This window comes from Ambystoma mexicanum, chromosome 4q, assembly GCF_040938575.1.
Source record: "Ambystoma mexicanum isolate Mex_15411 chromosome 4q, UKY_AmexF1_1, whole genome shotgun sequence".
Taxonomy (NCBI): domain Eukaryota; kingdom Metazoa; phylum Chordata; class Amphibia; order Caudata; family Ambystomatidae; genus Ambystoma; species Ambystoma mexicanum.
The window spans coordinates 1,047,776,411-1,047,920,589 of record NC_090928.1 but is presented as its reverse complement, the minus strand read 5'-3'; positions in this window follow the sequence as shown (position 1 = coordinate 1,047,920,589).

Genomic DNA, 144,179 nt, shown 5'->3' with positions numbered 1-144,179 from the left:
GCTGTGAAGAGCTGGTGCGCTCGCTACATGGCGTACTTGCTGGTTTTGCACACCACAGCATTTACTGGGCCTCATCACCAGTTGGGCGGTATCCCAGGGGTAATACCGCCGGGATACTTGTGGGACTATTAGCGTTAATGGCAAACCCCCCGGTGCTATTAGCGCCGGATCACGGGTTTGGCGGAACAGTAATTCCACATTTGGCCCATTCGGGAATTCCCCATTCCCCATTGGGCACAATGGGGAATTTTCGGCACTACTACCGTTGCCGCTATCAGCGTACAGTAATAGCACCGAAAAATTGGCAAATTCCCAGCGGATTTACCCCCAGCTGTGTGTGTCAAACCAGTGATTTGGCAACCCTTAAATGCGGCAGTAATAGCGTTACCACCGCATTTAAGGGTTACCACCAAACTCGTGATGAGGCAGACTAAGTTGAGTTACCGCTGCTGCTGACTCGTTGGCCTCAGAATGTCGCGATCCATGGATTCAGAACCGATTAATGTTCACTGTGGATTCCAGCGCGACCCCGGGCAGTACCTGTATGTGCACGCGTGTGAATAGTTTTGCACATTGGATGTAGTCTGCATGAGCTGCACTTTATTCTACGAAAGTCACCAAGAGGAGGATTCTACGCGTTTTTCACTCTCACTTGGTAAATATGACTTTAATAAACCCTGATGCAAATTCCAGTGCAACGTTAACGCGTGTTTTCTACTGGATCCACTTGCTGGCATGGGGTTATTTGAACACCTACTGAACTACTTTAGAGAACATTCCAGTGGGATATTGACACTTATGGACTTTATTGTTTTTAAACAGTTTTTTTTCATCAGTGGCATATCTTTAATATCGTCTGCAGAAGCAGCCCAGTTTTCAAAACCCCTTGCGCTGCAACTGGTCCTAGTCAAAAAACAAAACAAAGAAAACATTTACCACGTGTAAACTTACATTTCCACTGGGACTTAATTGCCAATCATTGCCTCACAAACGCGACCAACCATGAATCATTCCGTATATTAATACATATATGTGGATTGTATGCGAGGTTACCAGCATCGCACATACGTGTTGTATTTGCCTCTATAAAGTTGTATTTGGTCATAAATAAAAAATGTCCAGGATGAAAGAGAGCAAAAGTATTACACGCATGCCGAGGTTCAAAATGTAAACTCAAAATACAAACCTCTCAGAAGTAACATACATGGTCGGACTGGGACAAGAAATAAGCCCAGACACCCAAAGAAAATTGGCCCAACCCTCACCTCAAAAAAGTGTCTCACCCCTTGCCTCACAACCCTTAACCGCTGATGACATCACCGGAAGTGATGCCATTTGACCCCACCCCAAAGTGACATCCGGGAAGCGATGAAACACGACCTTTCACCGCTTGACAAAACAGGAAGTGCCATCTAATAGCATTGTTCCTAAGTACACTACGAAAAATATGGTTATGATTTCACTAATGTGATATACATTTCATACAAGAATGGATCACGATATGTATCAAGAATATCTGTGTGTATAGATCCATATTGTCAAATTACTGTGAATGCAAGCAGACGTCCAAGGCCAAATGATAATATGTTATTGTATAGCACTTACTATTAAGCTCTTTTTTATAGAACAAATATGCATACAATATCACCCAGCCTGTGTTGGTACTCATCTATCGACCTAAGAAGGATGAAAGGCTGAGATGGCCTTGCAAACCTGTAGATCACACTCACATCACAGCAGTGAGCGCTCAACCCACGCAGCTATCATATCGGCTATAGTAAAATTAGCAATTATTCAGTAGTGGATACCATTAAATTGGTAACTGAGATTTAACAGTGGACCAGTTAAGTTCATCTGCAGGTCTCGTGCAAAGTTGGCTGCAGGTCAAGCCTGCATGCATTTACTTTCAGGCTTCAGAGGTTGGCAAAATAGGGAAAGCAGCGCACTCACAGGACATCCCATACTCTGAGCATTCGTTACCTCATACATGCAAACAAACATCCTGAACAGCGAGGATCCATACTTTCTCTGGGTCCAGTTCAAACACTACCAGGCCGTATTAATAGCTGACTTGCCTGAAAATGCCAACTGCCTAAGCTCGGGCAAGCCTATATGCCATGGCAGAATCTAAAACACAAAGTGCTAGTGGGGTAACACATTACTTGTAAGTGTGGAAGTGTAAATCAGTCCGTAAGTGTGAAGTGCGCAAGGGACGTGTTCTGCGCATTATTGGGAAGGGGTTGTTCTGATGAATGTAAAAAGTGCAGGTTTGAGAGCAAGGCAAAACTGAACCCCCCTGCAGCTTGGCGGCATGCAGGTTAAGGTACAGCCGCCATATATTGCACACAAACAAATCAAAATGAATGCGTAAAGCTAAATTCCTTGTATGCTCTGTACACATGTAAAATCAGCCACCTGATCGCAGCCATGTATCCTAAATGCGCTGGTCGATCTCAAGAAGAGTACATGTGAGCTTTATATCAGGGGCCAGCCAATACAGGCATACAGTGACACTTTGACTCAGGCGTCCAAAAAAAATGTTTTTTTTTCCATACCGGCCCAGGCAAGGTCAGAAACCAAACCCACTCCCCAGGGACGATTTTGGCCCACCACGGGCAGAGAGGCCGAGGGGCCAATCCGATCCTGGTTACATATCTCTGCCCCTATTTCACAAGAAACACACAATATTTCAATTTAGTTTGTGAGTTAGTTGAACACTGACAAACCCAATTCAGCCAGACTCTCAGGACCTCTATGTGTAGACATGAAATGAGCCAACTCGCCACGATCCTCACTTTTAATTTAAAAAATGCCAACAATTTGAAACCAAATTGGGATATTTGTGTAATAATACATCTGTGTGATGAGAAGTCTTGTACGCTACTGATTCCTTCAGTAGCGTCCTCCTGGATCGTACTGGCAGTCGAGAGGCCCGCGTTAAGCCTGCGGACTGGCCGGCGTCCATAAGACAAACTGCAATTTAGAACATGTCGACCCTTAGCCACAATTTCTTCCAAAAATACACAACCTCTGCTTCGGCCGAACATCCAGTAGGAGTCATGGCTGTTGACAAAAGCCCTTATTTTTGAGCTGCTTGCACTGACGCTCTTCCAGCAAAAATTGGTGGTGTGGCAAAAATGCACTTCTCACAGGCTGTATCTCAGTGCTAGGACGGAACTTTTATCTTTGCAAGAGCAGATCTTCGCAAAGGCTGCATCTCTGTGAGATCAAGGATTCACAGTCTCCATTTCATTCAGAGAAGGGATTCTCACAGGCTGTTTCTCTGCGAGATCAAGGCTTCACAAAGAAAGGGATTCTCACAGGTAAGATCAAGGCTTCAGAGAGTCTGCATTTAATTCAGAGAAGGGTTTCTCATAGGCTTCACTCTGTGAGATCAGCGCTTCTCACAGGCTGACACAGGTACACAGGCTGTACCTCTATGAAATCAAGGCTTCGCAAAACCTGTATACTGTGAAAGCAGGACTTCTCACAGGCTTCATTCTGTAAGAATGGGGTTCTTAGAGGTGGTTTCTCTGTGAGATCAAGACTTCAAAGACTCAGCATTTCATTCCGAGAAGGGCTTCTCATAGGCTGCGGTCTGTGAGAGAAGGACTTCTCACAGGCTCCATTCTGTAACAGTGGACTCCTCACAGGCCTCACTCTGTGAGATCAAGGCTTCTCAAAGGATGTATACTGTGAGAGCAGGACTTCTCACAGGCTTCACCAGGACTCCCTCAGTAACAGTGAGTGAAGAGGGAAGAGCACAGTGTCGAATCCCCGTCCTGCAGTGGGTGTAGGAAATGTGGCATACAGAAGACTGACTACCTAGCATTGCTCAGGGGGCCCATGTCCGTCTGATTGATGCTCACCCTGAGGAAAGTGTCAGGCCGGTAGCGGCCCCCAGTGCGCCAGGATCGGGCCCTCTCAGAGTCGGGTTGCTTGGGAATGTAGCCCAAAGCAGGTGGTAAACTCCAACTAAGGCTAAATAGCAATAGCCAACAAGTATCATAAGGGAAATTTGAAAATAACTTTGAGAGAGAGTTTATGAGGGTGTGAAATGGTTGACAGGTAAACGTGTAGGGTCCATGCAGTCTACCTGGAGGATTCAACACAACAGGCAGGTTGGTCACCTGGAACAGCGGATACCCTCACGGGAACGCCACCCCGGTGCACCCAGTCCCGGCAGTGTGCATTCCCTCCATGGTATTGTACCATGACCGGCTCCAGGTCGGCTGGAAAGGCCATGGGGGGCAGGTGGCTGTCCACTCCAGAGAGGAGAAGGTTACAGCCTCCTGGCAGCAGTTTCTCATTGTCCATGAGACTGAGGGAGATTGTGCCTCCCTCTGGCAACCGTCACAGCCCCTCACTGTGCTCATAGGGTGGGTGATGGGGGACAGGGACCCCTGCTCCCTGTGCAACTGTTAACTTGGGTGGACTGTCCTCAGTGAACCCCAACTGCATTGCGCCACCAGGCGGGGAGACACATGAAGGGTGCCAGGGGTGTGCAGTGATGTCGGTTACCCAGCAGACCCATCTTGAAACACAAACCAAGGATTAACACATGTGGCCGAGTCGGAGGTCCCAACGAAGTCCTGTGGCACAAAGAAGGAGAGGGCCGGTGAATGCTGGCTGAGGTGGGATCCAGTTGAGTCAGCCCGTCTCACCCACAATGTTGGGAATGTGGAGCATGAACATGTGTGATATGAACCGAAAGATGGTGAAATATGGCTGTGTGCTCAGTATGTTCCATGTTACCTGTGCAACAGACCTTGGATCATTGTTCTTGCGGTCTGGTTTCACTCTTGCTGTGGTTGGAGGAGGAGGAGCTACTGGAAGGCAAAGCCAGCACCAGACGACTTTAAAAACACACTATCAGCATGGAGCATGCACGGTGTGTGCTCAGTGTGTTCCGTGTTACCTGTGCAACAGACCTCGGATCGTTGTTCTTGTGATCTGCTTTCACTTGCTGTTATTAAAGGAGGAGGAGCTACTGGCAGGCAGAGCCAGCACCAGACTTTAAAAACACACTATCGGACCGCTGAGGGTTGAGCGCCTCAACAAAGTCGGTATTACATAGTTGCTGTGTCTCCGCTTGCCTCTGAATGCGTGACATTTCAGTTTCATAATGCTTTATAAGCTCATTCAAACAGCGAACTGAGTTGATCATACGTCTGATAATTTATTGGTTCTTACTAACTTTGAATAATTATGAGTATTTACCACAGACAGCGTTTACTCTCATGGCATTGACGTCCTTTGTAATGCTTTAATTTACTGCAAATTGACTTGCTGAAACTTCACTGATTAGAGGGGAGCTGACAACGCTTTTGTGAGCTCTTTGCTCTGTCTTCTCTTATCGACTGGTACACGGGTTAGAGAATTTTGCATTTTGAGTAAACGCAGCCATTTTGAACATTTGAGTATTCGCAGGGTGTGTGCTAGAATGTGGAACTTCCCAGGAGTTACCCAGAGGTGTCCATAGCCTTCCATTGCCTGCGTCGCTCACTTCACATTGGAATGTGGCTCTAAAACTGTTTACTGATTTAAAAAATAGGGTGGCTCTTCAGTCTTCAGCCTTGTCTACAGTGGTGTGATTTTCTATTGTAAAGTATCTGATGTGTTATAACTATATTCACCTCTGTTAGTATGACTTAAATATACGGTAGCTTGTCAATCGTCAGCCTAGTTCGCTGCAGTGCCTTTACTACTGCAATGTGATTATTTGAGACATACTATGTTTTCATTTATGTCTTTGCAATTGCGCAATTTTATTGTCAATAGGAAAGAATTATATGTTCTTGTTTGTGGTGACGTTACAGCATAGCACCGAAAGATTCGGTTCTTGCTGTAGTAGAGGAGAAACTTTGTGTCACTGCTGCTGGAGACTGCTTGTGGCCTAGCTGCACCTTTGGGAGGTGCTGACTCTGGGACACTTGTCCTTTGAACCATGCTGTAGGCTGGAGGTCAGGCTTGTTTTGTGGTCCCCACAATTAAGTAGAGAGAGTACCTAGTTGAGGGGTAGACAGGCTCTCTCTGAGTCGACTGTAATAAAATAAATTAAAGGCGAATATAATAATATATGGTGGCTGGGTTGAGGAGCAGAAAGTGCCTTAAAGATCAGGCTCTGCCACCTACGAAAATGATGAAGACTTGGATTGCGCAAACAGCTTTGTAAATGAACTGGTTAAGACACTGCATAATTTTAAGGAGGATGAAACAGGGTCGGGGGATATGAATCAGTGCAAAGCTGGGTCTATTGCTTTTGGGGTCAATAAGGCCTGTAGTAAAGGGGATGATACTAAAGAGGCAACAACCCGGGTGGAGGTGCACCATGGATGTACCTTAAACCAGGCTATGATGAATAGTGGTTCAGCTATGTTGGATGCCCACGAGAGGAAGGACATACCAGTGCCATATTCAGGGGATGCCTCCTGCTCTTTAACACATGTTGATCCAGAGGATGTCTTAAACTGTGTAGACAATAATTATGTGTCTGATGTGTCAATTCTAGCTCCTGTAGTAAAGGCTGAGCTGGGAAAACGATTGCAAGTGTCTATAGGTCCAACTACCCCACCATCAATGTTACCACCTCCGAGGGATGAAGTGTGTCTGTGTTTATATAACAAAATGAGCGCACCTCCAGTGAGCCTAGTGATGTCAACTTTAAATAATTTGGCTAACAACTGTTCCTTTAATGCTTCTTTCAATACTCACCTTGACCAACCATCTAAGTCGAAGCAAAATGAGAGTGCCATCTTTTTTAGTGTATTGAATGAAACACAGAGACGTATACAAATAGGTCAGGAAGTTTTGGATTCTAGTCAGAAAGCCCATCAATCCACACCGGTAAGAACCAATACTCTGCCTCTTGAGCCAACTCCCACAGATATCTGCTCCTTTCCAGTATTAACCAGAATTTTGAATTTACCGGTTAAGGAGCATGATATTACTCAATATGAAATTTGCGAGGTTAAATGATCAGTAATTGAAGTTCTAGCCAAAATTAATAACATGGAGGGTTTTAATTTGGCTTGTGGTACACAAATGTTGAATAAGTATGAAGGATCAGAAGAGAGAGAAAAGTATGGCCAGACGCAGTTCTGCGGCAAAGACACTAGATACTCCACTGTTCATACCACACAGGCATCACAAACCTCTTTATATATACAGAAAGGTGCAACATAAAGTTAAGGCCGATACCTGAGGTTAAATCAGGGTATGCCTCACATATGTGGACAAATCCCATATGATAACCAACAAGAAAATTGGGCAGATTTATAGGGCATAGTTAATTCTAATTTGGGCAAACTTGCCTTAACGGAAAAGGATATTAAGGCTTTACTGAATTCAATGGGTGGTGGCCTTGGGCCAGAATGGATGCAACCTAGGGAGTATCAGAACACTGAGGAACAGGAATCTCTTCCGCCAAATAGTCCAACCCCACTGGCAGATATTTTGGAGCAGATTCTTGACACATTGGATCTGGAGGTGGTCAATATCCCGATTTCTCTGCCTGATACGCCAGAGTCTTCATTTTGTACAATCTTTAACTCTCATAGAATTAGGTCTAAGGAAAACAGAGCTAGAAAAATAGCCCACAAAACACCAACGACTGCAATAATAAAAAAACAAAAAACATGCAAGCAGTGAAAATTTGTGGTCATAAATCATGGCAATCTTAAAACAAACAATATTTATTTCTTAATAACATCTATTCAATCTGCCTTTAGTAAATGAGATAACTGATTTAAATATAAAGGATACAAAGATGGAGCCGGCAACTGAGATACAAAATAAGGAAGGGAGGAAGAATGTTAATTTGTGGGTTGGTTCTATCAATCTTACACGATCGGGAAGACAGGATGAAAATTCTAATCTGTCCTATAATATCACTGATGCAGTCCTTGAGGTCGATAGGAATAAGGCCTTTCAGGTTGATTCAATTGCCCTTCCAAAGCAGTTCTTTAATGGTGGAGTGGGAACCAAGCAAAGTAAATTGTCTGCTTTCTTTCCATCCATGCTGAAAAAATCAGAGGGGATGATAAAGCAACTGCTGGAACAGTCCCTGAATCAAATATTTCCAAATACCCTTTGACATTAAGTACATTAAATGCAAAGGAGATAACCTCAGTGGTTCTGGAGGCTACTCCCATTCAGATTAGTGCTCCAATAGTTCTACCCCCAGTTGCTTTCCAAAGCGTTTCATTATCAGAATATTACCCTTCAAAGATCATGGGACGGGAAAGTGAACTAAAAATTAATGGTACGCTTAGTACGAATAGAACATGCCTATTGGATATTTTTAAACAAATTCCAGAATTAAGATCTATGAATTCTGATTATATAGAGTGGATCACCTTGCCACAGCACAATAACAATCAAATGTTCTGTGGGCTCCGATCAAATATAATATCAATGCTTATATGGGAACAGCACCAGGACCTGATGACTTTGGGTCATAGACTCTGTGTTATGAAATCCTTAGACGAAGCCAACAAATGGATATCATATAGCATACAAATGCCCGTTGAGGTTTTCGAAGATCATCTGTCGGGTGAACATACATTGGGAATAACTGGATTGGTGGTATCTCAGATCGCAAACCTTATGAAAGGAAGGCAGGATTAGTCATGGGTTGAACCAGCATTGAAACATTTATGGCCATACAATGTGGACTGTCCCAATCCTAGCAGTCAATCAAATAGTATAATGACATGTAATGTATGCAGGTCTAGGAATTTGTATTCATCGTTTTATACCTCAGTATATTGTAAGAGATCAATGATCATGATGCTTCAGGAAACAATGGCGGGTTTGGAATTTCAACTTAATGGATATGAAACCTATACCTGTCCAGCAAATTGGGCTGTTGCGGGTCGTCAAACTGGGGGGCTAGCAATTGCATCTGATAGGAATTTAAAAACGGAAACACAACTGGTCCACTCCTCTAATGGATTGTTAGCCGTCAAAGTTGACTTCATGGAAAGCAAACAAAAAACATACAATCCTATTTGTGAACTTGTACCTCAACCCCGCCAGATTTAAGCTGGAAGAATTACTATTAAAAATAACAAAACGTCTTGAGGACTGGGCTATACCCTTTCCCAATAATCGAATTATCATAGGGGGGGGACTGTAATTGTGATTGTTTGGAGGGATATAAAATTAATAATGAATGTACCTCGAACAATGCAATCACGAAAAGTGTTCGAAAGGGCAGTATATGGGATGCCTATTTTGCTGAATGGGAGCTATTGCAATTGGATACAAAAGGAAGTTCATACTTTAACATGCTCTTGGCACAGAGGTAGTTTCTATTCTAGGATAGATTATTTCTGTGTCCTCATCAATTAAATGTAATTGCGGACGAGTGAAAATTGTGGACCCTGGCTTACGTGATCACATGATAATGGAGTTTGAATCACTAAAAGAAACCCCTGTATTGGAGATAAATCCTACGCTTGCATTCCTTGACCATGACCGACCAGGTCTATCTCTCAGATAGAACACTAGGATAAGTGTAGATTTTATGAATCTACTGGGCTTAGAGGTATATTCCTCTGGAGTCCTTAGTAATATAAACTTGGACACATCAAATAAGGCTGATATAATTTCTGTGATTGTTCTTCAATGTTTAAGGAGAATTGTTGGATCATTAAGAACAAGAAACCTGAAACCCAATTGTCATGCTTATAATAAAGCATTTGATGAGTGTAAACGTTATAAACATAGAAAGATTAGATCTCTACAAAAGTGAAATCTCTCATATGCTGAATACATAGTAGAAAAAGGACATATATGCCAGGCCCCTAAGAACCTTGTTAAATCCGTGAAAGGTGGTATCTGTATAGGTGACAATCAGGCTATGGTTAGAAACCTTTGTAATAACAACTCGAGAGCATTTTGGTCCATAATTAATAAAACTAATGGTCAAACTAGAGGGAATATGAACTCTTTGGTTTAAACCCTTCACTAAAAAATATCAAATGGCGTCAATGTTCCATGAAGTTTGGGATCCCTGTTAAGGAATTTGCTTGGTGGGACCATGTTCTTGGGAAGAGGATGAGAATGTTTGGGCCATTGTCATGATCTCTGCTTCCAAAAGGTCAGGGTTTTCCCAACTCCCTTGGAAGCAGATCCATAACCCAGGTTCCGAGTGCCAACCAGTCCCAATTGGGACCTTTTGGACCCAGTCCTGGCGCCAGTGGCACCAGGCTCATAAATATGCCCAGTCCCAGCGCTGGAAGCGCCGGGCTCATAATGCTTGGGTGGACTTACCTGCAGCAGACCATGCTGCTTACTTGCCTGCCAGTTGAGCCTCTGATCCTCTTCTGTTTGGAACTACTTTTCCTGTTGGGTGGGGCAGGAGCCACTCCCTAGATTCAGAACACTAGAACTCTTCTGGAAAGCAGGAACTCTTTTCTTACCTAGGCGTGGCTGTGGAAGGAGACACCTAAGCACTACAGGAGGCTATTTAAACCTCACCCGGTGGATGAATCTTGCTTTGCGTTATTCTGCATCCTCTGCAGCAGAACGCTCATCGTGTCTTCTGCATCGGATCCTGGGCCTAAGGAAAAAGGCTTACCATCCTGAATCCAGTCTTCAGCAACACCTATAAAGACAAGAAAGAACAGGTTAGCATTCCGGCATCTGAAAGACAAAGGCTTGCCTACTCTTCGTGCGCTCCGGAGGTCTTCACACTGCATTCCGGCATCTGAAATACAAAAGCTTACCAACTCTTCGCACGCTCCGGAGGCCTTCGGCGCTGCATCCCGCATCTGAAAGACAAAACAAGGTGCGTTTAAAGACATTGGGGAACTTTAATACTCACGTGCCATTACTCCTTTCCACATCTAACCCAGTGGGTATTCCGGCACCCTGCAGCCGCTCCGAACTCGTACCTTCAAAATAAAAAGACAGTTAGAGCGCATCGTGAAGCAGGCAACAAGCGCTTACTTACGTGCTTCCAGGCGCTTCTATTCATCACACGGACTCCATCTTCAACTCACTTCAGCCCGTCATCCGCCATCGCCGGAACCCTGCAAAACAAGAGACATCATTACTAAAGACTTTAAAGACAATAGAATTACTCGAAACTTACCGTTCGTGCAGTAAACGACGGACAGCAGTCCTCTGAAGTCAAGAGGCCTGCGCTACCTATCCAGTGAAGAAACTGGTTACAGCACCCTGCCCCGAGGCAGATGGAGAGCTCGGCATTCACTTACCTAAGGTGAGAGCGTTAACCTTTGGGGGTCTACAGGAGAGCAAAAAAGGAAAGAGATAGGGACACCCCAATAACCCCAGTTCATTAATCCCATATTTTCTATCTGCAGACATCTTACTCTTGAAGTCAGGCATACAGTGCACAGAGGTCCAGCCCAAAGAGCCAACCGGGTGCTACACATCACCTTTGAAGATACGGTAGTCGCCCAGTCAAGACCGGCGCCTCTGCGAGAATCAGGTGAGCGTTACAGAACGCAAAGCCTACCGCAAAACTCTCGCCCAGGCGCTATGGAAACCTCGGATACTGACCACCTAGCCCGGTTACTTGGGGAACTAAGGGCAGAAGTGCATGCAGCTCGTCAGGAAACGAATGCTCTAAGAAGGGAACTAATTATTTCCAAGGAGAGAACAGACGGTCTTGCTAGACAATTGCTACAGTCACAAGCCGGACAGACCCCGTTACCCGCATCAGGGGCAAATCTTCCTTCAACATCCTCTATGAATCCAGTGCAGATCAACCTACCTGGGAATGTACCTCTGGCTCCGCCCGAACGATTTTCTGGTGACCCAAAGAGGTTTGCAGTATTTATCAATCAGTGCCGGTTGCACTTCTTATGCCGGCCAGCAGCCTTTCCAACTGATCAAGCTAAAGTAGCTTTTGTACTTTCGTACCTTAGTGGCAATGCGGCAGACTGGTCGATCCCTCTAGTTAATCAAGATGATCCGGTTCTCCATGATTTTCAAGCCTTTCAGCTTAGTATGGAAAAACTGTTCGCAAGACATTCACAGGGGCAGGCCTTGGACAATGAGCTTCTTTCGTTGCGAAAGGGTAATCAAGACCTTTTGGCTTATATTGCCTCTTTCAATAGACTAATAGTGGAAACTCAATGGCCTGAGGACAAAAGGATTACGCTGTTTTATAGAGGTCTACGTGGAGAGCTCAAAGACGTTTTAGCCCAAGTAGTGAATCCCCCACAAGACTGTTCAGATTATATAGACTTGGTCGTTCAAATAGATCATAGACTGCAGAACAGGAAGGCCGACCGTTCCAAGTTTGATGCTCGAGTATTTTCCAAACCGCCAACTCCTTCCAAAGGAGTAGACTCCGGGGAACCCATGCAAATAGGGGGTCTGAAAGGTCCTCTAACACAAAAGGAGCGGGAAAGGAGAAAACAGTTGCAATTATGCCTATATTGCGGAAACTCAGGGCACTTTCTTCGAGACTGTCCGGTGAAACCTGCCAAGAAGGCAGTAGGAGCTGCAGTTGCCAAAGTTACAAACTCTGAGCAGGGAAACGACCTCGCCCGACAAGAATAGAGGTCCTCTTGCCGAGCGTGATAACCAGTTCCGTGACCTCGCATTTCGTGATACCTATGGTCCTCATTAGCCCTGATAATCCGGATCGATTACATGCAATTGAAGCTTACGTCGACAGCGGTGCCATCGGCAATTATGTGGATCATGAAATGGTTTTGAGGATGAATCTAACTCTTTGTCCCAAGGCTGTAAAGGACGTCATTACTACAGTGGATGGTACGGAGATAGCCTCCGGGCCAGTAACGCATACCACTCAAGAGGTGACGCTAGTAAGTCAAGATGGACACCATGAGAAGATCGTGTTCGATGTGATCAAGGCCCCTCAGTTTCAGATTATTCTAGGAATACCTTGGTTAGAGAAACACAATCCTCTGATCGATTGGCGAGCAAGAACGGTCCAGTTTCCAGAATGTGTCTCTACTTGTCATCCTCCACCTGGTGTTGCACTGGCAGCAATTTCTTCAGAGACTCCCCAGTTACCTCCCGAATACCTAGAATACCAAGATGTTTTCCGGAAGGATCAGGCTAACTCTCTACCTCCTCATAGGTCTTATGACTGCCAGATAGACCTGATACCTGGATCTACTCCTCCTTGTAGTAGAATTTATGCCCTCACCGAGCCTGAGAACCTTCACCTTCGACAATACCTGGATCAATACCTGGCGAATGGGTTTATTCGTCCTTCCAAGTCCCCTACTTCTTCAGCTTTGTTCTTCGTTCCAAAAAAGGAAGGAGACCTTAGAACTTGTATCGATTATCGCTCCCTGAACCAGATCACCGTTAAGAATAGATATCCGTTACCTTTGATCCCTGAACTCCTGGACCAAGTCAGAAAAGCATGCATATATACAAAGCTGGATCTTAGAGGAGCTTACCACTTGGTACGAGTAAAAGAGGGCGATGAATGGAAGACGGCCTTCCGCACCAAGTATGGGCTATTTGAATATCAGGTCATGCCCTTCGGACTTTGCAATGCCCCGGCCGCCTTTCAATATTTTATGAACGATGTCCTCAGAGAGCTCATAGATGTGTGTGTTGTTGTTTACATTGACGACATCCTCGTTTATTCTTCATCGGAATCTGAACATCGGAAACACGTGAAAATGGTCCTCGAAAGATTGCGTCAACACAAACTTTTCGCTAAATTGGAAAAATGTGTTTTCAACGTGACTGAAGTTGAATTCTTGGGATTCATATTATCACCTGGCGGAGTACGTATGGATTCAAAGAAGGTCGATGCAGTTCTCAAATGGCCATCACCATCCTCCGTAAAAGGTGTGCAAAGCATGTTAGGCTTCGCTAACTTTTACCGCAGGTTTATCCCCGAATTCTCTCGAATAGTCCAGCCCATCACTGCCTTGTTAAAGAAAAACAAACGTTTTGAATGGTCTACCGAGGCGGAACAAGCTTTCCAGGATTTGAAGACTAAATTTATCTCTGCACCAATCTTAAAACACCCTCGCCCCGAACTCCCCTACATCGTGGAAACTGATGCTTCAAGCCTTGCCATGGGGGCAGTTCTATCACAAAAGGACCCGGTAACCAATCAGTTGCATCCCGTGGCATTTTGGTCCCGCAAATTCTCGCCTCCTGAAATCAATTACACGATTACTGACAAGGAACTTCTGGCTATCAAGTCGGCCTTTAAGGCTTGGCGGCATTATCTGCTGGGGGCCCGACACACCGTTACTGTGATTACGGATCACCGAAACCTGCAATATTTGAAAACCGCAAAAGCCCAATCCTCTAGACAACTCCGTTGGGCATTATTCTTTGCCGAGTTTGACTTCATAATTACCTATCGACCTGGTACAAAGAACGGTAAAGCTGATGCCCTTTCTCGGATGGGAGTGGAAGAACACTTGATCAACCCTAAACCTGTACCAATCATTCCCGAACAAAGAATTCTGGGTGTAATCGCCACAGAATCCATAGAGGAAGTTAAGGATAAAGCCAGGCAACTTGTAACTCCAGCAGACATACAGAATTGGCATCTGCAGGGAAAGGACTTTGCAGTAAAGGACAACTTATTGTATTTCCAAGAACGATTATACCTACACAGCACAGATTTACAGAAAAAAGTAATCTCTTGTTATCACGATTCTTTAATGGAAGGTCATCCCGGTATGGCCAAGACCTCAGAAAAGATCAAGCGCCACTTCTGGTGGCCGTCTTGGAAAAAAGATATCAGAGACTTTATAATGTCCTGTGGAGTATGCGCCCAAAACAAGAGTCAAAAGGAAAGACCAGCAGGCCTCTTACGCCCTATTGACATCCCACCTCGCCCTTGGCATACGCTTTCTATGGACTTCATCACCGATCTACCTCCATGCTCCGGATACAATACGATTCTAGTAATCGTGGACTTATTCTCCAAGATGGCACATTTCATTCCGCTCAAAGGCTTGCCAACAGCAGCAACTCTGGCCCGAGAATTTCTCGAAAACATCGTCCGACTACACGGTTTTCCTTCGGTTCTAATTTCGGATCGAGGTAGTCAATTTATTTCTCATTTTTGGCGAAGTTGCTGTCGGTCGGCTCAAATTGATGTGAGACTATCGACCAGTCACCACCCTCAGACCGACGGACAAACCGAGAGGACCAATCAAACTCTGGAACAGTATTTACGCTGCATGCTGCAACAAACTGAAAAAACTTGGAAAGACATCGTTTGGATAGCCGAATATGCCTACAATAACTCTGTCCATTCGGGAACTGGGAAAACACAGTTTTTTCTTTTGTACGGCAGTCACCCTCGAACCTCGGAGTTGGATCCCCTCCAAGATCTTGAAACACCAGCAGTAGACTACCTGCATTCTACAATCACCCAAGCTTTTAAGGAAGCTGTTTCTCACCTTCAAAGGGCTAAAGAACAATACAAGAGAGGAGCAGATAAACATCGGAAGGAAGCCCCTCAATATCAAGTAGGGGACCAAGTCTGGTTATCCACCAAATATCTACCTCTAAAAGGGCCACGCACATTCAACCCAAGATACCTTGGTCCCTATTCCATCACTACCATAGTAAACCCAGTAGCGGTCAAGTTGGACTTGCCCCCGCACATGAAGATACATCCGGTCTTCCACGTCTCTCTATTAAAACCCGTGCAACCTCAAACCCGACTAACTAAATCTCCAAAACCCATCCTAGTTGATGGAGAACTCGAGTTTGAAGTCAAAAGCATTCTGGACTCCAAGATCTCCAAATCTAAACTATTTTACCTAATTGACTGGAAAGGCTACGGCCCCCAAGAGAGATCCTGGGAACCTGCTGAATATGTCCACGCTCCTCGCCTAATCAAAAGATTTCACCGAACATTTCCTGACAAGCCAAAACCCCCGGAGAAGCCCGGTTTGGGAGGGGCCTTGAGGGGGGGTACTGTCATGATCTCTGCTTCCAAAAGGTCAGGGTTTTCCCAACTCCCTTGGAAGCAGATCCATAACCCAGGTTCCGAGTGCCAACCAGTCCCAATTGGGACCTTTTGGACCCAGTCCTGGCGCCAGTGGCACCAGGCTCATAAATATGCCCAGTCCCAGCGCTGGAAGCGCCGGGCTCATAATGCTTGAGTGGACTTACCTGCAGCAGACCATGCTGCTTACTTGCCTGCCAGTTGAGCCTCTGATCCTCTTCTGTTTGGAACTACATTTCCTGTTGGGTGGGGCAGGAGCCACTCCCTAGATTCAGAACACTGGAACTCTTCTGGAAAGCAGGAACTCTTTTCTTACCTAGGCGTGGCTGTGGAAGGAGACACCTAAGCACTACAGGAGGCTATTTAAACCACACCCGGTGGATGAATCTTGCTTTGCGTTATTCTGCATCCTCTGCAGCAGAACGCTCATCGTGTCTTCTGCATCGGATCCTGGGCCTAAGGAAAAAGGCTTACCATCCTGAATCCAGTCTTCAGCAACACCTATAAAGACAAGAAAGAACAGGTTAGCATTCCGGCATCTGAAAGACAAAGGCTTACCTACTCTTCGTGCGCTCCGGAGGTCTTCACACTGCATTCCGGCATCTGAAAGACAAAAGCTTACCAACTCTTCGCACGCTCCGGAGGCCTTCGGCGCTGCATCCCGCATCTGAAAGACAAAACAAGGTGCGTTTAAAGACATTGGGGAACTTTAATACTCACGTGCCATTACTCCTTTCCACATCTAACCCAGTGGGTATTCCGGCACCCTGCAGCCGCTCCAAACTCGTACCTGCAAAATAAAAAGACAGTTAGAGCGCATCGTGAAGCAGGCAACAAGCGCTTACTTACGTGCTTCCAGGCGCTTCTATTCATCACACGGACTCCATCTTCAACTCACTTCAGCCCGTCATCCGCCATCGCCGGAACCCTGCAAAACAAGAGACATCATTACTAAATACTTTAAAGACAATAGAATTACTCGAAACTTACCGTTCGTGCAGTAAACGACGGACAGCAGTCCTCTGAAGTCAAGAGGCCTGCGCTACCTATCCAGTGAAGAAACTGGTTACAGCACCCTGCCCCGAGGCAGATGGAGAGCTCGGCATTCACTTACCTATGGTGAGAGCGTTAACCTTTGGGGGTCTACAGGAGAGCAAAAAAGGAAAGAGATAGGGACACCCCAATAACCCCAGTTCATTAATCCCATATTTTCTATCTGCAGACATCTTACTCTTGAAGTCAGGCATACAGTGCACAGAGGTCCAGCCCAAAGAGCCAACCGGGTGCTACACATCACCTTTGAAGATACGGTAGTCGCCCAGTCAAGACCGGCGCCTCTGCGAGAATCAGGTGAGCGTTACAGCCATCAACAAACTTAATCCATCATGGGCTGCTGGCCCCGACAGCATTCCCGCATTTGTCTAAAATAAAGATTCCATCTTGTGGGCCTCTATCTTAAAAATAAAATTTGATAAGATATATTTTTTCTAACTGTATCCCAAGTACATGTTCTCAGTCCTTGGTAATTCCCATATTCAAAAAGGGTGAGCCCTGCAAGCTTTCTAATTACAGGCCCATAACTCTTACAGATGCCTATTCAAAGGCATTTGCTATTTTAGTTCTGAGGGATTTGGAAAGTGTAATGCTGCAATCAGACTTTCTGTCATGCTTTCAGGTGGGTTTTCATTAAAAGAAATGGGGACTCCACTTAATGCAACCACATATTTTATAGACAGCTAAGCACAGTGAAATGGGTCCAATCTTTTTGGCATTGTTAGATATGACCTCTGCGTTTGACCGTGTAATTAGATCCATCTTATGGCAGAAACGTCTGCGATATGGAATACCAGCGAGTTTAGTACAGATGATGTCAATGCTCCATCGTAATACCTACTATAGAATCCGGATCACTCAGGAAGGCTCTCTGACAAGAAAGATTCTGACGTTTACTGCAGCAAAGAAGGGCTGTAACATGGCTGCAACTCTGTTTAATATGGACCAGTGAAAACATCACTCCTGTGAGACTGGGTAGGTTAAGACTGCATTGGATATCAGTTGCTGATGACCTTGTATTTTTCGATAGAACAGCTATGGGATTGCAAGCGAAGCTAAGCTTATTCCTGCACTATGCGATTGATAACAATCTACAGGCAAACCACACTTAAATAAAAAATTGTGTTCTTCTTAGGGTCACAAAGAATAAAAACTATGGTATGGACATGGGGTCAAAAAGTATCGAACAAGTTTTGCAATTATGTTATCTTGGATATAACTGTCTCTCAAATTAAATGTTTCTTTGGTAAGGTCTGCAAATTTTCATTGTTACCAGTATTGAATTATTATGTGTTAAAGGTTGAACCGATCATACTTTATGGCCTAGATATGTGCTTGATGGACTTGGGCGACTACCTTAACTGTCTTCAGGGGCATGAATGGAAAGAGGTTTTGGGGTTCTCCTGTTCTCTGCCAAATGAAATTATGAGGCATGAGCTGTGGTTAGTGTCCTTATCTTCAAGGCTTCTTTGCAGGTAACTGCTAATCTATTCAGAATTCCTAGATCTGCCCCGTAATTCTTTATATGAGGATTTCAGTAGTATGTTGAAGGAATCTGCCCCCAAGTCTGTGATGCAGTATGAACAAAGAATTGCCAATCTTCTGTGCTCTATTGATTCATATGATGGGGATTTAAATTGTCATCCAGATGCCGCCAAGAAGATTGGACAAATATTAATCGAGTCTATGGTTACCTATAGTGTCCATAAAGAATATGCATGTTTTCCGAGGAAAAGGGATCACATATTCCCCTATATAATACGATTCCATTGCAACTATGCATGCACACTTTATATGAGATTTCAAGGTATTCATTTTCTAACTAGGGAACGTTGTAAACATTGGGCTGCTTTTAAGGCTAAAGGAATTCATGTACATTGTCGATTTTGTACTAACCCTTCAGAATTAGAAACCTAAAACACTGATTAACAAACTGCACCTTCTGCTGGCATTTAACGATACAAGTATTTGGCTTTGACTATCCAAGTGAAAGCGAATTCTGTTCAAATTGTTTTTGGGCAAGGCTGCTGTGGGGTGAGAATAACGCACTTATAATAGCCTTAACTCGTTTTTTTATTGATATGGATTCACAATTATAGAACTGTGGATTAGTGAAATTCTTCAAATGTTTGTATATATGTATTAATTGTCCGGAAGTTTGTAATATTAAGTGTTTGAAAGGATCATGTTGAAAATTGTAAATGAATGTAATGAATTATTGATTGTTTCGTTTTTATAAGTATGGATGATGTTGTAAAGGTATGAATAAACCAAATACAATAAACAAAATATGTAAAAAAGAAATATGCCTGTTCAGGGTGAAGCCAGAGGAAACTCAGGTGGAGTTGCCTAGCGGTCCTGATGTGCAAATTGGACGTCAGACCTGGGCATAGGGACGGAAGACTAATGCAACCATCTAGTAGCTGGTTCCCTCTGAAGTTTCCCTCAGGATAGCTTGTGCTGGGAAACCCCAGTTATATCTGGTAAAGCGAATGATTAGAGGTCCTTGGACCGAAACAATCTCAACCTATTCTCAAACTTTAAATGGTTAAGAAGCCCAAGTCATTGGCATGGAACTGGTCATTGAATGCAAGTGTCCAGTGGCCTATTTGTGGTTAGCAGAGCTGCTGCTGCGGGTGTGACAAATCATCTTCCAGGGCACCAGTGGTCCAGGGATGAATATCGGTTTCTAAACCATCAATAAGCCCCGCACCTCTAGTACACCAGAAGGGAACCGAACAGATTGGAAACACAAGTCAAATGAACCTCCTTGTCCAATTTTGGTACCGTGGATGGAACTGCAGGCTTATCTTTGAAAGGTTGTGGATTAATGGTTAGTTGCAACACAGCGAAAATACAATTATTACCCAATGATAAAAGAGACTGGGCCTCATTACGACCCTGGCGCTAAGGGGTCTGCGCCAGCGTTAGCTGCGCGGACCCCTTACCGCCAACTACGAGTTCCTGGAGCGCCATGGTCATTTTTCCACCCGCTTTTTGCGGGCGGAAAAATCCATGGCGCTCTGGGACCTTGGTGTTAATTACGCCACCGTATTTTACGGTGGCGTAATTAACTCCTTCCCCACTCCCATTGAGCCCTATGGGGCCGAAATGGGAATGGGGAAGGGTAAATGGGTCAATGGGGACTTACCGCCCCGCCGACCTCGGAATGGGGCGGTAAGTCCGCCATCCGCCATGGCGTAAAGGGACTTTGCGCCATGGCCGGAAAGTCCGTCGATGGCGGTAAAAATCCGCCAGGGTCGTAATGAGGGCCACTGTCCAGTCAAGGTTGTATACAAATAACTACTTTATTATTATCACAACAGACAGTTCTAGCACATTACAAAATACAACCCACCCTTTATAGGAATACAGAGGACAGATAGTTTCAAGAAGGAAAGGGGATGCACTCTGGATACTGACAGGAGGGTAGTCGGTAAAGTAATCAATCACAATAGCTCAAGAATACTTGGTTTCAGCAGAAAGGGAGCAATGAGTCATACAATGTCACTAGGGAGCTTCATAGAAGGACCAGGGGGACAGAAACACATGTACCTTGTGCTTGTAGAAGTTCTTGGTGCTTGACAGTCGAGTTGGTTTCAGGGCGCTTTCCAGCTTCTGCGACAGAGTTCAAGACAGGAGACAGCTGCAGGTATCAGACAGCAGGCAATTCGGCAAACAAGGCTGGGTGGACAGCTGCAGGCTGACCTACACGGCGGCTCGGGATCCGGAATCCTTGTCTCAGTAATGGCTGGTGGGTCTGAAGCACTGGTCGAGTCGTCTCGGATGGCATGAGCTACTGCGGCGTGACAACTGTCAGCAGTGCAGTTGGCTGCAGCTCAAGGGGCTCGACTGCCTCAAAAATGTCCTTAAAAGTGCACGCTGGTTGATGCTTGTCAGTGCAATCCTCCTAGCTTCTTCGCTGGGCTTGTGTCATCCTTTAACCACTTAAGTGCTAAGGACGAGGTATCTCGTCCTCAGCACTAGGTTTGCAGTGCGAGGGACGAGATACCTCGTCCTTTTAAGCACTTGAGTTTGAGTGATCGCTGCAGAGCAGTGATCAGACAAACCCGAAATCCAACCCCCGGGGTATGCAAAGAGGAGGTTCTTCCTCACAGCCTGGGGGTTGGATTTACTTCAGTTTCACATCAGCGTGCATAATGCATGTTGACATGAGACCGAATGTAAATGTCAGTGCTGCAGCCATTTCCGGCTGCACTGGTGAAATGGAAGGTACGTACCTCCCTCGATCTCCAGTATTTCTCTGCCATTTCGATCAAGGGAGGTGTCGTTGGAAAGGGGACAATCTCCCCTTTCCATCCACACCTTCCTTCAAGTGTTGCTGAGCGCGATCGCTCGATCTGCATCCAGCAACACCACTAGACCACAAGGATCTATTTTTGAAGTGAGGGTTGAGTTGAACGCTTAGTATATAAGCAGCCCTCTTCCTCTCTGGCCCCCAATGCATGGGGCATTTTGGTTTGCCCACCCTTGGGGCAGATGTGCACACTAATCTGCCCATCTGCCCCTAGGAAAGGAGCAAAACCCAAAAATACAAAATAAAAATGTTGAAGCATTACTGGGGGGTGTTAGGTCACTAGACCACCAGGATTTTTTTTATTTGAAACGACAGTGGCCTTCACCCCACCTACCCTAAAGGGTGGGGGGTATGTTGTGATGTTCTCCCTGGGAGCAGAATGGAAGTGCAATCTGCCAATCTGCCCCAAGGAAGGGGTTCATTTGTTTTTAATGGTGGCAGGAGGGTCACTAGACCACCAGCTATACCATGTATGAAAGGGGGGTGGTCCTCTCCCCCTCCTGTCTCAAATGGATGAGGCATGCCATTTAGCCCTCCATACGGGTGGATTGCTAGTGTAATCTGGCAATCTGCCCCTAGAAAGGGGTAAATATGTTTTTACTGGGGTTGGTGGGCTTGTATGAAAGGGGTGGGGGTGGCACTCTGCCCCTCTTGCCCCAAATTGATGGGGCATGTAGCCCTCCCTGGGGACAGATTGGTAGTGCAAACTGCCAATCTGCCCCTAGGAAGGGGCAAATGTGTTTTTGCTGGGTGGTGAGGGTCACTAGACCACCAGGGATGGCTTGAAAAGGCAGTGATAGGAGCGTGATAGTTAGAATTTGTTTTGCTGGTCTGACCACAGAAAATGATGGTTTTTTGTTTTGTATACATTTTTTTTTAATGATAGACGCATCTGCTTTGTTATATAAGTCGTTTTTTTAATTCTACGGTTAGGGCCCATTTTCAGTGGGGTTGGTGCGACTGGGGCTGGATTGTTGGTGGTGTGGACGGGAGTGGGCATTCTGGGGAGGTATTTCGGTGGGCTGGAACACAATTGCAGGGTCAGGCCCCAAATTGTCCCCCATGCCAGCAGAACATTGCTGTTTCCCAAGGAGGGCAATGTGGAGGTTTGGGCCACTATTCCGATAACCCCAGGAGGCAGCAATGGCCACTAGGCCATCTGTAAAAGCATGTTCTGGGTGGTGGGGGTTTGCATATGGCCATTGCACTCATCCGCATTTCCCGTGAGTTTGCAATTTTCCTTCCTTGCTGGCAGATCAATGGTAGGGAAAGGTTTGCAGATATCCGGGCTGCATTACAGCTTTTCCTCTGGGGAGGGATGGGGACCCTGCCAGGGATACCTGGGACTGCCCCTGCACTTGGGATGGTTCACCCACATTGGAGACAGCCACTCAAGGGCAGGAACATGACCCTCGACCATGCTTGAGCTCTGGCTGTTCTGCGTTACAGCTTCTCCTTCTGGGAAAGGACAGGGACCCTACGGGGCTCCCTGGAACTTCCGATGGGCCTGGGGACGGTTAAACCACATGGAAGACAGCCGCCCAAGGCCAGGGACATCACCCAACCATCCTGGAGCTTGGGCTAGCCTGCGTTACAGCTTCTCCATCTGGGAAAGGATGGGGCCGCTGCTGGGGCTCCCTGGAACCGATGCTGGGCCTGGGGACGTCAACCCACATGGGAGAAGGCCGCCCAAGGCCAAGGACATCAACCCAACAATGCTGGAGCTCTGGCTGGCCCTTGATACAGCTTTCCCCCACCAGGGAGCCCCGGCAGTGTGCCAATCCCTCCCAGGAGTGAAAAGCTGTAACGCAGCCCAGACGGAACTACAGGATGGGTAGGGGTGATGTCTCTGACCTTGGGAATCCATTTACCATGTGAGTCCACCATCCCCAAGCCCAGTGGCAGTCCTAGGGAGCCCCGGTGGGACCCCATCCTTTCCCGGAAGGAGAAGCTGTAACACAGGCCACCCAGTATTCCAGGACAGTCGGTGTGATGTTCCTGGCCTTGGGCGGCTGTCTACCATGTGGGTTGGCCATCCCCAACGGCAGCAGCAGTCCCAGGGAGACCCAGCAGGGACCCCATCCTTTCCCGGAGGAAAATTCTGTAACGCAGCCCTGCCACAGCTCCAGGATGGTCGTGGTGATCTCCCTGGCCTTGGGTGACTTTCTTCCATCTGGTGGGACTGTCACCAAGCCCAGCAACGGTTCCAGGGAGCCGCGGCAGAGTCCCAATCCTTTCCCGAAGGGAGAAGCTGTAATGCAGGCCAGTCAGAACTCCAGGATGGTCAGCGGTCATGTCTCTGGCCTTGAGTGGCTATCTCCCATGTGGATCGACCATAGTCAAGTACAGCAGTAGTCCCAGGGAGCCCCGGCAGGGGGCCGCCCAAGGCCAGGAACATCACCTCCAATCTTACGAATTTCCTCTTTCTAAGACCTTTGGTGTACCAGTGGTTTGGCCTTTTTCCTTTGTACCTAGGTAAGTGCGCTGGCACATGTGAGGTACTGTTTTCGTCGGAACACCTGTGGGAACATGAGAAGGTAGGACATGTGTTGTTACCAGCGTGTTTTAGTGGCTTCATGGTGGCAAATGTCTGAAATTGTATTTGTTTGCCACTTATTGGAGTTTGCCAGGCCTTGTGGGTAATAGATTGTAGGGCGATTGGCGAAAGTCAGACCCCTTTGCATTCCCCCAGGGGTCTTCTTTTCAGAAATGTATGAGGTACCCTGTTTTCCTTGGTGGCTGTGACACCCCAGGTTCAAATCTGTGGGTTGTCCAGACAGCAAAATCCACTCTTCCCAAGGTGTTTGACGTACCAGTGGTTTAGCCTTTTCCCTTTGTGCAAATAAGTGCACCCACACATGTGAGGAGTAGTTTTTGTTGGGACACCTGAGGGAACGTGGAAAGGTAGGACATGTGTTGTTGCTGGCGTGTTTTGGTGGTTTCCTGGTGAAAAATGTCTGAAAATTGTGATTTTTTTCTCCACTTTTTTGAGTTTGTCAGGCCTTGGGGGTAATAAATTATAGGGCGATTGGCATAAGTCAGACTACTTTGGATTCCCCTGCTGGGTGTCATCTTTTCAGAAATGTATGGGGTTCTCTGTCTTGCGTGGTGGCTCTGACATTCCAGGCCCAAATCTGTGGCTTGTCCACAAAACCAAATTCCATAAGAATTTCCTCTTCCTAGGCCCTTTGGTGTACCAACGGTTTCGGCTTTTTCCGTTGCGCCCAGGTAAGTGCACCAACACATGTGAGGTAACATTTGCGTCGAGACACCTGTGGAAACGTAGGAAGGTAGGACATGTTTTGGTTGCCGGTGTGTTTCAGTGGTTTCCTGGTGGCAAATGTCTGAAAAATGTATTTGTAGAGGAGGTCCCAGACATGGCCTGCACCCCATCCCTTCATTTCGAGGTACCAGGAGCGTACTCGCCAAGGTATGTGACGTATGATGAGCACATGAATCAACAAAGAGCTGCACTTGGACTCTGCCCAGTATACATCAGAAGATCCAAACCCTTTGAAGCGCCCATAACCAGACAACCCTGGGCAGCACGGTACCCTATCAGACAGCCGTACCAGCCGCTGATACGAAATGAAGAGTACTTACAGACGGTCCATGAAGAGACCCAAAGAGCCCCAATGGCAGGCCAGTGGAAATTACACAAGGGCCTGAACAGACTCGTGAATTAACAAAAGCGGCTATCGAAGACAAGCACGCCAGTGCGAGTAACTACGAAAATAAATGTAATGGACACAGAGATGAGACAATGTTAAAACGTAAGGAAACGTTGCTACGAGACAAGATGGAAGCAACCGACCAGTTAAATGTGTGTAAATAGGCTTGGAACGCAAGAGGCTAAAGAAACGATACTGCTTGCAATGCTTAGTAGAAGATTAGAGCGGCAAGCGCCAACTATATATCTACCTCAATAAGACACATCATGCAAGTGCGACTCCATTTTGTAAAAGCAGAAATGTACCCAGGCTGTCAGAGGCCTGACAGGCCAAGTTTTGTAACCCAGCCAGAGGCAGGAGAAGGAGCGGAATCGAAACTCAATGAAGAGCGGCTCATGCCTAGGAAATCGAGGTCAGCCAGAGGAAGGGAGGAGAGCGTCAGCTAACAAGACGCAAACTTCAGAGCATACCAGCCTGCCCCATGTAGGTCAAGATAAGGGGGGCCCATACAGGTGGTGAGGCCGAAGCAGAATTAAATACACTAAAAGCTGGAAACTGAAGCAGATTCATGGTGAACTAACACGTGACCAGCCAGGCGTGAAGAGGTACCACCGCCTGATGTCATCCAGGACCCGAGGATGCCATAACATTTCCCGATAAGAGGCTACAGTTTCAAGGCCACACCCAGCCAACTAATTGACACATAGCCCTAAGATAATGATTGATGGAAGGGAGGCGGGGTGAAACTTGGGACACAAGGCACATGGGTGTCCATTCTGCATGCTGCTAATTAAAATGGGGATTTATATCTAGGGGTGTAACAAGCCCAATCGCAATAGACCAAGTTATCTGGAGTTCTATAGATAGTAGAACCAATAAGATGTCATACTTGTAGTGATGTCAATCACGTGAGATGTAGTGGGATGGGCGTAGATGCGAGTTATCCAATCCGCATGCCCTATTATCATATACAGATATAGCACCTATACTTAAGTTACCTTTCCTAACCAATTGTATTGCATGTCGGGTTTTTGTAGAATTAGACGTCAGTGATGACAAGTTTTGCATATAACTATTGCTGTTAGACTGAGGTTCGAGGAAGTTGGAGCGAAACAGGTGATCGCAATGCTGCTGATTCCCATTTGTTTCTCTGTTTGATGTACTTGTCATTAAACAGAATTCCCTTTGCCAAATTACTGAGTCCTCATTATTGAGTCGTGTTGGAGTAAGTGAATCCTGCAGCCCCAGTCCTCACATGGTGCAGCTATCTTGTCTTACAGGTACTAGAGGGTGCGCACTGATCTATGGGCCCGTCAGTGAAACCCCGCTCCTCAGTACACCTGGTAGCGTGAGGATGGTTTTGGCAATTGATTATTGATTAATATAGGTATAAGACACCTATAGACTGACGGCACAAAGTAACTCTGGGCCTTTGGCAATATCAGTCCTTTCGCCATTCCGGCTGAGTAGACTGAGAAGCTCCCCGTGGACAATGATAGTGTACGTCCATAAACAATCTGCAGTGGGTCTGAAGGAACCCGCCTTTCCAAGCATAACCCTTCTCATTCCCACGGGTAGCCAATCGGACGAAAAACCTTAAAAGGCTGGAAGAGGAAGGGGCGGTGATCCCGAAGTTCCAGAGAGGAAAAGATGCGAGCGGTGAGTGAAACAATAAACTCGTTACTTTGGCAAATGTCTTGTAGGCATTAGAGCAAGTAAGGGAAAGGTAACGGTGGGTGGCGGAGAAAAAATAAAATAGTTAGAAGTAGAGAAGACTGTGTATATGTAAGGGGTAATGACTTGAGTATAAGATAAAAAGTGATTACCGGGGGGACACCCGAGATAAAAACGAGTGATTACCGGGGGGACTCCCGAGAGAAAAACGAGAGGATACCAGGGGGGCACCTGAGATAAAAACGTAAGGAGTCACCTTATTCCTGCACTTTAATAGAGCGGTCAGAAGAAACGTGGACTCAGAGCCCACAGAAGGGGGACAATTAGACTACAGTGACGTTTAAAGACAGCACTAAGAGAGTTTGTTTAAACTCCATGGCGGGGTATTGATTAGAAGGCAGGTATATGTATGACCAGCTGGTGTCCGTCTAGTCTGTCAAGTGTCTGTCATATGTGTTCTGTTGTACGTCAAATGTAAAATAAATGTATTATTGATTGTTTGAAATGTAATTTGGCTTTATATTCCATGGCCACACATGGACCGAGAGAACTTAAAAAATAAACTTCCAATGCTGACATCGGGAGCCGGGAAGTAGATAGATGAGTTAGAGAAAATGACGGGGGGCGTCACCTTAGCTATAGGAGACATTAAGGGCCTCCTAATTGCCATACTTGGTGAAGGTGCAGATGATGTATGGATACGGGCAGGCTACCCTAGGGTAACCCTAACTAACACCTCCCATGACAGAGCGCCATTTAATAACTGTAGAGCAGCAGTGTGGAAAGCGCTGCGAACGCTGTATCCAGACACTTCTGATATGGGGGCTATAATGACTCAGAAAATGAAAGAGTTAGAGGATCCATTGATTTATATCCAGAATTTTCAAGATGCAGGGGTGCTCGAAACGCATGAGTCTTGGACGAAATCTATCCCTGTATTCTACCATATATTATGCCAAGCATTGCCTGAGCCAGTGCAAAAACAGCTCAAGAAATTGGTAGGAATAGAAGGTAAACCATGGGCTGAAATACAGTTGACAATTGCACATTACTGTAGATTGCTGCAAGAAAAGAATTGGAAAAAGAAAGCGACCCGTAAGGGTGAGGAGGCAAAGCTGGTGCAAAAGAAACTCTCAAAGTATGCTCTCGAGGGAGCCATACTAACAAGCCCAGCTGAACCACGCGCACAGCAGGCGACTAACCCAGTGCAAAATAACCAAGGTAGCGTGGGATTTTACCCGAGGGGAAGGGGTTTTGGAGGAAGAGGATGGCAGAGTAATCAGGGTGGGTTTCGAGGTAACCAGGGAGGCTTTCAGAACAATCAAAGTGGCTTTCAGAACGCGCAGATGGGCAGTCCAGCTACGCCAGATGGACAGATGGCCCGACCACCGCCAGTGTGTTGGCTGTGTGGAATGACAGGACATGTGGCACGCGTGTGCAAAAGCCAAGGTATGTGGCAAAATAGCCAAGGGGTGGGGGCAGGCATGGTGAATCAGGCAGCCGTCCTGCAACAGGGCGGTGTGCAAAATCACACAGTGCAGCAGCAGGCGCCAGGCTTGCAGCTGGGTGCACAGCAAGAGGTTCAGCCCCCGCACATGGGGAACGTACCGCAGGGACAATCCCAGCAGGCACCACCGCAAATTTCACAGGGCACTAGCTCCGGAGGGGGAGTCAACCCTGGGGCTGGGGGAAATCAGCAAGTATACAGTGGGCTGAACTTATGTATGAAATAAGACAGCTCACAGGAGACTCTGATGTGTTCTATCCTATCAGTGACACCAGACCCTAATAGGGAACCTAGGGTGAATGTCATCATAGGGGGTAAAGAATATTCCTTCTTAGTTGACACGGGTACGATGCGCTCGTGCATACGAGAAGGCAAGTTTTCCTTGTCCGGTGAGGCCATAGATACTCAGAGTTTCACGGGAGCTCACAGTAGAGTTCCTTTTACAGACGCACTCCCAGTCTCTGTGAGAGAGCGCGAAATGAATGTAACCTTATTATATTCACGTCAGACCCCAGTAAACATCCTGGGTTGAGACTTTATGACTAAGTTGAATATGACAATCTCGTTTACTGAGAACGGTATAGTGTGCTCCACTCCAGGAATGCATTATTCTAACGTGTGGGAAATGATCAGAGTATACTCAGGACGCATAGCGATGAGAGCTATACCGTTAGAGCTAGAAGTCTTCACATATGGGGTGCGGGTGCTCATGGCAGGATTGCCAGGCCTCGCAGATAGAACTATGAGGACACCTGATGAGTTTCTATTCAGACCCAGAATACCTATGCACGAAGAGAAGGGACAAGTATTTCCCTTAATGATACAATCTGCCTCACTGCGAGGGAAAGTGGTATTGGTCGAAGGATATGATGACGAAGGCAGACAATGATGTGCGATTATCGCCATCGAAGAAGGGTATCGAGTAACTGACGTCACCGAGGACGATCTGTTCGAAGAACACCCTGACCTAGAAGAGACAAGGGTAGAAGTAAGTCTCATATTTTGGGTCAAAATGATGAAACGGGAGGTGCAACAGAGAATGATGTTGGCGCTGATACGTCCAGAATACTTTGATGACGACATGGCCCAAGTGCCTGCCGTAGTATGGACTACAGGGCCCTATGATGTAGGCCTCCTGAAGGGGGCAGGTGAAGTGAAAATTACACTGAAACCAGGAGCAATTTTACCAAGAGCACGACAATATCCTATGTCCAGAGAGGCAGATGAAGGAATCGCGAAGACAATTTCCGCCATGATGGAGCAGGGCATTCTAGTGACGTCAGAATCACCTTGCAACACAGTGATTTACCCTGTCAAGAAATTAAAGGGAGGGTCTTGGCGTTTAATCCAAGATTTAAGAGCATTAAACGATATAGTTGAAGCCGAATTCCCTCTAGTCCCTAATCCAACCACAATTCAATGCAACGTACCCACTGAGGCAAAATATTTCACGGTGATTGACTTGAAAAATGCGTTTTTCTCAATCCGGTTGCACCGTGACTCTCAAGACCTGACATAATTTACTTTCAGACAAATGCGCCTGAAAAGCACAAGGATGCCACAGGGGTCTCCATCCATTTTCAATAGAGTCCTGCAGATGGACCTAAGCAATATTGCAGTAGACAGTGTTGTTTTGCAGTGTGTCGATGACATTCTGATCTGCAGCATCACTGAGGAAAAATGCAGGCGCGACTCTGTCCAGCTACTGACTATCCTGGCTGAGAAAGGATATAAAGTTGATAAGGAAAAGTTACAATACTGTCAGCGAGATGTGCTGTTCATAGGCCAGCTAATCTCACACGAAGGGAAAAAGGTAACCCCAGAAAGGGCTGAAGCTATCATGAACATGGCTAAACCACTCACGATAAAACAAATGCAAAGCTTCTTAGGCCTGTTCAATTATGTCAGAGCATGGGTTTTCGACTACAGCTCGTATACCAAGCCCTTGCTTCAGGCTTTGAAGAAAGCCCAGGCAACAAAAGGAGAAATTGAAGGGACTGAGGCAATGGAGAAGGGGTTTGCAGAACTTAAGGGGGCAATTTGTGCTTCCCCAGTTCTCGGGATTCCTAATTATGCAGAGGAATTCTACCTGTTCTCATATACCGATGGCAATTCTATGAGGCAGTACTCGCTCAGCGAACCTCACTGGGGTACAAGCCCCTAGCGTAATACAGCGGGAGTTTCGACCCAGTCATGAAAGGCCACTTCCCATGCGAACAAAATCTAGCTGCTGCCGCGTTCGCCATTGAAAAGACGTCATCCATTGTGATGGGGTGCTCCATGACATTGTATGTCGAGCACTCGTTATTCACCATATTAGAAAAACCAAAGGGCACGCTGACATCTCAGAGGGCATCCGCATATGAAGTGATTATCTCTAACCCATCGATCAAAATAGTGCGATGTAAAACTGTGAACCCAGCCACATTCATAGCTGAGCCAGTCACAGAGGGAGAACCTATACATGATTGTGCGAATTATGAGGAATTCTATGATGAAATCCCCAGGGTAAAGGAAAATGCCCTGGTAGGTGGCGAAATCGTGTACATTGATGGTTCTTCGAGAATCGATCAAGAAGACGGACAAAGATATACAGGCGAGGCCGTGGTAAAACACCTAGCGAATGGAGAGTTCCAAGTACTCGTCAGTGCACGAATACCCTCCCACTATTCTGCGCAAGCTGCAGAACTATTGGCGCTGATACTCGCCATTGAGAATCATGCAGACCAGGAAGTAACTATGTACAGTGACTCTGCCTATGTGACATCCACGGTACATGCAGGTCTAGCACGCTGGAAAAGGTGGGGCTACCTCCGAGCGGACGGCACGCCAGTGCAACACGCAGCCTTATTGGACAGGTTGATAAAAGCACTACAGCTCCCAGTGGGCATAGCGGTTGTGAAATGCGCCGCCCACACAAAACGGACAGATTTCGTGTCACGTGGAAACCATGAAGCAGACACGGAAGCCAAGCGCATGGCATCCAAAAATGAAACAATCATGGACGTGGAGTTGGCATGTAGCCATGAGAGGATGATGCTAGCATGAGCCACACCTGAGGCCTATAGTAACATGGGGCAGACCCAGCTAATGGAACTCCAAGGGGAGGCACCTCAGGAGGAGAAAAATTTGTGGAAGCATCGAGGGTGTTCCTTAAACCCATCTGACGGGTTGTGGAGGCAAGACAGCTCTGGTAAACCAGTAATGCCTGTCGCCCTGCTAAAGGTAGCATTAGAACAACTACACTACCCTATACACATGTCTAAAGAAAATATCGCTGCAACGCTCACAGAAGACTGGTTTACACCGAATTTAGCAGAGCACGTTGCATTTTTCATGGTGAAGTGCATAATCTGCCAGCAATTCACTGCTGGGCACACATTAAAAGTAGTGAGAGGAGTTATCCCCAGGCCAAATGGACCATTTCAGCACTTACACATCGATTATGTCGATATGATTCAAGTGTGCAATGGGTACAGGTATTTAATTGTGGTGGTGTGTCCATTCTCTAGATGGATAAAAGCAGGTCCCTGTACACACCCTGACGCCACCTGTGCTGCCAAGTTTCTGGTGAGGGAAGTGTTCCCTAGATGGGGGGTGTGCGAGGTAATGAGATCAGATAATGGGACCCACTTTGTAAATTCAGTTTTTGAACAGATTAGCTTGTCGCTTGGTATAAAGCACTAGTTCTCGTTGGCGTATTACCCGGAGGGGAATGGGATATGTGAATGGCTCAACGGCCTGTTAAAGGAGAGGATAGCCAAGTTGAAGCTCACATTAAAAAAGGGATGGTTGCACTGTCTACCACTGGCATTATATGCTCTTCGGAACCGACCAGGCTCCGAACATCATCTCACGCCGCACGAGATAGTCACTGGCAGAAGGATGAGGACCCCTCTTACCCCTCGAGATAGAGCTAGATGTGATGCCCAGCCGACTAGAGAGGTTCTGGGGACAGAGATGCAGGAGTACCTTAACTGTATGACATCCAGCGCCTCTGTCATTTCAGGCCATCTGCAGCGACGGAGAAAAGGGGACAGCGCAGCACAAAACACATCAGGAAGTGCTGAAGCAGACACCGCGCAAAGTCTACATGCACCCCTCGTCTTCCCTGGTGACAATGTGCTCGTAAGGAACTTTACCAGGAAGAGGTGGGATGAGCCACGATTCAATGGCCCTTTCATCGTAGAGGACTGCACCCCTTCCGCCGTCAAGCTCCAGGGCAGAAGGGCATGGATCTTCATAAATTACATTACACCTTATATAGGTGAGAGCCCCCAAGCTACATCTAACCACGAAGAAACCACAGACAACAGGGAAGAACCTCAGCACGTGCAGACAAGATCCATGACGAGGAAGAAGGACGCATGAGCAGCGAAATAAAGGCGAAAAGAACTCAGTTTTAAAGTGTGGATTTTAAACAAGACATTTTCGCAAACCAGTGAAAGATAATAAAGGACATAAAACGAACACCCTGTGCATCCTAGTTGCAGGGTAAAGAGAAGCACATCCAAAGCCACGACAACATTGATAAAACAAACTTTTGAAAGCATGTCATGCCCAAGTAGTACAAAGAATCAAGACCTTGATAGACTGCAAATAAAATATTTTCTGAGAGTGTAACACAGTATCCTGAAGTAACCACTGTCAAGACTTTGTTCACAGAACTCATGGTATCTCCTAGCAGAAGCCTCAAGTGGGATGTGCTTACGTATTTTCAATTGGTGGTGCTGTCATACCCGTCACTCATAGGGAGAGAGACCAGCATCACAGACTTTATTCAAGATCCTGCAAACAAGAAGGTAATTTGGCAACTGCCGACTGTCATTACGGAAGCCTTTGCCGAGCTACCCGAGCATAGCAAAGAGGACACAAATGCGTCCACCGCCAGAAGACATTGATGAACCCACATTTGATTTGTTCTTTCAAATAATCGAGAAATGCCTAGGACTTGTCGGGAGAACAACTGACAACAGCACTTTCATCAGAGACCCAGGAAACCTAGCTCAGTTGAATCAGCTGTGGACTAAACTAAATCACCTTGTGGTAGTCCACGCAACAGGAAGGTGCAGAGAGTGTGCGAATCAAAAGACAAACTAAGAAAACTAATGACCAGGACCCAGCCAAAACAGAACAAATGTCCCTATCACCCGAAGACACCCGGCTGGCGCACAACGTCCTGCTTAGACTAGTCACAGACTATGCGGAAATGATGAGGAGGACTGCAGATGTTGACGTCATCACCTTACTTAGAGATCCAGCCAACGCCCAACACATGGGCACACTCCTCCATGGCATAATGCTCCAGGTGGAGCTATCCAACTTCCAGCGAGAGTACCTTAGGAGATTCCATTAAGACTTTTGCTGTGGGACAAACCGAGGACAGAGCCACAGTTCTTCAATTTTCCGCCACTGGACAGATCGAGGAGAGCAGTGACAAGAACTACACAACCCTATTTTTCTTTTTACTTTTTCCTCTATTTTTCCTTATTTTTATGTTTTATGTTCACTTTTATTTTTTTATTCTTACAACATTTTATTTTGTGTGATTTTTAGCAGTTCCATCTTTTCATTCCTTCGCATTGAACAGGTTCCAGCATGTCCTCAGGACCAAGACAAAGTCGAGGAATGCACTGGGTTTTACCTACTGTAAATATGTATTATGAATGTGATATACCAAAGTTGCTAGCCTAACCCTTTTTCCATAGTCTGGCAAAGGAACTGTACTGCATACCCAGAGATTACCGACAGCACCCGCAAGAGGGGGACACATGAAAAAGCACTTGTCACTTTAGTGTAATGAACTCTTGACCTGTGAGATCAGAGCAAGAGAAGGAATAAATAACTGACTATGAACTTGTTCGAAATAGGGGCCCAGAACAGTAACTTGGTTTTACCCCCAGCAGAAGGGCATCCCCACTTCCCTGGAAGAAAATGTTGCAAATTGTCTTTCCGAATGATAATATGCATGTGTACAGTAATTATTATTGTTTTTCTGTCATTGACAATAAGAACTGCTTTCTTTATTGGTGCACGAAGTGTCCCAATCTCAGTGCATCCACCAGATAATGAACGTCTGAGGCCTACGAAAGCACCCAGACCCTATATAGTCATCCCAGTCCCAAGAAAACCTGATGGTAAAGTTAACAAACTAAAATTAAATATAATTAGCAGTGATTCAGACACACTTGAGGTAACGAATGATGAGAAAAGCTGGAGACAGGGTCAGCACGGAATTAATGAAAACGCGGCACTGACCACTGCACGCACCCACACACAGGATGCACACAGACAAGGGCAAGTGTCAATGGCTACAGGGCCTCCAACGAAGGCTGCAGAGAAGGGGAGACAGTCTGCCGAACAATCAGTTCCAGAAAATAGATGAAGTAACCAAGAGAAGTCAAGTGAGAAACCCAAGAGAGAGGGCATAGCAAAATCCCTCGAAGAACAGAAATAGCCACAAAGGAACTCACAGAGAAAACACAAGCACTGATAAATTATTTGTTCCCATTCATAGTCAGAGCAAAGAAACTGCACGAGGAGCTGAAAAATAGAACTACAGAGACTGTAATAACGAGCATGCCAGCTCGAACACTGCTAACAAGCACCAGGTCTACGACACAGCCACACGTTGGGGAGTTGGTGAACCAATGGCAGCCAGAGAACCTCGATGAGAAATTACAAAGGGAAAGGAAAATAAACGAAAAACCCTCTCCTACCACTGCGATGCAGCCAAGGCAGCCTGCTCCACCGAGATGCCCAGAGAGGAAAAGCAGCACAGACGCATTCAGAGACATAGTCATAGCAAACTATAGAAAAACGCTGAGAATCAAGAGAAGCCCTCACGAAGATAACAATTAACTTAACGATTACCTGGACTGCACAGCCCATCTCGGAAACAACGAAGATAACAATTAACTTAACGATTACCTGGACAGCACAGCCCATCTCAGAAACAACATATGGTACCAGCACATGAAGGAAGTAGGACGAAGAGAGTCAGAAGGAGAATGCTTCGTCTGTGCTCTTCTACCATACAGCATGGGAAAATTCAAGATCTTCGTGGCTGTAGGAATTGATGTACCCACAGCACACTGTATGTCACATGTAGCAATGTGCAACACCAGAGGACAATTTATGGGAAGAGAAGCCTTGTTGATATGGGTCAATGAAAAGGACTACCCGGACGAAGATGGCTATGTCCAGGACATTAAGACAAGAAACAGGGCGCACATAAGGAATCACGTGATCAGATACGAAAATCCTGACGTCAAAGGATCAGGAATACGATGGGTAATAAACCCAAGTTTGAAAATTCAATGAAAAACTGCAGAAGAGGCTCAAATCTGGAAGAACAGAGGCCAAATGCATTTGGGGAACAGTGGTCTCCCCAGATGGATGGGAAGAAGGAGTAGTAATCTGCCAAGCTTGGATGGTCCTTGAAGCATGCCGAGAAGCAATAGAGAATTCACAGAGGTTATGCAAACCTCTATGGCTGAAACTGGTATAGCTGATAACATGGGTCGAAGACAGAGGAGGACCCCCGCAGATAGTACCACTGGAAAGCCCAAAACTATGCTTCCAAAATAATGGCACGAGGAAGATGGGAGAGAATGTAAACTGTGGACAAATCTTTGAAGCCCCAGGAATGACACAAGGAACCGCAGTTATTATGGACCATTACTGGGCGTGTGGATCCAAGGCATACATAAGGCTGACAAAAAACTGGGAAGGCATATGCACACTAGTGAACGTCCATGTTGCCATGCTAGTGATGCCTAAGAATGACCTGAAGTTGGACAGTTTCCCGAAAGCAGATGCTCATCTAAGAAGAAGGAGATCTGTGGAACTGGTATCCAGGATGAAGAGAGAAAATTGCTTTTCAACCAAATCAGAAGAGGCATTCCATGCAATCCCATACGAACACAGGCTGTTCAGCCTCACCTCAACAGTGCTCACCACGATGCCCTTGCCACACATCCATATTGGAGTGAATGCTAAATGGTTGCAGATAACCAGATGGGAGTTATTGCAGACAATCAATACCACTATAAAAGGATTTAACGCGATCAAAGAAGAGCTGAGAGCAATCAGACTGATGTCCCTCCAAAACATATATGTGCTTGACATGATCACAGCAATGGATGGAGGTGTTTGTGCTAAAATCTGAGAATCATGTTGCACATTTGTACCATCACACGATGAAGAAAACAGAATCTTAACAGAGGCCATAAGTATATTGACAAATTTGAAGAACCAGATGATCGATGAAAGTGATGAAGTGGACGATGACAGCTGGTTTGGAGACCTGTTCTCATGGGTCCCACAATGGATGGCAGATATACTTAAGTTTCTGGGAGCTTTAGCAGCAATGGTACTGCTAGGATTTCTGTGTTATCAAGATAATCATTACACAGTGCCAGAAAACTGCAAAGAAAGCCATTGGGATGAAAATAATGGTTGATGTCGAGCCAGGGTGGAAGCCCAGAGACCTGACTGATGAAGAAATAAGAAACTTTGTGAAGGCCAGCAAATTTGCACCAGAAGGAACAAAGTTCACATATCCTAAGAAACGAAGGAGATATGAAGGAAAATGAATCTACTGCAGTCCAAATGGACAATGTCAGCTAATGACATGGAACAAAGACGAACATGTGAAAACAACAGGGAGTTTGAAAGGGGTGATAAAAATATGGACTCCAAAGACGCACACATCACACCATCATGCACAAACCCTGAAGACAATGAACATGACACCGAAGAATCAAAAGAAATAAATACAAAAGAGGTTGCAGAAGTGGTCGATGAACCGACCAGAGGGAGGAGTATAGAGGAGGTCCCAGACATGGCCTGCACCCCATCCCTTCCTTTCGAGGTACCAGGAGCGTACTCCCCAAGGTATGTGACGTATGAGGAGCAAATGAATCAACAAAGAGCTGCACTGGGACTCTGCCCAGTATACATCAGAAGATCCATACCTGTTGAAGCATCCATAACCAGACATCCCTGGGCAGCTCGGTACCCTATCAGACAGCCGTACCAGCCGCTGATACGAAACGAAGAGTACCTACAGACAGTCCACGAAGAGACCCAAAGAGCCCTAATGGAAGGCCAGTGTAAATGACACAAGGGCCTGAACAGACTCGTGAATGAACAAAAGCGGCTATCAAAGACAAGCAGACCAGTGCGAGTAACTATGAAAATAAATGTAATGGACACAGAGAAGAGACAATGTTAAAACGTAAGGAAACGTTGCTACGAGACAAGATGGAAGCAACGACCAGTTAAACGTGTGTAAATAGGCTTGGAACGCAAGAGGCTAAAGAAACGATACTGCTTGCAATGCTTAGTAGAAGATTAGAGCGGCAAGCGCCAACTATATATCTACCTCAATAAGACACATCATGCAAGTGCGACTCCATTTTGTAAAAGCAGAAATGTACCCAGGCTGCCAGAGGCCTGACAGGCCAAGTTTCGTAACCCAGCCAGAGGCAGGAGAAGGAGCGGAATCGAAACTCAACGAAGAGCGGCTCATGCCTAGGAAATCAAGGTCAGCCAGAGGAAGAGAGGAGAGCGTCAGCTAACAAGATGCAAACTTCAGAGCATACCAGCCTGCCTCATGATGGTCAAGATAAGGGGGCCCATGCAGGTGGCGAGGCCGAAACAGAATTAAATACACTAAAAGCTGGAAACTGAAGCAGATTCATGGTGAACTAACACGTGACCAGCCAGGCGTGAAGAGGTACCACCGCCTGATGTCATCCAGGACCCGAGGATGCCATAGCTTTTCCCGATAAGAGGCTACAGTTTCAAGGCCATACCCAGCCAACTAATTGACACATAGCCCTAAGATACTGATTTACAGAAGGGAGGCAGGGTGAAACTTGGGACACCAGGCACATGGGTGTCCATTCTGCATGCTGCTAATTAAAATGGGGATTTATGTTTAGGGGTGTAACCTGCCCAATCACAATTGACCAAGTTATCTGGTGTCCTATAGATAGTAGAACCAATAAGACGTTGTACTTGTGACGTCAATCACGTGTGATATAGTGGGATGGGCGTAGACGCCCACCCGATAAGAGTTATCCAATCCGCATGCCCTATTATCATATACAGATATAGCACCTATACCTAAGTTACCTTTCCTAACCAATTGTATTGCATGTCGAGTTTTTGTAGAAATAGATGTCAGTGATGACGAGTTTTGCCTATAACTATTGCTGTTCGAGTGAAGTTCGAGGAAGTTGGAGCGAGACAGGTGATTGCAATGCTGCTGATTTCCATTTGTTTCTCTGTTTGATGTACTTGTCATTAAACAGACTTCCCTTTGCCAATGTCCTCATTATTGAGTCGTGTTGGAGTAAGTGAATCCTGCACCCCCAGTCCTCACATGGTGCAGCTATCTTGTTTTACAGGTACTAGAGGGTGCGCACTGATCTATGGGCCCGTCAGTGGAGCCCCGCCCCTCAGTACATTATCTCCACATTTTGGAGTTTTCCAGGCCTTGTGGGTAATAACTTCTATGGCGATTGGCGAAAGTTAGACCTCTTTGGATTCTCCCACGTGTCTTCTTTTGAGAAATGTATGGGGTTCCAGTTTTCCTTAGTGGCTGCAACAGCCCATGCCCAAATCTATGGTTTGTCCAGATGGCCAAACCAGTATTCCTCTGGGCGTCTGATGTACAAATGGTTTAGCCTATTCCCTTTGTGGCCCGGTCAGTGCATGACACATGTGAGGTACCGTTTCCCTCGGGGCACCTGTGGGAACGTGTGAAGGTAGGGCATTTGTGGTTTTCGCTTGGTTTTCTGAAGGTTTTCACACATTTCCTACTGCACTTCGTTACACAGTCCTTTCATTTCCCAAATGCGACCTACATTTAGTCACTGCTTTAAGCACACTGCGCTTTTGTAACCTGCACAAGTCACCTTTCCTTCAAAAGGTCTGCTTGTGCTCTTTCAGAAAATGCGTGTGAAGGTAGGGCATTTGTGGTTTTCGCTTGGTTTTCTGAAGGTTTTCACACATTTCCTACTGCACTTCGTTACACAGTCCTTTCATTTCCCAAATGCGACCTACATTTAGTCACTGCTTTAAGCACACTGCGCTTTTGTAACCTGCACAAGTCACCTATCCTTCAAAAGGTCTGCCTGTGCTCTTTCAGAAAATGCATGCTTGCCATTCTTCACCACATTTGTTTTCCATATTTTTAAATGCTAAGCACGTCTGTTTAGTCGGTCAGCATAAAAATACTGTGTACCATGGCTCTGTTTTTGGCTTGTGGTATTGCTTGTTTTGAGAAACATTACCAAAAAATTCTGATTTAATAACTAGATAAGTCGGGGGAATGTAGCCGTGCATTTCTTTTCTCAAAATTTACAGTAGCCATTATCTTACCAGTCCAAACGTGTCCAGCACATACTTTTCCAATTTGTTGCCAAATTATAGAAATTTTAGATACATAGCTGTTGCTTGCCCTGTGCAAATCACCCCTTCCTGAACTTAGAATTTTGTCTACGTTTCAGAAATGTATGCCTTTCTGGGTTACCATTGAGCTTTCCTACCCTCCTCTTGCATCCCTTCTAAGCAAGTCCTATAAAGAAAAAGGGAAAAATTGTCTACCTCACACAAAACTGATGCTAACTATATGAAAAAAAATGTTATTGTTTGCACTCAACCTGTTCTTGAAAGCTACAAAACGGGAATATCCAGAACTTCAAACCATTTGGTGCTAGCTCTTACAAGAAAAAAAGACAGGCTTTTTTGTACAGAATTTTATTGGTGTTTTCTGAAAAAACACAAAATAGGTTCTCTTTTTAATTATATTCTCTCACTCCCCTGGAGCAAACTAGGATCCCTTGGTGTCATTATGACCACCTACAGGTGGGAAGAAAAGGGCCCAAATTTGGACAAGATATCTCGTGTAACAAAAAGGTTACAAGGAATTGAATGCGACATACTGAAATCTCTGAATAAGGGCTCAGCACTTGGAAGGAAAACCCTCAGCAGTTAAGTGGTTAAAGCGGCCGGGCCAAAGCTGAGGTGAGTGTTGCAGGCAATGGCCTTGTCCTTCTTTCGGTTCAGAGACTCTCTGGCACATCCCACCTAGGAAGCTTGCGTGCAGGGCCTAGCAGGGCACGCTGTGTGCTGGCTGCGTAGCGGTTCTGGAGCTGCTAGAGGGTCCTCTGGATTTAGAATATCCCTCTGTTCCCTGGGAGATGTTTAGGGGAGGGATTGTGCTTCCCTATTGGAAATCCTGGCCTTCCTTTCCTGGCAGAAGCTGTAAGGCAGACTGTATCTTCAGCCAGGGTCCAAATGAGTCCTTCTTGTTACTCCTTGCAAAGTCTTCAGATGATCTGCCAAATGGGCCTCAGTGATTGGTGCAGGCTAAGCTCACCTTAATGAACCAATCCTGGGTCCCGGATCTATGTGATCACTGTGCAGTCCCATAACTACGACGGCCGAAAATACTGACGCCAGTTACAGCGGCGCAGTGAACATATCAATCACTGTGCCTGCTTCCCTCGGCCTACATCACCCCTCTCAACCCCCCCACTCCACTCACCTTTAGGGCGGAACACTTCTGCGTGTGCCGCCCGCACTCTGCGATGCCTGCAGTGTCAGTTCCTCCAACTAACGTGGGTTGGAGCTGACGCTGCAGGGTGCTTTTCTTTTTTTTTCTTTTCTTTTTTCTTACGTCCCCCCCGCTTTCCGAAATGGTAAGCGGGGGAAACCCCCGCAACCCTCGACGCCCGTTACTGCACCAAAGTAGAGCAGGGGACACCCCCACAACTCCCACTCTGCTTGGTCGCATTAAATGTCACCCTTATTTTGTGTGCCTCCAAAGTCGCAGTGACTGCGGGGGCGCACAAATGAGGGCAACATTTTGGTACAATACCCTGGGTCCCCACCAACAATCTTCTGTTATGTGTGAGGTCATAACCAGAGTGCTTTGAAACAGGAATGGTAAAGGGGTGACAACATGTACTACTAAGACCCACACATCTTCCTGTCTGTTGTGGATCAATGTGTCTCCCTGGTTAATTGAGCTCTCTGTAGCTCCTGATTAAAGAGCAGGTCTCCCTTGAAGTTATGGCGACAAAGGATAGCGCGAGTCCATGGAGCCTATGATATTTGATTAGGCTGCCCATGGCAGGTGGAAGGTGTTGCCCTCCTCCTCTTGCTGCTTTCATGTAATCCTAGCTGCCACATTCCAACTGAGCATGACAGGAGGACTGCGTCTGTAGGCTTTGTCCACCCAGAGTACATGTGACTATGTGTTTGCTGTGCGGTGAGTGTAGAAAAATGTGTGCGGATTAGCCCCACACATTTTCTGAGGTGATTCTCCCATCATTCAATTTCTTAAAAAAATAACAAAAAAGCCCAGGCAAGTGCACACCCACTGTGCGGATGGTCAAATTCCTTGCAGCGGGATGAACCAAATGCTGGGTTAAGGCACCCAATGACAATGCAAGGATCTCTGCCCTTCCTGCTGTCCCGCAGGGCACACAGGAAACTCCCACCCACCCTGGGTGCACCCACAGAGTTACAGGCTGGCCATGGAGCACTCTTCTCCCTTTCCAGTCAGTCTAGCAGTCCAGGTGGCCTCTGCCTACCTTGCGAAAGGCAGAGTGGCTTGACCCAGCCCATTTGAGGTGGGGAAGAGAGGCTGGGCCTTGGTTTGCAGATGGTGGCTTAAATCCCAGACCCTGGACGGTGGCCTTAAGGCAGGCACAAGCTCATGGCCACCTGGCCATCTGACCAGGGAGGTCGGACCTCATGGCCCGAGTGTGGCTTGCCCGGCTGACTCCTGCATATGTCCCCGGACCATCTCCATAAGCACCCACTTGGTGGGGGTTTGATAGTGGATGCGAAGGGTCTTCGTGGTGCAGGTGATGGATGCCTCCTACACACATGTGCTTGACTATCTGGGTGTCTCCTACACCAACTACGCGGACGACACCCAGATACTCATCCCCATCACGGGAGACTACACAGCTGACACCAAAGCCCTTAACGATGTGTACTTGGTCATCCAGGCCTGGATGGCACATCACAATCTTTGCCTTAACGATGATAAGACCGAGCTCCTACTTCTAGGATCCTACCATCGGCTCAACAAATTAGATCAATCTTACAAGTCCTTCATCATTGACGGCAACGATATTAAAGTCTCCAAAGACACCAAGACCTTAGGCGTCTATCTCGACTCCACACTCTCCCTGAACAGACAAACAAATGCAGTTAGGTCAGCCTCGGCCTATACTTGCAAACTCATCACCGCCTCTAGACCCTTCCTAAACTCTACCAACTGCATCACCCTCGCCAGAACACTTGTCATGGCTAAAATCGACTACTGTAGTGCTCTCTACATGGGTACTAGTCAGTCTAACCTTAATAAATTACAAACTGTACAAAATAATGCCTTAAGAGCAGCCTTAAACATCCCGAGACGTTCACACATCTCCTCCATCAGATCGGACTTACGTTGGCTCCCGGTAAAACAAAGAATTGCCCTGAAAACCCTAGCCCTGACTCACAAATGCCTGAGCAACAACGCCCCACCTTACCTGTCTGCTCGCTTCACACTCCACACATCCATTCGACCCATTAGAGCAGCCCAAACTCACAGCCTCACCGTGCCGAGATGCAAACTCCAAAAAGCAGGTGGGGTGAGCTTCCCTGTCCTAGCCTCCAAACTTTGGAACACCCTGCCCACGCCCATTAGAACTGAACCATCGTTCCACTCCTTCAAGAACAATGCCAAAACTTGGCTGTTCTCCCAAGATCTATGAGACCCTTACTCAGTCCAGCCCCTCTGTGTGATTCAGGACATGTATATACTTCTCTCTCTGCTATGTACTGTATTATACTCTGCTAATGATACCTCTCGGTATATGTATATATGCTGTACATTTTGTAATGTACTGTGTAACTATTTATTGTAACATGCTTAAGAGTATGCGCCCGGTTGCCCCTGGGCCTGGTTTCTGCGCTTTATAAATAAATAAATACAAATACAAATACAAATATATATGTACGGGTGCCCCAGGGAGGCTGGTGGCAAGTGCAAATTTGGCACCCTGATTATAGAGATGCAATTGCAATGATGGCAGCAAGTGCAAGGATATATAGTAGTGATATTTTGTGTTGGCCCATGAGACAAACTACATCTAAGATCATTCTGCATTGGACCCCTTCCCTTCTGTGCTGTTGTAAGGAACATCTTTCTGTCAAGGGTGCTAGGCCCTTGCTAATATTGATTTCTCTCATCCAAAATGTTGTGGGTGATTCCATCAACAAAGGGATATTCTGCGCAGAACATCGCTGTTTTGTCACACCTCCAGCCAAAAAGCATAATGCACTTGTGCCCTGTAGCATCAGTAGCCGGATCCTCACCACCTGCTCTGCTTGAGACCACGTTCCAAGGTCTTAGGTACACACTTGACTGCCACAGCGACATGTCGTCTGTATGAGGCAGCGGGTTTGGAACAGGATAGGCAAGAGTGCTCTGGACACTGGAAGGAGAGTTCCACAATCTTGCTCCTCACTGTCTCTCCTACCCTTTCCTGTCTCCTCCCTTCCTCTGGAGCAGAGCACTTTGGGTGCAAGATGAAGAGGGCAAAGTCGACTCCAGCCAGGAGCTGGAATTGGTCCACTAAAGCAGACTAGCCATAGACCAATCACCTGAGGAGTTGTGCCTTCAAGAGAACCAGTTTGACACCCCTTCAACCGAGAGCACCTCAATTCCTCAAGTATCCTTGAAGGCCGAACAGAAAAGATTCACACCTTAAACATTTCTTGGGACAGTTCAACTGTCCAATGGCCTCCACTGGAGGTGAAGAAAGAACTGTCGACGACAGAAGAAATATCTGTCCCTTAATCATTCCCAAGGAACATCAGGAGTGACCAGTGCTGTGAACCATGACCAACTAATCTGCAATGTATCTTCTGTGTAGGAAGAGCAGACCCTGAAGCGGAGCATCCTGTCCTCAAGTCCATTGCAGAGTCCTAACAGCAACCTAGAGGTCCAGATCAGCCAAAGCTCTCTGTTCATCAGTGCCAATGTGGTTGCTCTGTTTCCCATGCATCCTCACCAATATGAAAGGTGCTGGCATCTGTGTTCTTCCAAGCAGCTGAACTATTCCACTGAATCTCATCCAGCTTGACACGTTTGACTGCACAAGCATTTGCCCCTGCTCAATACCTTCTTGCTGCCAGGGCCTCCATGAACCTAGGTGCCCGACTGAGCCAGATCTGTTCACATGGACTTACCAACTTGGGTCTGATGCGTTAGCCCACCAAGAACCGAATGCAGGTACTGTAACATTGAACTGACCACACAGCCCATTTCTACCCTAGACACAGGTCCGATCATGATGGCTCTTGTGTACAATGCAAAAACCTTGTCATGTTAGTACTTACCCACCAGCCCAGGAATTCTACCCTTATTCTCACTTATGTACTTTGGGGTGGGAAATAGTCTAGTAGTCACTTTTGTGTCCACTTGCAGATGGCAGATACAGAGAGTTTCTTGGCTCTCTCTGATGTGGTATAATATTTATGCAAAACCTCTTTCCGATCACCTGGATGTCCTCTGCATCTTCTACATGAACTACGCTGATGACACCCACATTCTTCTTCCCCTTTTAGGCTCCTACTGCCAAGACACTGCACCCATAAATTCAGTCTACAACATTGGCCAGAACAGGATGGCAACTCATATGCTATGCTTAAACAATGACAAACCTGAGATTCTCATTGTTGGCCCCCCCACCACTCTCTGCAAAGTGGATCCAGCCTATAAATCCTTCAACATTGACGGCAACCTAATCCACATCTCACCTGCTGCCAAACCCCTGGGCATCCATCTGGATGTTTCACTCGACCTCTCATATCAAGTTAACATCATTTCCTCTGCTGCTACACACAGAGACAAACTACTCACCGCCAGCAAGCCTTTCCTCTCCGTACCCAATTGCCTCACAATTGCCAGAGATCACTGAGGCCAAATTGGACTATTGTAATGCCCTCTTTGCTGGCACCTCGAAATGCAACCTGAAAAAAATAGACTATCCAAAATAATGCCCTTCTGGGCTGCCCTCGGCCTTACCAAACATGCCCATGCCGCAGAAGCCAGAAGAGAAGCCGACTGAATACCGATCCGAGAGTGAATCAACTTCAAGATCCTCTCCATCGTTCACAAGTGCCTCTCCAAAACAGCACCGGCCTACCTTTCTCAGCACGTGGAAAAATACACCACTGTTCGCCTACAAAGATCCTCAAACGATCACTTGCTCAAAGTGCCCAGCTTCTGTCGCCAAACTGCAAGCGGCTATAGCTTTGCTGTTTTGTCGCCGCCAAGCTTTGCAGCAATCTCAGCAGGTTCTTGAGAATGGAACCCTCCTATTGGACCTTTAGGGGAATTTTGAAAACCTGACTCTTCACCTAAGCTCCTCGGAGCCATGTCAGTGCATCACTTTTAAACCTCATTAACTTATGCATCAAGCTTTTCCTGCTTAGCCTTACCTGCACACCCTTTCCCCTTTCCCGAATGTAACTGGCGCCTAGATACCTGTGGGATCAGTGCGCTGCAACAAATACAAAAATAAATAAATACATAAATAAACGGCATGTTTAAATAAAGTGATCACATTTGTGAATGAAAATTTGATTGGGTATTCCCTTCATTTCAGACTGCTACTGTGTCATCTGAGTCACTACTGGTTCACCTTCACATCCCATTTGAAAGAATAGCCTCCCTCTGCTTGCTTCAACACAAAAGGCGAAGGAGGTATATCTCTTGATTGTCCCTTCATGATTGCGTTGTGTTTCCATTTGTAGATGTGTGAGGGTTGAGTGGACCATGTCTCCCCTACTCACACGTGTACACCTGTGGTTCAGATTCCAAATCTACCGAGCTGTGTCTCCCATGATGTACACCATAGAGAAATCAATGGCTTAATTGATCGGAGGCACTTGTGCTGGTGTCTCCATGCATTGACCTGCTGCACATGTTTCGCTTGCAGCACCCTTAATCACACACTCATCTGCACTTCAAATGTCAGAGGGATGTTTGGGGGTTACACATGCATTCTCTGTCACTCTGGTGAAATAGACATCCTGGAAGGAGGAGGGTGGCCGATTAAACCTGAACAGAACCACAGGATATGGGACCCCTCATATTGCCTCTAAACCCCATCTCTTGTGGAATGGCAATGCCATACACATGGACACGCTAGTTGAGCAGGGACAACACATCTGACATGGTTGTACACATTGACAGTCATCACAACATACTATTCTCGAGGTAATTCAATGTTGCCAGTAAAGCTACTGTTTTACCAATACTCCCATATCACTGCTATATACAGCACATAGGAATACACCTTCACACCTTCACAAGGGTGTACCTGTCCTCATCTGCCTGTGGTCAAAGGCACCTACGGTAAATGCATGAGCCTCACAATGTCATTAAGTATCAACCTACTATGCCATATTGGCTCTGCACCATGAGCTGGCTCATTGATAGAGTATAATCAATTGACCATCATACCACCTACATGCCATCATAGCCAAGGAAATGGTGATGTGGTTGATTGATCTGTGGGTGAATATCAGATAACTGACTATTGTATTCGGTAGTAATTCTAGGAACATGGATGTAGGTAGGATGCACACTGAATGTGCATGTCACAGTACATAGATGATCACCTGTGTACTTGATTAACATGTCAATGTACCTCCACAACAGCCACTACATATGTAGAGTTCCAAGGGCCTACATATACTCTGTCTAACACTGTGTCAGTGTGCAGTGTGCAGTGTATCCTTAGGCAGAACAACCTCCTTCCATTTGGCAACACCTCAATGTCTGTGCCTAAGGCTAACCAGAGGTTAACAAGTATTGTATTCTGAACACATCTCGTTAGGAGGCATTCATTCTTTTTTTTTTATTGACATAGCTAAAAAATATCAACTTTACAATATTAATGAATACATTTGCAAAAAACATCTTACATTGCAACCAAAAGGGAATCACAGCATACATGGAATCACTTATGTGTGTAAACAAAAGAGAAGACAATGATTTAAAAACATAAAAATTTGAAGCCTTCATACCAACTTTAAGCCTCTTCAACAAGTACCACAGTATTCTCCCAAAGTTTGAGACCACACAACAGCACCTGAGATCGAATTCTCACTTTGACAGAATATCCAGAGTAGATCATTTTCCACAGAGTGGTGGAAGTTGTAACTTCATATTGATCTACAATAGCTTTGAAGTGCTGTTTGAGCTGTGGTAAAAGTGCCTTGCACTCAGTCAATAGGTGCTGTAAATCCTCTCTTTTTGTATCATCCTGGCAAAAGCGACAGAAGTTTAAGGATTCATTAATGATCTTCCTACGCATCAGGACCTGTCTTGTGGGCCACAGATTTAGTCTTAACCATAGAAAATCATGTACATGAACAGTAGACGGAGATTGAACCAAGTATGCCTCTGGTATGCTGTGTTTTTTTTTTATCCATTCTCTTCTGGATCACAGTCACGATATTTTGCGCACTGTTCACAATTATTGACCCAGTCCATGGTCCATGGCATGCAGCCTAGTTTTCACTTGCATAGGATTTTGCAGCAAAACTGTAAGTGAAACATCTACTACAGCCATAGACTGAACCACATGAGATTGTCATTTACTTATGAACAAATCAGTTGACGAAAACCCATAATCTGCTAGAAAATCCAAAACAGAACTTGTATCAATGGCCAGTATGCACTTTCTAAATAGCGCTATCACGTGCCAAGTGTATCTACTATACAGTGAGATGAGACCAAGTTCATAGCGTATTAGTGGAAGTGGTGTACAATTAGGCAAGTTAAGGACTCCTCGCCAGAATTTTCTCTCTAGCAAAGACCAGAACTCTTTGGTCATTGTGGGTCTAGCTTCAGCAGCGTATAACAAAATTGGAGTGGCTTTCTGCTGGTAATAGGACAACACAGGGACATCTGAAAATGTGCCGTATCTCCATTGAATAATCATCGTTTGATGTTTGGCTGTGTTGACCTTATCAATCATAAGTTGTTTATACAATTCAGTTGCCCCTTGGCTAGTTATTTGAACACCCAAGTAAGTATACAAGCGAACCACTTGCAAGCTTTTCTCTCTGAAGGTCCAGATTTTTCCTTTGAGTCTGCGCTTGCCTAGTACATTAAATTCCTTAAGAGGCATTAACTCAGTGACACAGTGTAAGGGTAACTCTGCAGGGTGTGCATAAACACTGGTACATGAAGGATCAGATTAATGAAACAAAATGGACAATTTACAAGGAGTGCAACTTGCTTTCATTGAATGGCCATGAGTGTCAATCTATGAGAGGACAAAGCAGCTCATGAAGACTCCTACATCCCACACTCGTAAGTCACATGTTCATGTAAACGGAAATAACAACACAAATTGATGGAAGTGGATGATGTGCACGGCGAAAATGTTGTTGAGGGAAGTGCGCATATACTCCAACACAGTGTGACAACTATCACATGTCATAGACTGTCATGCATGAAGACTGTAATGTTAGTTGTCACAGTGTGTGCAATGCACTCAACTTTGCAGAAAAGGCTGAATCAGACAACACAGACATTCACATTACATACACTGGGCAAGAGAGTGGCCATCTTGTGATTTGCGACTACAACATCACAAAGTCACCAACTCCCTCACTGGCAAAATCCCAATACCCAACACACCTGTGACTCTCACAAGACACTCATAAGGCCTTTCAAAATGAAATGTAATCCAAGTGGGGTCATTCACAACAGCCACATCTCCAGATCCTGTGCATATTATGTGCAACATATCTGGCTAAGGCACAGTTAGCAGTGGACTATATAGAAAATCACACATCCCTGCTGCCAACATACATGACAGCATTACTATATGTGTGACAAATGCAATGGAAGACAACCTTGGATAGCGCAATGATGAACCACAATGGGAGATCACCACCCTACCACACATACAGCAAAGTAAAGATGCTCACCACAGTCCACATGCACACGCATTAACTCCATGAATGGACACAGAAGCTCAGAAGGGTGAATAGCACAGATGTGGAGCCTAAAATGCATGGCTCTGAGCCTGACACCTGCATTCAGCACACTAAGTGCATGTTGGGAATATGCACAAGTAACATAAAGTAATGCCTGCACAGTGACCAGATGAATGAACATATGCCACACATGAACTTTTCAACTGTAAAGTAAGAGTTGCTGATTGTTCCATTCTAAATCCTGACATGCATGCCACATCAGGATGCTAAATCTAATGTCCAGAACAGCTAAGTGTGACATGGGCAGCAAAATATGAATTCACAAAGACATTAGCGTCAGAGAAGGCGATGCACACAGCAAAGATGAAAAACAACAGCAAAGTGACAGAAGTGGAAAGAAGACGACATTATGAAGCATACAAAAAACATAATGGAAACATAGAAGCAAAATAAATATCTGAAATCCTCCATTGTAAAGCAAAATCTATTCCAATGGGAAAAAAGAATAACAATATATGTACAAGTCCTCAGTCTAATTCTTATCAATGTCTGCCAATGCCTGTGTCAAGGCTGCATGAGCCTTATACTCAACCTGCTGCAGGCGTGCTTCGGTCGCTGCCTGTAGCACCTGCAGTGCCTCGCTTGTTGTACACTCAATGTCCTCAGAAGCCCTGCGACTCTCCTCCAGGATTGAAGCTTGAACCTGCTCAAACCTCTCCTGTGCTGCGGCCCTGGCTGCTGCCTCCTCCATTGCCTGCTGCCTATAATCCTCCTGCTGCCTCATGTTATTGAGCTGGAGTGAGACAGTTGCCCTAATCCTCAACCTTGCCTCCTACCTTTCATGGCTGATGCATTATGCCCTTTGCCTAATCCTGGCCATCAGTCTCCTGCAGGCCTGCCTTCTCTGTTGAAACAACTCCCTCTGCCTGGCACCCCTATTCTGGTGCTGGTACTCCCTCTGATATGATGAATGACTTCTGGAGGGGAGTACCACACCACCACTTTTGATGACTGATAAACTGACCATGAATGATGTCAATCGCTTCACATATAGCTTCTTGCAGCCTCCTTCCGGACAACAGCATTGGCAGGACTGTGTCATGGATAGCATCCTCAGCCCTCACAGAGGGTCTAGTCTGGGTAGAGGCATCACAGAAGAAGGGTATTCCTGCAGCAGCTAGGTCTGGGACAGTCGGATGTGCTGACTCCTCCATTGTGTCCTGCACATCCTCCTTTTCCAGGCCCAGGATTGCAGCGTGCCCATCCTCCTCTTATCCCCTATCTGACACAGTAGACAGGCCCACAATGTCCTCCTACTGCACCACCACACCCAACCCTGATACCTCAGATGAGGCCCCTACGGTGACTGGCTCCTATGTGGGGATGTTTGAACTCCCCTGTCCATCTGCTGATGAGGTCTCACCCTGCACACCCTTCCCAACGTCAGGCACCTCAACAGCAGTGGCATCAGACAAACTGCCCAACTCAGCAACATGTCTATCGGAGCAGGTGTTTGATAGTATGCATTTGCCGGGGTCTGCGTAGGCATCTGGTGGTCCTTGCCATGGATTGCAACACCTCCTTGTTTGTTGTTCCCTTTTCAGTTGCAGCAGACACTGGATGAAAATGAATAGAGTCGAGGAAGTGAGTAATCTGTGTGTAGACATGTGTAGTTTGTAAAATTGGCGAAGTGGAATGCTGCCATTGAATGTTACAGTGCCACAGCCTCACACACACACTCAAACAAATGCCGCATCGGTGCTAGGTCTGTCAAAGAAGTCATCTGAAAATGCCAACTTGCAATGATGAGGCCTATAGATATACACATGAAACCCTCACACGACAAGGACTCCTTACACATACGTTTTGCACAGAAGCCATGGCTCAAGACATTTGTACAGGCCGAGTAACGTACATTGTACATGCCAGCAAGTATCCCTGACCCTGACATCAAGGTCATAGCTTCATCACATCACAACTTGAAATAGTCATCCCTGACCCACCGGCATAGAAGCCTGTAATACATGAAGTCATCACTATCAATTGTTTGCATAGTGTGCACGTTAGCACGGCCAACTGTGTTCATTGAAGGGGCAGGCATAAGTGCTGTAGTATGTCCGCTGTTCCCTACACCTGTGAAATAAAAGCTGCATTATAGTGCAATGGCAGTGTACCGGACTTAAGGAAGGAGTGAATATTAGTCAACAAGGAAAATAACAGTAGAGGGATATTTGGAGGTGAGACCAATGTTAGGAACAGGAGTAAGTAGAGGACAAGTAGGTCCTAAGTGTTGAGGAGGAAAGATGGAGTGGGAGAAGTACATGTTATGGCCAGTGAAATGAAGGGTAAGGTGAGACCATGTGTAAGAGACAAGAGGGTGAGACCAGGTGAAGGAAAGCACTATCCCCAACTCCCAAATATAGTAAGGGAGCTTAATCAGGGACAGAATAGAAGGCACAGGGACCATCATGTTATGCAAGACACCAACAGAAGCAGATAGAACATCAAACAGATAAGTATCCCTGCAGGCACGATCCTAACATCCCAGTGGAGGACAGCTGGGCTAGCAACAGGTGAAATGGTCAGGAATCCGATAGAGAGACAGCCCTAGTGGCGCATTTCCTTAAGACCCTGGTAGACCTTACACTTCAAAATAATCACCCCAGGTTTCAGTAAAGTCCCACTAAATACACTATGATCAGAGTTAGGATTCAGCGTGGTCGTTGGTGGCAGCCCATCCTCTGACAAAATGTGAACAGTACCATTCAATTGCAACATTGTATAGACTCACTTCCTGTCTTCTCACCCGCACTAACATTACACCCTGCCTTCCTATTCACTCCCCAGAACACATACATTAGGCCCACCCCTAGTAACTACTTACTTCCAACATTCTACCATATTCCACTCGACCCTGCCCCCTCAACACCTCTTCCGCCACACACTGCTATCACCCATGAGGCTCCCCTGAGGGGATCTCAGGCCAAGCCCTCTTATACCCTGTTGAGCACACCACCTTTTCACACCATACCTGTGGCCAGCCACCACTGTGCCCCGAGTCTGCATTTTTTTAGCATTTTTTTAAAGCGTTCACACAGCCCATGGGCATCGAGGCGATGTTACAGGAATAGTTTTTTTTTTGTTAGTTGCGTGTGTTTTTTTGTTGTCTTAGTTGCGTATTTATAACGCGCTTAAATACCCGGAGGTTTCTAAGCACGGACCCGGGGATCGAACCTGTGTTACTTCGTGTCGTCTTGCTTCCAAGGAGAACACGTTGCCGCTGAGCTATCCTCCCCTCCTCACAGCAAATTCCCATCTAAGGTTGGGAGTAACTTGCATCAATCATAATCAATGCCAGAAGTGCTGCTAAAAACAACCACAACATATAAGACTTAACGTCCTCTGAAGGCCCTGATATAATTTTCATCACAGAAACCTGGTTCTCCCAGGAATTCTGTCCCATCACGCACATGGCCTTCCCTGTGGACTACACCCTTATCTTATCCTGCACAACAGAACCAGCAGTGTCGGTGGATTTCACATCATCTACACATCGTGCCTCTCCGTTTCACACTCCGAGGAACAAGTATGCAACTCATACTGCAAATCCCTACTAGTGAAAATTGACATCACCTCCACACTCACTCACAGCTCCTTGCTCATTTACAGACTAACAGACTACTATAGAAAAGTATCAGTGAACCCCAGCAACTCCTTAGTGGCCATACTGTTCACCTTGCTAGGGGTTTTCAACATACGTTTGCCGTCCCGCATAACTCCATGACACGACCAATCCTGGACTTGGGAGCCCTCCACCTGACTCAACTGGTAACAGGCACCACACACTGTGCAGTCCACATCCTGGACACAATCATCATTTCTTCTGAACTGATCTCCACGCTCCCTTCTCAGCTGCTAATAGGGACAGAGCATACAGACACTCTCTTCACCCTCACAACAGCGAGGGGTTTCATTCCCTCTCAGTGTTCCTAGGTCCTCCTCCCGCTTCCCGCCATGGCACATGGTCGAAGTAACAGTGGACCTGTCTGACTGTCTGCTTGCCCCCCTACCCTCCGACCCCATCTAGGCGAGTCACTACTACATCAGTCATTTTGACCAATCTCTCTCAAGAGCTCTTAGCCCTCTCACACCTACCAGATCATCCACCAACAGACAACCCCCACCCCTCAGATGGTTCAAAACCAAAAACCACATCCTGGAACACAGATGGTGGCCTGATCATTGATCTCATAATGTAACTTTGTATGCCCATCAGATCAAAGCCTACAGGGCTGAAAATCGGAATGGAAATAATCCTTTTTCTGGAACAGATTTTCAAACACCGTTTTCGCCAACAGGACACTCTACAATATCAGTACATATTTCAAGAGCCCTCTTTACATGTCCTCCCCCCATTCCCAACCCAAGTACTCTGTGATGCTCTCTATGACCACATCCACAACATAGCTGTAGCAGGAAACTGCAGCATCGGCTATGAATTAGCACGCTCCCGCACCAATCCCATGCACCCACATCCCTGCCCTCCATCTCTTCTGAAAGATCTCCTTCCCACACCCTGTGCATTGCAAGATATATTATCTATTATCTGTTATCAGCACATCCCTCACACAGCCCATACTCTTGAGTTACACAAGCTGTGTATCGATGTATGTCATGATCTATGTTTTATAACTGAGTCATGGCTGCATGACATATCAGACCGTATTCTGATTCAAGCCATAAAATCTGATTATGGTATTTTGCGTGTTGACAGAAACTCTGCCCATCAAGGTGGAGGTCTAGTGGTTCTTTTTCTAACAACATTGTCCTGTGCTTTGCTAACATTTCAGCCTGATGTTCAAATGGAGGCATTGTTCTTACGTGTTACTCTGTCACCCCCTCAAACAGTATATGTACTGTTAGTCTACCGTTCACCTACTGAGAATGGGACATTCTGCTACTTGTTTTTAGATTTTGCCACTGATTTTAGACAACAACACTTCGATCTGGGGATCCTAGATGATTTTAATCTCCCATCTTTAAAAATTGTGCCTGATAGCTTTGACAGTTTCCTTCAGTCTATGAATGACCTAGAGCTCCTGCAACACATCTCGGGCCCTACTCACATACAAGATTAGAATGTGTCTTCGCTACAATCCTACTCTTATCACTCCTTTCCCATCATATAAAGTCCTGTTGACAGATCATGTTGTGCTGCCATTTGCTATGAATTGCTCTGTCCCGCCTGTTTCTATGACTCAACCTTTGTCACTGAGACCTAGATGGACTGCAATCTGCCCGACTATCATCTCAGCTATAGTGATTTAACTTTGTGATAAGGAAAATACTAACTTGTCTCAACTTAATGCCACTGCTGATTTTTTAGCTTCATTAAGGCCTTCAAAATCACTTGCAAGACCCTCCGAACCAAGGTTTTCCTCTAATCTGGCAGAGATTTGCTTACTTCACGGGCATGCTGAGAGAAAATGGTGGATTGATTACTCTACCCTTGCGAGAACTATCCTTCGAAGGGCGACATGTATTTATCAGCAAGCCATAGTAGAAGCTAAACAATCTTACTTCTCTGGCCAAATCCCTCCTGCTCTTAACCAACCTAGAGAGCTTTCTAGGATTGTTAGGTCACTATCGGTTGCACACTCTCTACCTAGCAGCACTCCTTCCACCCAGTCTTTGTGTGATGCAGTATCTGATTTCTTCATTGACAAAATCAATCTCATTCGGCAAACTATATCCACATCTGTGCCCAGCTCATTTGGTGATAACTCTGCCGTAATAGCAGCCTCTACTAATCCATTCTATTGGTCTGCTTTCTCCCTCGTGGGCTTGAATGATATAATTCAAGCTACATGGAAGCTTAAGTCAACTTCTCCTTTGGATCCTATCCCTCTTAATGTTTCAAAACAAATAATACTGGATACTGCACCACTGGCCTCCACGGCCATCAACCACTCCTTTCTCTCTGGTTCTACTCCTGCTCTGTTTAAGCATGCTATGGGGATTCCACTTCTCAAAAAGGCTTTGCTTGACCTCTTTCTTCCATCTAGCTATCGTCCCATTTCTTTGCTTTCTTACTTGATGAAGCTACTGGAATCTATGGCTACACCTATGCTTAACTCTTTCTTGGAAAATTCCACTTTCTTCAACCCTTTCCAGTCAGGCTTTAGGCCTGGCCGGGGTACTGAATCCATCCTGGTTTCGGTCGTGGACAATCTTGCGCAACTAGCTGAGCTGGGTGGAGGAGGCGTTCTGATATTATTAGATTATGTCGACCGCCTTTAGCACCATAGAGCACAAAATCCTGCTGTCGCTGAGTGGTATTTCTGGTGCGGTTCTGGACTGGTTTGGGTATTTCTTTGGCTGAAATTTCACAAATTCTGTCTTTGCGTTCTTTCATGTTACCTCTCCCGCCGTGTGCCCACTTGTGATGTTCTCCATGGGTCTGCACTTTCTCCCATTCTTTTTACTATATACGTTCAGCCCTTGCTCACCTCATCCAGTAATTTGATCTGTGCTGTTATATTTATGCATGGACACTCAGATTATAGTTCCTCTTAAATTGAATAACCCCTCTGGAACTGGCAATTTTAGAACATGTTTAGAATCTGTTGGGGACTGGATGTGCCAGAATTGTCTTAAATTGAATGGTGAAAAAACAGAGGTTTTTATTGTTGGGTCTCCATCTGCATTTCCCTCTGGACGCTTGACTAGTGGCCTTCATCCCTAGGTCCTTTTGTGCAACCTGTGCCTGTGGTTAAGAATCTAGGTGTCAAAATATCAGCTACCCTCTCTATGGAGGCACAAGTTAGTGCAGTTTGTCAACAAGTCCATTTTAATCTCTGAGTTCTGCGCAAAGTACTTCCATTACTCCCCTCTCTACTATGGGCCCCAGTGGTGGCCTCACTGATTTTGAGCACATTGGACTACTGCATTGCGCTGTATCTGTCTCAACCAGCCTATCTTTTAGATCGACTTCAGGTGCTGCAAAATACTGCAGCCCAGGCTGTTATTAGACTTTCCTCTCACGACCATGTCACGGCAGGCTGCGTAGCCTCCATTGGCTCCCGGTGGCTCATCGAGTTGAATGCAAGGCGCTGTGTCTAGTCCCGTGCCGTCAATGGCCAAGGCTCTAACTATTTGCAGCAAAAGTTTCGACCGCTTTGCTCCTCCTTGGGTTTTTGTATTTCAGTACCGAGAGCCCGCCGAGTTAGGACAGGTGGTAGAGCCTTTTCTGTCGCAGCTGCTCAAATATGTAACAAGCTTTTTTTGAATCTTCAAAATATTACAGATCATCTGGCCTTTTGACGCCATCTCAAAACTGTTCTATTCCAGTAATTGTGAATTCTTAATTTCTTCTGCTTCTCACTGGATCTCCACAGAGCCATGATGCCGCTGGGCATAAGCTGCGCTATATAACATTGTTTAACGTAACATAACATAACATAACATAACATAACTTTCACATTCCCAGCAGTTTTCAAGTCATCCCAGATCAAAACCCTGCTCAATGAACCCTGCTTGACACCTTTCTACTGGACAACTACAGACATATGTCAAGCAACTGTTTCATAGCCTAACCTATTGACCGAAGTGCCTGTTCCCAGCTATGCCTCCTCACTGAATCGAACCTCGTCCTCCACCCTGCCAGTCAGGCTTCATACCCCTACGAGGCACTGAATCATGCCCAGTCTCCATCTGGGATGTTCTCATAGGAACCTCAGACTTCTATCACACTAATCCTTCTCAACCTCACACCAGCTTTTGACACCATTGACCACTGCACCCCACACATCTACCCCTACCTTATCTGCTCTCACAGAGTAGCCACCATCATAACTACGGTACTCTCTTGCCTAGACTATGCCAACACCCTTTGCCTGGGTGCCTCCGCATCTCAACTCAGGATTCTCAACCGGGTCAAAGACAATGCAGCTAGGCTCCTCCTGGCACTAGGCCCTGGAGAACACATCATACCCCCCCTCCATGTCCTGCGCTGGCTCCCAGGTGGGTGACAGTCCACCCTCACGGCTATGTGCACCATCCACCGTGATCAGAACAACAAAGTCCCAGAATGTCTACAAGCTCTCCCCCTACAGACCCAGCAGAAATCTGAGGACAGGCACAGCTCTCCTTCTTGTCATCCCTACTGCACCATCTACCAGAAAAGGGGGATCCTCATTCTCCATCCAAGCACCCACAATATGAAACTCTATCCTTCTTAGCATCTGCCACCTAGAGGGTCACCATGCCTTCTAGAAGCCACTTAAAACCTGGCTCTTCCCATCTGCGTCATGAGTGACCTAATCCACCGCTCGGGTGTGCCTACACCCATAGACAGATAGGCGGGGGCACTGACAAGTCACACGAGGAGACTTCAAGAGAGTACTGAGCATGCAAAGAAAAGAATACTGTAGACCCCCATGTCAGGACCTAAGATCCGTCACCCAACCAAGACATCGGACTTGACTCATTTGTACATATCACACTCCATCTCAATGGTAAATAGTCATATCCCTCTCAAGGCACGGCCACCTACCTACATACATCTGCAATCATCCACTACTTGATATCATACTGCACATCACCTCTACCACTGAAATGCAGCTAAGTCCCACATAACTGATTTGGGGTAGCTGGGAACATGATCAGTCTCATTGACTCAAATACTCTCCCAACATTCCATAACAGCACCCATCGGCAAGCCACTCCTACATGGGTCACTATCAGGGACATAGTCATCCCTACCTACATTTGTACTTGTGTAAATGCATACACAAATTCTGCATTAATCTGAGTTGGGACTTCAGTCCTCCAAGCTCGTTCATATACAGAGCTTTGAGGCCATATTAATAGCACTAGGTCGCATATTAGATTTCATTACATTACAATGTTCATAATCCTCACTACATGCATTCTTTTCACATAGCATTCACGTTCAGCTATAATTTTCTGCCTTTGTTAACTTACCAGCAACTTGGACCTGGACTTGCAGGTCTAGGACCTGGCCATGAAGTGCTGGATTTACCCTGTCTAGGATCCAGAGCTGAAGTAGTGTTATGCGATGGAACCTGCCAGCGTGCACCACTGCGGTGGGTCCTTCCTCAAAGGTTGCCCTCACTTTCTTCTGGCTCCGGATATGTATGTCATCCCACCACTTCTTGATGTTGTGTGAGGTATGGACTGCCACCCGATCCACGTTGACAGCAGCCACTGTCTATTCTCAGATTCTCCGACGTGCAGTACTCCCAAGCTGCTTGTCAGGATGGAAGAGGGACTCATAACGCTTCAGGAGCTGATCCCCTAGGATACCAACTTCTGCTGCAGAGAAGTTGGCAGCCCTCAGCCTAGCCACCTTGGGGGTGCTGGAAGAGGTCATGGGGCAGCTGAGGTAAGTGGGGTGTAGCAGGGTCCTTATTGCACCTGTACTGAGGAGCTGCAATGTGACAACGGAGGTGTTGTAATCCAAAAGAGGCAGATGAGGTGGTCACAGAGTATGGAAACGTACACACAGAAGAACAGGCACTCCAAGGCAGTAGCGGTGGCGGGCAAATAGTGACAGGATGCCACACAGAAGGAAAGATACAAGTATGTCAAAGACATAAGAAAAATCCAGGACAATGCGCCCTTTAAGGTTGTGAAAGGTGTTGAATTTTATTTTAATTTTCCAACTTAGGAACATCCAATATTTAACATTCGCCCTTATGGTGATAACACGTGTTTCGCCCCATGTAGCCTTTCTCAAATCAGGGCTAGTGCGGTCATACCACACCAGGGGTGAGTATCTCCTTTTGCGATAGGAATATGTTGGGCCAAATCCTATTTATATATAATCTTCTAAGCAGAACTGGAATCAGAGTGATTCAACATATTCCTATCGCAAGAGGAGATACTCACCCCCGGTGTGGTATGACTGCACTAGCCCTGATTTGAGAAAGGCCACATGGGGCCGAAACACGTGTTATCACCATAAGGGAGAATGTTAAATATTGGATGTTCCTAAGTTGGAAAATTAAAATAAAATTCAACACCTTTCATAACCTTAAAGGCAAATGTTAAATATTGGATGTTCCTAAGTTGGAAAATTAAAATACAATTCAACACCTTTCACAACCTTAAAGGGCGCATTGTCCTGGATTTTTTCTTATGTCTTTGACATACTTGTATCTTAGTTTTTGACAGGTTTTCTTTGGCTTACCGTCAATCCAGTGACCTGCGACGAAGTATTATAAAGTCTTTGGAAGTAAGGGGTTATTCCTGTCCCACCTACATTTAGTCATAAAAGAGTGATTGTTTTATTCAAATATGTAATGAGACGCCCAACCGACCAGCTGTACCAAGAAGCCTAATTTTCCCTGTTTGTTCTGGCCACACAGAAGGAGTTGTTGCTGCGGGAAGGTGACATAAAGTAGGAATAGGCAAAAAAGGCAGAAAGCAGGCTGACAAATAAGGCACAGGTCTCAGAAGGAGCTCAATGGGACAGTTTTGGCAGTTATGTAGAGGAAAGGCAATTAGTGCATGCTCTCCATGTGTTACACTGCTCGGAGCGCACCCTGTGCGTAGGCAGTGCAAGCTCAGTACACTACAAATAAGGGGCGCATTAGCTGACAGCATTTTGCTTTTCGGACATGCAGAGTAAGTTGCATTCAAGACAAAGGCAGGATATCTAATTCTGCATGCACGATGGGCGTGGAGCATTTTGCTTTACAGAGACGCTGAGCAAGTTGCATTTAAGAAACAAAAAGGAAGGATATCTGTAATTCTGCACGCACGATGGGCGTGGAGCATTTTGCAATTCAGACATGCAGAGCAAGTTGTATTTAAGACACACAAAGGCAGGATATCTGTAATTCTGCACGCACGATGGGCGTGGAGCATTTTGCAATTCAGACATGCAGAGCAAGTTGTATTTAAGACACACAAAGGCAGGATATCTGTAATTCTGCACGCACAATGCGCATGGAGCATTTTGCTTTACAGAGACACTGAGCAAGTTGCATTAAAGACACAAGAAGGAAGGATATCTGTAATTCTGCACGCACGATGGGCGTGGAGCATTTTGCTTTACAGAGACGCTGAGCAAGTTGCATTTAAGACACAAAAAGGAAGGATATCTGTAATTCTGCACGCACGATGGGCGTGGAGCATTTTGCAATTCAGACAAGCAGAGCAAGTTGCATTTAAGACACACAAAGGCAGGATATCTGTAATTCTGCACGCACAATGGGCATGGAGCATTTTGCTTTACAGAGACACTGAGCAAGTTGCATTAAAGACACAAGAAGGAAGGATATCGGTAATTCTGCACGCACAATGGGCGTGGAGCATTTTGCAATTCAGACAAGCAGAGCAAGTTGCATTTAAGACACACAAAGGCAGGATATCTGTAATTCTGCACGCACGATGGGCGTGGAGCATTTTGCAATTCAGACAAGCAGAGCAAGTTGCATTTAAGACACACAAAGGCAGGATATCTGTAATTCTGCACGCACAATGGGCATGGAGCATTTTGCTTTACAGAGACACTGAGCAAGTTGCATTAAAGACACAAGAAGGAAGGATATCTGTAATTCTGCACGCACGATGGGCGTGGAGCATTTTGCAATTCAGACATGCAGAGCAAGTTGCATTTAAGACACACAAAGGCAGGATATCAGTAATTCTGCACATTGCACTTATCATGACTGAGAGGGGATCTGACAGAGATGGGGGACCATGGAAGAAGAAGGGCCCACCAGCCAAATGTGGGAAGCAGACACCAGTAACACCACGTGGCTGGAAGGCACAACGGAAACAGACCCCGGAACAGGCACAGGTTCATGATAAGGGCCCAAGCAGGAAGAAGCACTTCTCCGAAGAGGAGTTGCTCATACTCAGAGATTTTATGGTTGAGCATCAGGCAGAACTATACCCTTGAGCTGGTAGCACTCTCACGAAGGCCCAGCGGTGGGCGAAGTGGCAGGAGGTCACTGATAAGATAAATGCCTGTGGGATGGAAAGACTCACAGCAGAGGAAGTCCACACAAGGATGGACGACCTCACAAGGCGTACCAAGGATAAGCTTGAAAGCAATGCGGCCTCCGATCAGGCTACAAGTGGTGGATCGACACATGTTCAGGAGCTACTCCATTCTAAGAGGTCCCCTTTCGCCTCATCACTAGTGGGCAGGTGTTTAGTGTGGAAGACATTGACACCTATGGTCCAACATTAGGTGAGTGACATATGTGCCTGAAAATGATAATTAGTGCAATACCTTACATGACAATGAATAAGGGCATTGATGTGGTCCGGGGTCATTCTCTTCCAGCCATATTCAATCCAGCTAAACATACAGGGGAAGTCAGTCCACATGATAGGCATTTTGGATGTTGGATGGTGGATGACTGGGTCTGTTAGTCATTGACATGTAGCCACTCCTTAATGGCAAAAGTGATCACGGCAATGGCAGCACGCCAGTATGCGAATGTTATCTGCATAACACATGAAACGGCACACAGATTCAGTTTCATGCCTGTGTGGAAAGCACTCTCAATACTATGTGCACTCACATGACATCACACTTGGTAGTGGATTATGTTTGAGTAGAAGTGTCCTAGGAAGAGGTAGAGTGTCAGTGAAAAGTAGGGGGGCTTGTCATTCACTGCAGCACTTATGCTGCTAACAGACATATTAGTGTCCATGCAAGTCAACACTGGTGATGTCCATGTTGGGGGTTTCCTCGGACATGGTTGAGATGCATCTGATGGCTTACAACTTGATGCCCATGGGCAATATGAGAAGGGGGGTTGGGATGTTGTCACCAAAAGTAAAAACATGCATGGCATGTCAGTAGTAGTAGTATATGTGTGACTCTTGATATCACAAAAATTGCATGAGCACATTTGGTGAAGGAGTCAGGGATATTGTACTGTACTCCTCAAGACCCATATTACATGTCCCTATCACAAATGTGTATACATGGTCACATACTCCTCCAATCACATCCTTGATGCTGGAACTCTGTAGTGCATGTCATCAATGTGTGCCTAAGACATCTGCAGATGACATTGGTGTGTTTCATGAGAAGGGCAGGACTTGCAAACTCACAACCACAATGTGTAATGATGAATTGTGCAAGTGGAATTACGTACACTCCTTTCAGTGTGTACAGTGTTGGCAGTTAGTGTTAGGCACAGTGTGCATGTGATGTGCCTCCTGTCATTGCGCCCTTTCACGGGGTGCAGTTCTCACACTCTCTCATATGTAATTGACAGACCGACAACAGTATAGAGGCAGTGTTCTGCATGTGTCATTTGTGTTCTTGGTAAACAATCATGTGCTGCCTTTAGGGTGTGTGAGGGGCTAATGCTCACTATACCACACACATTCTTAGAAGAGACAAAGACACTGATAGGGAATGTTACATAGATGTCTCCAGAGCACAGTCGTGACCTCCGAAAACATTTTACAGACTTTCTGGACATGTTCAAGTTCTCTGAATGCCTCATCACTTGCTCATCACGATTGCACAACCATCATGTATCGCAGATATGGTGTAATAATGCATGCAAAACCAGTCCATTAACAAAAATAAGGAAGTGTGCCAGGTGCAAGAAAAAACTGATTTATTAACTTTATTACCAAAGAAAGTTTTGACTGGGAGTCAAGTAAAATCCCAAAACTCAACAAGCCCACATTGGGCTGAGGATTATAAGGTGCAAAACCGCACAATTTTTGTATTGTTACAAAAATAACGCATGTGACATTTTCTAACATAATAATAGACTATGCTTATCAAGACCCCTATAAATCCTTATATGTTGGAGTCTACCATTGGCTAGTCCATTATCTACAACCCCACCAAGGTCCACCCCTTCAAACATAGTCATCATTAAACTAACTTCAATACCGTACGATCTGGTTGGTTGACACACTTCATACTGACAGTGATAAGAATACTTTGTTGCCATTGGATGGCACCTCTTAAGGTGGCCTTGAATGTTGCAACCAGTCCAATTATTATTTAATGTACTCTTGCTGGAAATCGAGAGATCAAACCACTGTTTCCACGAACAAAAAGATACTCCCATCTCATTTCCCATGCCAGGGCCTCATTTGTTACAGACTGCTCTCCTAACCTTGAATATTCTAGTTAGCAACTGTTGTCTCGATTCCCGCCGCCAACGCAGGTGCAGAATCTTTTAATTGGGTCACGGGATAAATAGCAGTCTTTATGGGGCTCTGTCTGCCAGGAAAATGTCCTTCTATTTTACTGTATTTAATACAGAGCATAGTGGCACAGCTGGGCCATAGGGGGGACAGTGTATACATCTTAGTTTGGTGTTTTGCAATATTTTGTCTTGGGGCACCACGCACCTGTCAATCAAGACTTCTGTTTGTTTACTCAATTACTGTTTGGACCAAAAATAATTGCTACATATCTGTTCTTGCACCATGGGAACAATATCTAGTTATGCCCCGTTGAGCACTATCTTGTACTCCCTTCCATTGTAACAATGGCTTCCTCATACTTTCAGGCTAGAAAAGAGCTTTCCATAAAGTTGAACAAATCTGTGGCGGCTCTAAAATAACATGTAGGGCCATTTCATGTAAGGCTTTTGCTGCAACATGGCGGAACCTTTGCTCAGTGCTACATTTATGGATCCTCAGGAATACTGTTTCTTCATGTATGTATATTTTTGTAATATTCTCAGTGTTTTCAGCACCCTTTATTTCTTAGTGATCTTCTCAGTGTATGCTGCAACCTAACTCCCTCAATATGGCCAACTACCTATAGTGTTGCATACTACTTCTATTCTACTTGCATTTATATTCTAACAGCAACATAATACAACACGTGTCCCTATTCTACTTGTATTAGTGTGTTGCTTGTATTCAGGTCTATTGAAAGCATTTTTGGAAAAAAGTCCTAAAATCATTAATTTAAGTGAGAGGGTGGAGGAGGAAGGAGAGCCCCAACCAACCACAAGTGCAGCCCGGGAGCTGTGCCTAGTGAAAACCCTCTTCAGTTCCAGGCCATACTCAGCATGCCTGCTGAGTCACCATCAGAGGAAGATGCCGAATATGATGTTGCAGCCATAGTGAGGGAGATGGTAGACGTACTGGCACTGAGCAGTCCCAATCCTATGTGCTCACTGAGACAGAGCCGAACTGTCTCATCCCGGCATGGTAGGCCACGCACACGTGGCGGACATGTGCCTGCTGGCCACTTCGAGTTGGAGGAGGTATTGTTGCGTACAGTTTCTCAACAGACGAAGTCATGCGGGAGATGGGCAGGGACATTCATCGTCTGGCTGAGAATGTCATCTCTTGTAATGCCACGATGACTCCCGAAATCCGGCTAATGCATGAGGACATTCGTGAGGAGGTCTCTGCCAATTCATGCATGAAGAGATGGTGACTTTAAGGGACCTCTGCAAACAGGAGATGTCTGAATTCAGGGTACTTGAAGGTACACCTGAATCTGCATATGGATTCTTCAAGGGGGTTCTATGTTCATTCATTAAGTTTTTTTTTAATGGGTTTTATCTGAAAAAACTCATCAAAAATGTATATGTCATTTATGGGGTTTCCCCCTTCATATCACCCCAGGCCCTATTCATTTTACACTATTTCCTACCGCCACACCGATTACATACCCATGCCCACACCCCCATTTATTTTTAGATTTGGTTTTTTTGAGGAAAAGAAAATCAGAAAAAAAACATGGAAAAAATTACTGCCGATGAATAAACGTTATACCCTCAAGTGAGCTCCACTGGCTGGAGATGACTTCCTTGAGAGACACTCTCAACATGCAGATGGATGCCTCAAGGAAGAGCATGCATGCTCATAAAACACAAAGCACACTCCTTCTGAGTGAAGCTACTTATAAATGGTAGCAACCAAAATTGTGTGTGAACAAATTTAATGCATATAACAAGTTTTACAGAAATGTAAAAAAGGACATAGGACATTCAATAAAAAATATATAATGTACATACAACAATGAATAAATACATGTGCCAAAATAACTCCTTTTGGACAGTTTTTAAAAAAAAAGTTACAATCTTCAGGGTCCCTTATCGAGGATCCCAAATGGAAAGTAATGCAGCTGTAGTGCATTCAACACTTCATGTATGGAAATGATATGACATAGCAAAAGGTCTACACAACTGTGTTTCGGCCTCAACGCGGTTCTTGCGATGCTGTAATTTTGGTGGCCTTCATCAGGACGGGGAGAGTTAAAGCAGAGAGGTCCTGTGTGAGGTCCTGTGTGATCGTATCAAGAGGCACAATGGCTCAACAAACTGATGTCATCAGGGATGGGTCGGTCGGTGGGATCCAGAGCTGTTAACATGCATGGTAGATTGCCGTTTGTAACACAAATGAGCCAGAAAAATTGGACAATACTCCGCCTGAATGTTCGAGGTAGTGAAAGCATGATTTCAGCACTCCAAATGTGCACTCCACTATGCCCTTAGTGACAATGTGAGCTGCATTGTAGCAAGCCTAAGCTGGGGTAACAACATTTCTGATGGGTGTCATTATTTATGGTCATAGGCCATAGGCAAAAAGACAAGTATTGAAATATTTTAAAGATATGTCATTTTCAAGATGCATCTATTGGATTTGGCCAAGTCAGTGTTTTTGTGTGCATGTGCTGCTTCATATTCACCAACGCGCCACTTGTTGCCAAAGGTTCCCAATTCCAGTGCCTGATGGATAGGGGAATAGTTTAATATGTAGCTATCATGCTTACATCCTGGATAGTTTGCACTCACATGCACTGTGTTCCCCTTGGCATCACAGATGACCTGCACATTGATTGAATGCAGTTATTTCTATTGCGATAAATATATTCGGTGTCTCATGGAGGTTGAAGCAGAACATAGGTGGAGACGATAGCTCCAGTACCCGTGAGAAGTGGGCAACTGCAAAGAGTTCCTCAGCCATTCTTTGCCATGCATGCATGGTGCGCAGCATCTCTATGTGGCTGTGAAACTGTGCTATAATTCAGCACAAGACCTGGTGGAGCAAGTGTGATTGTGAGGGCTGTGAAATGCCCCAAACAATGGCTGCGGTCCATTGAATTGATCATAGTAGCTACACAAAGGTGTTTCTAAGGTTGACAAGAAACGAATCACTCAACACATTGTAGACAAAAACATGTTCTTTTTATCCCAAACCTAAATAATTAGACAGTTCCCTAACACAACCAATTTCATGCATGTGTCCTTTGTTTCCAAAAAGTATTTGTCTTTGAATCTGAAAAAGTTTTTATTGAGTGCTATTTCCAGGAGGGCTAAGATTACCTTAGTCGGCACCGTGGGTGGAATAGGTCTGCTGTCCAGATAGTCACTACAAACCCTAATAGCTTCTCCTTGAGGTATGTTGGAATATAATCAAATTACACCCAGGGTGATGAGTAGTTTGAAAACCAGCCCCCACCAGGGACAAGGTTGAAACTAGCACATGGTATTTAGTTCAAAGGACCCTCGTAGGGCTTAGTATTGAAGACATTGTTTTTTTTATATCTTCTAGTAGACTGTTATTTTGGAATACAAAACTTGAAAATCTCTTCTTTTTTTGTACTTATGTTATGGACTTACAACTGTATACATTACCCGGTTGGTCAAGTATCTATCATTGCGATTCTGGACACAATAAGGACCATATTTTTTATTGATTGTTGTTTCATGTATTGTACGATGTTTTCATTCTGATGATATATGGGGAAACACATGGCATTTACAAATTGTCTTTGTTATTTTGGAATCAACATTGTTTGTATGCATGTATGTATACATGCATGAACTGGTTGTGTTAGGGAACTGTCTAATCGTTTAGGTTTGGGAAAAAAGGAAAATGTTTTGTTTACAATGTGTTGTGTGATTCATTTCTTGTCAACATTAGATATGCCTTTGTGTAACTACTATGATGATTAGCCCCACTGTCTGAGGTTGAAAACAGGTGCATACCTACTGTTTCTTTTACACACGTCCGTTGAAATGAGCCAGTGGCCAAAAAGTGAAAGGCAGTGAACACTTTCACCAGTGGTGGTACTGGCTGTGGGCCCATGGTGGGGGACACAAGGTCATTCTCCCACTCCATAATCAAATCAAGGATGACATGTACACGGCGGTGTGCAAACAGAGTGTTTAGTATCAGTGTGGCGAGAGGACACTATCTGGAGCTGCTGCTTGAATCACGAGTCTGTCTATGCTATCAATTTACTGGGAGGACCATTCTATTCTAATACACTGCGCCTGCGCAGAGTGCGGTGCGGTGTGCAAACAGTGTATTTAGTGTTCAGTGCACTGCTGGACGGATGGTCAGCTCTACGCTTTTCTGAATACAGTAGACTCACTGGGAGTCACATCACGTCCTCCTTTACAAGTAAGAGCTTGTTGTCTGATGATGCTTATAGAACTAAAGCAGAACTAATGTTACACGTTTCCTACATCAAACGCTATATTTGCAACTAACACTTGCAGTGTTACACCTGAGATGTAAACAATCGATGAACAATCTATGTTACTCCATTCGCAATTCAAGAATCTCCTCATCTGTTGACATTATAGACTAGTCAAGTAATTGTCACGGGAGTGTGTGCGGGAGTGTGGTTCCAAAAATAACCATTGTCTGCCATAACCCATGTAACAGCACTTGCAGTGATATTTGGACTGTTATATATGCCGCAGAGTGTGTACTTTTGGATTATATCCTTGTCTTGAAAATCATCTTTTTTCTCTATTTGTGGACACGAATGACACAGCGCCTCGAACGAGGAGGTGTTAAAATGGATAATAGGAACTTCCAGATAAAGACACAATAAAGTTTACCTAAGGAGTACTGGTAACCTTGTAACTCCACTCTTGAGTGGTTGTACGGTAGTCTGGCGAGAGAGTGGTTATAACTTACATAATTCCATACCCTGTCATAGCCTGTATTTTAGAATAGAGACACATATTTTTGTGAATAAGTTAGAATTCATAACCATCAACTTTTAATGTACTTAAAAGGCAGTATAACATATTGCACTGTTTCCTTTCTACTCATGCTGTAGTTCATTACATTTGAAGCACAAATTAATTACATAGAAGCATCATGTATTTTTAAAGAATCACAGAAAGCATTTTTTTTTTTTACTTGATATCTGATCAAGGTGGGGAATGTTAATAGGAATTCTAAGTGTTATATAACTGTAGTTGACCTGTTTTGAGCTATTTAACTGTACCTTGGTGAGCAGTGACTGTTGGACGTAGATTCGTTGATCCGCGGCCTGGGAGCTGTAGAATTTACATCTAATACACAAATCCTTGTGGGCTCCGGTGTATGTGAATAATCAGCATTGTTGGAGAAATAGCCTCTTCATTAGGAATCTTTTAGACAGACTTCAACTGCGATTTTTCCAACTTATCAAGTCTAGTAAGCTTCATGGTTGTCGGGCTGAGAAGCGGTAAGTGCTTTTTAGTGCAACCTCCGTCTACATCTACAATGATGGATCCTGCGCATGGCATGCCCAGCACATCAGCTGAACCTATAACAATAGATTGTAAATCGAAGAAATTTACGTGTTGATGAGCTGAAGCAACCTAATATGGAAATTATAGTTGCGAATGTCAAAAAGATTTACTCTAAGCATGATGGGCTGAAACAGGACATGATTCAGGTGGAGATTCACCACAAACCTGCAACCGAACAGGCTAAGCTGATGCTACGCAATCAGAATTAGAGATTCAAATTTGAATTTCCCGGTACAGTCACAAGCTGGTAACACTTTTTGTTCCTTTACACATGTTGACCCAGAGGATCTATTGAATTGTGGGTATAATAATATTGTGTCCGATGTCTCAAAACTTGCACTGGTTGTGCTGGATGTGTTGGGCAAGCAGGTGAGACTATCTATAGGACTTCCAACACCACATGCAATGCTGCCAAATGCTGTAGATGAAGTGTGTTTGTACAACAAAGCCAATTATTCATTGGCTAATTTGGAGGAGATATCCTCAAACAAACAATTAAAGAATGGTTCTCATAGCATACCTAAAGTAGCACATCCAAATAAACAATCTACAATTTCACAAATTGCAAGCCCTATTTTCCTTCGTGGTTTGAATGAAGTCCCAAGATCCCCACAATCAAGTCATTCTAATTATGGTTTGATTCGGGGAACCCTTCTATCCACACTTCTGGCTAATAATGGCACCCATCAAGATTCCACTCTCACTGCACCTACTCCTTTCCAGTGATTACCAGAATTTTGAATTTACTGGATAAAGGTCACGGTGTTAGGCAATATGAAATATGTGACTTTAAATCCTCTATATCAGAGATTCTGGCTAAAATGAATAAGTTAGAGCGGTTAATTTTGACTTGAGGGATTCAAACCAACTACTCACAACTAAGAGTAAAGAAGGAGGTGTATGGCATTAATACAGCAACTCATGCGAAGAGGCAGGATCATAAAACACTCCAGCTTCCTACTTGTCTCTCACAGGCATCCCAGACCTCTGCATTACAAGCAAACCAAAGTATGATACAGCTAGAGGTTTATCTGATAGAGGGGGCAAAAACTCAACATACATCAGCTCATAGACAAGTCTCAGATGAAACCATTCGGGACGTTGAGGAAGATATATGGGACACAGTAAATACAAATGTGGCTAAGCTGGCTATAATGGAGGAAAATATCAAGACTCACTTTTGTGCCATGGGTGATGGTATGGCATCAGTGTAAATGAGGCCTGTGATTGAACAAAGATCTGATTCCCAGGATGATTTCTCACCAAATAGTCCAACACCACTGACAGACACTATAGAGCAGTCACCTAGTATTATAGAACAGAAGGGCCCAGAGACTTCTTCACTCCATCCTGCGCCCCAACGCTCCCATGTGGCCTTAAATTCGTGAAGAAAAATAGATCAAAAAGAGAATAGGGCTAAAAGAAAGGCTATCAAAAATATGAATAACTGTTTGACAAAAAAAAAATATGCTATCAAAATTGTAGGTCTCAATTCTACAGTTAAAAACTTGTGTAATCTGCCTCAGGTGGGTAAGATAATTGATCTGAATAATAAGCAAGAACAACTCAATGGGAAGTGACATAAAAATAGAGAGGGATCTTCCAGAGCCTTGATTGGTCATCTATACCAACTCAAACTGAACTACAGACCCAATCCTCCATGAAATGCTCCTCCAACATAGCTATCGATACAGTAGCCATTTAAAGTAAGGATTCGGAGATTGACGCAATGACCCTACCAGCTTGGTTTTTAAATGGGGATACAGGCATCAAACAAAGTAAATTGACAACGTTTTTTAAATATGTAAAATACGTATTTGCAAACTTTTAGAATTCTAGTTGAAGTCTCTGAAAATTGAAATGTACTTAAGTGACAACTAGGCCATGATTACTAATCTATGGAATCATAATACCAAATCCTTTTGGTCCTCTATGAAACAAATTACTGGGAAAGCTAAAGTGAACATGTACTCCTCCGTTACTGAGGAAGTGTGGGTCAAATATTTTACCAATAATTATCATATGCCATTATCATTTTATGCAACTAAAGATCCTTGTTGGGGACTCTCTCTACTGGGTTTGTGTCCTTGGGATAAAGATGATATTGTCTGGGCAATAAACAAGCTAAATCCCTCTAGAGCAGCTTGCCCAGATGGTATTCCTGCTTGTGTCATAAAAAAAAGATTCTATCTTATGGGCTTCCATCCTCAAAATTTAATTTGACACAATATTCCATACTAATTGCATTCCTAGCACATGGACTCAGTACATCATAGTGCCTATTTTCAAAAAAGGCGACCCTCTTGATGCCTCTAATTATAGGCTGGTACGCTTACTGATGCTTCTTCAAAGATCTTATCTATTCTAATTCTGAAGGACCTGGAGAGCATCATTCAACACTCTGTCACTTTATCGCACTTTCAAGTGGGATTCCGTAAAAGGATGAGGACATCACTTAATGCAGCTATTTTGGCTCAACTACTAGACACAGTAAAGCGCTGCTCAACAGGTCCAATTTGTATATCATCATTGGACATGACATCACCGTTTCACTGTGCCCTAAGAGCGATTCTGTGGCAAAAATTACTAAAATACGGCATTCCTGTAATTCTGGTTCAGTTGGGGTCCATGTTACACCGGGAGACCTCATATTGCATTCGTATCAATCATGACATATCCCTAACTCGTCCAATTCAAAAACATACGGGAGTCAAACAGGGGTGCAACATGGCCACCACCGTTTTCAACCTCTAAATGTGTGATATGGACGAAATTTGGAAAGATCAAAAAATAACACAGGTCAGTCTTGGCAATTCGAGACTCCACTGGTTAGCCTTTGCTGACGAGCTGATCTTCTTTGATAGAAAACCCTTTGGACTGCAAGCTAAACTTAATCATTTTATGCAATACGCCAATGCAAACAACTGACAGGCTAATGCCTATAAATCCAAAATTGTGGTTTCTCCGGGTCTAAATGGTAAATCCTTGATTTGGACCATGGGATCGGAACAAATTGAACATGTTACGAATAAGAGATATAATTTGTATAACTCTTCTCTTCTCTTCTTCTTCTTCTATCACCATGTGGAAAGAGTCTCTGTCCAGCAAGGTGTGACCTCTGGTATCTCAGATGAAGTGCCTTTTTAGTGAGCTCTGTACATTATCCGTGTTGCCAGCTATAAAATATTATATATCTAAAGTTGAACCTATTCTACTCTATGGGCTTGACATGTGCCTTATTGATTTGAGGGATTATTTGAATAGTCTTCGGGGTCGCCTATGGAAGGAAGTGCATGAGTTTTTGCTACCCAATGCAATAATTACGCACGAATTGGGGCTTGTATACCTATCATCATGACTTCTTTGGAGACTATTACTTAGTTATTCTAAGTTTGTAGACCTGCCTCCTAATTCCCTATATGAGGATTTGAATAGTATGATAAAAGGAAGTGCTCCAAAATTGGTACTAAAATATGGGTTAAGAATGCAATCCCTGCTGTTCGACACTGATGCTTCTGAGAAAGTACTAATTAGTCTTCCAGGGAGTGTTAAAAGGAAGCTGTATAATCACGATTAGTCCACTACCATCGACTCATTGGGTAGTTACAAGTCACACAAAGAGTACACTTCTTTTATTCATAAAAGAGAACATTTGAGCCCCTATTTGATGTGTTTCCCCTGCAACAAAGCACAAGCACTTTACATGAGATTCAAAAGTAATCATTTTCCAACAAGAGAATGCACAAAACATTGGGCTAGATCAATGGTTATAGGACAAACCACGATTTGTCGATTGTGCCCCAGTTCTTCTTATCCAGAAACTTTGAGACACTTAGTAACCATCTGTCTCCACTTTGAACCTATAAGGCTCAAAATATTTGGATGTGACAACTTTGGTGATACTGAATTTTCTAGAAGCTTTTTCTGGTTAAGACTCATGTGGAGTGAAAATGACGCCTTGATCATAGCCCTCACTCGTTTTTTTTGTTTTACTATTATGAATGTACAACTGCAATAAGTCTATGTCAAAAAATAAATTCTTCTTTTGATTTTTCTTTTTGAGTGTATTTAATGCATTAATGTTTTAAGATGTTTTGTAAAGGTTTTGAATAAATCAAATGCAAATAAAAAAAAAAGGATGACATGTGGGGGGAAACGATACGTGTCATAGACTTCGTCATCTGGCATTCCAAAGATAGCTGTGTGTGTATGGAAGATTCTGAGTCTCCACCTCATCCTCCTCCTCCTCCTTTCATGAAGGAGTATAAATACGAGCAAACCAGGACCAGGCATGATCGCGTAATGTACATGCGATTGAATCTCTCTTTTTCTACTTAGGATTGCAACGCGTAGTTCTACTTTGTGTCTGGTCACAGGGGCATGCAAAATGTGGGTCCTTTCAAGTTAGCACGAAGGCACGATGACATCTGTGAATACGAGTTTGTTTGCACTAGATGGAGTGTATTTGTACATTTGCATGGTGCATCCCTCAACCTGCCCATGTTGTCCCTCAGTTCCCTACTTTAATGAGGACGGTTGCATATTCTGCCTCTTCATCGCACTGGCCCTTTCCTGAAGTCTCGGGCAAAGCACGCAAGCATTAGACCTTGTTCAAAAGACAGTGCAAAAATGGACAAATTAGTTTTCCCTGGCGCAAAGTGCACTTTTTCAGCAATTAGTTAATTTGCAACGCACAAAACATTTTGTAAATTAGGCCCTGTATCTCTGTGAGAGCAACGCTTCTAAAAGGCTGTATACTGTGAGGGCAGGACTTCTCACAGAATACATTCTGTAACAGTGGGCTTCTCGCAGGCCTCACTCGGTGAGATCAAGGCTTCGCAAAACCTACAGGTTACATACTGTGAGAGCAGGACTTCTCACATGCTTCATTCTCTTAGAATTGGGTTCTCACAGATGGTATCTCTCTGAGATCAAAGTTTCAAAGAGTCTGTATTTCATGGGAGCAGGGATTCTCACACTCACTATTCTGTGAGAATGGGGCATCTGGTTCCCAGGCTTTTATTCTGTGAGAGTAGGGCTTTTTGCAGGCTATATTCCATGAGAGCGGAGCATGTGACTGGCTTCATCGATGTGACAGCATGGCTCCTCACAGGCGGTTTCTCTGTGAGACCAATGCTTCTCAAAGTCTCTATTTCACAGGATCCGGGCTTCTCGCAGTTTGTATTATGTGACAATAAGGCATCCAGTTCTCACAACTCTGTTAAGGCAGCAGGGCTTCTCACAGGGCGTGCGATCTGTGAGAGCAGGGCTTGACACAGGCTTATCTGTGTGACAGCAGGTCTCCTCACAGGTTGCATCTCGGTGAAAGCAAGACTTCTCTCCAGATTCACTCTGTGAGAGCAAAGCTTCTGACAGGCTGTATCTCTGCTAGATAAGGCTTCAAAGAGTTTGTATTTCAGTGAGAGAGGGTTGTCTCACAGGCCTCACTCTGTAAGAGCAGGGCTGCCCGAAGTCGGTATCTCTGCGAGTTCAAGGCTTCACAGAGTCAATATTTTAGTCAGAGAACGGCTTCTTATTTTTTTTAATTCATATTTTTCTTTATTTGTCTTTGGTTTATATAAACCTTTACAAAATTCAGTAACATCAGCATTTTACAAATATTAAATTGCGGATTTACAGATTTTTCAAATGTTCTCTTAAAAAGCATTGTGAAGTTAATTCCACAATTTATACACCAAATAATTCCTTAACATGACGATAACATTGCCAATTATAGTTCTAATCCATAGGCCTCTAAAATCTCATTTCAATTTAAATCATTAATTTCATAAAACTCATATCCCCAACTACATCACACCTGTTTAGCCTAGAGAATACATTATTACTATACATAAAAATCTTATTTATCCAGGAAAAATGATAAAACTGTCTAATCCAGTTCATATACATCATTTAAAAATGCCAACGTTCTGATTTTAAGGGGCATCGAGTTGTCGTGAAGCATTTCATACCATAAGAGTTCACTATTGACACACGAGGTATATCCACTAAGAACTGTTCAAAGCATTCTATTCATTCTGTGAGTAATTTCGGACACATTAAAAGCAGATGAGACAGCGTTTCTTTCTCGCCTGTTCTTTGCCAGTGTCGACAATATTTTTTTATTCCTGCAGTGTCTCTAATATTTTGAATTTAGTATGTATTTAAAACATTTGATCTGAATCTCATTATTCCATTTCTTAGTCAGCGTGCAGGATATTTTAACATATATGGTGCAGGTTCTACTAACCATTTCCAAAACGACACTGTTTGACTATAAAGACTTGAGTTTAGTAGTTTAACATTATTGTCCGCCAAATCAAAAGCCTTTATCCGCTGTTTTACTTTCAATGGTTTGCTGATTAAAATTGGTATAGACAAACCTAGAAGGATTAATGCTCGCTCTACTCTGTCATACATCATGTTCTTATACCCAATGTTATCTTCCAGAAAAATACTGTATAAATGATTGCTTTCACAGGTCAAACATTTTCATAAAAACGCAGCTTTTTTTCTATAACATGCAACAAAGTAGGGATGACAAACCTAGTTTATATTGAATAATTTCTAGTGGTATACATTTCGGCATAAAGAATAGCACATTTCTTCAAATCATGGCCTCAATTGTACCTAGTTGTGATGATATAGAATCAGGAAGGAACTCTAGGCCATAACTAAGATGCCAAATTACTTTCTTTTTATAGAATTCAATGCAAGCATAAAAAGAGTATTTTCCATATTTCCTTTCAATAATTTTCAGTTGCTTAGCCGCATCAAATGCCTTACGCTTCAAACAATTTATAATAACATTATTTGTGGGAGTGCTTGCAAATATATATCCTAATTACTTCATTGTTTTTTCTTATTTGATTTTTATACCTTCACAATGCCATGTTAATATTGTTCTTTTCTTTGTACTGTGTCCCAAATTCATTATGACTGTTTGTGCTGCATTTATTGTTAAATTCTATTATTTTATGAACTTTGCAAAAATGTTAATGAGCGATTTTTGTTTTATCGAATAGCAGAAAGTCATCCGCATATGCTATCCATTGTACCTTAAACTCCCCCATCTTTGGGGATACCAGTCCACTTCCATCCAGATGAAAACCAGCAGAGGAAACATACAGATTAAATAAAATAGCTGCAAGCACGCATCCCTGTTTTAATCAATTTCTAGCATTGATAGCATTTGTCATTAATCCTTCATTATTCAATCTTATACAGATCTCTGTATTCGAATAGGGATTCACCAATATATCTAGTAAGTCAGGGTCTATTCCCAACTCTCTAAGTCTCATCCATAAAAGCGGTCTGTCGACCATATCAAAGGCCGCAGATAAGTCCATTGATGCAGCATATAACGCCCCTTGGCCCTTTATGTGAGCCTTGTGTTTAACTTGGTTACTAGCATTCTCCCAACGTCAGTGCCAATAACCCTTTTAAACTCAATTTGTTTTATAGCAAGTATGTTTTTATCAATAATCCATACAAGTAATCTTTCTAGTACTATTGACAAAAAATCTTCACTTCCACATTCATCAAAGAGATCGGACGTAATTAGTGGGACACAATCTGTTGCCCTTTGTGTGGGAGCGAGGGGCCAATGGGCCCCTCTCTACCATCACTTCTCAGTACAAAACTTGGACCAAATGCCTCTAGTGGTGGGTACGCCCCTCGCCCTTATGCGATACTAACTTTTGGTTATATTCGCGTAGATGGGACCACCAAGCAGGACACAGGGCATCCATTTTTTGTACCCCCTTTCGACTCCATCTTGGTAGCCAGGCCTCACTGCGATAGTACAAAACGCATCTCTCCCTTTTGCCCGCCACTGTAGCCCGGAGCACATGGCCCCCACCATCGTCCCCACTCCAACTGGAAAACTCTGCAGCTCCATTCTCACGCTGAGGCCGGAGCTGCTTGCAACAAATAATAAATGTAACACATCCCTTTTCCTCTGAGATCACTGTCCGGCATGTGAATTAACATGAGCCAAGCACATAGCTCGTTCATCTCCACAAAAGTGTCCTTGCCCTCTTACCTTCACCAGTTGAAACGTATTGCCATTCTAACCCGTGTCCTTGCGAGGCATCCCTTTCATGTGCCAGACTGCCAACCATATTATGAAACCCACCCAGCAGACCCCAACTAACATTAGACCCCTGTGCAATATATCGTGCCCAATACTAACAAGTGCCACATACCTGAGATTCTTGTGAGACTAACCCTATAGTTCAATGACAGTATTATAGTGGTCAAGGCCCTTAAACCGTTGACCTGTATAACCCAAATGTGTAGATGGTATAAACCCTTGAGTGATTTGTATAACGACATGATATACTACTAAGAGTCCTTTGATCAGCTATTATTTAGTGCATGCATTACTCAGAATGTATTTTCTTAGCTTAGATAGTGACCACCGTATTTCACAGCGACTTGACCTTCACCCATCCGGAGCACAAATGTCTGACGTCAATCCTCCCACCAACCAAGCAACCAACCCGGGGGAAGAGATGATGCCCACACCTAAGTCACCACCACGGCTGACCAATCCTGGTCCAACATAGCATCATATGTTAAAAATGTACATGTACTATATAAATGTGTTGTAACTTGATGTGGTCAGAGCGCTCTCAGAGATCTAGATAAACTTTTCCTTGATTCTCTCGCAGCCTGCTCTTTTGTGCCTTATTCCCTGCCCAGGGAGTGTCTGTTTTATTCATTTCACACGTGTGAGTCAGGGTGGGCACAAACATTTGGTGACCCCCTGCGACGTGATCGGAGAGGTGCCTCAAGGTCGGCGCCGAGCGGCAAGATCCGGGACGCCCCCCGCGAAACCATCGCCTCGGCTGCCGGCCAGCCTGTGCGCACTACGAAGAAGGGTCAAGGGTTCCCGGTTGACGAATACCCGACTGAAAAGCTGCTCACCGAGGCGGGCCACGGCTTGGTTGGGGTGCGAGCCTGACTGGGGTCAGACTGCGAGCGGCGACACCTGACTGAACATGTGAGTGCCGGTTGCGAAGGTTACGAAGGAAAGGTAAGGGGGAAATAGGGGGGACAGTTGGTAACGGGTAGTAGGGAAGAGTAGGGCCTGTGTGAGTGATGATGAGGCTTTTCTGATCTATCCTTTATATGGCCATTAGGTTTTGGTAAGAAGTGAAGAGAAAAAGAGCAGTGGTATCCTAGCCCGTTCAGTGCAGAATAAATAAGTGAAGTTACAGAGAAAATAGTAGGAGTCTCGTATATTGAATAGACTTGGAGTAGCTATTTAGAACATTCTTTTTCTGGGTACGAAAGGATTCTTGGAAAAGAGTAAGAGGGTGTAAGAGGTGGGGAGTGAATGAGAAGAGTAGGCGAAATGGGAAAGGGGTGGAAAAGGAGCAACGGGCAGAAAACGTGTGCAGGTAGTGCATGTGCATGATAAGTGTTATATGTGCTTTTGTGTTCTGTCCATTTTTTGTCAAGGATATCCAAGTACTGTAATTAATTTGTGGTTAAAGTGGCAAAACATGCAACAATGAACTGTTGAATTTGAACATGCAATAACTAAAAGGTTAACGTTGAAAAGGGGGTTGATATATAAATATCTCTTGATACATATATGTGCATACAAATTACAAGTAATTGATAAGACTCGTGGTATATTGTTCAACTGGTGAAGAAGTGATTAAGGGGTGATTAAGGGGAAAGCGAGGTCGAAAGGTAAGTACAGACAAAGGGAGAAAAGGAAACACATCGTCATGGGGGGAATAACACCACTAGCACATATTTGTCAGCACCTTCCGTTATACAGTGAGAAAATACAAAAATACAACGATCAATGGTTGACGGAGATAAAAGGGGACAGTGTCACGCCAGTCTGGCCAGAGGGTGGGTCATTCAACAAGAGAGTATTGGATCTAGTACCTACACACTTGTTAGCAAGGTATAAGGGGAAACAACTGCAAACCAGAAGGGAAGTACTAGACCTATGGCGAATGTTTGAAGAAGTTATGCCTGCAGCAGAGGTAAATAAAGAAAAAGTGAACGAAACACAGAAAACGCAGGAAGAGGTAAGCGGAACGCCAAAGGGCGAGTGCACAACCACTACAGCTGAAGGCGATACAACTAAAATATATCCTCTAATGTCCAGACCAGCAGTAGGATATAGTGAGCCCCTGTACATACCAGCATGTCCAACTCCTACACCTACAACAGAAGCAGTTGCCACAGCACCACTCCCCTATGATAAAGGAGGTGTGTATGGCCCAACAAGCGCACCCCCCATGAATTTAGCACATATCACTGGAGAATTAGACCGCCAGCTAGCGCATGCACAGATGGAGATAATGCGGCTATGAGCGTTGTGCGACAGGGGCCAAATGCTGCCAGTGGGAGGAGAGGTGCTACCATTATCCATAGCGGATCTAACATCAACATTGAGCACAGCAGGGGAAGTGGCGCAAGCGATCTCAGAGCCAGCACGGTCAGTATCATCACAAGGAACACGCATACCACAAGGGCAAGAGAAAGAGTGGTGGTCAGGGGAATTCCTGTTCCATCTAAATGACAAACCCGTGAGGATTATACGCCCACCCACCCCAGACAGTGAGAGAGGAGAAGGATGTGAAGGGAACAATGAGCAAGAATCAGAACTAGAAGAGTTGTGGAGTGACTTAGATGAATATGAAGAGGCAGCTGCCGAGACCGGGTCCCCATTGCCAAACCGCTGGTACCCAGACACACCATCGCCACCACTATGGCAGGGTAGGCTAAGACAGCGAGGGGGAAATATGATGGTAAGTAAAACAAAGAAAGGTGCGGTAAGTAAGGTAGGGAAGAAACACAAGTTACAAATGCCATTGATACATAAAGGAGCAGGTAGGCCACATTACATCCCGTGGGCTCAAATGGATAAAAACAACTTGCTAAAGGTCCTCCCCCCACTGTCGGGAGGGGCTGGGAGATGGATACACGCCTTTGAGAAAAACACAGCAGGAGTGCCGCTAGCGATAGGGGATGTGAAGAGCTTATTAATGTCAGCAATTGGTGATTAAGCAGACGCAGTGTGGGAAAAGGCCGGATTCCCCGGAGTAACAATGAGTTGTGACCTCCACGATGGATCGGCGTTCAATAATGTTCGAGCACAGGTATGGGATGCATTGAGGCGCACGTTTCCAGATATTCCAGATTTACATTTGGTGATGCAGTGCACAATGGAGGAGAATGAGGATCCTACGCAATTCATTCTACGGGTGCAGGATTTATGGAGAAGCGGAACTGGTACGGTGTGGAACCAGTCCACCCCCTTGTTTTATTTTATCATCAAGAAGGGGCTCCCAAAGGAGGTCCAAAAGGCCTTGGACAAAATATCTGGGATAGAAGCCAAGGGCTGGCCTGAGTATAATTGTGCACCACTGCATGAGGATCAGAGAGAGAGAAATGGAGATAGCACAAAAAAGGCTGGCAGACGAGGCGTAGCTGGTACAGAACAAATTAGTGAAGGTCGCCACCGTCAACGCCAGCGCAACCACAGACCGAGAAAACAAGGGGGACGAAGGAGCGGCAAACAGACCAGCAACAATAGCAGCACTGCGGGCTGCAGGAGTACAAGGACAGTGGAACGGAGAAGAGCAATATGGTGGGCAACAGTGGCAAGAAAGACCATCAAGAGGAAGAGGTGGGTACCGTGGCCAGAGAGGGGGGTTTGGAGGTATGGGAAATAGGGGATTTGGCTGCCAAGTAATGAGAGGCGGACCACAAGGGTCATGTTGGAGCTGTGGGAGATGGAGACACTACTCTAGAGATTGTAGAATGCGACCTTCAGGGTATTTCCAGGGGCAACAGCCCATGGAGAACGAACAAGGTTGGGGGTGTCCACACCCAGGTAGCCCCTACGGACTACCGATGGGAAGTGGGAGACAGTAAGACTACTGCTATAACGAACCCCAGGTACAGCAAGGACAGCAACCACCACCACAACCAATGGCAAGACAAAATGCAGTGGGAAGCGCAACCAATAATTGTTATGCAACATCTGCAAACGGTGCGCCCGCACCGTACTGAGGCATAACCGTGATTGGGGACAATGTCTTCTCAGTGCCAGGGCAAGAAAGACATTCAGATTAGGACAGCCCACAGCCAACACTTGCGTGTCCAGTCCTATACACCACCCTATGTGCAGAAGAGGAACCACTAGTGGGGGCAGAGATAGGAAATAAGCAGTTTATCTTTATGGTAGACTCTGGAGCAGAGAAATCATATCTTATGGAAGGGCGGTTTCCGCTCTCAGGCAGGAATTTAGAGACGCAGGGGTTCTCTGGGGCTATTTTAAAAGTTCCTTACACTAAAGATCTTGATATAACGATGGGGGGAAAAACCGTGTGCGCACCCTTACTGTACCACAAAGACGCGCCAATAAACCTGCTGGGTAGAGATTTGTTGAGCAAATTGAATATGACGATCTCGTTTACAGAATGAGGAATAGTGTGCTCAACACCAGGAGTATGCCCAGTACGAGCAATGTTGATGATCAGCACAGTGATGAATGAAGTTGTGGTGCGAGGGGTACCCATTTATATAAGCATGTTCATATATGGTATCAATGTGTTAGCACGAGTGGTGCCAGAGATAATGAGAAAAGAATGGAGAACACCATCAGATTTCATATTCCGCCAAATTGCACACACAGACATTGTACCAGGCACGATAATGTCCATAGACATTGAGGCAGTTCAAGTATCCAGCAAACGTATTGTGGTCATAGGACTGGACGCTCAGGGGTGCGAGTGGAGGACTGTGTTATGCATAGACCCAAACATAATGTTACGAAATATAACAGATGAGGAATTATTCACTGATGGTGAGGATGATGTAGAAATAATAATGGAGATAAGCATACCATGCGACATCATTGTCCAGTACAGAGAGGTACCTAACCTACTGATGGCTAGCATTAGGTCCCCACTGACTATATTTGAGGAAGACACGACCAAAGTAGCACCTGAAATTTGGACCACCGGGCCCCACGATGTAGGGCTGCTGCATGAGGTGACACCAATAAAAATAAAACTCAAACCAGGTGCAATGCTGCCGAGAGTAAAACAATATCCCATATCAAAAGAAGCAGAGGAGGGAATTAGAGAGACCATGACTGCACTCCTGAAACAAGGCATCGTAGTGCCATCAACCTCCCCATGTAACACAGCGATTTTCCCGATCAAAAAAGCAAAGGGAGGGGAGTGGAGGATGATCCAATATCTCCGCCCACTCAATGGCGTCATTCAAAAAGAGTTCCCATTAGTGCCTAACCCGGCATCAATATTGTGCAGTGTGCTAAAAGAATCAGCATGTTTCACTGTAATTGACTTGAAGAACGCTTTCTTCTCCATACCACTCGACCCAGGATCCCAGTACCTGACAGCGTTCACAATAGGGAACAACAGGTATGAACACCGCCGACTCCCGCAAGGGTATTGTGAAAGCCCCAGCATTTTTAACAGGGTGTTACGGGAAGACATTGGAAACATAGATGTAGAGAGCACCATCATTCAATACGTAGACGATTTGCTCGTCTGTAGCCATACAGAAGAAAAGTGTCAAGAAGACTCAATAGCACTTCTGAATGTGCTAGCTGTCAAAGGATACAAGGTAGATAAGGGGAAGTTGCAATACTGTCTCGCCGAGGTTGTATACCTCGGACAGTTAATATCAAAACATGGGAAGTGAATACTCCCAGACAGAGCAGCTGCTTTACGCAACATAATAATACCAAAAACTGTGAAAGACATGCAAAAATTTCTTGGCATTTGTAATTATTGCCGAGCATGGATCCTTGATTACGCGGCATACACACACCCCCTACTACAAGCATTAAAAGAGGCACAGAAGAATAGGGCGACAATAAGATGGACGCAGGAAATGATAATACAGTATTCTAAATTAAAAGACCTCATCGCTGACGCCCCAGTCCTCGCGAACCCAGATTATGAGTGGGAATTTGTCTTGTTTTCACACTGCAATGGGACACTGATGACAGCAGTACTGACACAGAAGACATCACTAGGTCACAAACCATAGGCTTACTACAGTGGGACACTAGATCCAGTAATGCAAGGTCATTTCGCGTGCGAACAGGGCCTCGCAGCTGCAGCCTTTGCGATTGAAAAAAGCGCCACCATTGTCATGGGATGTTCGGTAACGCTATATGCTGTGCATTCCCTGTTCGCCATCCTTGAGCGATCAAAATCAACACGAACGACACAAAGAGCTACAGCATATGAAGTAATAATTTCAAGCCCCAACGTACACGTTGTGAGGTGCAAGACAGTGAACCCAGCAACATTTATTACAGAGCCATGCACGACAGAGGACATACAAGAACACGATTGTGCCACATATGAGGGGCAAGGTGATGACATCCCGAAAGCAAGCGAGAATGCCCTACAGGAGGGAGAAATATATTTCATAGATGAGTCAGCATCAATAAACCCAGAGAGAGGGGAAAAACACGTTGGAATGGCGCTAGTGCGCATGGAAGAAGATGAATATGAGACAATTGTGCAAAAGCGCCTCCCAGCCCATTATTCAGCACATGCAGCAGAATTAACTGCCCTGATTGAAGCCCTGCGCACAGCCAAAGGCTGTGCGGTGACAATATACTCAGACTCAGCCTATGCAACTACCACGGTGCACTCAGGGCTGTCACAGTGGCGTAGAAGAGGGTTCAGGAGGGCAGACGGTTCTCCAGTACAGCATGCAACATTGTTGAATGAGCTGATAGATGCATTAGCAGTACCATCGGAAGTGGCAGTGGTGAAATGCCAAGCCCATACCAACAACACAGATGCAATCTCATTGGGAAACGCGGCAGCTGACGCAGCCGCGAAGGAGGCCTCGTATTTCAATGTGACACCAACATTCGAATGCATCACAAAAGCAACCACCACAGATCCATGAGAGGAGGCATACAATAACAACCCAATATCGCAAATAATAGAGTTGCAAAGAAGAGCGTCCCAAGAGGAGCAAGAACTGTGGAGCAAACGGGGATGTAAACAATCAGCCACAGACCTCAGTTGGAGGCAAGAGACAACAGGAAAGGTTGTAATGCCCATAGAATTACTGTAAATAGCATTCCAACAGCTGCATTTCCCCGGCCATGTAGCAAAACAACACATTGCCGCAGACATCCAGGAACACTGGTTCGTCCCCAATTTGCAAGAGCATCAGTCAAAATTCATTGTAGAATGTATAACATGCCAAACATATAATTCAGGAATGACATTAAGAACACTGTGTGGTACCTTGCCCTGACCAACAGGACCATTTAGAGAGCTCCACATAGACTATGCTGATATGGGAGAGAGGTGTAACGGAGCAAGATATTTGATTGTGGTGGTGTGCCCCTTTTCAAGGTGGGTGGAAGCAGGCCCATGTCCCCACCCAGACGTGAAATGTGCGGCCAAGTTCCTCGTGCGGGAGGTATTTTCACGATGGGGGATATGCGATGTAATTAGATCAGACAATGGTACGCACTTTGTAAAAGACCTCTTTAAGGAAGTGACCTTACTCTTGGGGGTAAAACATAAATTATGCTCAATTTATCATCCAATGGCAAATGAGTTGGTAGAATAGATCAACGGATTATTAAAGAGTAAGTTGTCTAAGTTGTGTAACACATTTAAGAAAAATTGGGTATATTGCTTGCCCCTAGCACTGTTTGAACTCAAGACGCAACCGTGTAAAGACCACCATTTAAGCCCTCACAAAATTGTAACTGGGAGGAGAATACACACGCCAGTATCCCCGATTAGAAGAGCATCGGATGCACACAGGGCTGACACAGTGCTGGGAGAAGAGTTCAAGGAATACCTAACCCAGTTAACACGCGCAGTACGCAGCATAGCGAGACAAATAGCACCGCCTTTTACTGAAAATGTGATGACTGATACTACTACACCGGTCACAGATAGTTCAAGCGGGCCACTGATACCGGGGGCACATGTGTATGTCCGCAGCCTTGTGAGAAGGTGGAATTCACTCAGGTTTCATGGCCCCTACGAGGTCATTTATAGTACATCCACCGCGGTGAAGGGATTGAACTATTGGGTGCACTTATCCGATGTGAGGAGGGCACACAATAGTACAATCCCCCAGGAGGAGCAAGACATCACTACTGGGACAACAAATGAACCCAGCAACATTTATTACAGAGCCATGCACGACAGAGGTTGAAAGCAAATAACAAAAGAGTCAGTAAAAGAATAAGCAGAGATAAAATTGATGGCATGTATTCTGTTCTGCACAGCTTACTTCCTCCTTCTTTCTTTTCTGTCTCTTCCCCCTCCCCTCTTCAATTGGCTAGCATATTGTCTGTATACCTCACCAATCTCTCCCTCTCTATCTCCCACCTTCATTTTTTTGATGGTTGTCTCTACAGCAAAGGTACATGAGCAATAGAGTAACAGAACAAGCCTGACTGAAAGTAATGATTGAACGTGAATTTGAACAAGAATGTAAATATATGTATATATTGTGATGACTTAACGAATTTATATCGCCCATCCAGGTGAACAATGGCCCAACGACCCACGATCGGAGTGAGCAAATTAATGTTAGATAGTGATAGGGTCGCAATTAGGGCTAAAAGGTTTAGTGATGTTGAATGCATTTTGAAATGTGCTGCAATTTTGATGTCAGTTATGTTGTTTTTTGCAGCTTGGTACTATACCCTTTTATCTCTTGTTAATGACATGCAAAGGGGGGAGCGGGGCTAACATGATAAGAGAACTATCGCAAATGATATGGACTGGGGTGAAGACTATATGGAAGGAGTCACATGAAATTAATGTTAACAAAACAGATGGAATGCAACCCTCAGAATACATCACTGTGGGATCAACAAGTGTGTCAGTGTCACATTTTGATGTAACTATGAGTAATGCTTATGGATATAACGAATATGATGGAGATTATTATTGGACAAATGATTTAATTAACACTAGTATTAATGCACAGACAACCATACACCCTACCTGACACAATATTGCTGCTACCGATGATGATACATATGACATGTTGAATGGTAATGATACCAAAGAACTACAAAGGACTGGGTTTTTTTGTAAAAAGAGGCCTAGGACAATGCCCAATTGAACTTGTATTGTTACAAACAGAAGGTCCTAGCTCCTCTGAAATCCTCGCCCTTAAAGATCCAACAGCAATAGCTTGGATACCTAACGAGCTGCCCTCCTCAGTTGCAACAGACTGCACTCACAAGCGACATTAAAAAATATATTTATATTTTATTACAAAATTCATTTCATATAAAAAAGTTTTTTTCATATATATACAACCAGTTTTTCAACCACAGTAATCCATATAGGTGGAGCAACAAAACAAACCTCAAGTGGAAAAAATATAAAAAGGTATATATAAAAAAATCCAAAAAGAAAACAAAACACCAAAGATATAACTAAAGGGGTTCTGTGTTAAACTTAAGAACAAACACCTGCACCTTTAATAGACAGAAAAACAGTAAAGCAGTTGAAATAATAAATATTTCTCATTACAGGTTGTTAATAATATAACACACACACATCCAATTGTATACTAAACAACACATAAACAATACACAATATCTAACATTAGCATCTTGAGTACAAATACCAATCTGATGTCTAATTGTGGATCTGTTATATTAATATTAAGATCCTATTATTGTTTCTAAGTAGACAGCAGCTTTTGATGCTTAATTAAAACCGTGACCGTTATCTCACAGCCAGCGAGACTCGGCATGTTTCATTCCCATATTTCTTCAAGAGAATTGTTCACGGGAAATTCTTCAGGGGGGATGTACTGTAGACAACAATCGGAATTACACACGCTTAAACCAATTCTACGTACTGTTAGTGCAACCAGATGCAAGCAAGCGGGGGGCAGCTCTTTGATGACAGGCTCTGAACACAGAATGGTGTCAGCCTACACAACCAAGAGAGGGAGAGGAAAAGAAACAAAGAGAGACAACTGTATTAATCGGGTGAGTGTACCAAATACAAACTCTCATAGCCAATGACTTATAGGCCATACTTAATGAATCTCAATTTATAGAGGCTTACCTCACTGTCAACTTGTTATTAGTAGCAGGGGTAAAGGAAGAATCTTCGCATGGGGAGCTTCCACCCTCTGCAAAAAAATGGGAATGCAAAGCCTTGGCAGTGATGTGGCAAAATATGTTCCATAAATCGGATGTCAACAACCACATCGAAAAATCACTGATGAGGTTCCAATACTACCTCAATCTTAAAGAATATGGCAGAGACAACTTTGTTTACTACCAACCATTCCCACATGTTATCAACACAATGTGCCCCTCTATTACATATGAGTTAATAGTATGACAGTGTTCTAAAAACCATTCAAAATCGCAGCTCTTCATTAATTGAAAAGATTATATGAAAAACTGTTACAACTCTAAAAATTTGATTGTAACAAACTCGTTTAGTTCTCTAGATAAATGACTGACCTCAGGCTCGGAGTCTTGTAAGTACAATGGCGGCAACAATTTGAAGTCTTAATACAGCCGAAGATTTCAAAAAGGCAGGCAGGATGTCAGCCGTTCGCTCATTCATCGTAATCAAGAGCACTTTGCTGTGTCTGTTAAAAAATACACATGGGGAAGCGACCGTTAATGTTCATGTATATGAAGGGCACCGACGAATGGGTTAAAAAACACGATATTACCAACATCAAATCACAGCAACACGCGCTCATGAGGTTCGTCTCTGTACTTACTTTGTTGTGCCTCCTCTCCGCGTGCATTCCCATTATGCAAGCTCTACTCGCATGGCCTACTGCAACAGTAACGTGACCTCGCTAACTACTGCGACGTGACTAAATGTTGCAGCAGCTATGCTTTGAAAAACAACAGAAACTGAAGACGGCGGTGAAGGTAAGGATGTGAATCGAAATGGTGGCGGCCATTTTAACAAGGACAAAGCTACTACATAATTAGGCATACCACCTTGTATATTGGGGTCCGAACCACCTCGCCTAGGACCGCTCAGGAGTCCTGGTCATAGGCGGGCAGTACTCACACTTGAACCACATGAAACCTTTTGAACATACACTTGTTCTCTTAATGTATTGGTTCACAATGTATTGCTTGACAAACGTAATTGAAACGCACAACAAAGTACGACTGGAGCTATTGGGTTTTGGTCAACCAATGTATTCTACATAATTGACATCAACAAGCCTCAATATTGTAATTGATTACCTGATAAAATAAGGTTTACACATTAGTCCATTCGATCTGTTCATTGAGACCTATTTCAACAGAATTACAAAGGTAAATTAGTCTCTGTTCCTTCTCAAACAGATTTCTCTTAATTGCAGCTGTATTTCATTTATTATCCACTTGTAATAAGACGCTCCAAGTTAAGGATTCCGGTGTGTGATCCATGGCTACAAAATGCCCTACAAGGGGAGCTGTCATGTTTTTATTTCGAATACAGCTTTTATGTTCTGTTATCCTTGTCTTTATTTTCCTTTCCGTCATGCCAATGTATATTTTGTGGCAAGGGCACCAGATTACATAAACCACCATCTGTGAATTACAATTAGTAAACTGTCTCTGCTGCCATAGTTTCTTTAGGCCCAAATCAACTTCTTTCGTGCGTTTGGTGCTAGAACAACAGCTGCAATTCCCACATGGTGTGTGTCCGATAGGTTTAGGCAACCCCCAGGACTCCGTAAGTGTTAGTTGTGGTGAACGTATTGAGATATCATTTCTAGTTATCATGTCTTTAATGTTCTGGCCTCTCTTAAATGCACATATTGGTCTAGCTACAGGGCAATCACCCGACTCGAGAATGTGCCAATTGCGTCTAATAATGGCATTCACCTTATTTGAAAGGGTGTTGAATGTGCTTACGAATACCATTTGGTCAGTGTTATTCACTTTATTCCGATATTCAAGAAGAGCTTCTCTGTTGTTATTCTTAGCTTGCTTATGAGCTTTCCTCACAATCTTGTGGGGATATTCTCTTGATAGTAACTTTGAGCTTAAATTCGCTGCTTCTTCTTCGAAAATAGTTGTACTAGAACTATTTCTTTTCAAACGGAGAAATTGACCAACTGGTAGGTTGTTTCTAATGTGGCTAGGATGGCAGCTGTTAAATAATAACAAAGAATTACGATCCGTTGGTTTATGATAAGGCTTAACCTTCAACGAGTTGCTAGTAGTATCGAACCATATAGTAATGTCCAAAAAATTAATTTCGACAGTACTTGTAGTGGCTGTAAATTTAAGAAATTGATTTTGTTCATTCAGCCATACCTTGAATTCGTCAAACAATACTGTGTCACCGTCCCAAATGATCAGAATGTCATCTATAAAACGCCTCCAAATCCGTAGATGACTCAAAAACGGATTGGAGGGGTTGTAGACGATTCTTTTTTCAAAAAATTCAACAAACAAGTTTGCCGCGGAGGGTGCCACAGATGACCCTATTTCCGTGCCATGTATCTGTTGGTAGAGTTGCTGGTTGAAACTAAAATAGTTTTCTTTAAGAGCCATAGCGACACACCAAAGGATGAAGCTATTAGGACAATCACCTTCTGTTCTTTTATTCATGAGGACCTCTTCTAGGACTTCAAGCGTGGTATCCTGAGGAATACACGTATACAAAGATACTATGTCGAGGCTAACTAACATCTGATGCTTATTGTCAAAAGGATAGTCTTCGATTAACACAATCACTTCGGTGGTATCCTGGATATGTGAATACATCTCTGACACAAATGGTTTTAAATACTTGTCTGCAAATTTCGACAATGGTTCTAATAATGACCCTGACCCAGAGACGATTGGTCGGCCTGGCGGATTAGTTAAAGATTTGTGGATTGGCAAGATGTAAAATTTTGGTATCGATGGTTTTTTGGCATTCAAATAATCATATTCTTGACGACAAATCCATCCTCTTTCCAAAGCCTTTCTAGTTTTTTCTTCGATTTGTGCTTTCAGGCGCGGTGTGGGATCTTCGTCAATTCTTTTATAGAACGTGAAATCAGTTAACTGTCTGGTACACTCTGCAACGTAGAAATCGCGATTGAGTACAACAATCGCTCCTCCTTTGTCTGCCTTTCTTATCACAATTTTATCATTGTTTTTCAATTGTTGTAAGGCTAACCGTTCCACTCGTGTCAGGTTTTAAAAAAATGAGTATTAGTGTTTTTCTCTTCAAGTACTTTTAGTTCAGAGAGCTCCCGTTTTTCAAAAACTATTGCTTCATGTGTCAAACTTGCAAATGGTGGCTGGGAATCGGAAGGATTCTTTAAACCACTGTTATTAACTTCGCCCTCATAGTTTTTATCTGAGAAGAATTGTTTTAGATGAATTTTGCGGAACAGTTGATGTATCTCAGTCCTCATCCTGAAACCGTCGTAACTAGTAGTAGGAACAAAACCAAAGCCCTTGTCTAACATTTTTACTTCTGAAGGAGTAGGGGTATAGCTTGATAAATTCACTAATAACCCCTGGTGCTCAGGAGTTGGCGGGGCATAATCCCAATCCTCGTTGTTTCCTTCCTCCTCTAAAAAACGTTGTCTTTGTGGTGGTTGTCCTTGCCTCCCTCTGGAGGAGCTATTGTGATTTCTTCCTCTGTTACTATTCTGCCTGCCTCTGCCTTGTTGTCTTGCAGGGCGGAAGTTATTCCTCTGTGGGCTTGAATTGGAGAAGTTCTCATCTCCTGAGGATCCTGAGGAAAACGAGGTATTACCAAAATGTACTTTCCGTTGCTTCTGAAATTGTATTGCCGAGATCTTAGAAGGGTCATATCCTTCTTGAGTATATTTAAATGCCTTCTCATGTGAAAATTCAGTGAGATCTTTTTTCATTCTTTTAACTCTTTCCTTCGTGGTGAATTCCTTAAAATCAGCCATTTCCTTTAGGATATCTTCTAGCCTCCATTTAAAGGTCTCGAGTGGGACTCATTTTTTAATTTCAGCCTCCATGTCAGTAAGTTCTTTTGAGATTTTAATAGACATTTCACTAGCTGTATCTATAATCAGTACTAGCCAGTCTCTCCCACACTTGTTGGCGATATAACTCCATTTTATCACAAACTCCTTATTATCTAAAAATAACCGGGGTTCGTTGTGGACAATTAAGCCTTGGGGAAGAGTACCTGCTCTGAGATATTCAATCATGATCGAGCCATGTAACTCAGTCCTAATCAGGCGTTTTTTGAGTTGTAGACGTTCATCCCAATTACTGAGATTTGAGATTAATGAGCCTTCACCTTCCTCTGAAAAAATAGAAGCTCTAGCTAGTAATTCATCAATATATTTATCGTCAACAATAGTAATGATACAACATGGGCTGGGATGTTTCCAATACATTACAAAAGGGTGAAAAACAATAACATGGAAAGGAGGAGGAGGAGGAAAAGGGGGGGCGGGAGGGAAAAGATACACCATCTATCACGACCTGGGGTTAGAAGAAATAGAAGATCCCCGCCACCCTGATCAATCAAATAAATGGTATTCTGACATGAGTGCCACGGCGAAGCAAGCAACAAATGAGAGCTGCTACGTCTGTTCACTCATCCCGCATGCATCAGGAACACCGAAAATGTTAGTACCACAGGAAGTGCCCTTGTCGGAGGCCCAATGTTTAATTCATCTGGTTTTATGCAGAATAAAGAGCACATTTCAGGCGCACACGGTCACATTGAAAAAGCTAGAGAATGAGAAAACATGCACAAGCAGACGCCAAGGAGTAATTTGCCTCGAAGAACCATTTCTTGTTATCAAGGGGACACGATATGCAGAAAATAAATGGCACGAAGAAACAATACAATGCAAAGCCGAAGCGCTTCGAGGCCTACCAAATGACACTTTCCAATGGATAAAAGATGTAAGTGACCCCATCTGGTCGCAACATGTCGCAAAGCTAACGTGGGTCACAGCATTAGAAAAACCTAGCAAAATACAAAAAGAAGTGCCACATGAACTGTGTTTCCGTGGGGAAGGGAAAGTGAACATGGGGGAGAAAAGGAGATGTAACAAAACGGTAATAATACCCGACATGAAAAAAGGCACAGCTGCACTAATGGACATGTATTGGGTTTGCAGCAAGCAAGCTTACCTGCACCTCCCCGCAACGTGGAAAGGCACTCCACACACCCCTGATGGTAATACCAGAGAGCCACATCCAAGGGTCAGCAGAGCAATCGGCTGGCATATCGGCAGCAGAGCAATCGGCTAGCATATCGGCAGCAGGGCAATCGACTGACCCATCGACAGTGCCCCAACTAATAAGAATAGAAGCTCCAGCACATGAACTATTGTCAGAATATGAACTAACGAAAAGATTGACACGAAGTAAAAGATCCTCCAATTACATCTCATCCGAATCATCGAAACTCCTTGCCGAGATCCCGCAGAAATACAAGCTCTTTTCATCAGCAGAGACATTCGTTGCCTCACTTCTTGCCCCTGGACTGCAAGCATGAGCAAACACCAAATGGTGGCAGATAGTGCGCTGGCAGCTCATTCAACTGGCCAACGACAATGAAGAAGGGTTCAACGTGATTAAAATAGAGCTCCGCGCGCTGCGCCTAATGACAATGCAGAACAGATATGTTCTAGATCTCCTCACGGCGATGGACGGCGGTGTTTGCCAAAAAATTGGGGGGGGCGTGTTGCACATTCGTGCCAACTGAAGACGCTGATAACGGGACACTCTCCCATGTGATAAACGCAGTGCATAACTTAGGGGAGAGAATGAGAGCAGAAGGGGGAGCAGAGGAAAGTACATGGTTTGACAATTTGTTCAGCTGGATACCATCATGGGTAAATGTGGCAATGAAAATACAGATACCCCTATATCATTTTTGTGCTCCTTTTGTGTGTGTCAACTGGGATGACGGTGTTGTGAGAAAAGCATGCCAACCTCGGCTATGATGATGGTGACAATGGGCCGACCGACAACGGTAGCTACCATGATAGATGCACAAATGCAAACAGGAGAGTACACCACACCACAATACAGAATGACAGCAATTTACAGGCAGTATGGGGATATAGTGGATAATTTGCATTATACAATGATAAAGGAACCAAGAGAGTTGCAATGGTACCAAGAAGTATGGGTGATCTAGATGGGGATGGAGGTATTTATTTAATGTGTACCCCAGATGAATATGCCAGACGAGGAAACAGCCTTAGAAGTGTTTGCAGAGCTTGGATGCCCATAAAAGGTACTCCCGCGCGGGACGAGGCGGTGGCAGAGGTTGAGTACTACGAAGGGAGAATGAAAAGAATAAAAAGTAGAGGTATTTGTTACTTTAGATGTAATGAAAGGGGGGAATGTGTGGGAGCGAGGGGACAATGGGCCCCTCTCTACCATCACTTCTCAGTACAAAACTTGGACCAAGTGCCTCTAGTGGTGGGTACGTCCCTCGCCCTTATGCAATACTAACTTTTGGTTATATTCGCATAGATGGGACCACCAAGCAAGACACAGGGCATCCATTTTTTGTACCCCCTTTCGACTCCATCTTGGTATCCAGGCCTCACTGCGATAGTACAAAACGCATCTCTCCCTTTTGCCCACCACTGTAGCTCGGAGCCCATGGCCCCCACCCTCATCCCCACTCCAACTGGAAAACTCTGCAGCTCCATTCTCACGCTGAGGCCTGAGCTGCTTGCAACAAATAATAAATGTAACACATCCCTTTTCCTCTGAGATCACTATCCCGCATGTGAACTAACATGAGCCAAGCACATAGCTCGTTCTCCGTGTCCTTGCTCTCTTACCCTCACCAGTTGAAACTTATTGCCATTCTAACCCTGTGTCCTTGCGAGGCATCCCTTTCATGTGCCAGACTGCCAACCATACTATGAAACCCACCCAGCAGACCCCCAACTAACATTAGACCCCTGTGCAGTATATCGTGCCCAATACTAACAAGTGCCACATACCTGAGATTCTTGTGAGACTAACCCTATAGTTCAATGACAGTATTATAGTGGTCAAGGCCCTTAAACCTGTGACCTGTATAACCCAAATGTGTAGATGGTATAAACCCTTGAGTGATTTGTATAACGGCATGATACACTACTAAGAGTCCTTTGACTAGCTATTATTTAGTGTATGCATTACTCAGAATGTATTTTCTTAGCTTAGATAGTGACCACCGTGTTTCACAGCGACCTGACCTTCACCCATCCGGAGCACAAATGTCTGACGTCAATCCTCCCACCAACCAAGCAACCAACCCGGAGGAAGAGATGATGCCCACACCTAAGTCACCACCACGGCTGACCAATCCTGGTCCAACGTAGCATCATATGTTAAAAATGTAGATGTACTATATAAATGTGTTGTAACTTGATGTGGTCAGAGCGCTCTCAGAGATCTAGATAAACTTTTCCTTGAAACTCTCACAGCCTGCTCTTTTGTGCCTTATTCTCTGCCCAGGGAGTGTCTGTTTTATTCATTTCACAGGTGTGAGTCAGGGTGGGCACAAACACCTTCTTAAATATTGGCAGTATATAAGAGAAATTCCATTGAATAGGTATTTCCTTCTTTTCAAGCACATCACTAAAAAGAATGTGCAAAATACTGGCCCATAAATCTATTCTCTGTTTTAAAGTGACAAAGGACAGATGGTTTGGTCCGGAAGTTTTCGATGCTTTGGATTTCTTTATGCAACTCTTTATTTTCTTTACTGAAATGTCTAGGTTCCATTTCCTGTCGTTTTCAATTACTATTGGTTCTGTTACTAATCTAAATAGATTTTCAAAGTGTTCTTTTCAAACCTTACTATTGATTGGGTAAATAGCTTGCTGCATTTGCGTTACTTCTGTACTATTAATCATGTCCCAAAAAGATCTTGAATTGGACTCCTTAATGGCTACAAAGAAGGCTTCAGAATCTTTTTGTTGTAATGCGGCTCGATGACCAATTCTTATATCTCTGTCTACATCCTTTTACTTGCATTTTAATGACCTCCTCATTCGCACTTTGCTTCTTTATCACACGTATCTCTTTTCTTGAAATTTCTTTCTGATTCCGTGTTTCTAAATCAAATTTGTGAAGTTGTTTGGGTCTTACATTTACTACTTGACCTTCGTTTGTACATTGTTTATGCAACATATCCTCAAGAAATGAGCCAAAGTTGTCTGATGTATAGGTCATAAGTTTGCATTTGTAAGCACCTTCTATTCGGTACTCCAACTAAGTCAGTGCCTAGTCTGGGATGCCCAATGAAAGCCCTTATTGTTATATTTTTATGACTAGTTCATAAATCTGGATGATAAACCCTTGCATAACGCCCCTCTCTTTGAATCCCCCTGACCTCACTGAGCCAAGAAGTAGTTTTGTTTTGCAAATTAAAAGATTTATTTTACAAATTAAACAATATATATATCACACTTTTATAAATAAATTAATATTTGATAGCACACTTATGAATATGACAGTGATCAAAAATGGATAATATTACACTAGCACACTTTATTAATTACTTAGGAGTTGGTAGAGAAAGGATAAGGTATCTTTTATGGTTACCTTCAAGGATAAGTAATACTTTTATGGTTTCAAGGAAATGCAATGATGGAAAAGAATGCAGCGCAGGAATAAACTGATATGGTTTCAACAGTGGATAATATGATCACTTTTTCTTTTGACAATTCACTCCCCCTATGCAATATAAGGAGATGGAAGGGGAGCACACAAATTTCAGGAATACAATCAAATGCAATACCACTTCAGTTCCCCCCTAGCAAGCTTAGAGCAACAGCGATGATTTTAAAACACAGGCAAAAATACTTCAAATGTGATTTGCAAAGAAGTGAAAATACGCTAAAAATGATTTTAATTCCCTATCGGAGATTCAGGGTAGGTGATAGCTACTTAAGATTGGTTCCGGTCAACACTATCAGTGATTCATGAGGGATTATCAGGTTGAAAATTCATTTCAGCAGTTGCAAGCAAAAGACAGCGATTTTTTACAAGTGGTGAAATGAACTAGTTGCAATTCGCGGCACTTTTTTCGAATGCGTCGAGCGTGATTACGGGAAAACTATAAGGAATAGAAAAGAATTGTTCCTAGCACACGCGGTTCAGAAGATACGGACGATTTTGTGGAGGTAGATTCTCAAAATTAAAGTAAAGCTCAGAATGACAAATGACACTTGCCCAGCTTTGAAATCACAGAATGAACACACGATTTCTATGATGCAGATCTAAATAGGTGGAAATGGTTTGAATTAGATTATTTTAAACTAAGAGATTGGTTTTGCACAGTTCTGCTGAGTACTCACACTATAAATTTGAAATAGGCCGTCAAGATCTGGTCAGGTTGGGAATGGACTTCTGGCGGGTGGTTCTGAAGTCAAAGCTATCTGGGTCAGCTCTGCTCTCTGATCTATATCTCTGGTTCTGGTCTTGGCACTGCACAGCGGTCTGGTCTGGTCTGCTAGCGGCACTGCACAGCGGTCTGGATACAGCGGTCTGGTTCTGGCACAGAGTTCCATCCAGAATCACACAGCTCGCTGTTGAATAGTTTGGTTAGGTTGCTGGATTCTGAGGCCTCTGGAAAGGATTCAGCTTGTGGACTAGACCTTTCTGCTAAAGGTTCTGGAATCTGGAGTCTGGTGCCAAAATTGTACCCTGCCCCTGCACTTGTACCGGGGCATAGTATCTTCCCTCCTTCTCCTCAAGGGGGCACAGATAATGCAAATTTATGGACAACTGGTGGGCTAATTTTTTAGCTTTGGACATTGCGAGAGAAGAGATTTCGGCCGAATTCTGAGGAGAGTCATGGGAATCTGCAAGAAAAAGTTGGCAACTGGAAATCAGAGCCATTGTGGGTTCCCCTGGTTCCGGGTCTGGGCCGCCCCCCCCCTTTTTGGGGGCAGTCACCAGGATGGGTTTGAACCAGGGCATTTTGATGCGGTTGGTTCTAGGATGAGATGATGGGCGGTGCTAGCTCAGTCCCCACATCTCCCCAGTCGGGATGTGAATCCCTTGGGACCCATCTTTTTTTGGGAGGAGTTCCCCCATCTCTGAAGGAGAAGATTTTTTTCCCAGGATCCTCTGAGGATCCCTCTCCCTCAAATTGGAAGATCTGTACCTCCTCCTCAAAATGGGTCTGGTTGGGGCATTTGTTTCTCCTACCTCCTCTCTGCTCCTTGGGTGGCAGACTTTCAGGGGTAGAAGATTTTGTTTCCGGTTCCTGGGTTTCCAGGGGCTGTTTACAAGTGGGGAAGGAAGCTTCCTCCAAGGCTTTACACCCCCTTCCCCTTGTGCCTCCTCCCTGGGAACCGGTAGGTTATCTGGGTGCTGCACCCGTCATTGTTCTGGAGCACCAGGCCCAGAGTTTGGGGCATTCTGCGCCGGCATTCTCATCTGGGGGTTCTTTTGCGCCCTCAGCATGTGACCCAGATCCCATGCCATACTTTGGACCTGGCGTTCTAACTTTGAAACCCGCTCAGGCTGATACGGGGTTCTATTTTCTCCCCTGGGCTGTTCCCGGGAAGGGTAGCTATCCCTTCTCTGGTAGTACCCCAGGTTGGGAAAATTTGGGTACCCCTCCACCCTTGGCCTCCCCTCTCCCGGATTAGGTTGTCTGGGCTCAGGGAATTGGGGAAAGAAGATTGGATGATTTTGGGGCTGGAAATTGGGTGGATAACTGGGAAAAAAGTTCTGCCCAAGGTTTGGTGCATTTTTGCCCTCCTGGGGGAAGTTAGGAGGGGTGTTCCCTGGGTTAGGTGCTTGGCTGGAACCCCCCCTTTGGCCGGAGGAGTCCACACATAACCCAGGATGGGTTGGTTTCCCTTGTAGCGGAGACTTACATAGTCAGGGAAGCGAGGGACCCCATTTGTGGGACTACCTCCTTGACTCCCTGTCTTTGACTGGCCCGGGGGCCTTCTGGGCTGAGAATGTTTCAGTGCAGGCAGGTTTTTAGGCCCCACCATCTCCAAATCTAAAATGAGGGCAACCTTTAACTCTGCCACCTTGGCAGCAGCAGGGGTGCTGGTCGATTTGGGGCTTTTCTGAGCGTTATTTTTTTATTTTCTATGGGCTTCTGCACCTCATAGATCCGGGTAGCCTGTTCAATGACCTAGTCTAGTGACCTTTTCTCATGAACATCTCTCACTAGCTGAGTCATTATGTATTTGGGTAAGGCATGGAAAAACGTATTTACAAACTCTTTACTGTCCGTGCACACCCTTTTGGTAGTATGCGCAAAGGCATGCTTCAATTCCTGCACAAATTCTTGTGGGGCCTGATCCTCCTGTAAGGATATTTGGCAGGACTCAATATGCCTGGCTTAGAGCTCCGTTCGGGTACATCAATAGTGGGAGTGAATTTGGCATATTTTTGAGAAAGGCCATGCCGGATGCAGCGGAAAGAGGAACAATAGTTTATGTGGATGATGTCCTGATAAAAAATGAAAGCCTGAAAAGCCATTTTGATGAAATAAGACATGTACTTGGCCAATTACAGAAAGCAGGCGCCAAAGTATCTTTGCAAAAAGCACAATGGTGCATGAAAAAAGTGAACTTTCTAGGGCATGAAGTGACTGAACATGGGCTAAATCCACAAAAGAAGAAAATAGAGGCCATACAAAGATTAAAAGATCCTAAAAATGTGAAAGGAGTAAAAAGTTTATTAGGGATGACAGGCTATAACAGAAAGTTCATTGAAAATTATGCAGAAATCACTCAACCATTGACTAAACTGCGTAAACTGAATACTCCCTGGAAATGGGAAAGAGGGCAGTCTGATGCAGTGGCTAAATTAAAGGAATGTCTTGTAAAGGCACCATGTTTAGCATACCCCATAAAGGACAGGGATTTCTTTATAGAAATAGGTTTTTCTGAACATTGTATGTCAGCAGTGTTATCACAAAAACACGATTTGAATCACAAAACCATTGCATATGCAAGTAAGGCATTTTCCCAAGTTGAAATGAAATTTAATGAATGTGAAAAGGCCCTATTAACCACTGTGTAGGCGCTACAACATTTCCGCCCCATTGTCCAGGGAGAAAAGGTGATTATTGAAACAAATCATCAACCTTTGCAATTTTTAGAGAGTAAAAGAATTAGATCAGGCAATCTAGCACAATCCAGAATCACTTCATGGACGCTGGCATTACAAGGTTTTCCCGTAGAAGTGAGATATGGACAAAATAAAAAGAGCCCAATTGCTCAAGGGTTAGCTGACTTACATGACTGTGCAGCTGAACAAATAACAAATGAAATGGAAGTGGAAACTAGTTTACAGGAATTTGAACAATCACCACACAAAGCTTTTGATGAAAAAACATGCAAGGATTTGCCAACTGTATATGTGGATGGTTGTGCTTTTCACATTGAAAATGACAGTAATAAACAATTAGTGGCAGGAATAGGAAATGTCTGGTTGAAATGTGAAGGCGTTCCCAGTATAGGGATGAGGATTGGAGATAGGAGCAGTCAGGTGGCGGAATTGGCAGCCATCTATAAAGTAATTGCTACTGCAGTTGATAAAAAGTTCAGTGAAAATGTCCTGGTGACTGATTCTGACTATGCACGGAATAGCTTTGTGGAGTATTTGCCTGGTTGGAAAGCAAGAGGCATGGTTACATACAACAAAAAGCCACTTAAACATGGAAAAATGATACAAGCCATAGACAAATTGGTGTCAGAAAATAATTTAACAATATACTGGAGAAAAATTTGTGGGCATTTAAAAACACCAGGAGAGGATAAGGAGGGAAATGATAAGGCAGACCACCTGGCTAAGATTGGGGCTGTGATGGGAGAATTGCTACCTATTGATTATTTAATGGGTGAAATACAAATTGATGCGGTCACACGTTCTAAAGCACCAAAGGAGGTAGATCAACCGGTGGTGCAGTGGAGTCATGACACACCAGACCAAGATTTGATTGAGGCACAAAAGAATGATCAGATTTTGGGAATCTATTATAATCATTTGATAGATCCTGAACGAAATCCTTTAACAGAAAATGATTGTATGGGAAAAGAAGAGTTGAGGGTGCTATTAAAGAACAAAACACAAATTAGATTACAGGATGGACTCATGATTAGAGAGTCCATAACAGGGCAAATACAGTGGGTAGTACCCCTTTCATTCAGAGGACTAATGCTACACCATGCACATGATGCCATAACTGCAGGCCATAGAGGTTCACAAAAAACATTAGAAATACTAAAAGATTATGCTTACTGGCCACATATGTCCCAAGATGTGGAATTATATACTAGAGGATGTCTAGTATGCGCCCAATTTAAACCTGCTTCACCAATGCATAGAGCACCATTGATGAAAAGAGGCCTAACTCTCCCATGGTCAGATTTGCAAATAGACTATGTAGGTCCTTTAAAAAGGTCGAGCAGGGGATATTTTGAGTGTGGTATGTTTGATGTCGAAGTGGATTGAGTGCATTCCTGCACCAGATTGTAGTGCGCAAACAGCAGCCACATTACTGGTGAACCATGTGTTCTCAAGGTTTGGGTTGCCACAAAGAATTGAGTCAGACAGAGGAAGTCATTTCACAAGTACTCTAATGAGTAAGGTATGGCAAATACTAGGTGTGAAAAGGAAACTACATATCGCATATCGGGCGGCGTCTTCAGGTACAGTTGAAAGAAGCAATAGGTCTGTTGTGGATATTTTAAAGAAATGTGTGGCAGAAGCAGGTGCCAGCTGGGATTTGCGTTTACCATTGGTTTTGATGGCAATCAGGTCGACTCCTGCCAAAGCAACAGGTGTTAGCCCCCATGAGGTCTTAACAGGTAGGAAAATGGTGTTACCACAACACCTACTATACAGAACACATGAGCAAACCCTTGTGAGTGCATCCACAGTTCATGAATATATTGATGAACTGAGGAGGCATTTGCAACATGCATTTGCTTTTGTGCAGAGAAATCTGGAAAGAGCTGCTGACAGTGCAAAGTCTTATTATGACAAAAAGACATCAGTAATGGAATACAGTGTAGGGGATCAGGTGTACAAGTTTCATTTTGGAAAAAGTAAACAGAAAATTCTAAATTTCTAGCAGCCTGGCAGGGGCCATTTCAAATTATAGATAAGGTCTCTCCTGTAGTGTATAAAATTTTGAAAAATGAAGGTGAAACAGCAATAGAGCAGTTTGTCCATGTAAATCAAATCAAACCATGCCATCCCAGGCATGAGATCAGGCAGCTTGAGCATGTAGAAACAGATAAAGTCCGTTGAACACAAAAAGAGAAAATAAATGGGTGTAATCAGGAGGCAGTGACAAAGGAGTTAAAAAAGTTGATTGTTATGATGGCACATAAACACTGTAGTATATGTAAAAATATATAATATAAAATAAATAAATAAATAAATAAATAAATAAATAAATGCACATATAATGGAAGCTTATGGTTGGTGTGCAGAGAGAAAATGTATTAAATATTGAATGCTGTTTATGTGTGCTTGTTTTCTTTTAACTTGTATTTAATTTCAGAAAAAAAAAATATATAAAAAATGAAATATTTTTACCAAGCATGTTTTATTTTTGGCAAAAGGATGAAGTTAGTATTATGCTATGTACTTAATTTGTTTATTTTCTATTTTGATTTGGACAATTAACATTATTTGGTCGGAGGTTCCGGGATCAGAGCCCACGGGAGAGACGATGGAGTCCTGGAGCCCACGAGGACGGATTCCGGGAAAGCCCCAAAGAGGGGTGAAGACCAAGGCTACAAAGCGGTCAGCATTGAAGATGATACCGATGATATGGTTAATGATGATGATATTTGGAGGGATCTTCAAGAATTCAGAAGCACAGGTTGTCATTGAACCTGGACCAGCATCTGGTATCGCGGTGGAAGAGGCACCAGGATTCATCATGAGTGATAGAAGGATGATTTTCCAAAATATATACATTCCGTTAAATCCTGAGATTTTGATTGAAAAACACTTGAACAATACCGGAATTAAGATTGAACAGACTAAAGAGTGGCTGGAGATAAGAAAAGAGGACGCTAAGCAGTCAATAAGAGATACATTAATGCAGTTGGAAAAAACATTCGTGAATTCAGCAGACATTAAGAAGAGGAGAGGAAAGAGAGGTGCGGTGATGCTCGCGATATCAATGGTAATGTCTATAATTGGAGCAATAATAGGTACCACAATATCAACAGCCAATTCTATTTCGGTAGGAACACTGAGTACTAAAGCACAACAACTGAGTATTGACCTAGAAATAATACAAAAAACATTAGATGGAATTAGAGGGGGACTGGATGAACAAGTGAGATTCATAAATGAAACTGCAATCATTCTAAAATAACAAGCGGATGTAATGCAACGGGCGACTAAAATAATACTTAAGCATGACAGAACTTTAAATGAAATATTGAACATAATGAGTCCTGTTGATAGACTATTAACGAATTATATGAGAGAAGTTCAAACTGCAGTTTCACAATTGATTCAAGGACATATTCCCTTGTATTTTGTTTCGCAGGATATCATTCGTCAAATGATAGAAAGATTGACCAGGAGGGAAATTGACATAACACAGGTAAAAATTGCATTCGAAATGGGGAATGCAATGCCGTTATATGTGGACTTGGAAAGACTAGAGATCGGATTTTTGCTATGCATCCCATATGTAGCCCCTGAACTTATTTATCAAACGAAGTGGGTACACAACGTGGGATTTTGGCAAGAGGACAAATTCATTAAGATTAAGACTCCAGAAGTGGTGGCATTTCAGTCATGGGAACCTGAAGTTTATTTAATACCAAACCTGGAAACATGTGTAACATTTAAAGAACAAAATTATATGTGTCCAGGTAAACCGTTTGTTCCTGATGCCACAGATGCTATTTGTGGTTTGAAATCTGACCCAAGTATATCAGAGGGATGTGAAGTGATTATTAGTAATATGGGGAGTGAAGAAATGGCACAGGCTAAGATGGTCAGAGGTAAATGGTTGGTCAGCACCTGTTTAAAGAACATGACGGTAGTACATTTAAACCATGGAACATACGTGGTTAAACAGGTGAAATATAATGTTTTTTATTTACAGGTTCCAAAGGATGCAATTGTGTCAATTGGGGGATTAACATTGTTTCATGTAACAAATGATGTTTGGGAAAGCCAAGTGGAAAATATCGATTTTTTTCAAAGGGATACTTTTCCAATAGATCCGGATGTGGAATATTTATTGAATCACAAAGAAAGACATGTTATAAAAATGAATTTGAGAAAAAACAATATTACAATTAGTAATCTGGGCATAATAGAAGTGGAAAGATTTAATTGGGAAACCTGGGGGGAACGCTCAATAGTGGGTTTGGCTATCCTGGTGCTAATCATGGGCGGATGGTTGATTGTGCTATCAGTAAAAATGAAGATGTTATTGATTTTACTAACTACGTCAGGAAGAGAAAGATATCCAAATACACATGCATTTTAAAAGAAAGAACAATTTGTTTTTAGGAATTGGCTTGGATTATAGCCAAGTTCTAAAAACAAAAGGAGGGTATGTAAGGATATTTGGCGTGTTACAGCACAGAGTACAGCACTACTGCATAGGTAGCAATTTTTTTTTGCAGCACCACCACAAGGGTGCGGTGCATTGCTATATGTGTTACCAGATTAACAAGAAAAGACAGGCTATTCAGTCAAAAACGATTTTAACATATAAGATGCAAATCTATTCTTACAGTTAAAAGCACACGTGCTCATTTAAAAATGCACACTATTTTTCACCTGAAATGCCTATGGTGCGAGAGACACATTTGAAAATAACAACTAACATAACTTATTACTAACCTGACTAATGAAACATAATCCACTAATAAAAATGTGTCTCCACTGCAGAATTAGGCCTTTTCTGAAAGTGAACTTTTAAACGCACATCCATTTTTTTTCTGTTCTCTCTGCTGCCCTGTCCACATAACTACAGGAAGCAAATGGGCTCGAAAGAACAGGAAATCAGTTGGTTACAAAGTATTACTATAAAAATGAGCCATTGTGTAGAGAAGGAGGAGATGGCGTGATTAATTCTGATTGGAGCAGCGTCATAGCAAGTATCATGCTAGAGGGAGTGATCAGGCTTTGGCTGGGGGGAGTTTGAGAAAGGAGAAGGGCAGTCAAGATTTGGCAGAGCTGAAAGAAGGACCTTTCCCCTGGCTGAGGCATTCCTATCTGCAAAAGCTGAGAATTCCAGGCAATGACCCCGGTTTGAGAAGGCAGGGGTTCCTTTTTACTGGGGTTAATCTTCAAGGGAGCCACATTCAGAAAGAGAACAGCCAAAGAGAACAACTAAAAAGATAAGGTAATTACAGAAGTGTGGGAGCTGAGTGTGTACGATAATATGCAGTCAGTGTAGGATTCCTGTGCATGCCTTAATCAAATGCTAATGTTGCAATTTGAGTTCTGTTCTCCGCCACTATCTTTGCAGTGTGTCATAGACAAAGCTGTTACTGTGCTATTGTATTTATTTCTGTAAAGAATGAGATCGTGTTTAAATGCAACTTTTATAATACAGAAAAATACTTGAAAGCAGACAGGTGGTGTGTCTTCTATTTACCAATACAGTGCTGATGATGAGGGGAGATTTTTAAACAATACAATTGTCATTTTAAGACAGATGTGTGCATGACCTATTCAGTATGGAGAGTTGAGAGTGATTGTTTGTAGCATAGCTCGTTGGAGGTACATGAGCCAATGGGAAGAGAGACTCTCTGAACATAGTTCCCTACCGTATATAAGGTAGTGGAAATTACCACAAAATTATCACATATAGCTCTCTGTCGTAAATAAGTCAGTGAGATCGCCCATGGTGGCACACTAACACTAACACTGAAAATGTGGTATTCCTAAAATGTAGGTCTGAGGTCTCTCTAGTGATTACACGAAAAATCTAAGCAAAGATAAGGGATTCTGGACATTGGGGCCACAAATAAAACAAAGGAATTATGCTCACCAAAATACCACCAACCACGCATACCAACCACGCATACCAAATATGCATGTCTGGGTGCTGAAATAATGCATGTCCACTGTATTATTGTTGTACAGGGCCCAATCTGAATACGAGGAGTGATTATTGCTAAGTTATTTTTCGGCGGTAATAAAATACCGTCAGGCCCCAAATCTCCACAAAATACCCTACACTCCCCACATTGCAAATTGTAGGCTGCCTTGCGAGCCTCTTGGGGATTTCTGTGAACAGAAAAATGTTTCAAGATGGCCGCCTTATATGTGGACCATCTTGAATGGTTTTGGTCCTCCAGCCCCGCAAAGAAACTGGAGTATTCTGGGGAGAATGTCCATGTTACATACTGAATGCAGCTACTGCTTTCCTTCAAATGGAAAGTCTCCATCATTTGCTCGTAAAGCTCCAAGTGTTCCCAAACAGAATACTTGGCGTTCTTATGATAAGGGGTGATGACACTCCTTATTGCCTTAATCTGTTTTAGGGGGGCCTTAAGCAAGGCTCTTTTTGCCTTATTGGCCTTTCTGGTTCGGGTAACCCTGGTCCATTCATCCTCTGACTTAGAAGCACTGCTCCCAAAGGTGCCCGTCTGATCTTCCAGGTTTTCCCGGATTCTGTGAACCTGGGAACGGCTGGCAGAATGTGGGGACCTGGTCTCCTGTGTCCTGTGACGCTCAGAGGAGTCTTCAGATGCCTCCTTGCTGCCAGGATTTGATGAGTACCCCCCTCCACTGACCTAACTGGGCAGAGGTTTTCAGGATGCCCTTAGTGGGCCTACTCTCCTGGGGTTCCCCACTAAATTGCACTGTACTTAGGTGCCCATACCCGGATGCCCGCCCATCCATTCCTGGGTGGTACTGGCCTATGAGCCCCATACTTTTGGCTGGATAGTAATCTGCCATCCCTGTGGCCCTGTGCTCATGTGCGCCAGGGGACATGGGGGTGGCAGAGTCCAGGGACTGGAAGATATGAAGGCCTCTGGTACTAGGGCTCCTGAGGTTATGCTCAGGTGTTTCCCTTTCCCAGCGAACCCCATCTCTATCAGCCCCTGCTCCCTGTTGCAATGCAAGAGCCTGTGCTTTCAGTTCCTCAGTCAAGGCCTTACTAGACTCTATCAGTCTCTCCTGCATGGCTACCTGTTGCTGGAGCCTATCATTGTGCTGACAGAGAGCCTCATTTTCTCTCTGTGCCTCCTGGTTGGTCCTGGAATACTGGGCCAGTATTTGCTGCAGGAGGGTTACCTCCTGAGTCCCATCCCTACTGGCCTGTTCCTTTCTTGCCAGAGCATCTTCCACCCTCCTGGTGTGCTCTGACAATCTGAAGCTCTTTTTGGAGGTCACCCAGTCCCTGGAGGGCCAAGTGATTTTCTTCAATTTTTCCTTTTAATTGGCAGACTTCCTGGCCTAAGGTGTCCCTTTCCTGACTAAGAGCCTGCATCCGTGCCGCCAGGTCATCCCTCTGCCTTTTAAAGGCACCAGCTTTCTGGCGCTCTTCCTCAAATTCTGTCTGGGTATCCAGGTCTTTCAGAATCAGTTTGTTGCTCTCTGCCTTCTCCCTATCTAGGTGGCTTTGCAGGGTGACGACCTGCTCTGCGCATACCCTATTGAAGTCCAGTTGTTGCTCCAGCTTTTTCTGCCTCTGCAGTAAGGCGTCCAAACCTTCTTGGTACTCCTTCTGCAAGGCCAGAAATCTGGTATCCTGGTCAGACTTTTCCTGTTGCAGGATACCCATTTCCTTTTTTATTTTAATGATATACTGCCTACTCTCTTTTTCTGACTGCTGGCTCCTCTGCAGCCTCTGCTCGGAAGAGACCAGGTCAGATTGGGCCTTTTCTAATGCCATCAGTTACCTATTTGCCAGATCTTGGCCTTCAGCACCTTTGTCCTGTATGGCTCCCATATATAAATATAAATATGCCGCTACCCTGGCAATCTTGTTGTGCTCATCCTTGACCTTAGGGGCCATATATAGTTCACTCAGGGCCACATGTAAGGGACCCTGATCTCGTCATATATCTGACCCAGTTACAGTGACCTGTTGCGCGATTGCCTGCAACCACACATTCTGGTCCTGTTCCGTCCATTCGCCTCTCACAAATAGCTTATGTAAGAGGTGCTATCTGGCTATTTTGATATCTACCAAGATTGTCATTCTGGAAATTAATTTCCTTCCTGATTTACAGAAGTTAGTATTTTATTTTGAGGAATACAATCAAATGAAATACCAATTCAGTTCCCCCCTAGCAAGCTTAGAGCAACAGCGAGGATTTTAAAACACAGGCAAAAATACTTTAAATGTGATTTGCAAAGAAGTGAAAATACGCTAAAAATGATTTAAATTCCCTATAGGAGATTCAGGGTAGGTGATAGCTACTTAATATTCGTTCCAGTCAACACTATCAGTGATTCATGAGGGATTATCAGGTTGAAAATGGATTTCAGCAGTTGCAAGCAAAAGACAGCGATTTTTTTACAAGTGGTGAAATGAGCTAGTTGCAATTCGCAGGACTTTTTTCGAATGAGTCGAGCGCGATTATAGGAAAACTATAAGGAATAGAGTCGGTTCTGGGTTTGTTGGAACGCTGAGGATCTTAGCTTTAAAATGAAAGTTAAATCTCGTTCCTAGCACACGCGGTCCAAAAGATACGGACGATTTTGTGGAGGTAGAATCTCAAAATTAAAGTAAAGCTCAGAATGACAAATGACACTTTCCCAGCTTTGAAATCACAGAATGAACACACGATTTCTATGATGCAGTTCTAAATAGGTGGAAATGGTTTGAATTCGATTATTTTAAACTAAGAGATTGGTTTTGCACAGTTCTGGCTGAGTACTCACACTATAAATTTGAAAAAGGCCATCAAGATCTGGTCAGTTTGGGACTGGACTTCCGGCGGGTGGTTCTGAAGTCACAGCTATCTGGGTCATCTCTGCTCTCTGGTCTGGATCTCTGGTTCTGGTCTTGGCAGTGCACAGCGGTCTGGTCTGATCTGCTAGCGGCACTGCAAAGCAGTCTGGGTGCAGCCGTCTGGTTCTGGCACAGAGTTCTATCCAGAATCACACAGCTCGCCCGGCTGTTAAATAGTTTGGTTAGGTTGCTGGATTCTGAGGCCTCTGGAAAGGATTCAGCTTGTGGACTAGGCCGTTTTGCTAAATGTTCTGGAATCTGGAGTCTGGTTTTCTAAGTTCTGGTCTCTGAATCTGTCTGGATTTGAAGTCTAGAGTCTCCCGTCAAAGTGCTTTGCAAGAAAGTGGAAAGTGAATGTCCCTACCTGGGTTTCAGTGGTCCTTTTTATGTCTTTTGAAAGTGGGTGGGAAGGCTGACTTTCTATGCCCAACCCTCTGAAGATCCTGATAGGTTAGCTGATTTTCTGTGCTCTCACTGGAGAGCAGAGTTGTGAGTCATCCAGTGTCATTTTTATGGCATACAGAAAAAACACTCCCCTTGTCACTTTGCACACAAATCTATTTTTGATCCAAATCCGTATTTATCTATGTACAATTTTTCTAATATTATATGTCCAATTAACATATTTTCTGTAGCACCAAACCATCCGATCCCTGTCTTTGTAAGATGTTGTGTCCACTTCTGACAGAATTCTGCCCTTTTCATCCAGAACACAACCTCTAAACTTTTCCAGAATTTACACAAATGTGCGCAAGGAATATGGGCATCAGATGATGAAGTGTCAGATTTTTAACATACAGACACTTGGAGTAACACCCTATTTTCCGCTACTACGCCCCAGAACATACCACAAACACCTCTTAAAATGTGCACAGAAAAATCACAGGAATAATTATATTATTTACATAATTTTGACACTTCCGTACTATGAATTATCCATCTTTTTAAAATTATGCTCTGGCCCAGATGGGTGTGGTTTAGGTTCCAAAGCACATGGGGGAATTTCTGTCTGCCCCTGCCTCCAGCTCAGGTGGCTCCCAGAGGCAGCGCCCCTCCCATTTCCTTCCAAGAGGAAGCCATTTACGACCCCTGATTTAGCATTTGCCTGAACCAAGGAAAATTCATTGTTCTGTTTTCCTGCAGCCCCAGGTACCCCGCCCCTAATTCAATCAGAGAGGTGTAATCTCCTTTTGGTGGGGGCAGGAGAAGACAGGCCAGGCCTGGGAATGCTGTTGCTGGGCAAGTTTCAACTCCTGTCGGGGGTAGTTGCCGGGCAGAATTCAATCTCTTCAAGCCAGGCTTCAGCTAAATGTCACTTTTGTTCCAGTTTTCTTCCTTCAAATCAAACTTACAATTTTTACACATGCAGCTAGAACGCTGATTCTAAGTTCAAAACTATGACATGTAAACAGTTGCAACCTATGTGACACTCAAAAGTAGGTCACTCATTTATTTTAAACATTTCGATGTTAGTGGTTTTAAATCCAATTTCACTTAAGCTGCTGACATCTACAGCTCAGCCAGTTTTGTTATAAACATTGTTCTAGGCTCTTCATCTTTACAGATTTTGTATGCACACAAGACTACATTCTGCCCAATGTCTGCTGGTGTTCAGTGAGATTTTCGAATATCTTGCAATGTTTGAAATAGGTATTTTGAGCTTGCATTCAGAGAAACAAAGGTGATTTCAAAGCGCTTTTTGAGCCAACAGGCCCTGATGTTTTTCCTTTGGCACCACGTTTCACTCATGGCGCTTCTGGCCCATCACGCTCGCACTGGTGGGTGGCAGGTCAGACGACCATTTTGGTGTGCGCAAAACTCCGTGGTTTTCCTGGATTCTGGCGCAAATGTGGGCTTTTTTTGGCCATCTTGGATTTTCTAAGCCCACAGCACCAAATGTTGTAGCATAATAATTCAAACGTGGGTCAAGACATCTGACAAGCCCCCCCGCCCGACTGCACTTTGATTTCAAGTCGAGGGGGAGTCGGGTGCAAAGGATGTTTTGATCCACGCGCTTGGATGTCTGCATCATCTTCTTCCGATTCCGCAGATGGCACAGTTCAGCCTCTTTTCCTCCATGGGGTGGATTGATCGGTTCTCCTCGCCGGTCCTGATGGGAGTTTCGGGCGGTACCTCGGGCCTCTCGGATCTTTGCTCCCGGGCCCCTGGTCGTCCTCTTTGGTCAGTCTCCATGGTTTATCTCTCCTAGGATGACAAAGCAAAGCGGCAGAAACATATTCGTAGACATTTCCCCACCACTATTAATGGTGGGGCGAAGATATACATTTTATAAATCAGGAGACATTTGCATTCAAGAATCATAAAATTTTATAGGCTATATGTGGAATATATTAGGGTTGACTTGTATTAATCTGGAGCGGCCCCCTCTGGGAATGCAGAGGACTCCTCCAGTTGCTGCAAAGTGTACCTGGAATGGCAACACTTTAGCTGATTAATATGGACCCACTTGTCTTCCCCTTCCGCCAAACTGCCTTTGGGGATGCGGATCTTGTAGGCGACTGGGGAGATCTTGTCTACAATTTCAAAAGGTCCCTTCCAGGTAGGCAGGAATTTCTGCTGTTTGGCCTGGTTCCTTTGGAAATTATATAGATAGACCTGGTCTCCCACATTGTATTCTTTTCGAGTAATCTTTAAATCATAATGAGTCTTCATGCTATCGGCTGATCTTGCTAGGTTTTGCTGAGCATAGGCAAAAGCATGTTGAAGGTGTTTCCTTACATTCTCAATATATTCATGAGTAGTGGAAGCATTGATCAAGGTTTGCTCTTGGGTCCTGTAGAGCAAATGCTGGGGAAGCACCATCCTGCGTCCAGTCATCAGCTCAAACGGTGATATTTTAGTTGCAGATGAAGGGGTGGATCTGATGGCCATTAGGACCAGAGGTAATTGGATATCCCAAGTTGGCCCCGAATCTGCCACAAACGTTTTTAAGATGCTCACAATGGTTCTGTTGAATCTCTCTATGTGGTTGATCATCAGGGCAGCTGCTGTTTCTGCCTTGCAGTTTGGGGCCGGGAGACATTCCACTCATTTAGTAAATAAGCATGTCACCATCAACATGTACTTATTTCCCCTAGAGGAGCGAATCACAGGGCCTATGAAGTTGACTTGCAAATCTGACCATGGCATTGTCATCCCCCTCTTTTGGAGAGGCGCACATTGTGTGAGGGATGTTGGCTGAAATTGGCCACACACAAGACACCCCTTCAAGCATTGGTCGAGATCCTGCCCCATGTGTGGCCAGTATGCAACCTCTCTTAAGATCTGAAGTGTTGTATGAAGCCCCCTATGACCGGCAGTGGTCGCATCATGGGAGTGACTTAATATCTGGCTTTGGAATGAGGTAGGGACCACCCACTGATCATGGCCAGCTTGGGATTTCCTTACCAACAAACCGTCTTGGATGCAGAACATTTTTGGACATTTCATCAACACTCTAAGGTCCTCTTTCCCAATGTAATCGGTATCCGTCAGGGCAAAGTTCTCAGGGTCCTCAATGTGTTGGTAAAACTTACCAATTATTGGATCCCCCTTCTGAGCCATAATCAAATCAGCATCTGGGGTCTCCTTACTCCATTGTGCAGTTGAAAGATCATTGTGAGCATTTGTCTGGGACTTAGTGATAGCAGTGACCTGGATTTCCCCCAAAAGGGACTCAATCTCTATAAGATCCCCTTGGATGGCCCCCATTTTGGCCAGCTGATCAGCTAAGTCATTTCCAGTTTTGTCTGGTCCCTCTACTTTGGAATGACCCTTGATCTTCTTCAAGTAGATGGTCATCCCATTCCCGGTGACCAGATCATCAATATTTTGAATTAACTTCCCATGTTTCAAGGGTTTGTTATCAGCACATAACATTCCTCTGGTTTTCCAATTAACCAGGTGCTCCACGAACCCGTTCCGTACATAATGTGAATCTGTGATTATGACCAGTTCGTGGAGCTGATGTTGGACAGCAGTGAGGATGGCCTGAAGCACAGGGGACCAATTTTGTACCCAGCGGAGGGTTCTGGGGACTCATTCACACATGAATTCCCTACGCCGGCCACAAGTTCTTTTTCCCCGTTGTTGTCAACATGGTAAGAGTATCCATCCACATAGACAGTGGGAATTCCCTCACACTTGTCTTCTTCAAAGACTTTGTGGGGGGAATTAAGGTATGCCTCCATGTTGTCCTTGATTTTTAGGCTTTCGGTCTCGAGACAGTTTTCTCTGGCACAATCATGCAATTCAGTCAGACCTTGCGCGAGGGGATTCTTCTTGTTTTGGCCGTATCTGACCTCCACAGGAAAACCTTGCATTGACAGAATCCAGGAAGTAATTCGGGAATTACTCACATTTATGGCCCGGATCCTGTCACTTTGGAGATATTGCAGAGGCTGGTGTGGAGTCTCAACTATGATGTGTTCCCCCTGGATAAACGGGCGGTAATTCTTCAATGCCCACACCGTTGCCAGGAGTGCCTTCTCATAATCGTTGAATTTTTCCTCCACAGAGGATAAAGTTTTGCTCACATAGGAGATTACTTTATTGACCTTGTCATGCTTTTGATATAATATTGCAGTCAAGCATGTATTAGAGAACCCTGTCTCCAAGAAAAACTCCTTGTTTCTGACAGGGTAAGCTAGGCAGGGTGCTTGTGAGAGGCTTCTTTGGAGTTGTCTTACTGCCTCAGATTGTTCTGGACCCCATTCCCACTTGACCCCCCCCCTTCAAGAGATGAATCAGGGGTCTGGTGATCTCTGCGTAGCCCTCAATGAACTTTCTGCTGTAATTAGTCAGTCCAAGGAGGCTCCTTAGTTCCTGCAGAGTTGTGGGGTCTTTCAGTTTCTGAAGTGCTTTCACTTTCTTTTCTTGGGGACAGAGACCCTGAGGAGTAATCTCATGCCCCAAGAAATTAACACGGGTTCGACACCACTGCGCTTTCTGAAGGGAAAGTTTTTCTCCGGAGGCCCTCAACTGTGTCAGAACATAACGGATCTCCGCTTTGTGTTCTTCCACAGATGAACTTTTGATGAGGACATCGTCTACATAAGCCAGGTTACCCCTTGCACCCAGGTCGGGCATGGCCTTGTGTAGGATAATGTTGAATTAATTGCCGGACTTGAGGTATCCGAAGGGAGTCCGGGTCCATGTGTGCTGCTGATCCCCAAAGGTAAAAGCCAGTTTGTATTGGTCCTCCCTACTGACAGGCACAGTCCAGTATCCATTGGTCAGGTCTATTGCAGTGATACCTGTGACCCCTGGATCTGGGCCAGCCCTTGGTCAATGTAGGGAAGAGGCCATCGGAAAGTATGGACCCGTTTGTTGAGCTCCCTAAGGTCGGCGCAGAGTATCCACTGGCCGTTTGGCTTCAATATTCCCAGCACCGGATTATTGAAGGTGCTGTGGACTGGACGGATTATTCCCCGGGACTCAAGGTTCTTTAATTATTTCAGTAAGGGACTCCATGAATGCGAGAGGCAAGCGATATTGCTTCACAAACACTGGAGTCATGCCTGGGTCCGTGGGAATTGTCGTTGTGTGGATGTCGGTGCGACCACAGTCATATGAGACTACCGCAAAGAGATCTTGAAAATCCAAGAAAACTTGTTTCAACTTTTGCTTCTGTTCCAGAGTCACACAGACCTCAGCTAGGTTGACTCTCTCTTCCACCATCTGCCTGAAGCCTGGAAAGAATTCTGGTTTTGCTATCTCAGCGGCCTCCTCCACCTGGGTGGAGAAGTCCCTGGTCAGAGTGCTGATTTGGACTGGAGGCTTCAGGTGGGAAAGGCAGCCCTCATGGACCTGGAAAATCACCTCATCCCTTCTGAAGTCACAAGTCATATCTTCCTTAATATAAGGGCAGGAAGTGTACACCAGGAAGTTCCCCCCATGCCGGGTAAAGATCCTGTCTGGTGTTGTATTGTCATCACTGTCACTGTCAAAACAGTCCTTGGGGATTGGTCGTAACAGTTCATTTCCTAAATCAATGGAAAGATGTCGGTCATCAACCGCCATTCCAATAGTGGTGCCTGCGGCTACAGTAATACTCTTTAAGTCACTGTTATCCACCTCTATTGGAATGGTGTCATGTTCTATGTTGACGAATGGTGTTGGGTTTACCCCCAACCCTTGCTGTTGGAGAGAAGCATTTAGATGAATATAAGCATCAGGGTTTTTCAATTTTTCTCCTCTTTTAACTTTCATTTCCAGGGAGAATTGGCGGGTCCTTTCTGGGATGGTGACTTCCTCTTTAATCTGAATTTCAACTGCATAAGGTAGCAATTGAGCTGACCTAAATGCTTTTTCTGGATCATCAAAGCCCATGGGATTATCCGCTAACCGGGACCAAGCTTTGAAGTTTATTAGGTCCAAACTAATGGCAAAGCGATTGAGAATGTCACTCCCTAAGTAAAAGGCGGCACTGATGTCTCGCACGACCCAACAACTATGGACTATGCTCTTGTTGCCAATGGAGATTTTGGGCATACACCTGCTTGGCTGGAGATGTTTGGAATTGGGGGTTTTCCAGATACATTTTCCATTTGTCTATCAGTTTTAATGTGGGAATGGCTGGATCTTTTGGGAGTTGGCGGAACATGGCTTCGCTGATGAAGCTCTTACCGTTGTTCACACACACTTGGGCGAGAACAGAGTCCTTCCCATCATTTAACTGAACAGGGATAAACAACTGCTCTCCAATTTGCTGAATATCAGCCAGGCTCTGAGCTGGTTTCACATCTTTCTGGACTATTGGAATGGGGATGTCTGATTGTGGATTAGTAAGGAATTTCAGAGTGTTTCCTTCCAGTGTGGAATACCACCTTAAACTGGAAGGAAGGTTGATTTTCAGAAATAGAGAGGACCCCCCATCACCAGTCTGTTGTCCTACTGCTATTACTGTCACATCTGGAATTTGGTTGTTCTGGAAGTGAAATTCTACTTGGTCAGATCTTTGTTCAACCATGTGGCAGGTGCCGTTTAAACTAACATGGTTGACGCTCTGTCTTAATTTTATTGGTGGCTAGTCTGGGTCCAGAGGACCTTGTTTATGCAATCTATTAGGGGTGATAACTTTCTCAGGAGGTCATTCCCTAGTAAGCAAGTGGTGCCCTCTTTAGTCACTACTATGACCGGGTGTTTCACCTTGTGTCGCCCAATTTTGATGTCCAAATCTGCAGTCCCCTCGATGGGAATCTCCTTCCCGTGAAAGTTCTGAAGTTGTCTAGGAAGAGAGGTGAGAGGAATTTGGTATTTCTCCCCCCTACCTGAATTCAGTTCATCAAAGGCCTTTTTCGACAGTAGGATAGCTTGAGATCCAGTGTCCACCAGTGCCAAAATTGTACCCTGCCCCTGCACTTTTACCGGGACATAGTATCTTCCCTCCTTCTCTTCAAGGGGGCACAGATAATGCAAATTGTTGGACAACTGGTGGGCTAATTTCTTTGTTTTGGACATTGCGAGAGAAGAGATTTGGGCCGAATTCTTTGGAGAGTCATGGGAAACTGCAAGAAAAAGTTGGCAACTGGAAATCAGAGCCATTGTGGGTTCCTCTGGTTCCGGTTCTGGGCCGCCCCCCCCTTTTTGGGGGCAGTCACCAGGATGGGTTTGAACCAGGGGATTTTGATGCGGTTGGTTCTAGGATGAGATGATGGACGGCGCTAGCTCAGTCCCCACATCTCCCCAGTCGGGATGTGAATCCCTTGGGACCCATCTTTTTTTGGGAGGAGTTCCCCCATCTCTGAAGGAGAAGATTCTTTTCCAAGGATCCTCTGAGGATCCCTCTCCCTCAAATTGGAAGATCTGTACCTCCTCCTCAAAATGGGTCTGTTTGGGTCCTTTGTTTCTCTTACCTCCTCTCTGCTCCTTGGGTGACACATTTTCAGGGGTAGGAGATTTTGTTTCCGATTCCTGGGTTTCCAGAGGCTGTTTACAAGTTGGGAAGGAAGCTTCCTCCAAGGCTTTACACCCCCCTTCCCCTTGTGCCTCCTCCCTGTGAACCGGTGGGTTATCGGGGTGCTGCCCCCGTCATTGTTCTGGAGCACCAGGCCCAGAGTTTGGGGCATTCTGCACCGGCATGCTCATCTGGGGGTTGTGTTGCGCGCTCAGCATGTGACCCAGATCCCGTGCCATACTTTGGACCTGGCGTTCTAACTGTGAAACCCGCTCAGGCTGATACGGCGTTCTATTTTCTCCCCTGGGCTGTTCCCGGGAAGGGTAGCTATCCCTTCTCTGGTAGTACCCCGGGTTGGGAAGTTTGGGTACCCCTCCACCCTTGGCCTCCCCTCTCCCGGATTAGGTTGTCTGGGCTCAGGGAATTGGGGAAAGAAGGATGGATGATTTTGGGGCTGGTAATTGGGTGGATACCTGGCAAAAAAGTTCTGCCCAGGGTTTGGTGAATTTCTGCCCTCCTGGGGGAAGTTAGGAGGGGGGCTCCCTGGGTTAGGTGCTTGGCTGGACCCCCCCCTTTTGGCCAGAGGAGTCCACACATAACCCAGGATGGGTCGGTTTCCCTTGTAGCGGGGACTTACATAGTCAGGGGAGCGAGGGACCCCATTTGTGGGACTACCTCCTTGACTCCCTGTCTGTGACTGGCCCGAGGGCCTTCTGGGCTGAGAATTTTTTGGTGCAGGCAGGTTTTTAGGCCCCCCCCATCTCCAAATCTAAAATGGGGTCAACCTTTACCTCTGCCACCTTGGCAGCAGCAGGGGGTGCTGGTCCATTTGGGGCTTTTCTGAGTGTTATTTTTATTTTCTATGGGCTTCTGCACCTCATAGATCCGGGTAGTCTGTTCAATGACCCAGTCTAGTGACCTTTTCTCATGAAAATCTCTCACTAGCTGGGTCATTATGTATTTGGGTAAGGCATGGAAAAACGTATTTACAAACTCTTTACTGTCCGTGCGCACCCTTTTGGTAGTCTGCACAAAGGCACGCTTCAATTCCTGCACAAATTCTTGTGGGGCCTGATCCTCCCCACATTGCAAATTGTAGGCTGCCTTGCGAGCCTCTTGGGGATTTCTGTGAACAGAAAAATGTTTCAAGATGGCTGCCTTATATGTGGACCATCTTGAATGGTTTTGGTCCTCCAGCCCCGCAAAGAAACTGGAGTATTCTGAGGAGAATGTCCATTTTACATACTGAATGCAGCTACTGCTGTCCTTCAAATGGAAAGTCTCCATCATTTGCTCGTAAAGCTCCAAGTGTTCCCAAACAGAATACTTGGCGTTCTTGTGATAATGACACTCCTTATTGCCTTCATCTGTTTTAAGCGGTCCTTAAGCAAGGCCCTTTTTGCCTTATTGGCCTTTTTGGTTCGGGTAACCCTGGACCATTCATCCTCTGACTCAGAAGCACTCCTCCCAGAAGTGCCCGTCTGATCTTCCAGGTTTTCCCGGATTCTGCGAGCCTGGGAACGGCTGGCAGAATGTGGGGACCTGGTCTCCTGTGTCCTGTGACGCTCAGAGGAGTCTTCAGATCCCTCCTTGCTGCCAGGATTTGGTGAGTACCCCCCCCCCACTGAACTAACTGGGCAGAGGTTCTCAGGATGCCCTTAGTGGGCCTACTCTCCTGGGGTTCCCCACTAAATTGTACTGTTCTTAGGTGCCCATACCCGGATGCCCGCTCATCCATTCCTGGGTGGTAGTGGCCTATGAGCCCCATACTTTTGGCAGGATAGTAATCTGCCATCCCTGTGGCCCTGTGCTCATGTGCGCCAAGGGACATGGGGTTGGCAGAGTCCAGGGACTGGAAGATATGAAGGCCTCTGGTACTAGGCTCCTGAGGTTATGCTCAGGTGTTTCCCTTTCCCAACGAACCTCATCTCTATCAGCCCCTGCTCCCTGTTGCAATGCAAGAGCCTGTGCTTTCAGTTCCTCAGTCAAGGCCTTACTAGACTCTATCAGTCTCTCCTGCATGGCTACCTGTTGCTGGAGCCTATCATTTTGCTGACAGAGAGCCTCATTTTCTCTCTGTGCCTCCTGGTTGGTCCTGGAATACTGGGCCAGTCTTTGCTGCAGGAGGGTTACATCCTGAGTCCCATCCCTACTGGCCAGTTCCTTTCTTGCCAGAGCATCTTCCACCCTCCTGGTGTGCTCTAACAAGTTCTGATGCTCTTTTTGGAGGTCACCCAGTCCCTGGAGGGCCAAGTGATTTTCTTCAATTTTTCCTTTTAATTGGCAGACTTCCTGGCCTAAGGTGTCCCTTTCCTGACTAAGAGCCTGCATCCGTGCCGCCAGGTCGTCCCTCTGCCTTTTAAGGGCACTAGCTTTCTGGCACTCTTCCTCAAATTCTGTCTGGGTATCCAGGTCTTTCAGAATCAGTTTGTTGCTCTCTGCCTTCTCCCTATCTAGGTGGCTTTTCAGGGTGACTACCTGCTCTGCACATACCCTATTGAAGTCCAGTTGTTGCTCCAGCTTTTTCTGGCTCTGCAGTAAGGCGTCCAAACCTTCTTGGTACTCCTTCTGCAAGGCCAGAAATCTGGTATCCTGGTCACACTTTTCCTGTTGCAGGATACGCATATCCTCTTTTATTTTAATGATATACTGCCTACTATCATTTTCTGACTCCTGGCTCCTCTGCAGCCTCTGCTCAGAAGAGACCAGGTCAGATTGGGCCTCCTCTAATGCCATCAGTTGCCTATTTGCCAGATCTTGGCCTTCAGCACCTTTGTCCTGTATGGCTCCCATATACAAATATAAATATGCCGCTACCCTAGCAATCTTGTTGTTCTCATCCTTGGTTTTAGGGGCCATATATAGTTCACTCAGGGCCACATGTAAGGGATCCTGATCTCGTCATATATCTGACCCAGTTACAGTGACCTGTTAAGCGATTGCCTGCAACCACACATTCTGGTCCTGTTCCGTCCATTCGCCTCTCACAAATAGCTTATGTAAGAGGTGGTCTCTAGCTATTTTAATATCTACCAAGGTCGTCATTCTGGAAATGAATTTCCTTCCTGATTTACAGAAGTTAGTATTTTATTTTGCAAAATAGACCGTCTCCTTAGAGCGTCCTTGTTTTGTGGGGTGCTTTTACAATGTAACACGGTGTGGCGATCCAACAGGATTTATGTATCTTGTCAGTTAGCACACTGTATTAAGCTGCACAAATGGTAGATGTAATCCAGACATCCTGGACGAGCCCCCACTCTGTAAGCGCCTTCAATTCAGTACTCCAACTAAATCAGTGCCTAGTCTGGGATGCCCAATGAAAGCCCTTATTTATATATTTTTATGACTAGTTCATAAATCTGGATGATAAACCCTTGTATAACGCCCCTCTCTTTGAATCCCCCTGACCTCACTGAGCCAAGAAGTAGGTTTGTTTTGCAAATTAAAAGATTTATTTTACAAATTAAACAATATATATATATCACACTTTTATAAATAAATTAATATTTGATAGCACACTTATGAATATGACAGTGATCAACAATGGATAATATTACACTATCACACTTTTTTAATTACTTAGGAGTTGGTAGAGAAAGGATAAGGTAGCTGAGAATACTTTTATGGTTTCAAGGAAATGCAATGATGGAAAAGAATTCAGCGCAGGAATAAACTGATATGGTTTCAACAATTGATAATATGATTACTTTTTCTTTTGACAATTCACTCCCCCCTATGCAATATAAAGAGATGGAAGGGGAGCACACAATTTTCAGGAATACAGTCAAATGAAATACCAATTCATTCCCCCCTAGCAAGCTTAGAGCAACAGCGATGATTTTAAAACACAGGCAAAAATACTTTAAATGTGATTTGCAAAGAAGTGAAAATACGCTAAAAATGATTTAAATTCCCTATAGGAGATTCAGGGTCGGTGATAGCTACTTATGATTGGTTCCAGTCAACACTATCAGTGATTCATGAGGGATTATCAGGTTGAAAATGGATTTCAGCAGTTGCAAGCAAAAGACAGCGATTTTTTTACAAGTGGTGAAATGAGCTAGTTGCAATTCGCAGGACTTTTTTCGAATGCGTCGAGCGCGATTATGGGAAAACTATAAGGAATAGAGTCGGTTCTGGGTTTGTTGGAAAGCTAAGGATCTTAGCTTTAAAATGAAAGGTAAATCTCGTTCCTAGCACACGCGGTCCAAAAGATACAGACGATTTTGTGGAGGTAGAATCTCAAAATGAAAGTAAAGCTCAGAATGACAAATGACACTTTCCCAGCTTTGAAATCACAGAATGAACACACGATTTCTATGATGCAGTTCTAAATAGGTGGAAATGGTTTGAATTAGATTATTTTAAACTAAGAGATCGGTTTTGCACAGTTCTGGCTGAGTACTCACACTATAAATTTGAAATAGGCCGTCAAGATCTGGTCAGTTTGGGACTGGACTTCCGGCGGGTGGTTCTGAAGTCACAGCTATCTGGGTTATCTCTGCTCTCTGGTCTGGATCTCTGGTTCTGGTCTTGGCACTGCACAGCGGTCTGGTCTGTTCTGCTAGCGGCACTGCACAGCGGTCTGGATACAGCAGTCTGGTTCTGGCACAGAGTTCTATCCAGAATCACACAGCTCGCCCGGCTGTTGAATAGTTTGGTTAGGTTGCTGGATTCTGAGGCCTCTGGAAAGGATTTAGCTTGTGGACTAGGCCTTTCTGCTAAAAGTTCTGGAATCTGGAGTCTGGTTTTCTAAGTTCTGGTCTCTGAATCCGTCTGGATTTGAAGTCTGGAGTCTCCCGTCAAAGTGCTTTGCAAGAAAGTGGAAAGTGAATGTCCCTACCTGGGTTTCAGTGGTCATTTTTATGTCTTTTGAAAGTGGGTGGGAAGGCTGACTTTCTATGCCCAACCCTCTGTAGATCCTGATAGGTTAGCGGATTTTCTGTGTCCTCACTGGAGAGCAGAGTTGAGAGTCATCCGGAGTGTCAGAGTGATGCTGTAGGTTTTATGGTCAGAGGAACCTCCCCTTGTCACTTTGCACACAAATCTATATTTGATCCAAATCCGTATTTATCTATGTACAATTTTTCTAATATTATATGTCCAATTAACATATTTTCTGTAGCACCAAACCATCCAATTCCTGTCTTTGTAAGATGCTTATCCACTTCTGACAGAATTCTGCCCTTTTCATCCAGAACACAACCTCTAAACTTTTCCAGAATTTACACAAATGTGCGCAAGGAATATGGGCATCAGATGATGAAGTGTCAGATTTTTAACATACAGACACTTGGAGTAACACCCTATTTTCCGCTACTACTCCCCAGAACATACCACAGAGTCCTAACACCTCTTAAAATGTGCACAGAAAAAGCACAGGAATAATGATATTATTTACATAATTTTGACACTTCCGTACTATGAATTATCCATATTTTTAAAATGATGCTCTGGCCCAGATGGGTGTGGTTTAGGTTCCAAAGCACATGGGGGAATTTCTGTCTGTCCCCAGTTCCAGCTCAAGTGGCTCCCAGAGGCAGCGCCCCTCCCATTTCCTTCCAAGAGGAAGCCATTTACGACCCCTCATTTAGCATTTGCCTGAGCCAAGGAAAGTTCATTGTTCTGTTTTCCTGCAGCCCCAGGTACCCCTCCTCTAATTCAATCAGAGAGGTGTAATCACCTTTTGGTGGGGGCAGGAGAAGACAGGCCAGGTCTGGGAATGCAGTTGCTGGGCAAGTTTCAACTCCTGTCGGGGGTAGTTGCCGGGCAGAATTCAATCTCTTCAAGCCAGGCTTCAGCTAAATGTCACTTTTGTTCCAGTTTTCTTCCTTCAAATCAAACTTACAATTTTTACACATGCAGCTAGAATGCTGATTCTAAGTTCAAAACTATGACATTTAAACAGTTGCAACCTATGTGACACTCAAAAGTAGGTCACTCATTTATTTTAAACATTTCAATTTTAGTGGTTTTAAATCCAATTTCACTTAAGCTGCTGACATCCACATCTCAGCCAGTTTTGTTATAAACATTGTTTTAGGCTCTTCATCTTTCCAGATTGTGTATGCACACAAGACTACATTCTGCCAAATGTCTGCTGGTGTTCAGTGAGATTTTTGAATATCTTGCAATGTTTGAAATAGGCATTTTGAGCTTGCATTCAGAGAAACAAAGGTGATTTCAAAGTGCTTTTTGAGCCAACAGGCACTGCTGTTTTTCCTTGGGCACCACGTTTCACTCATGGCGCTTCTGGCCCATCACGCTCGCACTGCTGGGTGGCAGGTCAGGCGACCATTTTGGTGTGCGCAAAACTGCGTGGTTTTCCTGGATTCTGGCGCAAATGTGGGCTTTTCAGGCATCTTGGATTTTCTAAGCCCACAGCACCAAATGTCTTAGCATAATAATTCAAACGTGGGTCAAGACACCTGACAACCCCCCCCCGCCTGACTGCACTTTGATTTCAAGTCGAGGGGGAGTCGGGTGCAAAGGATGTTTTGATCCACGCGCTTGGATGTCTGCATCATCTTCTTCCGATTCCGCAGATGGCACAGTTCAGCCTCTTTTCCTCCATGAGGTGGATCGATCGGTTCTCCTCGTCGGTCCTTATGGGAGTTTCGGGCGGTACCCCGGGCCCCTTGGATCTTTGCTCCCGGTCCCCGGGTCGTCCTCCTTGGTCAGTCTCCATGGTTTGTCTCTCCTAGGATCACAAAGCAAAGCGACAGAAACATATTCGTAGACATTTCCCCACCACTATTAATGGTGGGGCGAACATATATATTTTATAAATCAGGAGACATTTGCATTCAAGAATCATAGAATTTTATAGGCTATATGTGGAATATATTAGGGTTGGGCTTGTATTAATATGGAGCGGCCCGCTCTGGGATTGCAGAGGACTCCTCCAGTTGCTGCAAAGTGTGCCTGGGATGGCAACACTTTAGCTGATTATTATGGACCCACTTGTCTTCCCCTTCCGCCAAACTGCCTTTGTGGATGCGGATCTTATAGGCGACTGGGGAGATCTTGTCTACAATTTCAAAAGGTCTCTTCCAGGTAGGCAGGAATTTCCGCTGTTTGGCCTGGTTCCTTTGGAAATTATATAGATAGACCCGGTCTCCCACATTGTATTCTTTCCTAGTAGTCTTTAAATCACAATGAGTCTTCATGCTATCGGCTGATCTTTCTAGGTTTTGCTGAGCATAGGCAAAAGCATGTTGAAGGTGTTTCCTTAAATTCTCAATATATTCATGAGTAGTAGAAGCATTTGATCAAGGTTTGCTCTTGGGTCCTGTAGAGCAAATGCTGGGGAAGCACCATCCTGCGTCCAGTCATCAGCTCAAACAGTGACATTTTAGTTGCAGATGAAGGGGTAGATCTGATGGCCATTAGGACCAGAGGTAATTGGATATCCCAACTTGGCCCAGAATCTGCCACAAACTTTTTTAAGATGCTCACAATGGTTCTGTTGTATCTATCCACGGCACCAGAAGAAGCTGGCCGGTAAGCAATATGTAGCTTCCTTTTAACCCCCAGTATCTCCCACATCTTTGTCATTACTTCGCTGGTGAAATGGCTGCCTCTGTCTGACTCAATCCTTTGGGGTAGACCAAAACGGGAAACGATGTGGTTGATCATCAGGGCAGCTGCTGTTTCTGCCTTGCAGTTTGGGGCTGGGAGACATTCCACCCATATAGCAAATAAGCATGTCACTGTCAACGTGTACTTATTTCCCCTAGAGGAGCGAATCACAGGCCTATGAAGTCGACTTTCAAATCTGACCATGGCAGTGTCATCCCCCTCTTTTGGAGAGGCGCACGGTGTGTGAGGGATGTTGGCTGAAATTGTGCACACACAAGACACCCCTTCAAGTATTTGCTGAGGTCCTGCCCCAAGTGTGGCCAGTATGCAACATCTCTTAAGATCTCAAGTGTTGTATGAAACTCCCTATGACCGGCGCTGGTCGCATCATGGGCGTGACTTAACATCAGGCTTCGGAATGAGGGAGGGACCACCCACTGATCATGGCCAGCTTGGGATTTCCTTACCAACAAACCGTCTTGGATTCAGAACATTTTTGGACATTTCATCAACACTCTAAGGTCCTCTTTCCCAATGTAATCGGTATCCGTCAGGGGAAAGTTCTCAAGGTCCTCAATGTGTTGGTAAAACTTACCAATTATTGGATCCCACTTCTGAGCCATAATCAAATCAGCATCTGGGGCCTCCATACTCCATTGTGCAGTTCAAAGATCATTGTGAGCATTTGTCTGGGACCTAGTGATAGCAGTTACCTGGATTTCCCCCCAACAGGGACTCATTCTCTATAAGATCCCCTTGGATGGCCCGGTTTTGGCCAGCTGATCAGCTAAGTCATTTCCAGTTTTGTCTGGTCCCTCTACTTTGGAATGACCCTTGATCTCATTCCAGTAGATGGTCATCCCATTCCCGGTGACCAGATCATCAATATTTTGAATTAACTTCCCATGTTTCAAGGGTTTGTTATTAGCACATAGCATGCCTCTGGTTTCCCAATTAACCAGGTGCTCAACAAACCCGTTCCGTACATAATGTGAATCTGTGATTAGGACCAGTTTGTGGAGTTGATGTTGGACAGCAGTGAGGATGGCCTGATGCACAGCCACCAACTCTGCCACCTGACTACTTCGGGGACCAATTTGGTACCCAGCGGAGGGTTCTGGGGACTCATTCACCCATGCATTCCCTACGCCGGCCACAAGTTCTTTTTCCCCATTGTTGTCAACATGGTAAGAGCATCCATCCACATAGACAGTGGGCATTCCCTCACACTTGTCTTCTTCAAAGACTTTGTGGGGGGAATTAAGGTATGCCTCCATGTTGTCCTTGATTTTTAGGCTTTCGTTCTCGAGACAGTTTTCTCTGACACAATCATGCAAGTCAGTCAGACCTTGCGCGAGGGGACTCTTCTTGTTTTGGCCGTATCTGACCTCCACAGGAAAGCCTTGCATTGACAGAATGCATGAAGTAATTCGGGAATTACTCACATTTCCGACCCGGATTCTGTCACTTTGGAGATATTGCAGAGGCTGGTGTAGAGTCTCAACTATGATGTCTTCTCCCTGGATAAACGCGCGGTAATTCTTCAATGCCAACACCGTTGCCAGGAGTGCCTTCTCATAATCGTTGAATTTTTCCTCCACAGAGGATAAAGTTTTTCTCGCATAGGAGATTACTTTATTGACCTTGTCATGCTTTTGATATAATACTGCAGTCAAGCATGTATTAGAGAACCCTGTCTCCAAGAAAACCTCCTTGTTTCTGACAGGGTAAGCTAGGCTGGGCGCTTGTGAGAGGCTTCTTTTGAGCTGTCTTACTGCCTCGGATTGTTCTGGCCCCATTCCCACTTGACCCCCCCTTCAAGAGTTGAATCAGGTGTCTGGTGATCTCTGCGTAGCCCTCAATGAACTTTCTGCTGTAATTAGTCAGTCCAAGGAAGCTCCTTAGTTCCTGCAGAGCTGTGGTGTCTTTCAGTTTCTGAAGTGCTTCCACTTTCTTTTCCTGGGGACAGAGACCCTGAGGAGTAATCTCATGCCCCAAGAAATTAACACAGGTTCTACACCACTGCGGTTTCTGAAAGGAAAGTTTTGCTCCGGCGGCCCTCAACTGTGTCAGAACATAACAGATCTCCGCTATGTGTTCCTCCACAGATAAACGTTTGATGAGGACATCATCTACATAAGCCAGGTTACCCCTTGCACCCAAGTCGGGCATGGCCTTGTGTAGGAAAATGTTGAATTCATTGCCGGAGTTGAGGTATCGAAGGGAATCTGGGTCCATGTGTACTGCTGACCCCCAAAGGTAAAAGAAAATTTGTAATGGTCCTCCCTACTGACAGGCACAGTCCAGTATCCATTGGTCAGGTCTATTGCAGTGAATACCTGTGACCCCTGGATCTGGGCCAGCCCTTGGTCAATGTAGGGAAGAGGCCATCGGGAAGTATGGACCCGTTTATTGAGCTCCCTAAGGTCGGCGCAGAGTCTCCACTGGCCGTTTGGCTTCAATATTCCCAGCACCGGATTATTGAAGGTGCTGTGGACTGGACAGATTATTCCCCGGGACTCAAGGTTCTTAATTATTTCAGTAAGGGACTCCATGGATGTGAGAGGCAAGCGATATTGCTTCACAAACACTGGAGTCATGCCAGGGTCCGTGGGAATTGTCGTTGTGTGGATGTCGGTGCGACCACAGTCATATGAGTCTACCGTAAAGAGATCTTGAAAATCCAAGAAAACTTGTTTCAACTTTTGCTTCTGTTCCAGAGCCACACAGGCATCAGCTAGGTTGACTCTCTCTTCCACCATCTGCCTGAAGCCTGGAAAGACTTCTGGTTTGCTATCTCAGCGGCCTCCTCCAGCTGGGTGGAGAAGTCCCTGGTCAGAGTACTGATTTGGACTGGAGGCTTCAGGTGGGAAAGGCAGCCCTCATGGACCTGGAAAATCACCTCATCCCTTCTGAAGTCACAAGTCACATCTTCCTTAATATAAGGGCAGGAAGTGTACACCAGGAAGTTCCCCCCATGCCGGGTAAAGATCCGGTCTGGTGTTGTATTGTTATCACTGTCACTGTCAAAACAGTCCTTGGGGATTGGTCCTAACAGTTCATTTCCTCAATCAATGGAAAAATGTCGGTCATCAACCGCCATTCCAATAATGGTGCCTGCGGCTAGAGTAATACTCTTTAAGTCGCTGTTACCCACCTCTATTGGAATGGTGTCATGTTCTATGTGGACTAATGGTGTTGGGTTTACCCCCAACCCTTGCTGTTGGAAAGAAGCATTTAGATGAATATAAGCATCAGGGTTTTTCAATTTTTCTCCTCTTTTAACTTTCACTTCCAGGGAGAATTGTCGGGTCCTTTCTGGGATGGTGACTTCCTCTTCAATCTGAATTTCAACTGCATATGGTAGCAATTGAGCTGACCTAAATGATTTTTCTGGATCATCAAAGCCCATGGGATTATCCGCTTATCAGGACCAAGCTTTGAAGTTTATTAGGTCCAAACTAATGGCAAAGCGATTGAGAATGTCACTCCCTAAGTAAAAGGCAGCAGTGACATCTCGCACGACCCAACTATTATGGACTATGCTCTTGTTGCCAATGGAGATGTTGAGCATACACCTGCTTGGCAGGAGATGTTTGGAATTGGGTGTTTCCAGATCCATTTCCCATGTGTCTATCAGTTTTAATGTGGGAATGGCTGGATCTTTTGGGAGTTGGCGGAACATGGCTTCGCTGATGAAGCTCTTACCGTTGTTCACACACATTTGGGTGAGAACAGAGTCCTTCCCATCATTTAACTGAACAGGGATGAACAACTGCTCTCCAATTTGCTGAATATCAGCCAGGCTCTGAGCTGGGTTCACATCTTTCTGGACTATTTGGAGTGGGAATGTCTGATTGTGGATTAGTAAAAGAATTTCAGAGTGTGTCCTTCCAGTGTGGAATACCACCTTAAACTGGAAGGAAGGTTGATTTTCAGAAATAGAGAGGACCCCTCCATCACCAGTCTGTTGTCCTACTGCTATTACTGTCAAATCTGGAATTTGGTTGTTCTGGAAGTGAAATTCTACTTGGTCAGATTTTTGTTCAACCATGTGGCAGGTGCCGTTTAAACTAACATGGTTGACGCTCTGTTTTAATTTTATTGGTCGGCTAGTCTGGGTCCAGAGGACCTTGTTTACACAATCTATTTGGGGTGATAACTTTCTCAGGAGGGCATTCCCTAGTAAGCAAGGGGTGCCATTGGAGTCACTACTATGACCAGGTGTTTCACCTTGTGTCGCCCAATTTTGATGTCCAAATCTGCAGTCCCCTCGACGGGAATCTCCTTCCCGTCAAAGTTCTGAATTAGTCCAGGAAGAGAGTTGAGAGGAATTTGGTATTTCTCCCCCCTACCTGAATTCAGTTAATCAAAGGCCTTTTTAGACAGTAGGGTAGCTTGAGATCCAGTGTCCACCAGTGCCAAAATTGTACCCTGCCCCTGAACTTGTACCGGGGCATAGTACCTTCCCTCCTTCTCCTCAAGGGGGCACAGATAATGCAAATTTTCGGACAACTGGTGGGCTAATTTTTTAGTTTTGGGCATTGCGAAAGAAGAGATTTGGGCAGAATTCTGTGGAGGGTCATGGGAATCTGCAAGAAAAAGTTGGCAATTGGAAATCAGAGCCATTGTGGGTTCACCTGGTTCCGGTTCTGGGCCGCCCCCACCCCCTTTTTGGGGGCAGTCACCAGGATGGGTTTGAACCAGGGGATTTTAATGCGGTTGGTTCTGGGATGAGATGATGGGCGGCGCTAGCTCAGTCCCTACATCTCCCCAGTCGGGATGTGAATCCCTTGGGACCCATCTTTTTTTGAGAGGAGTTCCCCCATCTCTGAAGGAGAAGATCCTTTTCCCAGGATCCTCTGAGGATACCTCTCCCTCAAATTGGAAGATCTGTACCTCCTCCTCAAAATGGGTCTGTTTGGGTCCTTTGTTTCTCCTACCTCCTCTCTGCTCCTTAGGTGGCAGACTTTCAGGGGTAGGAGTTTTTGTTTCCGGTTCCTAGGTTTCCAGGGGCTGTTTACAAGTGGGGAAGGAAGCTTCCTCTAAGGCTTTACACCCCCCTTCCCCTTGTGCCTCCTCCCTGGGAACCGGTGGGTTATCGGGGTGCTGCCCCCGTCATTGTTCTGGAGCACCAGGCCCAGAGTTTGGGGCATTCTGCGCCGGCATGCTCATCTGGGGGTTCTGTTGCGCCCTCAGCATGTGACCCAGATCCCGTGCCATACTTTGGACCTGGCGTTCTAACTGTGAAACCCGCTCAGGCTGATACGGGGTTCTATTTTCTCCCCTTGGCTGTTCCCGGGAAGGGTAGCTATCCCTTCTCTGGTAGTACCCCAGGTTGGGAAGATTTGAGTACCCCTCCACCCTTGGCCTCCCCTCTCCCGGATTAGGTTGTCTGGGCTCACGGAATTGGGGAAAGAAGGATGGATGATTTTGGGGCAGGAAATTAGGTGGATACCTGGGAAAAAAGTTCTGCCCAGGGTTTGGTGAATTTCTGCCCTCCTGGGGGAAGTTAGGAGGGGAGTTCCCGGGGTTAGGTGCTTGGCTGGATCCCCCCCCTTGGGCCAGAGGAGTCCACACATAACCCAGGATGGGTCGGTTTCCCTTGTAGCGGGGACTTACATAGTCAGGGGAGCGAGGGACCCCATTTGTGGGACTACCTCCTTGACTCCCTGTCTGTGACTGCCCAGATGGCCTTCTGGGCTGAGAATTTTTCGGTGAAGGCAGGTTTTTAGGCCCCCCCTTCTCCAAATCTAAAATGGGGGCAACCTTTACCTCTGCCACCTTGGCAGCAGCAGGGGTGCTGGTCGATTTGGGGCTTTTCTGAGCGTTATTTTTATTTTATATGGGCTTCTGCACCTCATAGATCCGGGTAGCCTGTTCAATGACCCAGTCTAGTGACCTTTTCTCATGAAAATCTCTCACTAGCTGGGTCATTATGTATTTGGGTAAGGCATGGAAAAACGTATTTACAAACTCTTTACTGTCCGTGTGAACCCTTTTGGTAGTCTGCGCAAAGGCACGCTTCAATTCCTGCACAAATTCTTGTGGGGCCTGATCCTCCCCACATTGCAAATTGTAGGCTGCCTTGCGAGCCTCTTGGGGATTTCTGTGAACAGAAAAATGTTTCGAGATGGCCGCCTTATATGTGGACCATCTTGAATGGTTTTGGTCCTCCAGCCCCACAAAGAAACTGTAGTATTCTGGGGAGAAGGTCCATTTTACATACTGAATGCAGCTACTGCTGTCCTTCAAATGGAAAGTCTCCATCATTTGCTCGTAAAGCTCCAAGTGTTCCCAAACAGAATACTTGGCGTTCTTGTAATAAGGGGTAATGACACTCCTTATTGCCTTAATCTGTTTTAAGGGGTCCTTAAGCAAGGCCCTTTTTGCCTTATTGGCCTTTTTGGTTCGGGTAACCCTGGTCCATTCATCCACTGACTCAGAAGCACTGCTCCCAGAGGTGCCCGTCTGATCTTCCATGTTTTCCCGTATTCTGTGAGCCTGGGAATGGCTGGCAGAATGTGGGGACCTGGTCTCCTGTGTGTCCTGTGACGCTCAGAGGAGTCTTCAGAGCCCTCCTTCTGCCAGGATTTGATGAGTACCCCCCATCACTGAACTAACTGGGCAGAGGTTTTCAGGATGCCCTTAGTGGGCCTACTCTCCTGGGGTTCCCCACTAAATTGCACTGTACTTAGGTGCCCATACCCGGATGCCCACCCATCCATTCCTGGGTGGGACTGGCCTATGTGCCCCATACTTTTGGATGGATAGTAATCTGCCATCCCTGTGGCCCTGTGCTCATGTGCGCCAGGGGACATGGGGGAGGCAGAGTCCAGGGACGGGAAGATATGAAGGCCTCTGGTACTAGGGCTCCTGAGGTTATGCTCAGGTATTTCCCTTTCCCAGCGAACCTCATCTCTATCAGCCCCTGCTCCCTGTTGCAATGCAAGAGCCTGTGCTTTCAGTTCCTCCGTCAAGGCCTTACTAGACTCTATCAGTCTCTCCTGCTTGGCTACCTGTTGCTGGAGCCTATCAATGTGCTGACAGAGAGCCTCATTTTCTCTCTGTGCCTCCTGGTTGGTCCTGTAATACTGGGCCAGTCTTTGCTGCAGGAGGGTTACCTCCTGAGTCCCATCCCTACTGGCCTGTTCCTTTCTTGCCAGAGCATCTTCCACCTTCCTGGTGTGCTCTAACAAGTTCTGATGCTCTTTTTGGACGTCACCCAGTCCCTGGAGGGCCAAGTGATTTTCTTCAATTTTTCCTTTTAATTGGCAGACTTCCTGGCCTAAGGTGTCCCTTTCCTGACTAAGAGCCTGCATCCGTGCCGCCAGGTCATCCCTCTGCCTTTTAAGGGCACCAGCTTTCTGGCGCTCTTCCTCAAATTCTGTCTGGGTATCCAGGTCTTTCAGAATCAGTTTGTTGTTCTCTGCCTTCTCCCTATCTAGGAGGCTTTGCAGGGTGACTACCTGCTCTGCATATACCCTATTGAAGTCCAGTTGTTGCTCCAGCTTTTTTCTGGCTCAGCAGTAGGGTGTCCAAACCTTCTTGGTACTCCTTCTGCAAGGCCAGAAATCTGGTATCCTGGTCAGACTTTTCCTGTTGCAGGATACCCATATCCTCTTTTATTTTAATGATATACTGCCTACTATCATTTTCTGACTCCTGGCTCCTCTGCAGCCTCTGCTCGGTAGAGACCAGGTCAGATCGGGCCTTCTCTAATGCCATCAGTTGTCTATTTGCCAGATCTTGGCCTTCAGCACATTTGTCCTGTAAGGCTCCCATTTATAAATATAAATATGCCGCTACCCTGGCAATCTTGTTGTGCTCATCCTTGGCCTTAGGGGACATATATAGTTCATTCAGGGCCACATGTAAGGGACCCTGATCTCTCCATGTATCTGACCCAGTTACAGTGACCTGTTGCACGATTGCCTGCAACCACACATTCATAATACAGTAGTATACATTGCACCTGCCCAACAGCATGTGAGGGCTGAGTATCACTACAGTTAGCGAGTGTAGTAGTGACAGGACATATTGTGCCCCTGCCTGCCCTTTAGTTAATCAGAACCTTGTTTAGAGTTAGTTCACTCAACATCTAATGAGACAATTATAATCTTCTCCACAGTTATCTAACTTGAGCCCGGATCTAACTACGTCCAGATCGAATTATACCAAGCGCACAGAAGGCACTCGCAGCAAGAGGCCCTTTGCTGCTTCGCCATACCTGGGACACTGCAAATTGCTCGCTGAGGTAGGATATAACCCAGAACCCTATTAGGCACCTCCAGTCCCTGTAGAGACACCCCTTGTTTTTAATTACTTGTTTTTTACCTTTAGATGGCCCACATCAGTGAATAAGCGGTGACACCAAGCCCACTAGAACTGTCCTGAAGACGGCACCAGAACACCAGCAACCCATTCTGTGCCAGAAACACCAATTAGTGTCGACGAGATAGATGTTAGGTCACTCTGACCACATTCTCAGTCACCAATATGTACTAACTCACATTACAAAGTAACTGAATGTACAATTGTCGGTATGAAGTCAATGTGTAAGACTTCAAGGATAAGAAAAAGGTCATGTTAATTTTAGCTATGTTTTGTTAGGCTAAACTGTTTGTTTTTGAAAGTTCATGATATAAATAAAATGTGTATATATGCCACGAGTAGCCTAGGTGCCCTCTAGTATACAGACCACCAGTAGTGCTCTGTAATTAGTGTGCTGGATCCTTTCACGGCCAGTGTCCGCAAGGTGGGGTAGCCTTAGTCCCTTTTCTCAATTGTGTTATACCCCCTCATGACTGAACCCCTCAAAACAAAAAAGAGGGCGACTTACCCCTTATATAGCAAACACATTCCAACTTCATACTTTCATACTCTTGTAACATCATAGTATTACATTTTTCAATCTTACCCCTATTCCATTTAATATGTGTACCTCTAGTATTGATTTCAACACTTGCGCAATGAATAGTCAGCGCACAACAAACTTTTGACCAAGGTAGCATACAAGATATCAATGCATGATCGCTAGAATCAGTAAAACAGACTTCTATTTTGTACATTCTTAAATATATATCGGTACTGACAAACATAAAATCAATTATTGAGGATTCTCCTCTTGCCTGCCAAGTTGGTTTTTGATTATGCATCATGTTTAAACCACAGTTTTTCCTTAATTTGAGCCATAAGTTTCCTCTGTGTTTTTACTCCTATGATTGGAATTGGGGTCGCGATTGGAGTTCATTATCTATACCATTTCACCATGTGATATATTAGAGTCAGCATTCAAATCACCAGCAATAATAATCAATCCTCCAGGGTTATTCCCTAGCCACCTATCTATTATAATATCCAATTTCTCCAGAGTCTCTTCTAATTCGGTATCAGAGTGTTCTAAAGACTTCCAATATAAATTAACTATCATTAGGGTTACCATTTCTTCATTAGTATGAATTTTAGTGGTCACAACCATTATTGCATATAGAATATGATGTTCCGTTTCTGCTTTTATTACATCATCATTACGAAATACCACGGCAAGACCTCCTTTAGGGCGACTCCTCATTCCAGGTTTAGCTTGTATGCTCAGGATCTCAAATCCATCCCATACCATATTCCCTCTTGACCATGTTTCCTCCATTAACATTATGTCATATTCAAACAAGGATTCACATACTTTTAGATGTGATATAAGATTGTGAATTCCCTCTTGTATTCCATGATGCTATCTGGAAATTTTTCTTTTTGCTAAAGCGGTTTTCCTAACGCCTTCAATTGCGATATTGATTCCTTTAATGAGAGTGCCAATGCTCTCCATTCATGCATATCTTTTAGAATTCCCATATCTGATTATTATTTTTTCATACTTTCTGCACTCATATATTCAGATACTGTTTTTTTCCATTGTTCTTGTTTTAGGAGTAATATGTTGGTAGTTAAAGATATCAAATCCCCTTTTTTGGAGAGTTTGAGCCTCTTTTAATAGCAATGCTCTTACAAGGGGTGATGGTATCACCAGTCTGACATAATCAAATCTATATACGAAAATGTAGTCTACTAATTTTAGATTGGTCAAGGTGATTAGGTTTAGTTCTGGGATATCTGAAAGCAAACTCAAAATATATGGTCTATTAAGTGATCGAGGCCGATCCTCCTCCAAGATATACTGCAATATCAGGCTTGGCTCGTGAAGGAAGCTTATTTTCTTAAGTATTCATGTTGGTTAGCATATATCCGATGGTCATCAGTTTTATATTCATATGTCACATTCCTCTCCTCATCCCCTGTATTCCTGTTATCATACAAGCTACTTAAGGGGAACCCTTTTAATGTCGTTCCGTTGGGGATTTGTTTTATACTGCTACTGTCATTACAACTCAACATGGGATTAATATTATTGTTATATGCTTTTTCATCAAGCGGCTTTCTATTCAGTATCTCTTCAATTATCTTCCTAACTGTATTCTCAGATAGCTGTGCCAGACCATTTTCTTTAGTATTGCCATGTGCAGGGTTTATCATTGAGACGGTATCTTCTTTTTACTTATGGTACAGAGCTTGATGACCAAGCAAAGCAGACACTTCACGTTTTTCACAATGAACACCATTTCTTTCCACCGATTTGTTACTCGGCTGGGTCTTTAGCATATCACTATATTTGTCCCGTGTTCCTTCTTATCCCGAGACTCCATTAGCAAGCATGTTCTTAGGTTTACTCATGGAATCTTGGGGTTCTGCCAGTACTAATTTTATAGGCACTTCAGTTGCTCTATCTTCAGCAGAGGTTTGTATTTTCTAGTTTTTTATCGGTGGGTGTGAGTCCCCACCCGAACAAACATCGAACTCGGCAGTCCTAATACCAGCCGAGGTTGGAGTGTTCGTGCAGGACAGTACTGTTGGATTATTAAATATATCAAATATGTCTTTCACCCCCAATTCAATTGATTTAAGATTTCGATCGATCCGATTTGTCATCTCTTTATTTTTTAGCTCTTCTAATAAGGTATTATGGCCAGTTGAGTATCCACATTGTGTGATTTTCTGTAACTTTCCTCCAAATTCTGCGGAGGCTAATTGTTGCTCTGTCTGAATAGACCATCACCCATGGATATAACTTCATTATCTTCTTTCCCCAATTTTTCTACCACTTTCTAGTTGGGGTCTCCTAAGAATTTACGAGAGGAGGTGTTTAGTGCTTTTTGAACGATAGCATTTTTGCGTCGCATTTTTTTGTTGTTGAGATTTTGACAATAAATTGATCCTCTCCCTTATTCTTTAACTGTGCACCCATCTCAAGATATAAACTTGTTGAGGATTCACAAACTTCTGCCTAAGATATTGGTTCTTTATTTATTTGAGTGGTTGTTTCATCTACAAAATGTACTGAAGCATCGTCTACAAAGGCAGAGACGGTATTCATTCCTTTTTTAGTTACTTTATCCTTGTAGCCGTTTAATGAAGCCTCTGTCTCATTTCTTGACACACAGAATTTCTGCCAAGTATTACAGCAAACATGCGGCATGGCTTTGAGTATTAAGACCATTTCATTCAATAACCTTGAATGCTTTTTTAATTCTGCAATTATTAACACGTTTTTGTTTGTAGTTCCTCTATTAATCTCACAAGCTTCCTTTATCGGGCTCAACTTGTCAAGTGCTTCATTTTGTCCGTGCTGCTCAAGATGTTGAGTTAAGCATACCAAGGAAATCTCGCCTGTCGAGAATATTGGCGCAGTTTTAAGAAATTATTGATTTGAGTCACTTACAAGATAATTTCCTTCATTCAGAATATTTTTTTGCATTTTTTCTGTTGCATCACTTATACGTTCTTCTGAAAACAGCGATTGTGAGGACTCATTATTTGTTTCTTCATTAGTTATGCTTTTATCAGCATCTTTACTTTTACTTTCCAATGAACACATCTGTGCGCATTCTAATACATCCTCGTCAGTATCCGAGGACCCAGGGAGGGGCAATGCATCAGCCTCACACGCCATACCCATGCGTCTAGTTTTAGGCCCTGTTGATTGCATGAGTGAATCTTTCCTAGAAAACCTTGGTTGCAATATATTTCTTTTCATATTACATGTGTCTATATGAGACACTGTCCATGCGACTGCTATCAACGACTTAAATATATTCATGTGTGTTTCTGTTAAGCATTTAAGTTATCCACTTACTGTTAACATCTAAATGTCAACAAGAATACGTACACAGATCATCCTCAGACAGCTAAAGAAAGCCACTGCTACTCGCCTCCTGCCCCAGCCGAACAGCCAAACAGCCCTCTTGCGGTCCACTTCCGGGTGCGCACGCAGGTGCGCAGAGCCGCGAAGTTTAGTAGGAACTAAGAGAAATGGAAACAATACTCATATTAAAGCTGCGTTCCAAGAACAAACTCCCTTGAGCCCAAATAGCACTATCACGTTCACAGTCAACTTTGCCAACTTTTTCTGAGCAGATCATCACGTTACGGCTGAATGGGGGAAACAAGCCTTCCTCTTTCCGACTTAGGTTCGCACTCTTTCTGTAAAACTAGCAGTCTTTCAGAGTAGTCCAGCCAAACAGCCCACTTGCGGGCCACTTCCGGGCTTCTTATGGGTTGCAGTTTGTGAGATCAAGGCTTCTCACAAGCTGTATGTGTTTGAAAGGAGGACTGCCCAGCCCGTATCTCAGCGAGAGCAGGTCTTATAACAGGCTGCATCTTTGATAGGCAATATTAAAGCATGGCTTCTTGTAGGCTGCAAAATGACTGCATTATGATGGTCCTATCCCTGGGATGAAATCTCGTTCGGACTGCCCTATATGGCAATAGGCCCATGGCCGAACCAAAAACACAAAATGCTGGTTTGGGCCCGTTTATTTTTCGAATTGGTGCCAGTTTGATGAGTTAATTCATTCTGCGGATAATTATTTTCACCAGTGTTGCAGAATAAATATCTTTAAAATGCGCAATTTGTATTACACTTCATCGAAAAACACTCAATTGGGTACTATTCAAACAATGTCACAAAAGGAATGAATAGCCATTTGCAACTGTGGGCCACGTTTTCATTGGTGCCTGGGACAATTTTATGGCCCAGTCCGACCTGGATGGAATACCAGTGGTGTTACCACTAAGCGCAAGGCTTGAAGGTCTGTAGGAATGAAAGCGTTGTTAGAAGATGACATCACATATAGTTTGTAATGTGGGTGTCTTAAATTTGAACCGTTTCTATACGTAATTTTTTTATGCCAGCACTTCGACGCCGCACTATATGGCAGGCGGCGCTATCCTAATACAGCGTAACATAACGCATTTCACACCCGTTTCCAAATCATGAATTTTTGGCAAAGATAAAATAATTAATTGTATATGGATGGACTTAATTATTTCAATATTAAAATCCTATTATGCTGATATGTTTTGGGGTGTGAAATACCGCTAATATCATATGCTTAGATGGGAGAAGGACTATAAATATATTGGTCATATTCAAGAGTCAGTGCCTTAAACATATTCCTTTAGCTCAACAATGCAACATTGGCCTGTATTTCGAGAAGCTGCATGCTTTGGCGTGGATACCCATGGACTGTGAGGGGCACCCAGTCCTTCAGCCCAGCCCCGCCATCTCCTTCTTAAATGTAGTGATCTCGTTCTGATCTCAAACCGCGTTTTACAATTGGAAAATTCCATGGAATAACGCTTGGTAAACCAGGCCTTCTGGTTGCCGTCGCGGAGCGCATGCCCAGTGCGACGCCTCGTCGCGCTCAATCGTTTGCCCACAAACCGTAGCTAGGATCTCATGTATCTGCCAAGCACGCTGGTGGGCTCTGCATCTCCTCATTTAATTAAAGTGAAAACTAATTACTTGAGACACTGAGCCCCGATTTGGTGGGAGGCCTCCCAGATCGAGGGGTTAGGCGGCGTGTTATCTAGGTGCGAGGATGCCCGTGTGTGATCCACTCAAACCACACGCCTTCAACGACTCCCACAGAGAGCCAGGACTGATGTCTTACAAATGGAGTGTCAGGGCCGGGCGCCCCAGATTGACAGCAGATACCCCCTCCTCTGACTGATGGGCTGCCCCCACAGTTCCTAGATATCAACAAACACGGAAAGTGCACCTCTCTCTAAACATTTCGGATCAATGTGGTGTGGACAGAGAAAGGGACCCCCCAGGCCCCTCCTCACCCCACCCGAGACTTATAGCCCCTCTAATGAGATCCATTAAGACAATTATTGATGTAAACGGTTTGCTGTGGGGTCCTCCAGGAATGAGAGGGGCCGGGAGCCCCGCTGTGACTGCAAGGGTGTGATCTGGGCCATCTGGTTGAAACCAAAGCGATCGGCCACTTCCGTGATGGGCTTAGCCTTCGCTAATTGGCGTTTTAGCATATTTGGAACGCTATAGCGGCTGGACTTTCAGGCGCAACATGCTTTCCAAATGGATTTTTGTGTGTAAATCCTTTGTTGTGTTGGTTTGCCTGTGCCATTGAAGTTCCACGATTGCTCAAAAAAGGCCCACGTTAAACAAAACATGATTGAGTTGATTAATACGTAAATAATGAATATGGTATGACATTTTAATAAAGACTATCCAATTGATAATTATTGTGTAAAATAACATAGCTACTCACTCTCTTGCTATTCTGTGCATAATGAGTCATCAGTTTCAAAGAGGGAGTCCCAGCTGGATGCAGCTACTACAACTTGTGGGACCCCTCTGAATGCTCCCCTTTCACGGTGTTAAGTCTTGTATTATCCCAACTTGGAAATGCACCCGTGACACCACTGTGTGGGTGCCAAGTAAAGGGGGTTGGGGGAAGCCCCCTTCCCCTATATTTTTGTAAAACAAAGCAAATAAATCATGGCAGTCATGTAATCAAAGCTCAATCGGACCGCAAAAACAAGCACTGGAAAAGCCAATTGTTTTGGCAAATGCATGTGTGTATTGCAAATAACATTTATATGTAAGAATGCAGTCAATACTTGGGCTCTACTTTGCCAGCACGTCTGTAAATAAGCTAGTTCTTGCGTACAAATAACATTGGTAATAGACAGGGTAGAAATACTTATCTTCACCGCCATGTGTATGAACATCGCTTTACTAAATGTGTTACTAACGTTACATTATGCTAAGGGCACAGTGTTGTGCGAAGCAGGACTGCAGGAGAGCTGGATGCTTTTTACATAGCACGTTGCGCTACGTTCGATGCATCGGATACTTTAAGAACCGGGGATCGGACCCTCTGTGGCAAAGTCAGCACAGGCTAAGAGCGCAGTGTTGTGCGATGCAGGTGTTTGGTGACAAAGGGGTTGCAGCCCAGAGTGCCAGTACGCTGTGCAGCCGTTAGCCATCAGTGACCAATTGGTAAGAAATGTGCGGGCAGGGGGAGCAGTCATTACTGCTCTCTACTCCACTGCTCTGCCCTCGCACGTAGTTCCACTTAAACGCCTGTCTCAATGTAAGCTGTCTGCACACCCAATTAGGCTTCCTCTCTCACGGTAGCCTCACTCTGTGTTCCCTGCTGTTTCTTTTGCATTTTTCTCCCTCTAGGTGTGTTGTCCCTGTGCTGTTACTTTCACTCTGCTTCTAATGTGCCCTCTAGGCCCTTTTCCTTCTCTAGGTTCCTCCCCCTGCATGTTTTTGATGGGTATACTGTTGGCTGTACTTTACATTCAGCTTCTGTTGTGCACCCTAGGCCCTTTTCCCTCCTGATGGTCCACCTCTTTGTTTACTGTTGGTTATTGTTTGTGCCCACTAGGCCTTTTTCCCCCTTTTAGGTGCCTGCTACTCTGTGCGTCCACTTGGGTGCCATTGGTTGTTCACTTGCCCCCCCTCTAGTCCTGCCGCTCCCAGTTGTCTGCCCCCTCAACCCTTTCCCCTGCATGTTCTTTGCCACTGAGTCTACATGCTTGTGCCTCTCTTTTGCATTCCTTACTGTGCCTCCCTCTGTGTCGCCAACCCATGCTATGTTCCCACCCAGTGCATCATGTGTGGGTTAGTTCTGTGCTGTGCTTCCTCTCATCCCTCTTCTCCCTCTCACTTTTCCCTCTCCTTTCTACTTACACTGCTCTATGGTGTAACCCATCTTTTCTGACTGCTTTTCTAACACCTATCCCATCCCTCTCACAAAGTCTGGAAAGAAGAAGTTCAAGAAGGACATCCTGGTCTCCAATCCAGGCCTTCCCATCGCTGACACACATGTCTGTGCCTCCTCCAGACAGACTCTTACTAACATCCTCTTTGTCGTTCCCTCTCCTGACATATGGACCATGTATATGGTCGCTCTTCTCTCTCCTTTCTCTTCATCTCCCATTAATAGTGGCACAGATGGGAGGTCCTCTTGGCCTCCTTTCTGACTTCCAAAACAATCATTAATGTCTATCTAAATGGGATCGTCATGGTCCAGGGCACTCAGCCCAACCTCATCCTCCTGGATAGTCATCTCCCACGTCGTACAACTTCCTCCCTTCTCTTGCTATTCTATCTGCCACCTCTCTGGCCCATCAGCCACCTTCCTCCTTTACCTCTCTGGCTCAACTGCCATTCCCTTCCACCGCCGCTGCCTCTTCTGTGGCTCTCCCATCTGCCTCCTCTCTTGGTCCTTTGCCACTCTTGTATTTATCCTAACTTGGAAATGCGCCTGCGACACCACTGTGTGGGTGCAAATTTAAGGCGGTTGAGGTGAAGCCCCCCCCGATATTTTTTGTAAGACAATGTAAATCACGATAGTCATGTAATCAAAGCTCAATCCGACCGCAAACACAAGCATTGGCAAAGCCATTTGTTTTGGCACATCCATGTGTGTATTGTAAATTATATGTATTTGCAAGAATGCAGTTACTACTTGGGCTCTACTTGGTCAGTAATTCTAAACAAGTCTGCAAATTAGCTAGTTCTCTTCACAAATAACATTTGTAATAGACACAGTAGATATACTCATCTTCACTGCAGTGTATGAACGTCTCTTTACTAAATGTATTACTAATGTTACATTAGGCTAAGGGCACAGTGTTGTGCGAAGCGCTACCTCTACCACCTCTCTGGCTCCTCTGCCACCTTCCTCTTCTACTACTCAGGCTCCTCTGCCACTCACCTCAGCTTACGCTGCCCCCTCTGTGGTGCTCTCCTCTTCCTCCTCTCTGGGTCATCTGAGCCCTCCTTCTACCTCTGCCCTCTCTTGGGCCCCTCTGCCTCTTCTACTGGGTGTACCTCTCTCCTGTACCCCACCCCGGAAGACTTTCAAAAGTGGCAACCTAGTCCCCGTAGCTATTCTCAATGCTCGGTCTGCTGTCAAACATTCCTCTGACATCTGCCACGTCCTCGAAGACCTTGTTCTGCATGTTCTCACTCTCACCGAGACTTGGTTCATGGCCATCTCTGTCACAAGTTTTGACACTCTCCTTCCTAAGGGGAGGCTGCAAGATCCTCTCCGAACCCACGACCAACTGACCGGAGGTGGAGTGGCCCTGATCTTTCATGAGTGGGTCTCTGCCTCTATCATTCCTACACAGGCTTAGTCCTCCTTTGAATGCCTGGTCTGCATGCTCTCTATATCTCCTGACCTCTCTCTGACTCTGCCCACCATTTACAGGCCACCTGAAAGGGCTACTCTTTCCTTCTCTCTCCTTGCTTCTACCTCTAAGATTCTCTTCCTCTGGGATTTCAACATCCACTTGGACTCCTCTGACCACGCTGGGCTCTTCTGCAACCTTTGTTACTGTCTCTCCCTCTCTATTCTTCCCTCTGCTCCGACACACTCAGCCCGACAAAACTTGGATGTTCTCATCTCCTCAGACATCCCCCTCCCTAACCCTCTCACTACTCCTCTCTCCTAGACTGACCACTTCCTGCATTCCTATCACCTGAAACTGCCTGTCCCCCTGGCAAAATCTACCCCAGCACTGCCACCTTGCTTCACGGTCATTCGACCTATGAAGCGGGTGTCCGTTGCCGCTTTTGTCTCTACTTTCTTTCCTCCTACCCCTGCGGCTGACTCCCACTCTGACACAGCCCTCTCCAAGCTTTATCTCTCTATCTCCAATGCTCTCAATATCCTTTCCCATGTCATGAGGATTGTCTGAAACCTGACTCCAAGTGCAATTCTTGGTATGACTCCAAACTGGCCACTCTGAAATGCAGAAGTGGAGGGCTTCGGGCACATCCACTGACAAGCTGGAATGCCATCTGCTCCAAAGGCAATACATACTCTCTGTCTTCTCCAAGAAGAGGGTCCACATTCAAGCCTGCTTCTCTTTGGCCTCTAAAAGTACTGCCAAACATTTAAAACCTGCAAGGAGCTGGCCATTCCAACTGCAGTCTCTACCTTTCCTGTTCCTTCCCAGGCCCTCTGTACGGCACTGGCCTCTCATTTCATCACTAAAACTCAGGACATCCTGTCCACGCTATCTTCCTCTCCCAAACTCCTTCGATTTACCTATCTCAGGCCTCCTCTTGCCACCCTTCCCTCTCCTCTCCTTCTTTCCTCTCTCTCTCCTATAACACCTGATGATGTTTCTAGACAAGTCCGGTCTATGAAAGTTTCATCCAAACAGGTGCTCCTCTGCCCCTCCAGAACCATTAAGGACAATATTGTTTCCCTTGCTCCAGCCTTGGTTGATCTCTGCAATCATTCCTTTGCCACTGGATCTTTCCCCTCTCTTCTCAAGCACTCCCCTGTGAATCCCCTCCTGAAAAGCCTTCTGCTGATACTTCCTGCCCGGCCAACTATTGCCCAATCTCTGTCACTCCTTTGCTGGGCAAACTCCTTGAGAAATTGGCCATCTCTCAGCTAAACCTACACACTGAATCTGCTGTTTATCTCAAAGACCATCAGTTTGTCTTCAGATTGGCCAGAGGAATGGAAACTGCTCTCGTGAACTCCTGTGAAGATCTGCTCTCGAACCTTGACTCCAGTTATCACTCTGTCCTCATTCTCCTTGACCTCTGCTTTGCTTTGACAGTGTCAATCCCGCAACCCTGATCAACCGTCTTAGTGTGAACCTTGGCATCACTGGACAGGCTCTGGCATGGCTGACCTCCTTCCTCTTGGACTGACCCTCCCAGGTCCAGCTTGGGTCCTTTCTCTCCACCACCTCTCTTTCCACATGTGGTGTTCCCCACAGCTCTATCCTCTCACCCTGGCTCTTAATGTCTATCCAGCCCCCCCTGGCCCACCTGATCTCTACTTTCCCCTCTAACTTTCAGTGTCATGCAGATGGCACTCAGCTCTCTTTCAGGCTAACGCAGCTTCCTCTCCCTCCTCGCTCATTCCTTACTGTCTATCCGCTATATAGGGATGGCACACCTCTAACAATCTCTGCCTTAATGCCAGTAAGACAGAGATCCTTCTCATTGGGAGCCCTGCACCTGCTTTTCCTCCCTCTGGCCGCCCTCCTTGGGCCATCTCCCTCACCCTCTTGTGAGCCAAAAAACCTTGGCGTCATCTTCAACTCCACTCTCTCCTTCTCTCCAAACATCACAGACCTTGCCAAGAAGGCCCATTTCCAGCTGCATTTATCCTTGGCCTGAAGCCTAGGGACCACATCTCCCCAGCTCTGAAATCTCTCCACTGGCTCCCTGTGACCACGAGGATCAAGTTCAAGACCCTCTGCATCATCCACAAGGCTTTCAGGCAGCGTGGTCCTCTCTATATCCAACACTTTCTTCCTAAATACCTTCTTTCTAGATCCCTCTGCTCAACTACCTCAAACTATTTGCGGGTCAGACGCTTCTCCAAACAGAGAGTGGGGGTGGAACTTTCTCCTCTGCAGGTGCCTCCCTACCCCTCTCAGACACCTGAAGTTCTGGAAGCTGTTCAACACCTTCCCCTTCTCTTCTTCCTGCTTTCTCCCTTTCCCCTGCTAATCTACCTGTTTGCTCATCCTGACTGGTGACACTGTTGCCCTCAGAGTCACACAGGGTACCACGCCCCCCACCCATGACCAGTCATCTTGCACTGCTTTCTGGCCTACCTAGCACTTCCAGTCTGGAACTGCACCTGTGTAGTCCCCTGCTCGTCCCGTACTTACTCATAGCCCTGATTGCACTTCCCCTCACACTCCTTGCCTGCACTTCTCCCCAAACCCTCTCCCCCTGCACGTCTCATTGCACTTGCATGATCTGAATTTCACGAGGCCAAGTAAGATCCTTTGTCTTGTCATCCCTCTGTCTCCCCTCCTTGTCTTGTGGCACCTAGTAACACGTTTGTAAAGGTGTGTTATAAATACCAAATCATATCATATCATACATGTCAGCAAACACTGTATTTGGAAGTTATAAGGTAAGCATGGTGATTGTATGGGTGTGACAGGGTGGCTGGGCTATGGGTGAGCTAAGTGGGAGGGGGAAGAGATGAGCTCAGGTGGGAGGGAAAGGCAGTAGGCAGGGGTGAGCATGGTAGGCATGGATGAGCTAGGATTAGTGGGGGTAGGTAGAGGTGAACTAGAGTGGGTGGGTTGTTCAGAATAGGAGGAGTGAGACGGAGAAGGTATAGGTCGAGTGGGATGGGTAGTGTAGGGTAGAGTTTGGCAAAATAGAGATGAGTTGGGGTAGGATGAGGTGGGGGTGCATGGGGCTAAAGAGGGGTATTGTATAGAAGGGTGAGGCAGGGTGGGAGTTGAGAGAGAAGAGGAAGGGTGGGGATATGCGGGGGGAGGAACCCTGGATGGGGATTAGAGGACTGAGGGATGGTGTTTGGGGGTATGGACGGGTGACGAAGGGTGGGTGGAGGGCTGGGGCACAAGGGTGTGTTGTGTTAGAGAGGAGTGTGGATGATTGAGTGTATGGGGATAGAGAGGGTTGTGGAAGGGGGAGGGGGAATGGTGGGAATGGAGAGGTTGTGAAAGGGTGGTTGGGGGAGAGAGGAGTATGGATGAATGGGTGGCTGAGGGTAGAATGGGCTGTGGGTAGAGTGGGGTGTAGAAGGGAAGGTGAGGTTGTAGAGCAGTGAGGAGGTGTTTGGCAGAGGTACTGAGTGGTAAGGTAATGTGAGTGGCTTAGAGTAGGGCGAGAAAAATGGATGCTGATAGAGTAGGGTGAGAAAGGGTTTGTGAAATGAGCTGG